Source organism: Poecilia formosa, unplaced genomic scaffold (assembly GCF_000485575.1).
Source record: "Poecilia formosa unplaced genomic scaffold, Poecilia_formosa-5.1.2 Scaffold159, whole genome shotgun sequence".
Classification (NCBI taxonomy): Eukaryota; Metazoa; Chordata; class Actinopteri; order Cyprinodontiformes; family Poeciliidae; genus Poecilia; species Poecilia formosa.
This window is the reverse complement of record NW_006800098.1, coordinates 1,318,792-1,442,042: the sequence shown is the minus strand read 5'-3', so window position 1 is coordinate 1,442,042 and position 123,251 is coordinate 1,318,792. Positions and strand designations below refer to the sequence as shown.

Here is a 123,251-nt window from a genome sequence, read left to right as displayed (position 1 = left end):
ATCGGAAACAATCGAGCCGCTTTACCCCGAACGCGGAAGCTGAGGTGCAAAGAGCCCATTTGACTGAATGTTCACCTGCTTGATTTTTTTTTTCCTAACACTTAAACACCGCAAAACATTCGGCGTGCTAAGCTAAATATGCTAACACCGAGCTACGTTGAGAAAGTGACGCCTGTCATACAAGTTGTTCTAAACCAGTGTTTTCCAACCTATTTTGAGCCAAGGTACATTGTTTTAACTGAAAAAAATCACGAAGCACACCACCAACCAAAAATGTAAACAAAGATACTCTGTAGCCGCCTATAGTGTCTTGAATAGGAATCAAATAAACACAAAACTGAACCCGCCTCCCCCTCTTGGAAACTTACATATATCAGACGCACCGGGCTACAGGCCGCTGGTATCTCTGCCGCTCTCGGTTTCCCATAAGGATCCAGCAGAGGGCTGCGTCCTAATAACTGCTGGATATATTAAGGACGCAGTTCTCCGTCTCCAAATCCGGATTTGTTCACGCCGAGTTTACGTGCAGTGGCTCTTTTTCCCTCCTGTGCTGCCAGATCAACACTCCTCAACTTAGAAGCTGTATCATACGAGTTTGAAAACATTTCTCCGTCGTGCCTGCTGCTAGCATGTGCTTGTTCTAAATGAAAATTAGTAGTTCTTCTTCGATTTCCAATTTTGACTTCCAATGATTCACTTCCTGCTAAAGAGCCCCCTGGTGGTTGAAGAAAAAGCCACAGAAAAGCCGCGTGTTCAAAGTGTAGTAAAATAGTAGTAGTTTATAGTCCGGGAAATACGGTAAGTGAAATTGGATAATTTCCACGGCACACCTGACGACCACTCACGGTACACTAGTGTGCCGCGGCACAGTGGTTGAAAAACACTGGTCTAAACATCTCAGAAATAAATTACTTACCAAGTTTGGTGAACAAGTCAGACACGTGGATAGCAAATTGTTCTGAAATGACTTGGCTTCTGTCTCTTCTGTCGGAACCCGTGGTTCTGGGGGCGGAGTCAGTGAATTAACTCCTTTACTGTTAAGAAGTCAAGAGCTATTGATTCCATTTCAACACCTTCAGATTTGATATGGGGACACTTTGTTTTAACGCTCACCTTTAACTCCTAATAGGTTCGTTCTCACACAGGGTTACATAAATGCGACTAAAGAGTAAAATTAACTCTGCTTTTGCACAAAGTTTACCAACACCGAAACATGTTAGTAAACTAATTTTTGACCAAGAGGGGGCGCTCTACATTTCCGCCTCACTTGGAGGCATATTGTGGGGTTGCTTAGTAACTTGCCGCCTGTATTAGTGTAAAAAGCAAAATTTTATAAACTACACTTTTTTTTCCTGAAATAACATGCCGATTAAGTGAATGGTCAGACGGATGGATCAACTAAACACCAGATGGACAGATGAAATATTTACGCAATGAGACAGAACATCTGGAAAAATCATAATTTCCATACTCTATTTCCTTTCTTCATACTTCTCCGGACCTGGAAAATACATTTAGCAAACTCCATACTTTTCTCTCACAGAGTAAAAACTAGTTAGACAAACAGAGTCCAAAAAATCTTTTTATTAGAACAATACAGCAGGTATAAAGGTCTATTGCAAATCAAACACTCCCATCAGAATGGAATATGTGCTCCAACAGACAATATGCTCTCTGCAAGAGAAATAAATTAAGATTGATAAAACAAATAGAAAATGAGAGAAGAAAAACAACAGAACAAAGCAAGATCTTTTTCTTCTTTTATAAAATATATGATGCAAAGAAGAGAAAGCAGATCACTCAACTTGCTGATTAAGAACTTGCAAACCTAAATTTCAAACAGTAATTGAAACATAATTCAGAAAAAAGATTATTTTATTATGCAAATGTAAAAATTTGGTATTACCTGAAAAATTGAATTGAAAAAGTTCACCTTTTATCAATCACCAAGTGTCGTCTCAACATCTGAGACTAACCATGAGCCCTTTAAAGAAGCAGGAACTTTTTAAAAAGATAACGTCAGATTAAACATAACTGTTAATAAGTGACTTTATCTTTGGTCACCAAGTGTTTATTATGATCTAACAAAGAAAATAAATAACCTGAAATTAAAGCCTGCACTAAAGTGGATACATAAAATGCAAAAGAAAAAAATAAATTTCTAAATGAAAAAACATTTTCAAGAAGAAATTATCCTCATCCTTAATGAGAGCAACTCAGGATGAGGATTAAAACAAACTGCATGTGTATTTAAGGAGACTGCAGTTTGATCAATTATAAAAAAATAATAGATATGATCGAGGCATTGCTTATAAAAATATCCTGGGTAGGCTTAATATGTTTTAATAAATCATTTAGAGGAGGGTGTAGAAAAAATAATTATATATGGGTAGAACAGAAATAAGATTTACCTTTATATAGATAATTTAACAGTATAAAGACGAATTAAAGCCGCTACATATAAAGATGGGTTTTTGTTTTGTGTTGTTATGCTTGTATTTCTGTTTCAAGATTTTGGAATCGGTACTCAAGGCTCAGACAGAAATTCAGTGGTCTTCTTATCAATGTCTGTTTAACCAGAGATGTGACCCCTAAACAACTGCGACAAAATATGAACTACTAATATTTTGTCAATTTTCCTGCAAATCTCCATTACTTAAGAACAATCTAAAGCTGTGAGAAAGAAATCCCACCACCGCCATATTTGTTTCCCTGCCACCCTGCGGGTGGACACCCCTACTCCACTTTAATTATCAGGTAACATATTGATTTATTCATATTTTATAACATGTTTTTTTGTATTTTTCTTAAAATAAATTTCATACAAATCTATAACCAAACATTTAGAAATCTTATTTACATTTTGTTTTAATTAAAAGAGACTATGAACCTTTTTTGTCCCATCCATTTTAACTTACAAAGCTTAATAAAGGAAGAACTCTGAAGGCCTTTTTCACTCAAATGTTTTCAATCCTCATCAGAAAGTGACTCAGAAAAAACAGCATTCACCAATGGAGAGGGAGGGGGAGAAAAAAAAACCCATCACCCAAAATGCTTGTGGAGTTGGTTCATTAATCCAAGAATCAGATCAACACAAAGAGGAGCTTTAAACCTCCCGATCCGTCCCGACCTGCTTAACACAACAGGCTGCCGTAGAAGAAGTGTTTGAGCCAGAAGTGGAAAAACTGAGACAAAATGAGAGCAAGCCCATTTTGATGTCTGTCAGATTAACAGCGCCCCCCGGGGGACAAGCCACTGTGGTCTTCGGTTGCAGCAATGAGATCTGTGTACGGTTCAGTCTGAAGAGTGAGTGAGGGTCTGTGCATACTACATGAGCCAGTGCCGTCTCGTATACTGTCAGTGAATGAGTGAGTCAGAGTGTGTTTATGTGTGTGTTAAAGCACGCCATCCTCAGTGCAGCCGCCCCCTGCAGTGTACCGAAACTCCTGCAAGTTAGAGACGCCGTGAAAATGGACGAAAGCCCCGGCGACTACCAGGATGTGGAACAGCTGGTGGGAGTGGAACTGTGACAAAAAGAGAAACACACAGCAGTGAGCGGGGAGACATAACCACAACATAAATACGCATACTTATCACGTGCGTTTGTTCGACACTCACCCAGATGTCACACTTGCCAGGGAAGAACCTCTCTGGGATGCGAGCAGCGTACAAACAGGCGCCGGTGATGTAGAGTGTCGCCATGAGAAACAGCCAGCCCATCTGACCGATGGTGGTGGCCTTGATCAGACCCTCGCTGATGACAAAGTGAAGGGTGGGAACCACGCCGCTCAGACCCAAACCTACAAACACTCCTAGGAACAGACAGGAGAATTCAGTAGGTCACAGAGAAAAACACGAAACAGCATATGAGGGCTGGCAACTGTCGTTTATTCATTTATGAAATGCCAAAGTGAAGCTTAAGCTTACCTGCTCTGACTGCTCTGTACTGCGGAGTAGCGAAAAAGTCACATTGTGAAACTGTGATGGCAGCCAGACCCAGGACACACACAATTATCAGGTAGATGAAGCAGGGCTGAGGCGAGCAGTAGAAAGAATAGTACAACCAGGGGACGAAGGAGCCCATGATCAGGAAGGCAATCCCACTGTAGTCCAATCTGAACATAACATAATTCAGTTAGTAAGAGACTTTTACTTCCTTTACTTTCACTGCCACAAAAAAAAAACAAAAAACAAAAAAAAAAAAACAGTTGTATGTCTTACTTGGAAAACATTCTGGACACGCCCTCCGAGTGACAGTAGACTGTGTGGAAGAGCCAGGAGAAGGAGAGGCAGAGGATGGCTCCGAGGAAAAACATCCCAATTACTACCTTCTCTTGCAGTGGAGCCACAAAAGTCATGTTGGGTCTGAACATGTACATGAGACCCAGGCAGAGGAAGAACAAGCAGCCTGCAGAAAGGAGGAGAGAGGAATAGTGGCGGTAAGAGTGAGAATAAGAGGAGTGAGTCATAATAAGAGGGAGAACATTTATAGATTACGGTTTGCAGTTTTTTTTATTGTTTTTGTTTTTGCAATAAATGTATTTGGCTGTAAATATCCTTAACTGTAGGTCGGGGGCTCCCCTGATGTAGATGATTTATCACGCCACTAGATGGCAGAAGAGAGCTCTAAAACTAGTTTTGCAACATTGGCATAAAACGAACGAGTTCAGCCAAAAGGTGCAATGAAAAGAGCAGCTTATCTCCGCTAGTAAATTAAATGTTCAACTTAGTCTGAGTCCTTGGCATTCAATCAATCATACTTTCAACACTTCTTATGCAAGACACTGAAACTGCTTCTTAGGCGTTTTCAACAGTAATTCTGTTAGCTAACAGATTACAGTACAATCTGGCTAAATATGAAGATTAAAGGATAAAATGAGAGAAAGTTTCAATTTCAGTCCTAATTATGCTTTGTGCTGTAAGAGCATTGTTCTTTATCGCATTCTCTGGAAAAAAAACGTTTATGTTCGGTTCACAGATGGAGGTTGGGATGAGAGTGTGAGCCGCGTACCTAGCAGGTGTGTCCAAATGTTCCCCGTCTCTGTGTGGATTCTGAAGATGCTCTTGAAGCAGGCGCGAAATGAAGGCATCGGTGGTCTGTGGCCGTGAAGCAGGAAGTCGTTGTCTTTCAGCCAATCCGGGAGCACGTCGTGAGGGATGACGCGCCACCGACCCTCCCACATCTGTTTGGTAAGCAAAACAGAAAAGAACCTTAAATCAGTTTTGCCCAAAGGCACCAAGAGCCAGTTGATTGCTTAATAAATGCCGGAAATTAGGAATGTGTTTTTGTGCCACTGGATCTAGCTCAGGAAATTACAGCTGTAATATCTACAGAGTGTCCAGCGAAGATTTCAACGTCACATTATCAGATTCGGTGTGGCCTGATGTAAATAAATTAAGTGAAGTCTGACATAGTAAGCATGGCAGACAGTAAGGGGAGAGAAGCGTCTGAAAGATTTATTGCCGTCATTTACAAACTGCTGGCTGTGATTTTAGAAGACAGAGTGTATAAATCTACACACTCCAGAAATATCATCTAATCTATCAATGGGAGGGACCTGTCTATACAGGATAATCTTAGTGTATGCTTGCCTTATTACTTTCCAAACTATTGCAATGCACACACAAGTCAAGCATGAGTTTAAATTGGTTGGTAAATTATTCACAGTGGTACATTTTTGACAGCTGATCTCAAATCTATTTTCAAAGCTGTCCAAGTAATTAAGAGGTCCAGTCAGGTGTTCAGATGACAGCTGGTTCTGAGCAGCATAACGAAGCAGAACTGCAGGCCTCTGCTGCGCACATTTAAGGGGAATCAAGCACACAAAGTGCTACTGCAGGCAACTACCTGCAAACTGGATACATTAAAACAGGGTGCTCAATACAAATCCAACAACAAGTCGTCAATAATAGCAGGTAGAGATTATTTCTCCAACCCATTAATACAATAACTATGATTAATGAGTGTACAGGTTTATACATTTTCCATTTTGGCCCATGTCCAAATATGGCTTGTTAGAGCCTGTCTTTACACCTTGGACACCATGGCTGTAGTTTACTTTAGGGCACAAGCCTGTCATATTTTTTATGGTTTTATTGGTAGCAGTTTTTCTTTTTACTGTGTGGATTTTATTGAGCGTCTCAGTAAAACAAACACTTAGGTGGAGCTTAGTGAGAAATATGGCCAAAGTACAGTCACCCTAATCATGTGAACGCTAACAGAATTAAAGGTGTAAAAAGAAATAAAAAAGTATTTTTACCTTATGTACAAACTCCTCCATCTTTTCCATGGCGTGGTGAGCTTGCAGCAACGGAGTTCTCGCCATAAAGCCTTCGTCGCTGCTTCTCTCATCCTCGCTCTGATCCCTCTCCTCTCCTCTGTCATCCTCTTCATGGCACTCGGGGACAGACTGAAACAGGGCAGACGGACGACATTAGACTGGATTCACGCCAAAACTTTCAGAGCTTAAACATACAGACATTTTCTCGAGCGATAGATCACGAGAGAATGTTTGCCAAAGTGCCAATTAATCAAGTTAATGAGCGTCACAAAGGAAAGCAGACCAGGAGAACTGGTGAAGTTTGCCTATAAACCTGTTGGAGTTGTTTTGCCTTCCCTGAAAGGCTTTGGACTATTTTGTGTCAAATAATTACAGCACATGTGAAACAAAATAAAGAAATTTAAAGGAACAGAAATAAAAATGTAACGGGAATGTACAAAGTTCAAAAAGAAATCCTGCAACCACTTTTAAACCTTTCAAAAACATGACTTTTATTTTGTAATACCATTAAAAATCAGTGGAGATGTCTGGACTGGAACAGTAGGACCAAAGTTGATCAATTGTCTAACCTATGAAAGATTAAACCTTTTATTTTGAAGAGAATACAATGACTTTATTTTGAAATATCCACATTTGAAGAAATTTGGATCCTAATTATACAAAAAACATATAAAACATTCAGGTTTTTACTTTGGAGCGTAAACGCAAACCTTTTTAATAGAATGACTGTTTTGATGCCTGTGCATGTATGTTAGAAATTTGAAATCTATTCCAGAAATAATCTAAAAAATGCACTGGATTATTTAGTGACAGAGCTGATTTGGTTCAATAAAGCAGACGTAGCCACCGCCTGCCAATCACAAACAGGAAGCTCAACAACCGAAAAGTGTGAATTTAGTCTAACAACTCGAGACACAGCTGGGCAGCCAGGGCCGCCAGGTGATAAATATGCAGTCATTAATCAGAAAACTGGTGTACAAACAAACAGACATAACACACACACACACACACACACACACACACACACACAGAAACAGCGATGCTCCATGGAAAAACAAAAAAGAAATCAGGTGGAAAACCGTGATAAGCACAGCAGTGGAAGCAGCTGAAATCATCCAAACCTCCATTCGACACATATTACTTTATTGTGAACGAAGATAACGGAAAAGAAAAATGCACCTTCTGTTGTTGTAGCTCTAAAGGAGGAAAGAAAGTGAGGAAAATTCAATGAGACAGAAATAAAAAATGAGAATGCTCTGGATCAGCCCAGTTCCTGTCTGCTCTTAGAATAATGCCCCTTCTGATGAAACTTCTAAGTTTCTGTGGTTTATGGGCTGTTTTGCATCTGCTAGTGTTAAGTTTGTACATGTATCAGTAGTGCTTAGCCATGCATTAGGACTTCTTTCAGTCAGCTGCAAAAAGCACATGAAGGTCACACTCTAATCATGCTAAGTGACTTGGAAAAGATGCCAACAGCAGCTCAAACATATCGTCTTTATTTTACATAACAAAATCAGAACTAGCTAAAATTGGTATCAGCAGATCAAAGATCGTCCTTACTTTTCTGATTGGTGAATCTTAAATTAAAGGTGGAACCTGACATTGGGTTTCTTGTTTTGGTCACAGCCATTTCAGTTGATTTTTAGTTGGAATTGGAGATGTTAAAATTGGTTGACAGACCACAAAACACAAACTAAAACCAACTTCTCTTCTGAGGAACGTTTTAGCTGCACAGAGTCCTGTCCTCACTGAAAGCTGCAGTGGTGAGGTTTGGTGGCAGGTGACACAGGATGTCTGAGTGACATCTGCTCATGAGGAGCTTCTGGTAATCATCAGAAAACATTCAAAGCCTGAAACAACCCATGTTCTTAGGAAATTTTTAACGTTTACCAAATCAAACCCCCTCGGAGACCTGCACATGCAACATGTGACCAAACCTCAGCTATTCAGCCTCCGACTGGCCAGAAGGGTAAAGGCCCTGGAGTCAAATTTCACTCTGTATAAAAGTGTCTGGATGTCGGGCCAACGGTACGAACCGTCCCCTCTTGGAGGCGCCCAGGTTGGCTACTCATCTAACACGCCCAGTTATTTATTCCCTCCATCGCAGCTGTTAGTCATACTTCAGCAGAAAGCCTCTCCAGTTGTTCTCAGAACTGATTTCAAAGAAACAACACCTGAGGCACCTAGGAGAAGCTTCTACGAAAAGCCATCGGTGTGTTTGCACAGCACATCACCTTTCACTCTGGGATCCAGATCCAACAAAACAAAATAGTTCTGCTAATCACTTCCTGGAAAAATGGAAGTGTAAATGCCTTTTCTTTTTTTTCCCAGTCCAGCAGAGGGAAGATTTCTTTTTCTACTTTCACCAAAATAAACATGAAGACCTAGCCCAGCTTCATGTTTATCTTTTCCAATAACAAAATAATTGTGTCCACTTAAGCAATGTTATATTTGGGGTGTGCATACACAGATGATAAAGAAGTTTGGAAGCCTTATCAGTGAAATGCAGACACACTTTGAGCTGAAATACACAACATGATCATTAGAATGGCTCTTTATTTCTTTTGGGGCATTTTTGATGGAGTGAGGCAGAGGAGAGTGTCATAGAACAATGAGTTAATATATATATATACATACACCAATGACGGTCAAAAGGTTTATCAATGTAACAATGTGATAAAGCTGTAAACCAGTGAGCCACTTTGTGAATGTTGCTCAGGTTAGAAGTGCTTTTTAATTAGGGCCTTTACTCCAATACTAAGATGAAATGCAAAAAAATACATACAGCACATGTTTAAGATCAGATATTTACTTTACCTCAATTATTTACAATGATTTTCTCAATTTTTTGGACAGTAAAACTACATTTCTATGGATAAAAAGGGTTTTTTCTGCATTCCCCACATATCCTGATTGATGAGCAGAGATAGGAAGAAAAAAGGGTTTGCGAGCTCTTTCTACCTAGAAGTAAATCAGGATGTTTTCCTTCTGATTCCCAGAAGGCCAGGCTTCTTCTCTGTCACAAAGAGTATATATCCAGCTCCCCTCAGGCTCATTAACTCCATGTTGTTCTTTCTGGTCAATTTCACCTGACTAATGACCGGTTTTCTGCAAACACGCCCGTCACACGCTTGCATTTTGAGGTATCTGCTGCTTGGTGGCGTTTAATAGTGAGTCAGCAGGAGCCACAAAGTCCTGGAAGGGAGATCAGTGTAAAAACAGAGAAGGAGCAGAAAGATAAGAGGAACAGAGTTGAAACTTTGGAAAGTCCGACAGTAGAACGTGCCAGAGAGGGAAGAGCTCACCCCTGCACACATAAACCCTCAGGGCAGGGCAGAGATATTCAACATATGACTCACTCATCTTCACTGCCGTCTTGGGATTGTAGGAAAAGACACTGTGACCCTCGGTAGCGGCCTGTTCCGTAGACAGGACACTGTGCTTCCTGTTCTGACCAGGTGGAGGACGTGAATGCTCCACAGGCACAGAGACACTTTAAAGCAAGAGTGCTTAAATCTGCCACTTCAAAGTTTTTTGTTTTCCTTCACTCAACAAATGAGCAACAGGCGTTCGATTGGGATTACGCAAGTAAAACGCCATCATCGTTCACTGTTGCACCATAAAGTTTCAGCTAATTTCACTTCCCTAGCAGCTCACACGACTTTTTAAATAGGCTTAATAGGAGATTTTTGTACAGAATTTGAACCAGTTGAAGCTAAAACTATTCCTCCTGAAGAGTTTTAGACAGAACATTTTTACAGACAGAGGATGTTTTACCTTGTATGCAAAATGTGTATTTTATTGTACAGCTTTGTGTCAAGTACTGCTCTGAGTCTGTTGTTCTTTCATCTTTTGAGTTTGCATAATCCAGGCAACAATTAATTGATTCCTAAACTAGATGACGATTATTTCAATAATCATCACAATTAAACTGATTAACTGTTTCAGCTCAATTAGCCAGAAAATTTAACAAACTTTATATATTGAAGCCTGCTTGTCTTCCAGAGACAAAATTAAAAGCTGCAAAACTTAATCTGAGTGCAGTTCAGTTTTTTATGAAGTTAATTTTCTAACTTTGCATTATAATGTCTACTTTTTGGCTTTATTGGAAGCTATCAAGTTGCTGTAGAAAACAACAGAAGGTGTCTGAATGGTAATTCACTTCTGATGTCATAAAAAAAATCATATGAAAACAAGAACAGCCTCAATTAGGCGAGTGCAGCTGAAGACAGAAGTGTACCAGATGAAATCTGGTGGTAAACAGGATGTGGGATACCAGTCTGAAAGCCACACACACACACACACACACACACACAGCAAGCCGTGAACGAGTGAAACGAGGCCTTGCTTAGGGCACTGAGGGGTTGGAAACCATGCCTGGTTGTGACCGAGGCAGGTGTCTTCTGATGCCGTCTCAGGTTTACGTGTTGTGTTACAGCAGGTAAAAAAAAGTTTGAACCTTCATACAACCATCGGAAAAAAAAAAAAAAAAGGTTATGTTTCAGCTTGACGGCTCTTTCCTGCTAAAGAACAGAATTCCGCTTACACACAGCACCTGAGAACGAACAAAGCGTTGTCTCAGTGCATCTAGTGCATTGGTCAATAGTCAGATTTGTTTGCTCTCTTTCCAGTAAGGCCACCATCTTTTTATAAATCTGTTGTTAAATAACAACACATCGCCATTAACTTAGAAAGGACCTGACTGATGAAGCAGAGCCAGCTTCATCATAATGCAGCTCTAATTGCTACAGCACGGTGTGAGTCATCAGAGCCTGCAGAGCCTTGAAAGTGGTGCGGTTATCAATAAGTGGAGGTGGATGTTGGGAACCTTGGACAAAGAGGCTCGTGACCAAGGCATGCAAACTCAGAAATCTGACTTAATAATGCATTATATTGCAGCAAACTGAAAAGAAAACAAAAAAAAAACAAAAAAACATCTAGAATCTTGGAAGAAGATTGATTTCACTTCTGGGTTTCTCTAGTAGGTATTTTGCAAGTTTAAATATATATATTTTACTCAAATTCTTGAATCAGATTTCTTTTGACGAGACTTATTTTTTTGAATCTCAAGTTTTTTTATTCAAGGCTTTTCACAAACTTTAAACGGACGCTACTCATGATATTATTTAAAATAAATAAAGTACCGCCATCAACAGGTAGATTCAAAACCACACACCAAGATGAAAATGAGCAGAAATGAAAAAGTAGATAGAAAAAAAATTGCACATCTTCGGAAAGCTTTGAGCGCTGCTTCTCAAGATAACTTCAGGAAATAAAGTCTGTCCCTTTTTCATTTTTTTAAGTCATGTTTTTCTTGCATGTTTAAAGTTTTTACATTCCCCCAGAGAACTGATAAAGCTCTGTTAGCTGTTCTCTGCTGCAGCTCTTTAGGCTTAAGAGTGGCTCAGTAGTACTTTAAAGGAGATTCCAAACTTCTCTAATTCAGCTTCAAAAATCAAGTTCAAAATTGCTCTTTAGAAGATTTTACCGAGTTTGAAACATAATCTGCTTATCACTTTACATGTTGTTCACAAAGATTTGAAATTTCCTTATTTTTTTTATTTTTTTTTATTTAAGTGAGAAAATGTAAAAAGTATCATTCTGTTTTCAAACGGCCAAACGGGTCAGCTTCACGTTCTCAACTTCTTAATGACTCCTCTTACATTATTAACGCTAGGATGCGAGTTTTGGTTTTGTTTTACAGTGTGACCCAGTAAAGCCCCGCCATGCCACATGCCTCTGAACAAAGCCCCAAAGCTGCTGACAGCAGGCAGGTGTGTGTGTGTGTGTGTGTGTGTGTGTGTGTGTGTGCGTGTGTGTCCTGTACTCACGCCATGGTGTGAGGGGCACTCTGTGGTGCTGAGGTGACTGGTTGAAGAGCCTGAGGTGTTGCATGTGTTTTTCTCCCGTGGACTCATGGGACCTGTAGGTGAGCCGTTTGTGGCGTTTTCTGTGAGGTTAGAGTTTCTGTGTCGCAGCACAAAGGCCGGGTCCTCAGCCGGCCTCCCGGCCCTGACCGTCTCTTCTTCGTCCAGCTTGAGAGGCTGGACTGCCTTCTTTATTTGAAAGCAAGAAGGAGCTCAGCTGGAGCTGGACAGAAGGACTGAGGGGTGCAGCCACCAACCGGGAAAAAAAAAAAATATCTGAAACGATTAGAGAGTGGGAAGTTTGAATAAATAAAAGTCACGCAGGCAGGTCAAAACTCAAACTTCAATGTATTTTTATCAGGAATTCATGTGGTAGACCCAACACAAAGAGAAATGGAAGGAAAAGGTGCATAAATGGAGCCACTTGTCGCCATGGTTACAGCTGTAAATCTTTTGTGGTCTGTGTACCAAGAAAGTTATACTCGTTCTTTGCCGAAAGCACTCAAGCCTCTCCGCAACTTCCCAACCTCATCCTTACAAGAAATGTATAAAAGCTTCCCTTCTGCATGATGCTGCCACTGCCATGTTTTACCGCAGCATCTTACAAAAGATTTTTGCTGTCCCAGACATGGCTCCCATTGACGTACTGAGTTAATTTCTCCAGCAAAGGGTTGCATTTGGATTTGTTTAGCTGAATTAATTCAATTGATAATTTAATTTCCCTTTGGGATAAATAAAAACATTACTGAAGTGAATAACATAGGTTGAAGCTTGTTGCAAAATGTTTGAATATTAAATACCTGGGTTGTAGCTGAAGTCTCTGAACTGGAAGATGGGTTCGAGTCGAGGCTTTATGGGACTAAGCTGGAGAGGAACTGCAGTCCAGAGAGAAACTGAAGGAAAGAAAAATAACAATGACTGATGTTAGTCCCAATTTACTGTAAAATAAAAATACAAGAGAACAAAAGAAAAACATATGAACATAAAACTGTAAAGATAATTAAAACATGGCATTTAGCTGAATAAAACATTCAACACTTTTAACCAGTCCCAAACTTTAAATAAAAGATGCCTCCAAAATATCCCTCAGTGTCTTGTCTGAATCACTCCATTATGCCATCCACCCTAAATGCTGCATTTAACAAGAGTTGCAAACAATAAGAAGCTGCCAACTTGCTGTCATGGCGAGTTGCTTCGCAACGAGAGGTGTCAAGGACAACAACAAGACATTCACATACAGGAAGCTGAAGTATCCCCCGATGGCAAATTGTTTTGCACTGTAGCTTTCCTCTTAAACAGAGTTAGCTGTTAGGAACCAGAGTTCAAATGTGAGCCCATCTTATCTTTAAATAGATTAAAGAAGGCCAAACGGGGGAACCATCAAATTAAACTTGTAAACAGTTCCACAAAAAAAAAAGTACATGCTGATATTTTAACTGCAGGTTTCCAAAAAGGGCGACCAAAGCTTCGACAATTTGGAAACAGTCAGGAATGCAGCTGCAGACTCATTTCCACATACTGCTGCTTGCCATATGTTTACCTCCCCATCTTTCACTGGGCTCCAGTGAGGCCAAATCGATGTAAATATGTCCCAAAGGTTAGCATAGGGCTGCTTCATTTAAACTCTCACCCCGCCCCACTACACATACATTAAAGCTTATTACGCTCAGTGGGAAAAATAACCCCTCAGGTAAACAAGAGTTTCTTCAACACATATTGAAAGAGGACTAAAGGTAATAGGAGAAAGAAAGAAATACTAGTACTAATATGTTTTACACATTATATTAACCTTCAGAAAGCGATGTTATTCACTCAGGTCCATTTTTCACTCCGTGACGTCTTATCGATTTGTATTTCTGCAGGCCAACTATTATCAAAAATAGCCGTAGCACTTTTCTCTGATATCCACCGCTACATTTCCTGTCATGTTTGAAAGTTTGCTTTCACAGCTACTTTTGATGTGATTTTTTTTGTTTTTTTTTCAGCCGTTAGTTTAGCCCCCAGGAGGATAAACGTAGCGCGAGCACAAACCGTCCTTTTGACAATTTGGAAAGGTCCGGAAAGCAAAAAAAAGAAAAAAAAGAGGAAAAAGTAAAGAAGCATATTTATCCACGGACATTGTTCACTTTACTTTGTTCGAGAAGTTTGATGTTGCAAGAATGTTTGAGGAATCAAAAGACTCACACGTAATCATTGGCGCCATTTATGAAAATAACAGTAGCAAAACAAACAGAACAGTACAGACCGCCCCGGCCCCTAATTAAGATAAAAAGAATCATTTGATGGAAGTAAAGATATGGCAGGAACACAAAGCAAAAGCTGCTTCAAACACCCAATCCAGGACGTGCTTGCAAGGATCTGAACAGACCGACTCCCGTGTTGCTTTAGCCCCTACAACAGATGACACGTTATGTCTGTCCACAACAGGAAGCAGAATGAGTCACCGAACTGTTTCATGCAGGGTAACTATGATCGCATTGCTCTCAGACGGGCAACTGGTATCACGCAGGCTTCACTTTTAGACTGAAAATTCCACCGTTTAAGAATTGGTTTCTACATTAAAGTCTTCCAAAATACTCACATTTTCCTGTTTCAATTATAGCTATAAAAAGGAATTAATCTCACTCGGAGTCGTCATTATCAGCATCATCAAGTGGCATTTTCACATCGATGATTTTACCCCTAAGTTTAATACCTACAAGACAGGCATAGGTACCAGGGTGAAAGCTATTGTAATGTCGCACACTGTTGAGATTACAGCCAAAAAAAAAAAAAAAAAAAAAAAAAAAAAAAAAAAAAAAAAAAAAAAAAAAAAAAAAAAAACCCCAAAATAAAAAGCTTAATACAACGGAAACCGGGGTCGTGAATCAGTCAGGTATTTGTGTGCAAAACATCTTTGACTTTGTTCTTTCAGTCTATTCTTAGCGTGGCGTCCCAAATCTCATTTTATCTGCTCTGCATGTTGCTTCTTGTTTTTGTCCGACAAATTCAAAGCTTTGTGCAGCATATCCACCGTTAGAAGAGGAGACAGGAGCGCCACGCCTTTTTAAATTTTATTATTTTTTTAAAAACTATTTGAAAGCAGTCAGGTGAGGCGTACTCAAATGCAATGCAGCATGTCGTCGCTTTTCACCCCTTAATTTAAAACGTGTATGTGTTGATTCTGAAAAATTTCAGTGTTGATTAACTGGAGATAAGTACTCTGGTCAAAACATAAACATGAAAAGATGCACTCACAAGTCAGGTGTATATATATATAGAAGCAGAGCAACTGAGGCCACAACTAAGTAATGTGGAGCCAGTTATTGGTGTAGAGTAGCAAGCATAAATCAATCACTGTATCCATCACTGTAATGTCACACAACTCAAATGAAGAACTGCTGAAAACTAAATAAAAGGATCGATATAAAATGATTTGCACTGTTATTTTTACAAGTGGTGCAGAGATCCCAGCTGAAGAAAAAAGAAAATGGAATAGAAAGAAAAACTGTTATAGAGTACACCTCTGCTCTGGACATCAAGGTGTTTTGGATTGTGATATCTTATTTCTACTATGGACTGCAACTGTTATTTACTTACAAATACTAGAAACGCTGCTCAACAGAAAGCATCACAAGTCACAGCAAACCTTGTGACAAAGGTTTGAACAAACTAATGAACTGGGGGGTTTTTTTCCTAAAAAAAGAAAAAAAGAAAAAAAAGAGGAACTTCAGCAAACTAAAGTAGGTCAAATATTTGCTTGTGTATAAAAAAAAAAAAGAGAAAAAAACCCATATATAAACAACAAGAACCGGTTTTTCAACCCCTTCTCCACTTTTAACTGTGCTTTAGGCCTGCATGAATATGTGGTGTCCTGTAATGACACACTAACATGTGGGTCAGAAGCAGTTTAAAAGCAAGTACTGTTTTCTTTACTCTCACTCGGTAGGAAGTAAATGTAGGACAAAGGTCAAGCTGTAAAAACGGCAGCACTGCAGAGTCAAGTCTATGTACGGCAGGCAAACACGTCTTTCTACCGCTGATTACTATAACTTGTTATCAGGAGGTCAGAGCACAGTCATCTTTACTCCCCCCGTTTCATTTAGGAATCTGATTGTTAATTAAAATATTGCATATTTAGGTATTTTTATGTGAAGACATTTGAAGGAGAAAATATGAACAGGTTTATCAGTCTTCTCCATTAGACTCACTTCAACCTATTGCTGTTTTATCCCAAAGAAAGTATCTAATCTCTGATCATGGGTCAAAACTGTATTGGTTAAATAAAGTAAGTAGTATGAGACTAGTTAGTTGGAATTAACAATAGAAATACAGTCATAAGTCAACCTCCGGGGATTTCTTTCCTGCTAACCACCACATTCCAGTGACGACAGCTAATGTTTATTTTTTTTTAATTTGAGGAAATGATAGGAAATTCGACGTGTACGCTGCTTATTCAGAACCTGAGCTTCTTCTTCGTATTTGCTGCTTATTGTTCGAGGCTGTCCAACGGCATGAAATTTTCCCTTCAATGTGTGCTGGCTGTATGAGTCATTTAATCAGACATGGCCGGCTGCCTGCGTGCCACTTGGTACGTCATCGCTCTCTCTCTCTCTCTCCCCCTCTAACACAGACACTCACCAAAAATGTGTAACACCAGATAAACACACACATTTCACAGAATTTCTCTCCCACACAACAAATGCACAGCCTTTTTAATTTCTTAGTCACACTCCTTTAAGTGGTGACATACAAGACAAGTTAGAAGACGACATTGAGCGGTAAACTTTAACGGGTCACTACTGCCATTCCCTTGTGTTATTTTTGTTTCTACTCAAAATCCTACCTCAGCATGACGTTCTGTTTTGCATCAACCTGCAGTACAAGATTTACAAGCCTAACAGATGACCAAGCAGCCAAGCCGGTAACACTGACTCACAAACACGTTACACAGGCTCAACTACTCAACTTCATCAACATCAAGCCTACAAAGATCTCCATCTTCTGTCCGTTCTCACAAATGTTTTGCTAGCAAGCTATCTTATGGTCATTTGAAGCCAAAACTGAACATACTTAAAATCACTTTGTGAAGCAAAGAGGAAGATAAATCCAACTTTTCAGTATCTGACCAGCTGTTCATCGATTAGAGCTAAAAGGAGCCAATTGTGATCGCTGGCTGATTGATTGGTGGATCTCTACCCAATACGGGTCAAAAAGGCAAAAACTCTTTGACAGTCACATGGAGCTTGTCTAGTCATCAGTCCAAAACCACAAAAATAAAAAGATAAGACTGGTGACGACCTGCTTTGAACAGTGACCTTTGGACGACATTGATAACCCTAGCCACTGTTCTGTTGCAAGTATTAGTTTAAACTCTCACACGTTTCTTTACTTCCAGGAAAAAAAATAAACGAAAATACTTTTGCTGCTGTTAGTTCAGGTTGTTCAGTTTTTCTTAACCAAAGCAAGAATCACTCAGAGTTGGTGAAAATTCTAATTTCGTGAATTTCTAACCATGGTAAACGTTCCACTGACGCTGATCGGTACTTCTGAATTTTTCCCACAACCTCTGCAAAGTTCGGTTGCTTCGAGATAAACAACATAAACTCACCGTCAGGTTTTCTGTTGCCCGTGCAAAAATGTTTGTGGATCAGACATAAATAAGCTTTCCATACTTAAATGCAGGTTGTGGTTGTAGTGTGTTGCGTTGTGCGTCCCTGTGGTTGGGGGTTTCACACAAGTATCCATTTAAATGTGGGGAAGCTCTGCAGAGAACCAAACCTGCTGTTTGAAGCCAGATGACTGGTTCTGCTGTTCAATACGACTGAGACGCAGGCATTTCAACACGGCACACTCCAACCAAACTATAACATTACCCAAAATCCCGTTTCAACCTCTGTCTCCACAAAGCTACAGCTGATCATAAATAATGAGTAGTGTTGGCTTTGAGCTGAAACCTCATTTGGGTGGGGTTCACTTTTGGGGTGATTCAGGAGCGTCGCCCAGCTAGCTTCTACATAAAAACGAACCACTAACATCAAGAGCAAACAGACAAAGTGGGTGTCCCCTGGTGTCCTGATACAAGCAGGGACATTCTGGTCCAGCTGCCAGGAGTCTTATGATTGAGACTGGAACAAAGAGCGACAGTGTGATGAGCATTTGACACAAACACACACTCGTTCTCTTAGTCGAGACGCAGCACAGATATTATCAGGAACACACTTCTGACAAGCATGGTACGTTTTAGCTCCCTTAAATTGTTTACAAGCTTTAAAGTAATGACACAAATTTAAAAAATGGATTTCATGGGGAAAACTTAAATACCAACACATGTATTTATGACTAGATTTCATTAAATGTACATTTTAAAGTACAATTTTAGGGGTTGTGAAAAAAAAAAAACAGTTTAAATTTGTGCCAATAAAAAAAAGTTAATATTATACCACATCTGGTATTTATGACGATTTTTGTAAACCTAAATTATTCGAAATACCTCGACTCTTTTTAGACACTTTTTAGTCTGGCATGAAGCGCACACAAAGTCTAAAATTACTATTCACAGCTAATTAAAAGTTGAGCTCCAAGTGTGCATGAAGCCAAACCACTACTGACAGAGGGAACCCAGTAGACCACAATAAGGTTGTCCGTCCTGCTGGTGAACAACCAAATGTAGTGGCTTTAAAGCACTAGGTGGTAATCCAAAAGTGGGTCAAATGAAAATAAGTGGTCTCAGAAGATAAAAAAGAGCAACATGGAGCTATTAAAAATACATATTCCTTTTGTGTATGCAGCGTGAAACTGACTGAAGACGACCACATTATTAATAACTGTTCCCCATTACCAAATTTCGGGTTTTCCAAACGTCCCTAGAACGGCGGCCAATTTATTTGTAGTCTTTGAGGATGAATTAGATCACACTGTGGTCTAGTTTCTTAAGTAATTGCTTATTCTTTATTTAATCTTAAACTTTAATATAATTGGGAAGAATTTGCTTAAAAATTTTACTGCAGCTTCAAAGGAATCCCATTCAGTCATTTACCCTCTAAAGGTGTTTCATGGGTTAAGATGATTATTGTCTCCATGGATAAAGTATTTAAGTCTTGATAATCTTATTTATTTTGGCTTATGCAAGTATTGTGTCTGTACATTTATATGACAGCAGGTGTCAATGTAAAAGCTTTGTAAATCGTGTATTTCCACCAAACACACTCAAACAGTTTTAGACTGCTTTCTGGGTTGTTTTGAAAATAAATAAATGTGCATGACGTAAGAGATGTATATAAAAAAATAAATAAAATAAAGCAGCTCTTCTCTTTCGTGATCAATCACGTTCACATTGATAGATCTATTATTCTATGAGCTATGTTTAGCTACTCTCCTGGCTGGCACACCTTCAAACACTGACATCATTACACATTAAATTCACCACAGAGCTGTACTTTGTCATAAAATAACATGACATATGCTCAATATCAATGTCTTGCACAGTGGGAGTTGGAGCATGCAGCAACTTAAGTAATAGTTGCATTCTTCGGACGAAATTCAGGCCATATTTTTCACTGCAGAATCTTGCACAATGCTGATTGTGAAAGGCACTGAAACGTCAAAACAAATTATGCAGTAACTATCTGCTCTGAAATCACAAGATGAATTTGTTTGTCAGTTTAAAAATGAAGCATGTTCTTGGCGTACAGAAAAACGGCTTAATAACAACATAACGGTTATAATTAACTCAGCCTCATGATTCCACGCACTTCAGTTTCATTCTGTCACTTTGGGTAAGTTGTAAATGGAAACTTAATCGAGGAAAAGAAACTGTTAAATATGAATTTCTCCTATCGGTAGGTTACAGAAAGAGTTTCTATACTGCGGAAGTTTGTGTATAAGACAACTACCCAGACAATAAAATATTTATAAAATGACTTCATGCCTGAAGAATGCTGACTGAAAATTGGATGTTGCACCATATACAGATGGAGAGAAATATCAGATATCTAAAAATGACAAGTTCTGTCTCATACTCCTACACCAGAGACAAATATTCAGTTGTGACTAGTTTACTACTGGTAAATGTGTTTCTCAGTGCTAATAACTGCATGACAACTCTTTGACAACAAGCTATTTTTGGAATACTCTGGGAAAATACAGTCATGGTTCAACACATCAACAAATACTTATATTTTTACTTAAAAAGCTATATACACATCCATGCGGTTGGCTAGTAAAATCTAGTTTTATGGGTAGACTACTGCTACAAGTGCGTATCAAGGTTTTTTTAAAAAAATACAAACTTTGAGAACTGCACAAAATTTACGCTAAACAATTTAATGGGATGTCAGAAAAATGCTAAGGTCAGCCCCTCGTTTACGAGACAGACAAAATCATCTCATTCCAGGTTGAAGAAAACAGGTTTGGTCTTGGTGTGGAAACTTAAGGTGTGTCACTCATTACTCCGATTGTGATGAAGCTGTATTTATAGCAGGATAAAGTATGGCCTATCTGTTCTAAATAAACCAATAAACTTGCATTATCGTTACAAGGTTTTTGGGTAAATGCCATAAAATTTGTGTTATTTTAAACCAAAGTAAAAGCAGTTGTTTGCTTTTGTAAGGAGATTAAGGTTATTTAATCATTTCAAACAATTACAGTATTTTTTTGTATTTTTTGTTCTGTTTCTATTGACAACCCTAGCCAGGATAATATGCTGAAGTTCCAGCCCACAAAACCCGTATTTAAACAAACCAAAGAAAAGTTAACTGTTTGTATATAAAATTAATAGAGTGTTAGGCAATATGTTCCATAATTTATATTCCAAATTTGAGCTTATTTGATAAGTAGTTCATGCTAAATTACCCAACAGTTGGTCTAGAAATCATCTAAAAAATGCACTAATAGAAGTGCATACAAGAAGAATTTATGGTGGAATCCTGTCTAACTATTTTGATAATAATCCTGACATACGTGGTAATGTCTCTTTAAATTTAAAAGTAATTTTAAAAAAAGTTAATATATATTAGAAAACACAGTAAGCCTTGTACCTGGTATTTTCTGCCATCCTATTTTTTGCTGACTTAAGTGAGCAAGAAACAGGTGAAAATAAAGAATAAAACTCGTATTGAAAAACTGAAAACAGCAGCTACTTGTCAGTCACTTAACAACTCACCTTTAAATACCAAAAAGGAAACCATCTTCACTAAAATAACGTCAAGATGAGAGAAGTAAATTAATAGTGGGAGCTCAGAAACCCCAGGTATCAACTTAACACAGGCGAGCAAGACAAAGAAAAGACAAACTCCAGGCAGTCTACCTTCCACTGACAGCGCCAACTTTTACCAATTTAATACAAGACATCAACAAAATTGTGTGTCATCTTGCTAACGTTACGCTAATGTAAAAAATAACCGTAGTTACATCTAGAAAGGGCTAAGGAAAAAAGACACCCAGACATACCGCAGCCCTTCAGCAGTCTGTGAACATGGTTTGTTTACACCGAGCTAGCGAGCTGGCTAGTCCGCTGCCACGTCTGACAAAAGCGAGAAAAGTATTTTAGACAGACTGTGTTTGTGTTGACAGCTTTCCCCATCGCACTCAATGTCTTTAAACATGCTAAATAACAGGTTCACGTGTATAACAATGTCTCCCAAAGACAAAGAAAAGCTGTGTTTTTGGGGGGGTGGCTAGCAGCTTCTAACTCCTGTTGTTTTGACAGCCAGAATTAGCTGGATAGCAAAGGCTGCTATTCAGGGAGGCGCTAACGTTACATTAAGGAAAGTATGGGGTGATATTTAACAGCCTAAAATAGGACATAAAAACAGCACTTGTAATCAACAGTATCAAATACAATTGGTAATATTCACCTGCTCCGAATGTCCGAGGAGAAATTAGTGCTCTGGGTGATGTTAAAAAAGTTGGCAGCGAGTTGTAGCTGCCATCCAGCTCCTCTCCAGCCTAAACGGTTACTAAGCGAGCTCCCTTCCAGAGCTCACTCACCTACGGAAGGGAGGCGTTCAACCCGTGACGCTACTCGCATGAGCACAAGATATCCAATCAGATGGCTCTGCGAAAAAACTGACCAATCACCGACGACCAGGAACAAGACATGATTCTTCTATTGTAGTTTTTAACCAAAGCTGTTACTCAAAAGCAAAAATACTAAAAACAAAGAAAACCGAAGAATTACTGTAAAAAATAACTGAATAAAGGCTGAAAACAAAGGAAAAATTAAATAAACAATAAAGATGCAAATCATAAACAAACAAAACAGAAAAATAACTATTGACATAAGTATGTATGATGGTAAACAGGAAAAAAATAAATCAAGAGGAGGCAAAATGCTACTTTATAAAATTTTGAGAGATTAAAAGAAAATCTAGAGGCACAATTCAGTTTTTTTAATTGTGTAAATCTGTTAAAAGTTCTTAAGCAAGTAAAATCTTTCCAGCAATGGCAGCAGATTATAAATCTAGAACTATATATACTTTGTAATATGACCACTCTCCATCTGTTGTCCAAATTGCCTTGACAGTTTTGTTACACATATCTGAGAGTCAACATGAATCGAGCCAATGAATGCATAACTGAATCATCTGTTGTTCACCACCTCTGCATCGCTGATTTAAGAAGTGCGTGCAGACATGTGAATTTCATGCCAGAGCACGCACAGCCCCACTCCCAAATGCAATGCAATTACAGACAGTGCTTGGTTGTGCAACAGGGAATTAGTTATTATGATACAAAGCCCTGGCAGCTGGGTGTATTCCTGAACTCCAAGCTTCATAAATGTTCTTTTAAATGGTTAACAGACACACCAGTTTCACCTTTAAACAAGCTTAGCAAGTATCCTTGCAAATATTTGTTTTCAAAAAATACTTTTAGGTTTTAGAGAATACGTTTTAAAATGTATACTCTTATTTTTCTATTAACCTATTTATGCAGTTTTTGAAACTGCATAAATAGTTATGGAGTTTCAAAAATGTTTAAAAATATATTTCAGCCTATTTCATGGTTTAAGACAGGCCTTAATTAGTATATTCTAAAGCTTTGACTGCAGTAAAGCCAGGGTGTGGCATTACTTGAAAACTGTCTTTTGTATTGATTTTGACTAAGTTTGTCTGATATAAAATTTTGTTTAATGATCTGAAATATTCAAGCAAATAAACAAAAATAATATCAGTCTCTATGGGAGCAAGCACCTTTTCACAGCACTGTAAGTAAGTACAGGATCTTTAAATTCAGCTTAGAAGAAAAACATTTTATAATAGTGTATCTTTCCCAAAAGCATGATGTAGGTTAGTGCAACAGCTATGCTTTAGAAATTGATTTTATCTTGACCTAGGCAGAAGATGTGGAAGACTTTTTCTCTCTCACTCTAACAAAGTCCAAGACCACGTTCCACATGACCGCCACACTAATTTTACTGATAGTGAGGGCAAACTAAGGGTAAACTAAATGTTTGTCTTTAGTTACACTAAAAAGCTATGAAAACAATTCAGACTGTGAACATTTCTATTCCTTTTTCTGGAAGTAAATCAGATAAAACCAAATGACAATCCTTTGACTTGACATCAGAAAATAATTTCCATCCTCGTCATTTCTATGCAGTTCTGTCAGATTCAATCATGTGCTCAAAATATTTAAAACATGATATCTCTACTTAGATGTCTTGAATTTTTCCAGGATTGTCTTGGTTCTTTACCGATGAGAGAAACATTAAAAACTACCAAACTAAACATGAGAGGCACTGAATATAAGAGTGTCTTTCACTGAACTTATTGTTGGCATAACCAGTTTGTTTGTGCAGCCTTCATTTGTCATTGCACAACCTTCTTTTCTTTTCTTTTTTTTTTTACACTTCACATTTATATTTAAGTTTTTTGTTGTAATGTGACAAAAATAAGATTGAATGTTTGTTTTACACAGAGAGGGGTAACTCTAAAATTGCTATGTATTTTTTTGTTTTGTTTTTTTTATCCTCTGACTAGATTTGTGAAGAATATAGTAAATGGCTTTTTTTCTTGGCAAACACACATTTAGGGAACTGCAATTTAAAACGTATATTAACTTTGGAATTAATGTGTACATTGCATACAATTAATGTTGTAGTTTACATTTATGCTATATGAATTTTTACCAGTAATTGTGGTGCCATTGTTCTGGTTAAGCTAATTTTTTTACATGAATTTTTCTACAATGACTAAATGAACTCGTATTAAAGTTCATGTCACCTTGAAAACATCTTCTCTCAAGGGCATGGTGATGGCAGCATTATGCTATGGATAAGCATTTTTCCCCAACTGAAAAAGGGAAGCAACTCAGAGATGATGAGAAGATGCCAGAATGTAAATGCAGGGCAATACTGGAGAAAAAAATAAATAAAACTTTCAAATATATGTTTCAGTTTGCCTGACCAGATTTGAGTAAATTTGAAAAAAATATGAAGATCTTACAAAGTCCTATATGGGCTTATAGTGGCAGTTGTAAACTAAATTTACCAAGCAGACCTGTTTTTTTTTTTTTATGGGGCCACAGAAAAAGAGAATGAAACAGAAACAAACAAGATGAACAATGTGATCCTATCCCAATGCATCTCAAGCTAAAAATGCAGCACCTTAAGTTTTAATTCATTGTTAACTTAAAAATGTGAAGGCAAAAAATTAAACTGGTGTTGCAATTAATTACAGTTTCTGTACCAGCGCATATCAACATGAGGAATTAATTCAGTGTCATCTCTTCAATACAGGGGCCATAACAGGGGCGGTTTTCCAGAGGCAAAGACCCCGTTGGCCAGAACCGCCCGGGCCAGCTTATGTTTCCTCGAGCCATTTCTGTATCGTCTTTCAGTCAAACTGTCGTCTTCTCTACCGCCTCCTAAGTTGAAAGCAAGCTTCTCCAGGTAATTTTCCATTAGTTGACTATCGTGTTTTTTTTAGGGTGTGAACATCGTTGGCAGGGTGAAGGCTTTCACACGACATAGGCGGGTTACAGCCGGTGCGCCACACCTGAAAACACAATCATAACTATAATTTGTTGAACTTCAAATGGCTTTTATTCAGTTTATGCAATGGCTCTAACTGGCGTTAGGCAACATGTTTATTCCAAACAGAACCAGAGTATAAAAAAAAAATGTGGCCCATAATCAATCCTCAACAAGATTATGTGCGAAGCTTTGAAGAAGACACGAAGACCTGAAACAGTGGAGCAACATTCAATACCAGCCCTGTTCGATCACACCCGGCGTCACTGAAACCATGATAGGATCAGCCTTAAATATTTAAAAATTAAGTCACTTAACCATGACCTACATCCAACACGCTAACCTGCATGCAGGTTGCAATAAGAGCACATAATGGTGCTACACTCACCACACTTCATTCTTTAGCTCCTCGGAAAAAAGAAAAATGCATTAATGAAAAGATGTTTTTTGTCGATGCTAAGTGCAATATGATGTTAATAGTAGTTATTTCTCATTAAATCTTGAAGTCAACACTTTCGGTACTTGAATCAATAAAGTGTCTAAGTGCATATTTTGAGTATAATGACTTCATTACTTGCTGTGTGCAATTTCTGAAGGAATACATGAAGCATTTATTTCAGCTGCTGAAAGATATTTAATGCATCACCAGTCTTTTTAATTTACAGGCACAAAATCTGTTGTTCTTTATTTCTTTCATCAGTACGAAATTAAGTTGAATGTAAAAGCATTGGTGCATTAAAAAAATATTCACACACCCTGAACCTTTCCATATTTTGTCACATTAGAAACTAACTTGAATGTAATTCATTGGGATTTTCTATGATAGCTTTAGGAAAACGATTGCTTATCAGGTTTTCTGACAGCTCACAATATTTGTTTGTTTCATAGTTTAATTAGAAAATATATGTCTAATGACTCTCAGAGCAGTCTCAGAGCAAACAAACAAGCAAAAAAAAAAAAAAAAAAAAAAAAAAAAAAAAAAAAAACAGAACAAAAATTACTCCAAACATAGCAGTGGTAGCATTATGCTGTGAGAATTTTCTTCAGAGGGCAGAATGAAGCTGGTCAGAGTCAACAGGATGATATATGGAGCTAAATACAGGACAATAACTGAAGAAAATATTTTAGAAGATGTGGAAAATTTGAGACTGCGGTGTAAATTTACCTTAGCAAGTCTAAACATGCAACCTGAACTATAAAAACAAGGAGTTGATTAAACAATGTTTTACCTTCCACTCAACAATTATGCACCAATTTGTCAGCTGAATAATGGTGTTTGTAGTTCTACCATAAAATATGAAAAAGGTTTAGCAGTTTGTATTTTTGCAAGGAACTTTCTTTGCTAAACTGCAGTAAAAAAACAAAAAAAGAAACAAGCTGAAACTAAATATTTCTATATTGTTTTGACTTTTGTATCCATATCATAAATGGGGCTAAAAGGTCAATAAGCAGAAGCGCTTACGAAGATATTTGAGACGTACAGAAAGCAGCACTGACGTGGAAGCTGACCTTCCAACTCAGAGAGCACTTACTCCGTCTGCAGAGCCATCCCCAGAAGATTAGATATTCAGGCTACTCAGCGATCCATTCTGCTCCTACTACAGCTTGTAGAAAGCATATGGATGAATGAGCTTATGGATAAGTGGCTGAGCATTTGTGTTTGACTTGGTCTTTGAGCTCTGTTTGTGTTTGAGGAGTAAAACAGCAGCGTAAGCAGCTGAATAAGGAAAAGGCTTGGGATCTGTCGCGCTCTGTACGTTTATGGAATTTGAAAATGAAACGGTTTCCTCACTTCAGCTAATCGAGATCACAGAGAGATTTCCCACACCAGCTGCTGGCTAATCTACAAACATATTGTGCAAAATCCCTTTGCATCTGGTATCATGTGGCTAAATGCGGGGGAAATGCTCTCACTCTAACATGATAAATGGCCTGTTAAACACAGGGACTGGGCAGTTAATGCAAACAATTTTACTCGGGGTTTTATTATGATTTTAGAGGAAAAAGCAGCTTTCTTCCTCCTGCGCATAGACAAAACAGGTTTTAAGGATAATGGCCTCATTGTTCAAAGTCAAAATCTGCCAAAAAAAAAAGAAGGAAAAAAAACCCCAACAAAACAAGAATAGGCGAAAAACAATGCCCTGCAAAAGTATTCACACCTAGTACATTTTTTATATTACACTCAAAAATGTTAGTTTTTAAATTTCTTGTGTGACAAAGAGAAGAAAACATATGTATTGTATTTTTTTTTTACAAATAAGAGTTCCCTTAAGTGTGTAATTTAACTCTTTTTTTAAGAAGACAGTGAAACAAATTGCTCTCACAAGTCACTTAATTAGTAATCAGAATTCACCTTGTGCAGTTTATTCCCAACTCAAAGATTAGAATATAAGATCCCAAATTTCTGTTCAATCCATCACCACAACCACAGCTCCAAACCCAAGATATGATCGGCCAGAGCCTTTAATCCACCAGCAGCCAGAACTCCCTAGATCTCGTATCTTGTTTCGTTGCAGCTAAAAAGTTGACTGAACCAAGAACACAAGTGAACAATCAAGAATGGATCAGTTAATTAGCTTTAACATCGGTGATCCGTTAAATAATGATCTGTTTGTTAAAGATGAGTGTACAGTTAACGCTAGTTCCTCGTGAATTTCATATCCTCGACCTCATCGCTGTGTTTGAGATGTAGAGTCATGTGTGCTGCTCCTCCAATGATTCAAAAAGACGATTATTCAGAGAAATGTCCAAGAGGCCAAGGGCAACTCTGGAGAAGCTGCAGGGATCAACTGCTCAGGTGGAGGAATATATTGACAGTGTAGCCATTAGTTGTTTGGTCCACATTTCTAGTCTTAATGGATGAATTACAAGCAGAAACGGCAGTGAACGTTTTGGCCAACAAGCAAAACTAACAGCCATCATCGTAAACACAACATCCCAAAGGTTAGATACAATGGTGGCAGCATCATGATGCGGGGATGCTTTTCTTCAGCATCAGGACAGAATAGCTGACTTGCTCATGTGGCTAAAAACCGAGCCTTAAACGTACAATAGGTAAAATAATCAAAGACCAGACCTAACTTTTACTGAGAATCCATGAAAATGTATTTTTATAGGGATTTGCCATCCAGGATAACAGAGCTTGATATACTTTTGCTAAGAAAAATGCTAAAAGGTTCAGTCTGTAAAGCTGATGCAGCTAAAGGACTAATTGCAACAAAAACTGGCTCTGTACAGCGTTATGTCATTTTTCCTCCATTAAACTACAATGCAATACTTTAGCTAGGTCATGACAATAAAATCCCAAGAAAATAAGTAGCTGTATGTTTACATATGCATTCATTTCCAAGTAACTATTCCATAAAAATCCACACCCAAGAAAAATTAAAAGGCAACACTAGACTGGCCATCAAAAAAGTACAAGTATTCACAAGTACTAAACACACTTACCTCTGTGATTCTCTGCAATCACCAGCTTGAAAAAAAAAAAAAAACAGCCTCACCCTAAAGTTAAGAAAATACAAAAAAAACAAAAAACAACATGAGGGCGGAAATCCTCACTGAGTGTTTGTGCAAATTCAATCTGGCAGCACTTTGTAAACAGATGGCTGTCAGGCCAGGAGGATTAGATGAGCCTGAAGGTTACACTTTCACTGATCCAATCTTGCTAGAGCCTCACACACGTCATGATCGACATATACGGCATACTTTATGGATTATCAGTTACCGATTCTTATGTTTCCAGCTCCAGCAGGCATTGAGAGTTCGTCTACAATAACAGATGACCCCAGACATTCACCGTCTTCCGTCAGGTGAGGAGGATTTCTCATACACAGGGATGCAGGTCACTCGTGCCGCTCTGGTCAGTTGTCTAATCCAATTACCTGCAAGCAGCTGCAAGTAATGGGATTGTTAGTAAGGTCACTGTTCTGACCCGATTAGCCTCGACATTCAGCGCTAAACATTGAAAAACACTGACAAACAAATGTTAAGAGACAACTTAAGATCATCTTGATGGTATTTATGGGAATCAAATACGGTGATGCTTAGTGTTTAAATGTGGAAAATGAATGTTGTGGGACAGAAATTGAGAACAAACAAGGAGTTTGTAGGGACAGACAGACAGACCGTCTGCCTGGCCATCTGTTGGAATCAAAGGTCTTCAGGGGAAAAGGCAGGAAAAACTATGGGGAAAAATTAGCTGGAAAATCAGCAAGTTCTCATGTAAAACTTTAGGTAAAAATCCAAAATAGTTGTATGTTAAATAGACAAGTGATCACTAATCAAAACCAGAACAAAACATCACCAAGAAGAAAACAAATTTATGCATCTTTAGTAAAAAAAAATAATAATAATAATAATAATAATAATAATAATAAAAGTACTAGGATAGAAGGTTGAATGAGAGAAGATTCAAGATTCAACTTTCAGAAAATTAAAGAGACAAATTTTCTTTTTTTTTTTCTTCGTGTGTGTACAAACCTTCTCAAACTGCATTTTCTGATTTTTTTTTTACCCTATTGCAAAATAATGCAACCAGGTAAAAAAAAAAAAAAAAAAAAGGCTTAGCTGTAGAGGAGGGAACGTGTTAACCTGGGTCAGACTTTTCCTGAAGAACTGCCGCAGACAGAAAGCTTCACTTTCAAAGTCTACTTTATCAAAAGAATACACAGTAATATGCATGTATAAAACATAGAAAACATCATAAGCTTATAAACAACAAAATATAATTTCTTATCCACTAAGTTCTTGAATGTTGCTTGTAAGGAATTGCAGTCCAGTTCTTGTGTTTCTTCTTGCACTTATTTTCCACAGCATATTCAGTCCTCATGTGTCCACAAGCACGTCTATTATCTGCATCACAGAGTCACAAAGTGTCACAGTCCTGGCAAAAACACCAAGTCAACACAACACTTGACATCTTGTTTGACATCGTCAGACGAAAAAGGTCCACTTGGCACTGACCACGTCTCTTTGCATGTCTTTATTAAGGCCAGTCCAACATGTAAATCTCTCTACTGGGTGCTTCCTTCACCTGATGTGAAGGTTATGGAGCTAGACAGCACACTGCCCACTTAAACAGCAACAATGGCAAGATGGCTGCAAGCAGCAGGCCTCATTAACCCGCTCACAGGATCATTTGTCAGGTCACCGACACAAAAGGGAGTGTGCCCTGTCCTTTTGAGAATTATTGTTAGCATTTTGCTGATGCTGCTGCAGGTTCAGGCATTTAGAACTGGATTTATGTGAGCTCTTCTTTTTTTCTCCTAAAGTTTGTTACAAAAAATAAAAAAGAGTGAAGTATCTGGAGTCCCTCTCTTTGCAGTGCCTTGCAAAAATATTCAATTTCCTTGTTCACATTTTGTCTCTTCAGAACTACAAACTTCAATGTAATCTTATTGGGATTTGCTACATAGACACAAAGTGGAACGTGATTATGAAGCGGAAGGAAAACGACGTGAACTTTTCTATTTTGGCTACAGATTCAAAACTGAAAGATGTAACCAGCTCTCCTTTCCCCGAACCGTGAGAAATCTTCTAAGTAAATGGAGTACATATGCACTTAGGTGAATCTCATTTCAAACTCAACAAATCTTCGAAAGCCTTAGAGATTTGTTGGAGACATTAGTGAACAAACGGCATCCTGAAAGCCCAAGGAATAAAGCAGAAAGGTCACGGAAAAGATTGTAGAGAAGGTTAAAGCCGAGTCAGGTTATAAAACAATATCTCAAGCTTTGAACTTCTCACCAACACGTTCAAGCTATCATCTAAAAATAGATATAAGAACTGCAAACCTTTCAAGACATGATCATAATCAGACAGGTAGAATAGAGATTAGAGGTCGACGAATAAATCTGGCCTTGAAGGAAGAGTGACGAGAAGAAAGACAAACAGCATCCTTTGAGCTTCACAGCAGCGAATCCTGGAAAACTGGAAGCAACACTGATGGTGCTTGCATTCTGTTCATCCATAGCAAAGTACAACACAACAAGAGGTAGAGTTTCACAATAAAACGTATTATTATTGTTATGTTTGAGTTGCAGATCTTACATTTCCTTTGTGCTAAAACCAACAACAGGGAAGAAGATAAAAAAGAAACGTGTAACCCCTTAGAGAGCAAGTGAAGGAGTTTGGTTTCCATAATAACAGGCTGCTTTCTACTCAGTGTGGAGCACTTTGACAGATATCTTGTATCTATTGGCCAAGCGAGGATCTGTCGCTGTGCAACTGCAGTCAAAGTGCAACAAATATCGACTTTAAACTGAGTGCAACGCAAGCCGTGCCGAGCTGCTTGCACTTCAGCGCTGAGGGAGGAGATGCAGTGCATTGGCGTTCGCTCGGCGCAGGAAAAAAAAAAAAGAAGAAGCGAAAAACGAAACATTGTTGCGTGGAGCATGAAGCACAAATGAATGGATTTCAGAGGTTGGTGGAGCTGATGCTGCATTCGGTGTGCAAGTCCCTTAATAAATTCACGTTGCAAAAAGCCATGAAGGGAGCAGAGCAAATATGTGAAAGCAGGTGATTTGGCCAGTTAAAGACAGAAAACATTTTAGTAAAAAAGTCTGACAGACCCTAAAACTGGACATGATTGCTTGAAACCCGACATGGTGGTGGAATCATCATGCTTGGAGTCCCATACTATAACGCAGTTAGCAAAAATGGATTTTCTGGTGGGGAAAAGCTCACGGTAAAGCTCAGAGAAGTGAGTCTGATCTCTTTTATTTTTAGTAATAGCAGAGTGTTGTCTACTGGACAGGGAGAGATGCTTGCACCATCCTAACAGCAACATCAAACTTGTTCAGGGCAGAATGTTATTTACAACTATAATTGCTGCAAAAAAATGGCTCAACGTGGATTGTTTTCCTTGTACTGCATATCTATGGACCGCTTTTTGTTGGTTTGTCACGTAACATCCAGTTTTTGGATGAAACGTGAAGAATAGCTGAACTGGTATGAATACTTCTACAAGGCACTTTGCGTTCATTGTCACCTTGACTTGTTCACTTTCTGCTGGTTGTAGTTTTCTTTGCTCCTGCCAGTGGGATGGGAGTGCATATGGTGATGTTAGCAGTGCTCTTGCATTAAAAAAAGCAGCAGGCAATCAGAGGAATCAAGGCTGCTTCACACTTTAAAACAAACACAAGTCTCTTTAAGTTAAAATGTGTACGTTGTAGACTTCTTTCTTAATTATATATTTATTTTCATCTCTTCAGCTCACGCAGGTCAATGTGTCCCCACTTTAAGGGATTGAAACCTGTTCTGTTTATCCCTTTTATCCTCGTTTGTGCTGTTTTGTTCTTCCATCAGGACCGTGATCAGAATATTGGACATCTTTTTTTATATATATATATATATGTATATATATCAGTCATCATTCTTCATAACCTCCTCCTCCTTCTCCCATTTCTTTGGGCCAGAGTTCACCCGCCTTTTTGTGCTATTTGCACAAAAACTGGTCCACGAGAGTCGTGCAGCGCCGGCACTTGACGTAGCAGCACCAGTGGAACTTGCAGTGGCAGCGCTCGTGCTTGTACGTCTTGAACTGGTCGTACCCTCTGCCGCAGCACATCAGCTCGCAGCCGTCCATGCCCTCTGAGGTTTTGTTGCAGTAGCGGCCATGCGTTCCCAGTGAGCCCGTGGTTTCGTTCCGGAGACAGTAGTCGGGGCTTGTGTCAATGTAGACCATGTCTTCAGGTGTCGGGTTGTTGAAGCGCTTGTCTTTCAGCTCCAGCTTCCCCTGGTAAAGCAAAAAAAAAAAAAGGAGGGAAGAAGTTTGAGTGATACAGCTGGACAGTGGACCACCAGAACAGTGGTCTGGACTTTAAATAAAGTGAGCGTATCAAGTCTAGTGTATCTGTTTAGCACATTTCACCAATAAAGCATTCAAGTAAATGTTTGTGGTCACTACATATCAAATTAATACCTTGCGTCCAATCTGCATGGCCGCAGCACTGTCGTATTTCTCTTTCAGAAATTCTCCGACTCGCCTGAAGTCGGCCAGCTGAAGCCAGCAAGTTTTCAGACTGCAGGACCCGGAGACTCCGTGACACTTGCAGGAGACATGCGCTTGGTTGTAGACGGCCTGGTGAAAGACAGACGTTCATGTATATCTGTAAATAAATCCTCCTACCAGAAAAGAAAAGAACCAGCATGACGGCAAAGTACAGAAGACTGAATTCTTAGTTTCAATACTACTCTGCTACCATCTAGTGGTGGAAATATGCAACTACAGAATCCCTGCGACTATTTCTCATGTCAACATCCCAGACTGTTTCAGAGTCAAATTTACAGTATAAGGTCTTTTGAATGGAAATGACTAATAAACTGTATATATAAATATATTTACATTTACCCTGAATTTTCACACACTTAATGGAGATCCTTGCTAAAACACAATGTCACAACAAAATGTTATGTTGCCACCACACACTTTTGGGTATTTTATGGGAAATTTGTCTGATAGTAACCATAAATTAATGAATCATTGCGAAAAGGAATGAAAAAGTCTCCTGGCAAACTCTTAACAGAGTGGTGTATTTGTGCAAACAACCATTTTTGCTCAATAGAACCACCTCTTATCGCAATTGCAAGTCTTTTGGACCTGTTTGTTGTGTGTTTGGTCTTCATAATGCTGTTTATTCAGTAACATTTTAAAAAAAATGTATCCTTCACAGATTGTGCAATCAAAAAAGCAGTTGATTGCACAGTATTTTATTTTGGTGCATCGGTGAAAAAGGGTACCCCACTTTCCACTGACAACCCTAAATACTAGTGTTATCAAAGTTGCATTGTGGTGGCTGAAACTTTCCTTTTTCTCAAGAAAGATTGTAAAAAAAAAATGAACATCTCTGCTTCACTTCCTTCATCCTTAGCTAACTTTAAAACCACAAATCAAACATTGGAAACATTTGACGTTCTGTCATGGTTTCCCCCCCCCCCCCTCAGAAAGCCTGTAATTTGTAGGATGTTGCTGCGTTCTGAACATATGGGTTTGTTTAAAACAAAACACAGAACAGGAAATAGAAGATTTACGGTCTCTGCAGCAGTAAACCTTGCAGCTTTACCAGGTCACCTAAACAACATTTAATAAACAAGCCACATTAAAACACCCCTATCTTAAACACCCACATAAATTACGCCTGCTCTCATTGAGCGCTGCACAGAGTTTAGTGTGCAGCAGACGAGCTACCACACATTTACTCCCTGAATCATTTACCTCCGATTCCTAATTTCCCCTGACGCTAATGAAACCCATCATTCTCTCTCCTCACGTTGCCTGATCTCAATTACCTTCTCACCTCCGTTAACCTCTGCATCCCAAACACCTCTGACCCCTACGTCCCACCTCCTACCCCCTGCTTTCAGACCTCTACTTTACTACCCAGCAGGCATAGCACTCGGCACCCTGCAATCCTGTGATCCGACCCCGGTGACCTCCTCAGACAGCCACGGAAAACAGAGGACAATGGTATTTGTTATTAAGGCTACACGCGTTTGGTGGTTTAGCTCGAGATGTTATAACTACAACAACTTATTTCTCCCGTGAAAAAAACACTTTTACCACAAAACAGTAGCAGCCAGGAACCCCATTCTGTCCAATCAAAGCAGGCATCTGTTTGTCCAGCGCCATGGTGAGGTATTTGGTGGGTCATGCCTGCTGGGCACAGTGACTCTGGACCTTCATGGTCAGTCATCCATGGCGGAGACATGCTCTCTGTGTCAAGCACAATAGGTTTTACTCAGTCAGGGTTAGTGTGAGTGAGTGTGTGTATGGGTGTATACTCGCCCGTGTCTGAAACACACAAGGACAGAAATGGAGAACACAGGCTGCCTTTTAGTGCCAGGCTAAGCTATGAATGAAGTGAGAAGTTAAGGGAAAAAAAAAAAAAGCCAACACACGTCCACGCTTCACTGGCATTGTTGGTGTTACTGTATTTTAAAAGAGAGTCTTTGTTTTGACCCAGCTGTAGGAGAACTAGATGATTACATTATAGTTTTCTTTGGCAAGTTCTCAGTCTTACCAGTAGATTTAATTAATACACCGGCTCAAGAAAAGCATTCCCACAGCATGATGCTACCGCCACCTTGTGTCACTGTCAATCTGGTATGTTTCTGGTCATGTGCATTGTCAGTTTTCCTCTGGATATGTTTTTCAGGGCACTGCAACCGTCACCCGTCTCATGTCGTTAATGATTCTTACTATGTGCAGTGATGATTTTACACAGATTGGGAGCAGAAATGTGTCTGTTTTAGATCTAATACACAGGCATATATATTTTTTTAATCTTCTGTTCTTTGTTGAAACATTTTTTTCCACCTGGGTTCCCATTATGGCCTGGAGTTTTCTGCAGTGAGTTTGTGTGTTTACACCCTGGCTTTCTCCATATTATCCAAATGTTCAGTGGTCTCTCTAAACTGTTCATAAATGCAAGTGTGTGTTTGTGTCGCTCTGTTGCCCTCTGATAGTGAGTGAGGTTGCTTACGTGCTAATCTGCCAGACGGGAGGTTTTTCAACAGAATTCACATAATGAAAAACCAAACTGAGGAATATTTTTTATGTTAAACAGAAAGCTGAATGAGCATCTAGTTTTGGTTAGTGACAATCGGTCAAGTTTGACAAAGATTCCTCCTTTGATGTGCGTCTCTGCCTCCAGCCGTCAGCACACACAGACGACCACACTGCTCACTGTTCTCACACACACACACATGCACGCACACACACACACACACACAGGCAGACCTCTCCATCCTCTACAAAGACTCTGTGGTTTGCCTTGTTCAGCCAAGCAAGACAAATCCCACTTAGGACAAACCAGCGTGTCCTCAGAAGAAAGACGGAACGGAGGGATGAGGAGAAGGAGAGAAACTGTCTTCCTCCCCACCTTTTCATCTCCCTCTTCTCCTCTCTTCCGTTTCGATGGACAGACGACAATGAAAGCGAAGGATCAAACAGGAGAAGGAAGGAAAAGTTATTTCAAAAGAGTGTGCGTGTGTGGAAGCATGTGTTAATACAAAGCTGCGGCAGTATATCTTCCTCCTCATACTTTCTTCTATAGCCCCAACGGGACCGTCGGCAGAAACACAAGCTCTCCAGACCCTCACCTTTGACCTCTGACACACACAAACCTGGGCTCACTGTCTCTCACACAAATCAAACGGGGCATTTGTGCATACACACATGCATGTCTCTGTCCTGTAAACAGCTTAAACAAAGCTGCGGTGGAGATAAGCGGCCTGCACCCAAACAGGCGAGGCGGATAGTTTACGACTAAAAGTGCAGATTTAAAAATACGCGACATCTTGCAAACGTGCCATGAAATAGATCCACCAAATTTCATGTTCCCAATAAGAATAATAATAATAATAATAATAATGTTGACGTCCAACGTGTTGCATCTGTCCGTGTTTATCCGTGCATGTGTGTCTGTGCGTTAAAGCGCTGGAATGTGCCTTGACCTGGGCGACCCAGCTAAACTCCAAGGGCGTTAGCAGTTGTACCATTTGCAGGTTCCCAATAAATAACCGACACACACACACACAGACACACTCGCAGTGTGTGTCAACTTTGACACACATTCCTAACAGACATACAGATATAGTATGCGGGTAAAAAGAGGAAAAACACATTTCCCCCAACAAAGTTCCCACAGCAGAACAAAAAGTGGCGGTGTGTGTTGGGTTCGTCATACCTGTCGTCCCGCTTCGTTGTTGTGCAGGTTCATGAGCATTCGGGCGTACTCTCTCGACCCGCGCGGGTAATTCTTCTCCCGCTCCTTGGCATCGACAAATTCCCGGGCGAATCTGTAGCCGTAATGCACGTTGTCGCCGCAGCCTCCCCACAGCCAGTCGCGCGGCAGGTCGCGGGGCCGGGCGGCGCGGCTGCAGCCACACGTGGAGAGCTCGCCGTCGCGGCACGCCCGACTGATGGCGTTGACGACGCCGGCCGCGCTGATGGCGTACGTGAATGCCGTCTCCCTTGAGCCTGGTGGAGTGAAAAACGCGAGACGTTCTTAGATTTCAAAAAACGACGCGAGGTGCAATTCTGTCGCTCAATGTTTTATACGTTACATATTACCATCATAAGACTTCCAGTGCATCTTATTGCCATTTCTACATATTGCAACCAAAATCCATCTCTTGTTGCATGTTTATCAAGGAGCAGTGATTGCTGCAAGTCATTGATTCAATGCAATTGGCTGAGTTTACTTTGAAAAAAAAAAGTTTCTAACTGGTCTGAATAATAAATTGAGCTTGACTGTTTTATAACTAGGATCAATTGGGAATGTATGTAACCCACTTTAATCTCTGTGGATGAACTGAATTTACTATTTTTTGGTGAAGTTTCTTCTGTTGCGAGTTTGAAGTGGAAAAATAAACTAAGCTGATATAAAACCGAACATGATGATTTATGTGGCTTGCTTTTGTATCTACACCTTTTTACCTGATACATCGATTTGTTTCAGAGATCACAAAATAAGAATATAAATAAATATAATTAACCCCACAGGATAATGCTGCAACTACAGAGAGGTGGGATTTTATTTAGTTTTTCAAAGAGGGATAAATACATAAAAACATCACAGTTTTCATTTAGTTATTTGTAAAAAAAAATAATAATAATAAAAAATATATATATATTTAAAAACCTTGTTTCTCAAACATTTCTGTGACAAAAAACCCCTTATTTCTTTTGAAATTTCTAAATGTAGTACAGAAACCTAATAAATAAATAAATTAATTTGCATGTGATGTGATTAACTCTCAGTATAAATAAAGCTGTTCGGTGAAGTTTGTTAGACAATGTTAGTGAAGAAACAGATTTTAACGTAACCTGGAAAAGAAAAACATTTGCTACTCCTGGTTTTAAATAACTTTATTTCTGCTATTAGTTTAAAGATGAGCTTCTAAATGCCTAATAAGTGACTGGGCCTGCAAATTAGCCTTTGGCTAGTGGGCCCATAGACAGGACAATAGCTTTAGTTTAATCACTTCAATAAAATAAAGTTGAAAAAAGTATTTAGGTAATTGTTTTTTTTTGTCAGTCAACTTAACGTAAAACCTTCAAAAATATATTTGGTATGCTAACACTAATAAAACATACATATTTTCTTGACTCTACCTGAAAATTGATTAGTAAAGGAAATAAAAACAGAGTTTCAGATTTACGGATATCTAAGGACTTGTGTCTAAGTGCCCGTTATCAATTCAATCATTCGATGTAAGCAGATAATTTAAATCAAGCCACACATGATTTACCACTTTTGCACCTTGTCCATGTTATTGATCTCAGTTTGCGCATTGTAAAAGAAAAGACCACCAACTCTCCATCTGCATTAATACACAACCACTTAAAAAGCAAACAGAGAAGATGGGATCAATATGCTGACAAGTAGGAGGTTAAGAAACCTGAATGTCAGTCATTTCCATAACAATAACAAACAGCATCCTGACTTGAAGCCACATAGTTTCCAGTTTTGTAACTTAAACGTCTATTCTGGGGATAAAATCATGCTCTTAATTTTAATAAATACCAACAACTTGGAAAGGACTAATCATACCCTCATTTAAGCAATGTGGAGCAGCACTCTATGACCTTGTGGCTGTTAAGTGGTACAACAACTCAACAGCAACTTTAGGTTCTAATTGAGGCGCCCTCCAAGCCATGATTCCCCGGGTGGAGAGCCATTACGCGACGCTTTATATCAAAAAAGGTATACCAATATAAAATATGAATCTTTTTGGTTGAGCTTCCATTGCAGATTTTCTGTTGGAGTATTTAGTATTGTCTTGTAAGTAGCCAGCTACTTTTATGGACCACAGTATGGACTGGAATCAACACAGCCAGCCAGCCAGACAGAAAGGTATGCATAAAGAAAAAAAGAAAAGAAAAGAAAACGAGGCGTGCGAGCCTTTTTTATTATTCGGTGCGCTTTTAAAGAAACAGTTCCCCCGTCAGCTTTATGGGACTGTGGAGACTCGACTTCAAATAACAGGTCCGGATCTGCCGGCTCGATGCTAGCTCATCAGCGCATTTCAAACGGAGAGCAACAATGGCTGCCTCACACCTCCGTATAAACCTGGAGGACAGAGCCCACCGTCAATACGGAGAAGCAGAGAGAAGGGCAGCAAACACCTCAGCTCTCGGACGGACTGACCGCCTGCAGCGGATTTGACACTTACTTGTTGATTAGACGTTTCCCACATCGCCTGCTGGGGATTTAAGCGAGCTGGACACGGATCCGGGATCGAAACTAGCAACAGAAACTCATAATACCGGAGATAAAACGCTATTTTTGGGGGGTGGGTGGGTGGGGGGGTGTCACCCTCGAGCGTCTTTACGCATGACTTCCGTCGATGGTGCGTCGCGTTTTGCGTTGAACTGAGAACCTCCTTTATTGCGCCTGCGCAAAAGTGGTTAACTCAGCGCTTTTGGTCCAAATTTTTTATTTGTCATAAATATAGTTGGTGAAAAATAATACGATTGGTAATCAGAATAATATTGACAGGAAAGCAATTGGAAGTTCACATCTTAAATTTGTTGAATTACTGGGTATTTTTGTTTTTTATTGTATTTATATGGCGCAGAAGGCGATTCTTTTGGACAGCTTGTGCATTATGGGACAAATTTTGACATTTTTTAAAATAAATTTTGTCTAAAAGTCTTCCTCTTCAGCCTTCCAAAATACATGTGTTTCGTCCAGGGAAGGTATTTGTAAAGCACATGTTCAACAACAGGACATTTCAAAGTGATTTACATGAAAGGACTAAATGTGGTGAAATGTTTATGTTTTGAATCCTTATAAAACTCTGGTGTGCCCTCACAAAGGTAGCTAGTTCATGTCTATTAAAAAGAATACGTTTTCTAAACAACCACATGATGCTCTTGGGTTTTTTTACCCTGCAGATTGAAAAAAAAAAAAAAAACCAGAGGAAAATTACAGTAATACCTCCTTAAAGGAACCTCAAACCTGTTGTTGCCTTGAATTTTAACACATCCAGCATGAAAGACTCACCAATGTGCATGACCCGTCCAAACACGGACGTGCTGTCCACAGTGCTGCAGTTCCACCTCCTCTGTTTGAACTGGTACTGGCACTCCTTGATGCCCGTTCTCGCTCCGTCTCCGATGTAGCTCATGTGGTCTTGGTACAGCTGGCACAGCTTCCTCTGACTCTGCGGGGCCACACAGGAACATCAGCCGGGATTAGCAGAGATTAGTTGCCTAATGGCTCGACACTCCTGAGCGGTCCCTGTGGGGAGATTCCCATGCATGGAAACTCACCTGTGAAAGGCCAGAAAGCTGACTGCAGAGAGGCTGAGCGCCGATGATGTACATCTCGGGCCGCTGGATCGGGGTCAGACCTAGAGACCTGAAAGATGTGGGGCATTTGAAGTTGAAATCTGATTAAAAGTGGGAATGCAGCTGAGACTTTGGTATGCTGGCAGCAGAGCACAAAAGTCAGGCGCAAATTTTACTGGGACAAGTGGGCTATAAAACACAGATAAATAGACTCCTGTGGAGAACATCTCTACAGCCACTATCTTTATTACTCCTTGGATTCCTTCCCTTTGACCTCCCCCACCCCCCAAAACCCCCCTCACTCCTCAGCTCAGTACAAGAAACAAACCATCTGCAGCTCACTCATGTCATGTCTGCAACATCATTTCACGAATGTTCATCTAATCCTATAGCAGTTTCTAAAACAAGTGTGGATAAAGCACCCTGTAGGTGCAAGGCTGTGCCATTTGGGAGGCCAACCAGGGTAAATATTGTGACAGAGCCTTCACATTTGTTCTATTCAAACCCAGCATCCAACGTCACAAAAAACAAAAAACAAAAAAAAAAACCCGGATCCCCAAAAAACAAAAACAGCTGAATGAATGCATCTTAAAATAAGAAAACAACAACAAACGGACGCGGAACATGGAGGGGATCCATCCCCAAATTATGCGTCAAACGACGCTCCAAATTATAAATCACATTCGAAGCACATGGGCGGATTTCAAAGCGGCATCTCCAGTTATCAGTCACTCACCACCACGAATTCGCCTCCACCATCAGAAGCTGGGAGCTGCAGGCGAGGACGACGCACGCCAGCTGCAGCAGATGTCGGACGGCTCCGGTCCGTCTCCTCGGGACGGGCCTGTTGTCCATGATTGTCCGCCGCGGCGCCGCCGAGCAGCCGGTGCGGGGCAAAGTGCTCTGCTGTTGAGACATGGGTGAGAAGGGTCACCGCGCGTCCTGCTCCGGCTAATTAATGGAGACGGTGTGAGTTCGGGTCCAGCTCACAAGTCCTCTTTAAGTGTGCCAAATGTTCCTACTCTTATCAGACTCTTTTTGCGCAGTATACAATAAGCCAGAAAAAGAAAAAGAAAAAATCCCAAGTTTATCCCAAGGTGTCAAGCAGTTGATCATCTGAAATCTATCGGAGGTGGAGGGGGAAAAAAAAAATCCACTTTCGTTAGATTCGTTAAATGAAAACGTTGTGCGTAAAACAGTTTATTAGTCCAGTTTAAGCCTTCTTTTATCAGCAGACAAATAAAACCAGCCAATGTGTGACATGCAGAATCCAGCTGTCTGGTTTGGACAGTAAAATAAAAATACACATATTAACAAGGATATTAAAATCTGAAAAAAGGTGAGGAGCCTGCTGCCTGTCCTTCCTGTCCCCCTGCAGCTGCTCTACCGCTGCTATCGCTCCCATTCCTTGTTTAAGTTTAGACTCCTCCTCTTTTTCGCACCCCGACTTCAGGCCAGAGCCGCCTCCCCCTCCTGTCACCACGTGAGAGGAGATCAGATGAACAACTGGAAACCACACACATCAGGGATCTGACACATCCATCTACAAATGTCTGTGTATTCTGGTCCCCCCCCCCCCACATATAACCAAAAAAACCCGGAATAAATTGAAGATTTTATTCAACACAAGAGTGGATAGAAAATGGTTAACAAATATCGCAAATGTGAAAAGCGTGACATGTATGTGCATTTACATCTTAATAAAATACCATGCTGTGGGGTTGGACTTAAATCTGTTTGCTTATTAGGTGCCTTCTGAAGGTTATTTGTTGAATATTTTTAGGGGTGATAGAGGAAAAATGACTGGTCTCACTTTTGTATTCTCGTTTGTGAAATATTTTGCAGGAATGTCCACTTATGGATCACGCTTTAATCGGCTTTTACAAACAGTATGGTTGTGACTTTGAAGGAAAACACATAAGTTGAGAGTTTTGGGTTTTTTTTATTACAAATTTAAAAAAAAAGATAAGAAAAGAGTGGTATATTTAGTCAGCAACTTCCATCCTTGAGTAATTCTGTACTGCAACTTTTGGATGTATACTTGTTACAACCCACCTGAAGCAAAACGTTGAATTACTTCCTTTGTGAAGGCCTGGTAATTAAGCAGTCACTTGATTCAGATGTGTTGGAGCAGAGATTGATCTGAAAGCTGCAGAATAGAGGCACTTTAAGACTTGATGCTTTAATCTGATGGCCCCTTCGCAACACGGCAGAGGCAGTGTCATGCTAAGGATGTATTATTTTCCTCCCACTTTCTTGCAACACCCTGCGTTGGTTTGTTGCGTAAAATCAAGATAAAGTAGTCTGGTTTATGGCTGCAACATCACAAAATGTGAGGTGTGAATATTTTACTGAGGTCCTGTAGACAACAGATTGTGGCCTGAGGTGATTGAAGTGTGGCAATCCAGTTGTTGATTCCTTCTCTCCATCCATCCATCCATACATGTGAATGGGGGCTGAACCTTTTTTTTTTTTTTTTGCTTAACAACCAGCCTTTACTAAAAGTTCATGTGGGTCAGATTCCTTTTATTAGCTGAAGTGAATGATTTGTTTGAGTAAAAGGTGAGTGCCTCAAAAATCTCCTAATCCTTCCCCCTCTTTGGAGTTTAAAAATAAAAAAAGACACACATACATACACACACACACACACGTAGGAACAGGCACGTTACCCTACACATTCACAGACAAGACGGTCAGGAGAAAAAGAAAAGGCGTGTTGAAGCGAGCTCTCCTCAATTCATAACCGGGTCTATAAGACAAACTGCAGGCGGGTCGGTGGGTGGTGAACCTGCAGAGCAGCTCTTTGATCCGACTCAGTGCCTCTCTATAAAGACCGCATCCACTTGGCCAAAGGAGGACTTGAATGGGAGGCCCCCGAAGTCTAGAGAAACCGATCAAAACATCCATAAAGCGCTGCTGGTAATGAGCTCTTCCCGGCTGTTTTGCTCAAAAAAGAAGGAAAAGGACAACTTTACAGATACTCACATTAACAGGTTGGATCCTCGTTTATTTAGCAGTTTCATACTTCAAAAATAATTTGCCATACACGTTTGCTAGATCATTGTTGACTCTCAATGATCTCAGTGAGAAACGTCAAAGTTTTGGTGTGTGCGCTACATTGAGACAGCGGTACGGAAGGTAAAAAGGTCCAATTCATCTTTGAGCATTTAAACCGGTTGCAGAGTAAATGCATCCACAGTAATGCGTGGTATGAGGTTAAGAAATTATTTTCTTGTAGTTTTCTCCTCTCAAATGAGACGACTAATAGGATGACAGCGCCCCCATCTGGGAAAAGATAAATATTAACCTTTAGTTATCACCAAACATTCAGTAATGACTCAGGAAAAAATGACTTACAGATAAATAAACCTTTACATATATATATTGTTTCAATTTTCATGCAGTCTTTTTATTTTGACTGTTATTTATTTTACAATTATTATTCAGATGTTTGATCTGCTGCTTGGTTTTGTTTTTTTCTCAATTGTACTCCGAGTTGCCCTGACATATTCTAGTGCCATTTCCAGGTTTTTCAACATTTTAAAAACAGACACAATGATTCAATATCCGACATTAAACTGCTGTTGTTACAGGCTTAACGTATTTTGTCACATAACTTCAAACTACAATGTATTCTGCTACAAATATACAAACACAGACACATGAACTATATTGAAGTGGAAGGAAAATTATGCAGCCAACACCACGGCATCTTGCTACCCACCAGATACATTTTTTTTATTTTTCACTAATAATTAAAAATGTATGTAGACTTTATTTGAAAGATTGTGCATAAGACTGACATAACGCATGTTATGAAAATGAAAGAGTAGAATTTTTATGATTGTCGTCATGACGTGTCATTCGGTAAATAATGTCACTTTTAATGCAAAGTTGCACAAAACGTCCATTAAAAGTGTCAACTTTGCATTAAAAGTGTGATTATTTATCGAATAGCACTACTAACTAAGACAATTTAAAGATTACAAGAAAGTTTGCCTGCTTGGAAGGCAAAGCAGGTTATAAAATGTTGCCTTTTAATATTTTCTAAATTTAAAATACATCAATGGCCAGTCCTGTACTATAACAGGAAAACAAACATCTGTGTCAGTAGAGAGGGACACAGCAATTAGATGACAAATCATTCAGTAGCAGCCATTGGATTAAATAGACTAATGTTACAGCGCCATCTACTGCTATCCAGATGTACAAAATTTACTTTAATACAGATATAAGGGCCTATATTCAGTTGGGTTCATGTTAATCTCCTTTATGCTTACAATCCATACCAGCTTTTGAGACACTGCAAAGTGAACTTGTTCCAAGTCTCATTTTGGATCTGCAGACAAAATTAAATCTTTGGAAATATAAGAATAAAGGACCAAAAATGATTCATATATCTCGAATCCTACATGCAATGTTTCTATTAAGACACTAGGAGGAGCAGTTGGGCCGCAGACGTCCCTTCAGCAAAAGAAATGGAGGCAAAGACAGGGAGGGAGGGGTGAGGGCACAAAGGCACAACTTGGACAAAGTAAGAGGAAGAAAGAAAAGGGAGGGGAGCGAGCGGAGGGTGAAAGAGGGAGGGGAGTGTCCATGTAAAGGATCCAGAGCGGCAGAAAGGGGTGGAAGGCGCAGGGAGGGCGGCACGTCCCTGGAGGATATGAGCAATAGGCGTGCAACAGGGAGCAATGCCTGAGAAAGTCGGCAACTCCTCTCTGGATTAACACCAGCCTCACTTTTTTATTGCCTCCAGTGCCAGACTGGAGCGGCAGCAGCGGCGGCAGCAGCCAGCTCCCCTCCTGCAGAGAAAGCAGCTGCAGTCGGCTGATGGAGGCTGAGCTGGTGCCCCGAGGAAGCCACTGGTGCCAGAAAGCAAAGTATTAATTTCTGGGAAATGAATGTCACTTTTAAATTGATTTCTCATTAGTTAAAGGGAGAGAGTTCAGGCAGAGGAGAAAGCTGAGGATGCACAGAGCGAACTTCGTTTTTTTTTTATGAGCACCTTCATCTTCGCTGAGACATCTAGACAGGTTATTTTTTTAATGGCAAATGTTAATATATGTATTTTTTTTCATTAATATTAACAGTTTAAGATAAAGGTACCTTTGGGAAACATTACTGAAACTGTGCCATAAAACTGATAATATTATTATTAATAATAACGCAGCTCTTTTGCAAAAGTAAAAGTTGTGAAAGTGAAGATGCCGTTTTAAAAATACAAACACAAACTAATACAACATTTCTGTGAGTGAAACTCAAAATACAAATAACATTTTTCTAGGCGTAGACTCAGTCTTCAGCAGTAAAGTGCAAACACAGAATAATTCTGAATTTTGCTTCCTTTAAGGTATTTTTACTTTCCGTCTGCATTTTCATCAGTGCTGCTTTTAGGAAGCTCCTGATTGACCCGTCTGCCTGCGTTCTGACCCTCCGTTAAGTTCACAAAAACAACGGGAATTTGGATTCAAACAGCAGGAACAGAAAAAAAAATAGATGGTCAGAGTTTATTGGAAAATGGATGCAGGGTTGAACTAAAACTGAACCCGTTTGCTTTTTAGTTTCCGGCCCGTGTTCAGTTCCTGTTCTGCTAGTCGTTCTTTTTAAATTGCTCCGTCTCCGACTGCTTTCTCAGCTGCTTCCACTCTGCTCATTATTCTCATCCGTTTATTGTTTCACTCATTAATTCTCCTCCCCAGTATATATTCCCAGTTTGTACTGGTGCATCAATGCTGCGTTATTCTTCCCTCAGCTGTCTTCCTTTCACATTCCTCGTTTTATTTAGCTTCATGATCTCCAGTTAACGTTGGTGGACCTTGGAATTTGGGTTTGTACGTTTCTCTTTTTTTTTCTGTTGGTAATATGTCACCAGTGGGCTTTATTCATTAGTTGAGCAGGAAGAAGAGAAGACCTGCAACGGCCAGAAATCAAACCAGGAACATTTGCGTTGAGGACTGTAACCTGCTCCAGGTGATTTGATGATTCATTAGAGATGATCTCAGGTTTTTCATTTACTTCTGCTATTAGACGGATATAGTCTATTTTGATATCCATCTCTTCTATGAGTCTCCTTTGCTTCTGTAAACTCCTGCCAGTTCTTCTTGAACCCTTGAAGAAACTCAAGACTCAATAGAAACACGCACTCACAAACCACTAGTAAAATTATTTCCCCTGATCACCACTGAAATTAAATGCGTGGGTGGAAGACCAGTGACTCTCCACTTTGTGTTAGGACCACCGAATGCAAAGATGCCAAAGCTTCCTCTGGGAGAGAGACAAGACTAGTCTCTGTAGCAACCAAAGGCCCTGAAAGCCAGAATTAATGTCAGACTTTAAAACATTTTAAACTCCTCTGCTCTCACGTTAAAGCTCTTTTTCCTCAGTGTCACCCTTTTCAATGCATTTCTATTAATCATAAACACGTGTTCTGCAGCAATCTGCCAAATGCAGCCGCCTGCAGGGGAATTTACAGCTGAAATTGTCCTCTCTCTTTCTCTCTCACACACACACCCAGAGGGACATGCAGACAGAGTTGGAAGTAGCTTTGAAGAAGCTTTAGGCTTTAAATCTGCCTCTTTGTTTTTCTCTCCGGCTACAAACACAACCATACATGGAAACCCATCTTGCTTTATTCTCCCTCCATCACTCCTTTCCACCTTGCTCCTGCATCCCCGTTCCTCCATCTCTCTCTCCCACCTCCGTTGCGCCCGCCCTCCCCTCCCGTCTCCTTCTTCTCCCTCTCCTAGACTCTGTCCATCTCCCTCCTCCTTGTCTCCATCCATCCTTATGTCAGCTGGCAGAAGATGAGTCATGCCTCTAGCTGGGAGGCTAAAACTCTCTCCGTCTTTCCCTCTAAATATATCCCTTCTGTACTTCCCTCTATGTCTCTTTTTCACTTGTTCTCACACTTCTCTCTGCTTTGTCTTGCCATCTGTTTCTCTGCAGCACTCTGCTTTGTTCTGTCGCTTCACTTCTGAGCTCTTTCTTGCTCTTTCCTCACACTTCTATGTGCTTCTGACAAGTTAACGTCAGAAGCTTGTTCTGATATTTGTTTAGATTTGTTTTATTTGTTTCTGTGCAAAAAGTGAAGCAGTTTTTTCTGAGCTTATGTCAGATTGTCTCAAATCTTTTAAAAACACATCAGCAAAAATTTTTTTAGCTACTATAAGTGGATCTGTGTTGGCCGCAGAGTCAAACAAAATCAAGTCTCCGCTCAAACATTTGAATTTTCCGTCAATAAAAATAACGGCGCCACTTTATCTGGAGCTTAGGCCCATTTCACAGCACACTAAGATTCCCCACTACTACATTAACAATCCATCAGAACGTCTCTGCAAGGTCTTTAAGAACAAAGTAAGCTACGCTTAATGTGTGATGACATGTGGGAGTTTCCCGACTGTTTTGAGCCTCCCACAAACCCTTTGGGATGAGATAGTGTTGGTTCATTATCCTGGTGGCAGCATATCTTTGTGCTGCGTGGAGCCTGATAGCTCGCCAACACACACGGCACCATGATCAGGCCGGCTGCACACGTACAGTAGATGGGTATGTGCTGCACTACCTGTGAAATATGTTTCCCACCTGCATGGCATTGCAGGTAATGATGGGGGAGGGTTTAAAGAAGAAGGAGTACTCATAGGGTGCATTTTAGAATTTAACAATCCAGGCTGAGAAATGTTGCAGTGCAACTCATAAAAAAGACTTCAGGTGCTGATCCTCCTCTGGTAAACTGATAAAACTGATGACAGTGTCTGTGAGAATCCAACTGATAGTGGAGGCACAGAAACCTCCCGTATGTATAGGGAGATTTGATTCCCATAATGGAGACATTGTGACAACAAAGCGAGGAAAATCAGCAGGGAACGAGACTAATCCGCAAGTGGCTTCACCACTGATGTGCAGGTTTTCCATCTGCTGCAAGCAAGTCTGAAGGGCCAGACAATTTATTTTAGTCAAGAGTTTTGGATTTTTCTTTGACCCATAGGCAAAAAGATGCAGCTAACGAATAAAATAAAGAAAAAAATTCTGCTGCAAATTTTGATGTTCTTTAATCCAATACCTTTACGTTAATCCAGGCTGAGAAAAGTTTAATATTTCAGAGAAAATCCACTTGGCCTTGTTTTGCACTGGAGTAGAATCCTGCGATCGAGGCCGCGTCCCTGATCGGTGCACCCAGGGAGAGGCGTGTGCAGCTGGGTTATGTCCCATGACTTCCCCGTGCCCTGCAGCCCTGAGAAGCACCAGCCTCCTGATCCCTTCCCGGGAGAAATTAACAAACACTTTGACAAGTCCAAACAGACACATGCAACTCCGTGCTTCACTCAGGCTTTTTCCAAACACCTATCGAAAAAAAAAAATAAAAATCTGATTTTTTTCACCTAAACTACTGACACATTTTAAATTACTTTCGGAGAGAAGATTCAAATTTAAAATCTACAGTTTGGGAATATGAAATGAGGGAATAAGAAGGACAAATGTTGGCTAGTGGTCTAATTTGCATCTCTTCTCTGGTTTTATTCAGATTACCTAAGAACGTCTAAAAAGTTGTCATTTGTGCCGCAGCAATTTTTCATTTTAAACTGACTTTTTAGCCGACAAGAAAGCAAAACCAACAAATTTCTAAGAAGCAAAACACCTCTACACAACATTGCATCATCTTTCTTCCACTTCACAATTAGAAACTACATGTAGCAGGGACAGTGGTTTGCAAAAGTAAGCAACTTTTTATTCATCTAAGGCAAAAATTCATTGTTTTCCACCTTCAGACAGACAGAAACTATGTAGACGGGCTTGCAAACACACACCAAACACATACACACACACACGGAACAATATGCAGCCTTTTCATGCCAGCAGATGACAGAGTGCATTGAGAAAATGCCAAAATGCTGAGTACTGTGGGAGAGAGTGTGCACGCCTGAAAAATCTCCTATGTCAGACTGCAGAGCTGGCAGAAATGGCGAGCATCGCTGAGGACTCTCACACACACACACACACACACACACACACACACACACACACACACACACGCAAACGCGCAGACAGACAGACACACACACCTAGGCAGAAAGTGTGCTGCAAAAACAGAAGGACGGCTGCATTGTGTAACACAACAACACGAGCCTACTGTAGCGAGTCGGATGCACAGGCAAGCTGTCGGATCAGAGAGAAGGAGGAAAAGTGGACATAAGGTACGAAGAGAAAGAGACGGAGCGGAAAAGGATGGGGATGGAAGATCTAGTTCAATTACTGCATCTCCCCTGATTCCAACCTTTCCTGCATTTCTATGATCTAAAATCTATCTCTAGGGCTTTTCTCTCAAATTATAAATGTACCAATGATTTTATGTGGTCTGTCTAACAACTACTTTTAGACTTTTAGGTGCCTGAAGAGCTGCTGCACCAGCTATTTTTGCCCAATAACATTTAATCAACCTGGACTCTTAAAAAAAAAAAGAAAAAAAAAAACTGTGGTAATGCCAGTGAATACAGTCATTCTCTCAGAGTCAGAAGCCTCTTTTAAATATGTATGAGGAGTTGTTTGGAGTTGGGGATGTGACGCAAACACTGGCTTCTGCAGTTTTTCATATGTGACCTCTCAAAGGTTTTTTTCTTTTTTAAAAACGCAGCTGTGAGAAAATGTCCAAAATCTCAAAAAAAGTTTCTCCAAAACAAATCAAAGCTTTATTGACTTATTGTGAGATTCATAAAATGTGTTTAATATTAATTTGCAGTTCAGTAAATATAAATATAAACAACTTATACCAAACATTTTCTGTGCAGTTCCAACTAAAATTTCAGTAGGTAACTTTTATTTTTTTTCGGTTTATCCGTCTCCAAGTATGCTGCCATGACATAGTAACAATTTTAACTATTTAAAACACTTTTTTTTTTTAGATAAAAGTTGCATATTGCAACTCTGACACATAAAATGTCATTATGTAAAAAGATAAACAAGTATGAACACCTTTACAGGGAGCTGAATTACTGACTTTTTTTTTTGCGTTAGCTCTGCAGTGACTCTATGGAGAACATTTAAGACGGCCAGGGGACCTTGTTCAGTACCGCAGCAGGGCAGGATTATGTGAAATGTTTGCACTGGTAGAGAGTAAATAAGAACAGCTGAAATAAGAACAGGGCAAATCAACACAAACACACACACACACACACAAAGACCAGGTTTCACTGCGATACAGGTGAAGCCCTGGTGGAGCGAGGAAACACCTGAGGGAACATTAAAGATTCAGCGAGTACAGCGAGCAGGCCACCCAGGTCATTGGATCCGCCGCCTTTCTCTCTTTTTGCTGCGTAAAGTTCTGTTAGTCTGCTTGTCATGGAGAAGGAAGAGAATCTACAGAGTCACGGTAATATCCATTCAGGAAGGCGTCGACCTTCGAGGGGGAACGTGTTGACACATGGCCACGTAACCTTGGCAACCGGCGACGGCTGCGGGTACAGATGAAGCGTGTTGTCGACACGAGCAATTATCCTGTTAGAGCCCTCCCCTGAATTATCAAACGCAGACACAAAGTTACACAAGCCCCGAATACACGAGCAGACGAGAGGCTGAAGACGTTGGAAGAAACGCACCGCAGGATTGGAGGGAGAAAGTTTAGAGATGATACAGCAAAAAAAAAAAAAAAACCACACACCTGCTAAATCTGGGGGATCATGCTCTCACCTCACTTTCACATCCCTCACCTTCTTTTCACCCTTCGAGCTCGATTTTGAAACCTTCATTTGACACACTGATGCCTTCCTCTTATCCCTCCTCTTCCTCTGACCCCTTCTCTCCCTCGCCAAGTCCCTCCATACCTCTCCATCCCCTCCTTCTCGCTCAGTGTGAGTGCTAAGCGGGGGCCCAGCGGGTTTTCTAAGAGGGCTATGACACACCCCAGCAGGGCACACACACACACACACACACACACCACACACACGCAGTTGGAATGTGAGGCAGACAGAAAAACAGAAAGAAAAAAAATGCACGCTGTGCAGCCACACACACACACACACACACACACACACACACACACACACACACACACAGGATGTGGGGAAGGGATGTATAGCTACTGATACTAGGAATACATTTGAACCACTTCAACCTTTTCATATTTTGTCACATCATAACTATAAGCTTTAATGTATTAATAGGGATTAAACAAAAAGTAGTTCATAATTGTGAACCAGTACTGCGAAAAAGTATTTTCCTCCTTCAGTTATTCAGTTCTTAACACAGTTAAATGTTTCAGTATAGTTTTATTTTTCTTAATTGATAAGGTGAAGATAAAATGACTAAAAACCAAATGCACTTTTCATGATTACATGAAGAAATCACTTTGGGGCTTCATTGATCCACAAGGAAACCGTCAGGCACAATGGAGGGGAAAAACTTTGGAGAAACATGGAACATAGTTAGCCTTCCTAGAAATGATCAGCCTATGAAATTACTCCAAAAATTTATACTAATTCATGAGCTCGTAAAACAATGTTGAACAGCAAATTACTGCAGACCTGACATGATTCAATAATGAGGAGCGATTGGGCAGAAATTACATCCATAAAAGAGTTCCAAAAAAATTATTCTGATGATCCGAGATTTTTTTGAGAGAAAAACAGAAATCTACCTGAAAGTTGTGTGACCTGTTGCATCTGTCCTAAAATTAACACAGGATGTGAGAAAAAAACAACTCTCACACTGAGTGGTTGCATTCGTTTCCGATGTACAACCACGAACATCCATACGGCCTGAAAAAGTTCAACTATTATTTACTTTTTAAATTGAACTCAAGTTTATTTGACAATATTAAACATCTAATTGTGAGACAAAAGCTAAAATAGAAGATCTAAAAATGGACAAACACTTTTTCCCAGCACCGTATGTGGCAAATAATTTGCACTACATATCACCATCAATGCAAACTTAAGAGTTGTGCAATAATTTGTTAATTTCTGTTTTTAATAAGCCAAACAAATCTCTGGAGGATGTTGCTTAAGCCATAAAGTGGCTTTTGACAGGCTTCCATCACTTCCATCCCATGAGGTTCATCAAACAGACCAGAACCCAGTACCGTTAGGCCATGTTCTGCTGGAAGACGCTGTGACTTTCCCACCCAAGGTGTTTGCTCTGTCATTATTAAGCTTGGTATTCATGTCAGGACTGCTATTTTGAAAATGCATGACGCACTCTGCCCCTGAATACCAAGGACGTAGGTGTTGGCAGCCACAAGGGACAATGCAGTTAGCTGCTTTGTTTTTACCCTTGATGAAAGTACAGAACATGAGTTAAGAGAAGAGGGATGGATCCTGAATGTTTTCTCGCATTACAAATAAAAATCTATTTCACATATCTACCAAACGGATCTATTATGCGACATCAGGAGGCTATTAATAGGTAAATTTATGTAAAAATAGCATAAAGGGATTAAAAATAGGCAGCATGAAGTGACTAATTGCTTTCAGTGCTACGTAAGGAAGTTCTTCTTCCAAGCTGACTTATTTTATATTGAGATTTGAACAAGAGTAACTGAATTAATCAGTATTTCAGCAATCCACTTCTGGCCTGTAATTTATTTTTCAGAACATATGAAATCAAATCTCCCTGGAAATCAGAATGAGCTTTTAGTAGTGAGGTGAGGCCAAACAAATTAATTTAATTCACTTGTATTTGTATGCAGAATACAAGAATACAGAATACATTTTTGATCCAAAGGTGTTCCTTTCTCAGTTTATCTAATTTAGTGTTTCAATTCAAAGTGTTAAACTCAACTATAGGTTTGTGGTATACAGGGAAATATATTTAATGTGCTTATTTAGAATATAGCATGTGTTTTTACTTTTAATGCATAAATGTGATTAATCCATATAAAATAACAGAAAGTTTAGTGGAAGGATAACTGCAGCCTGGATAGTTTCTCAAAGCAGCTAGATTTGTGCTTCCAAGAGCCACAGTAAACATACACACCTAGAAGTACAACAGTTCAAATCCTTGAGTTAAGCCACTCCTCAACCCATGATAACATCAGAAGCATCTTACTTGGACTGAGGAGAAAAATGATTGGATTGTTACTAATTGTCCTCTTTTTAGATGCAAGTTAGAAATTCACCTCCTGCAATCTGGAGGAAGAGTGTAAAAGGAACAAAATCCAACTTGTTTGAGGTCCAGTGAAGCTTCAACAATCAGTGATGATTTATTTAGGGAGTCGTCCAGCAGGACATTTGTATAGCACTTCATGCTTCTCTCAGCTGATGAGCCTGATGAAGATGTTGATTTCATTTTCCAGCGGGACTTGTCACCTACCCACTGCCTAAAACACCAATATCTGCTTTAATAGCCATGTTATCTGTCATTATTCAGGGTGGTTGTGGTGTTTTATTTACCTTTTCCCTGCTGTTTCTCCTTCCTGCTTCAGCTGGTCGTCTATAAGAGGGCACTGCCCCGCTGGCTGCAGATACGCACATGTCGCTCATCAAGCCTGCTGGATGTGTTGAGCTGCCATATGGTCCTCCTTCGACAGACTGTCAACAGTGGAATGGTAATTTGCTTGCTGAAACTTCCCTTGCGCTTCCTCTGCGTTCGCAGACTACCTACAGGGACTGCTGCATGTCTAACACAACTTTAGCAATTCTGTGGTTCTAGTGCAGTGGTTCTTAACCTTTTTTGAGGTACCGAACCCACCAGTTTCATATGCGCATTCACTGAACCCTTCTGTTGTGATAAAAAAAAAAAATATGATATTTCCCCCCCACCCTGCAAATTGAAGACATAGGGGTGCCTCAACTAGAGTCTAGTTGGGTCACCCCATGATCACTATGTCTTCTTAAAAGGTAGAGTCTCTGAGAGCAGTTCTTCAAAATATAGTCAGTGTTTTCAGCAAAGTTGAGCTGACTGTCCAGGAACAACCTAAATTTGCCGCAGTTTCAACAGGTTGGCCATCGAGAAAAACTGGAACCACTTTAAGGTCTTGTTTAGATCATTTAATTAGCTCTATATTCTTAAGAGAATGAAAAATTTATAATAAATAATAAAGACTTTGCGGTATTCTGATTTAGTAATGTAATTATATTAGTTGTGTTACCACCCCCACGCCACTAGAGGCAGTAGGAACCCCGAAAAGATGCGACTAAGGAGCAGATTTAGAAGTACACCGAAAGCTACAGCATTTGGTAAAAACTGTGAGTTTTGTTGAAGTAATTAAAGATACAAGTTCAAATCCATGCTGAGAGTGGAGCTCCTTCAATAAGTGCTCTTCTGCAGCTCTGATTTGCTAAGCAATGTAAGGTGATCCTCTGCAGCAAGTGATGGCAAAGCGGGGCGTCATCATGACTTTATACAAGTGTGTCTTTACCTCCGCGGCAGAGGCTCCGCCGAACCCTTGAGACCGACTCATCGAACCCCTGGGGTTCGATCGAACCCAGGTTAAGAACCACTGTTCTAGTGCAAAAGCACTTTGACTAGAAAAGTGCACTAATTTTACTCTGAAACCAATTACTTTTACCAATTATTTGCCATACCAACTTTTACGATTAACTTCTAACCAACCAACCTAGAGTTATCAATCTTGTCAAAATTTCTCAGACATTTATTAATCTACCTGAAAATCAACATCATTACCTTAACTTCTTGTTAACTTGGGTTTTATCTCTTGTAGAGTTTCCATAAAACTCAAAACAAGCACTGAAGAGCTAAAAAATTGCAAATACATCTCAGCTGAGGTTCATGATTCAATAATAAAAATGGGCAGACATTACATCCAGGGGAGAGTTACAAGGATACAGGAAAAAGCCCAAAGGCAAAAACATTCCCTTTGGGTCACGAAAAAGACAGCAACTGGTTGAAACTAAAGCTCACGATTGTATTGTCAAGAGGAAAATGAAAGACACCATAACTAATAATGCAGATGATCAACATGAGCTTCTTTAACATTTGAGCTGAGCCACAGGTGGATAACCTGCATGCCACGCTCTGGATAATGCAGTAATTTATACAAAAAGGATCCCTGGCCAAATACTGTGATATTCCTGTGCTCATTTTAAATGCAATTCTCTAATACTTTGAGTAAATTAATTAGATTTTCATTAGCATGTTTTTAAAATATTCGAATGTATATATATTTTTTCTTTTCAAGTTAATTTATTCTAGCATCACATTACTTACTTTTTCAGACTTTTATTGTCGCTGTAATGTTTTATTAAACAGCATCCTATTTAATAATATAACATTAACCTTTGTTTTTAAAATACAACCTAATTGAATATTAAAGTCAAAAAGTGAGGTTTTTGTACCCCATAACACAATGTAAATGATTAAACATATGTACTGTATTTTCTTATTAAATTTACCATATCTACAGTATGTCATTCTTACTTTCTGTGTGTTTATTTTTTCAAAACTTTATGTGAATCTGCAAGCTTTGACTTCCGGTTGGTACACCTGAATTTCCCCTTTGTGGGACAATGAAGGTTATTTTGATTCCATATTATTTTGAAACAGCAGTGTCTGTGTCTGTAGCAATGAAATATCACTCTTTGAATTATGAGTGAGTGAGCATTTCTCTGTGGCATCTGTCAATATATCAAAAATAATCAATGAAATGGTTAGATGTTATGCAAGATGTTTTTTTTTTATGGAGAATGGACGATAAATGAAGGGGAACGCAGAAAAAAAATTCCATACTCTATTCTTTTCCCCCCTTTCTTCCAGGCTTGAAGAAAACAAAAATTAAATAGACTTAATTTCTTTGGTATTAGTTTCCATTTCAAGAAAAGGGAAATGGAGGAAAGTGGAGCTCTCAGACTGGGACTGAAACAAAGAACACCGGTGTCTGTTTCTGGGCCGTTTGGGGGAATTCCTCAAAACAACGATTAAAATCAGTAAGATGGAGGGGGAAACAACCTTCCAACGACACATACACAGAGTAGAAGCCGACTGTCCTGTTGGCTTGTCAATGTTTCCTGTGTGGTCCGTTTAAAGGGTTAAAACCCAAAGTGAACTGAATTGTAAGAAGTTGGTTTCCAAGGGAAACTGTTCGCACCGTTCCAGCTGAGGCGGGACAAACCAACTGCGTCACACGGGGAGAGTAGGGGTGCTCAGACTCACACACGAAATAAACTCACACTCTGGCGCGTAATAAACACCTCAAATCAAATTTTTACGCTGTTAAAAGTATTCATAGAGCAACTGTAAGAGTTATTAGTGACGTGAAACAGTTATAAGGAGTTACTGTGAGCGTCAATTGTGGCGTCGACCCCTCCGGTGTTGCCAGAGTGCCGGGTTTCCTGCCAAGTCGGTTTGAAAAGAGCAGACAAAGGCTTTGAGCTCAGGACGCCCCTCTCTGCCTCTCACTCTGCCCACAAAGCCAACCTAAACTCCCGTCTTTTCCGCTTTTTCCCCCCACTTTGTCATGGAGCTGCCCCGTAACCAGCAGCGCTAAGGCTGCCGCTTCAGCGCTTACTTCCTCCTTCTGAAATGTACGACCGTCTGGATCCCCGCTCGGCCGCCGGAGGAAGGCTTTTTGTGGGTATAATACGAGGAAGCGTCGTCTGAGAGAAGAGGGAGAGGGGGGAAGGATTGACGCTTTTACCTCCTCTCCTCCTCCTTCTTCCTTTTGCCCCTTCTGCCTGCTCCTTTTTGGCGGATAGCGGGGTTCAAGCAGGAATTAACGTTTTTCTTTGCTTTTTTTACTTTGACAATATCTATTTGAATCCTGCTGCGCAACCAGACCGGATCACGTGGCACCAGAGAGAGTTGGATCGATTTTGCACAGTTCAGAGTGAGAGTAGGAGTAAAATAAAACAAGAGCAGCACACAACTCCTGCTTTCTAGTTTTTTTTTTATTAAAAAAAACAACAACTGGGACTGTTGTTACTTTTGCATAATTTCAAGTGCAGAAGGGGGTTCGTTTTTCAGCCTTGGAGGTGTGGAGTATTGATTCTTATATGCCTGGGTTTTGAAAAACAATGGAGACGCACATTTCGTGCCTCTTCCCAGAAATTTTGGCCATGATTTTCAGCTACCTGGACGTGAGGGACAAAGGCAGGGTGGCCCAAGTGTGCATCGCTTGGAGGGATGCATCCTACCACAAGTCGGTGTGGAGGGGGGTGGAAGCCAAGCTTCACCTCCGCCGGGCAAATCCTTCCTTGTTCCCCAGCCTACAGGCCAGGGGGATCCGGAGAGTCCAGATCTTGTCCCTGCGCCGCAGCCTGAGCTATGTCATCCAGGGGATGCCGAACATAGAGTCCCTCAACCTGTCTGGCTGCTACAACCTAACAGATAACGGACTGGGCCACGCGTTTGTGCAGGAGATCCCGTCTCTAAGGGTTCTGAACCTAAGTCTCTGCAAGCAGATCACAGATTCCAGTCTAGGCAGGATCGCCCAGTACCTGAAGAACCTGGAGGTGCTGGAGCTTGGCGGCTGCAGCAACATCACAAACACCGGGCTCCTGTTGATAGCCTGGGGGCTCCACAGACTTAAGAGCCTCAATCTGAGGTCCTGCAGGCATGTCTCAGATGTAGGGATCGGACATTTGGCGGGCATGACCCGGAGTGCGGCAGAGGGCTGCTTGAACCTGGAGTACCTGACCCTCCAAGACTGTCAGAAGCTGACAGACCTGTCACTCAAGCATATCTCCAAGGGGCTTACCAAGCTGCGGGTGTTGAATCTGAGCTTCTGTGGTGGGATCTCGGATGCGGGGATGATCCACCTGTCTCACATGACCTCCCTGTGGAGCCTCAACCTGCGCTCCTGTGACAACATCAGTGACACAGGAACTATGCACCTTGCGATGGGCACCCTTCGCCTCTCCGGGCTGGACGTCTCCTTTTGCGACAAGATTGGGGACCAGACCCTGGCGTACATTGCTCAGGGACTGTACCAGCTCAAGTCCTTGTCCCTGTGCTCCTGCCACATCTCAGATGACGGGATAAACCGGATGGTGAGGCAGATGCACGAGCTGAGGACCCTGAACATTGGACAGTGCGTGCGCATCACAGACAAAGGGCTGGAGCTCATAGCCGACCACCTGACCCAGCTGGTGGGCATCGACCTGTATGGATGTACCAAGATCACCAAGAGGGGACTGGAGCGAATCACGCAGCTCCCCTGCCTTAAAGTGTTGAACCTGGGACTCTGGCAGATGACGGAGAGTGAGAAAGTGAGGTGATTGGGAGTGTTTTGGTGTGTGTTTGTGTGTGTGTGCGTTTCTTTTTTGGATGGAAAGGGGTCACAAGGAGCAGGAGGAGTCAGGGTGAAAAGCTCAGCTGGCTTTCTTTTATTTAAAAAGAGAAAACCCCTCCCTGCATCCTCCGATGTAAGGTGAGCCTCTTCCATTTGACCTGCCTCTTCTTTTCAGCTGTTTAACTTTTCATTCTGTTGGCCCTGCAGCATCTAGACTCGTATCTTAAATATAAGACTTCCTGGAAACCCACTAACAAATCTGAGTTTTAATATCTCAAGAAATATCTGACCTGAACTGCAGTAACTTAGCTTATTTTTCAAACGACTTATAATTTTCTTCTTACAAAAACACTTTGATTCTTGACACTTGCATCCATCCAAAATCCTTTTTTTTATATATATATTCAAAGCAAAGACAGGTTGTTGAAACTTATGAATGAGATTTATTTTTGCTACGAGTTCAGATTTGATGACTAATCGCCGCTACAGCCATCACGCCTAATAAATGTTTGGCTACCTCGTATGTGGTTGTTTCTTAAAGGATGTATACAGTTCAAAACGAAGATGGAAAGCTGAGAAATGAGAGACTGGTAGAAAATGTGCCTAAAGGGACTGTGTCTGCCCCCTCCCCCATCCGTCCTTTCCTCCCTCCCTTCTTTCATGAGCAGAGCCAGAGAAAGGAGACCAGTACACAATCTGACTACCTTTGTTAATTTAACCCTATAAACAGCACCCATTTTCTGTGGAGTTTAGTCCGATTACAAGCCGACGTCACTTCACAAAAAAAAAAGAAAAAATCCCAACTCGCGCATCAAAAAGAGGTTTCTTGTGTGTTTGCTTAATTCTTTAAAAGGATAAAGTCCAACTTTAATGTCCTTTTTTGGCAGGATTAAGAGCATACCCCGTGGCAAAAATACCTATAATTGTTTTGCTATGACTAGGCATGGGTCGGTATCAGATTCTTTGCACTTTTCCTTATAAGATAAGTAAAAATGCAAACATTTTAAACTGATAAACATTGCTTTCATTCAAAAAAGTAAAGCAACAAATATTCTTATTGCTGCAAATTGGTTTTGATACATAGATAAAGCAAAAAGAGATGCATCTTGATCCTGGGGTCAAATATAGAATATACTTTTTGGTCTGTAAATGTATCAGCAAAAGAGTAGGTACTTTGATGCACTTTTTAATTTAACAAAACTTACATTCAAAATTAGAGATATGTACTTGATATCTGGTCATCCTATAGTTTTTTTTTCCTGGACTTAACTATGCCCAATGATCAATAAAAGCTGCACCATATTTTTTTGCTGTTTTATGCGTTTGTCAGGAAACATCAGAATCGGCAGGTCAGGCCACAAAAGAGAAATTGGGGTCGGCCAGTTAAGGCCTAATTGCTGCACCTTTGGAGGAGATGTCTGCTGAAATGAGTCATTTTTCATGAGTGGTTTTACTGCAGTTTTCACGCCATCATTGTTTTTCACAACCAGAAATATCTAAGACAGTTGTTTTTATAAGCCAAATAAAATAATAGGTTGGAAAAACATTAGAATTTGCAGGTCTTTTTTTTATTTAACCAGAAATTGGTATTGGCTGGTAAAAGCCAGATTGGTGCATCTCTATAATAAGGGTCTTTTGGCACTTCTTTAGTTCCCACAGCATTATGGTCTGTGTATTTCCGAAAAGCCAAATGTGTCTTTCTGATAAACAAGGTGAACATTGCAGAAGCATTTTTTTTCCCAGCCAGCTGACTGGCAGTGTGCAGCGACAAGTGATGTAGGGGTAGCACTGCGTTACTCTATCCTCCATGCAGCCAGATTTATTGAAAAGGTGTTTAAATCGGAGAAAAGAAAAGATCGGTTGTGACATTTTAGTGATTTCAAAGCTGCAAGATCTTGGTATATCTTAATAATAACCGGGCCATGCCTGCTTATGACACGGACAAGAAAAGGGTATAACAACAGTTATGTTAAACCTTGTAGGTCCTGTTGAGCTGTAGGTGTTTTTGTAAGGCATGCTGGTGGAGATGAGTGTCCAGAGTACTTCAAATTGAAGTGATTTCTATGTCTTACCCTTTATTAATCGTAACAAATCAGGGTTTGTCTTGTGCTCTTATTTTCCCACATTAGTACAGACGCACTCATATTCATGTTGCCCTTACCGGTGCACAGCTTTCCCTTTCCCCCAAGCCCCCCATTTGTACCCTCTTCTTCATCTCTCTGAATAAAAATACCCTCCGAATCAATTCTGAGACATGCTTAGAATAAATAGCAATCGATTTCCCCCCCCGACTTCCTCGCTCCCTCGAGTTTTGGGTTGCAACGAGCAGAATATACGTCTTTCTTTCCCCCTTTTCTCATCTTACCGTCCTTCCTTTGAAAAAAAAAACAAAAAAAACATGCAGATTTAGACTGTACACACATGCACACGCGCACACCGAGGTGTGTGTGCGCATTTTTATTGTAATGCAATGACCTGCAAGAAAATGAATATAAACGGATGTGCGTCCTGCTGAAGAAGCTATGTGCGTGTGTGTGTGCGCGTGTGTGTCTTTGACAATAAAGAGATGTACTGTATATTATGTGTTTGTAAAGAAAAAGAATGCAGAATCCCAAATTAAATTGTTTTATATTCTTACGGTTAAAAACAATTAAAGATATTTATATAATGAACGAACCAGCGGTGTGGATTATTTGTGTTGTTTTACATTCCTCCCCAATGAGCTCTGGTGCACTTCTTCAGAACAATATGGCCTTTTATTATTTTAATACACGACTCCAAATAGCCGCCCACATATTTAGGACCATTGTCCTGCTTATCAAACGGGCTTGAACAAAAACAAAACAACAAAAAAAATCTAATTTGTTGTTTTATTATTTATGAGGAGGCTCAAAATGGATGCTTGCCGTCTTGATTTGGCTGCGGCGCCTGTGTAATTAATTATCACCATGGCGTTTATTATAGCAAACTGTTCTGCCTTGCTGATTTTTTTTAATCATCAAAGTGTCCTAGTCATCCTCAGATGCAACCAGAATGTGCAAAGTTAGGGGGGAAAAAAGATGATGAGATTCGCATCATTGATTATTTCAGTTTAATGAATTTTTATGAAGGTTTTTTACCTTTAAGGGCATTTATTTATTTATTTATTTATTTTTTTTTTGCTTTGCTTTAATTATTTGAGCTGTGTCTTTGCAGCCACATCCAAGTTTCCTCTTACTGCTTTCCATCAGGAGGTGTTTTGTGTGTGAAGCGACACACACCACACATGCACAGGGTTTGCCAGGCCTGCTCAGTAACCATTGTCTACTTTTAGAAGTTAGGGACAGGTTTCGGTGTTTTTTTTCTTCCCTCCTTTTTTTCCCCTCCTCTTGTTCAGTCACGCATACCAGATCCCAGACCAGGCAGGGGACCCAACCAGCACCACCACACATCCCCCCTCCTCACACACACACACACACGCACACACACTCTTCCTTTTAGCATTCCACACCATCATTCAAAGCATTTAAGCATTCTCTCCCTCCTGACTCTCCATCCATGGGGATTTGAGGATAAAGGCCAACAAGAGGGATTGTTGACCAGTGGGACACACATAAAATGTCAGTGTTTGCTGTTTTTTAAGTTCCTCTTTAGCGGGGCTTTGGTATTGTGCAATAGGAGTGCAACAAAGTTGTCTGACATTATGAAACGTTTGCTGAAACCTTTGGGGGGGAATATTTTGTTCTTATGGAGAGAAATGTCACATGTTTAGCCATAGCTCAGAGATACATAACTACAAAATAGGAAAATCTGCTAACAATAAAAATTTCACTTTTCAAAAAGAATGCCATGCAATTGTACCTAATTACAATCTGTTCCTCCAGAAGTCACTTTAATGGGAAATATAACTCAGCTGTGTGCAATATAATGCCAGAATAAATAACATAAAAGGGTGTCAATACTTCCGCAAGGAGCTAGTTCACTATGCTTTATGGTGATTGCTACAGCAGTCCTCTAATTATTGGCAGGACTCATCTGACCCTGTAACAGACTCCCCATGACCGTTACTGGGACAGGACTGTGTTTTTGTAGTTATATCTGCAGTTATATTAGAAACAGTGGTTCTTTCGCCCCCCCCTTGTTTCCACAACAGCAATAAAATTTCAAAGGTTTTGCCTTATAATGACTACTCAAAAGTACATGAAAGGCTTGTGCTTTTAATACAGTTTACAGTTTGCAATCCTGGCCGCAGAAGAACAAACTAGCGAGGACACAGCTGCAATCCATTCATTAGATGAACAGCGAGCAGGGAGGTATACGAGATAAACCGACTGGTTCCTATCATGTGACATTTGGTGTGCAGACCCTCTCCCGATGGATACAGGGAGGTCACATCGCGTATTGCTGCAGAAAAGCTTCAGTAGGATGAAATGTAGACTTACAAAGATACAATCGACTGCATTCAAATGATAATGGGATACTTTATTAATCCCTGCAGGGAGAATCCCTCTTTGTGTGCGCTACCCTCCTCAAAGAGGTCAGAGGTCGGGGATCGGCTCCAGAGCACCTCCGCTGGAGCTGCTGGGGGAGTTGGTGACTTGCTCAAGGACACGTCAGCGGGGAGGAAGGTTGCCAGGGTTTAGTCTTGTCTAGTTTGTGAGTCATGTGCGTGCAGTGCAGGCCATCTTTAGGACAGATTTCATTTTAACATGAAATCGAATTGCTTGCTGAAGCTGCTACGTTTGCATCTAGGACAGAGACAGAAAATTCAGCCCAGGATTTTTGCAGAATTGATCATCATTGCAAGCACTGAGTGTATTTTGAATTGTTTTAAAAGAGCTACCAGTCTTTCCATTGTTGAAAAATATCACTATCAGGCACCAAAAGCTAAATTGTTGCTCCCTTGTAAAATGAAGAGCTGACTAGTGCAAGATGTATTACAAACACTCGGCTATATCTGATAAGTAAAACTGAATATTGCGAGTAAATCAAAAAATGTTACTGAAGTAGTGTCAGTTTTTACTTCCTAAGAGAGCTTTGCACAAAAACTGCTAAACCTTTCCTCATTTTTTCTTGGTTACTTATAAGTGGAGGAAAATAAATCTAAGACAATAAGTGAGAAAAGGCTGCAATAGGCACTTTCCACACATTGTGGTTTTAGCTGGTATTCATCTGCTATACATAAAATAAACAACAACTGAATGGACTTACTTTTCCTTAAAGTAACACAAATATTTGAACTTTAATGTAAAACATTAAAGTTTTAATCTCCATATAAAACCCCCCCAAACATGTTAACATGTATCTTGCTGTATTAATATTCTGTAGTGATTGTTTCTTGTCATGAAAATCAGTGTGAAATCCAGCATTTAAACTTGCTCATTACACACACAGTTATAACAGAATAACCAAATCCATAATGAGTTTCATTTAAAAACAAAAGCTGAACTGGCTCAGTCCCACAAAGTCCAGTCTACTCTAATTAGCTCCTGCAAATAATACAAACTTTTCTACAGCTTTTCTACAAATGTGAACATTTCCTAAAGTAATTACCTAGAAGTAAAACATTTAGCATTTCTAAATTAGCATAACTTTAGAAGGCAGTGGTCGAGCTAGAAAAGCCTAAATCGTGAAGCTGCAGATTTAGGCTTAAGGCCACAGCAGAACATTTATAGCCAGTACAGATACTCAATTAAACTATTTCTTTAACTTCTCTGTGACATCTTGACTGTCCTAGATGGAGGATGGGGGAGCATGCCAGAAATCTCCTGCCACCATCATGGTGTTCTTAAGAGTTAGTTTTTAATCATAAATAATGTTTTGCATGCAAGCACAAGATTCTCTAATTTCACACTTATGCTTTCTTTGAAAATTGGGTTTCTTCTTGCCACTCGTCTATAAATGTCAGACTTTGCTCTTGATCTCTGCAGCTCCTCCAGAGTTAAAACAGGCCTCTTTAGCTGCTTCTCTGATCAAAGCTCTAATTTCACGGCTGGTTTATTCTTTTATAACCTGACCCTGCTTTATACTTCTCTTTATTAGGTGATTTCTGAAGGCAACTGGTTGCTCTGGATTTATTAGGGGTATCAGAGAACAGTAGGATGAATACAAAATCGGGAATGCTTCCACTTTACAGTTATAAAATACTTTCTGTAGGCCTATTACATAAAATCTGAACAACATACACAAACATTTGAATTTCATTGATGCTTTTTCTAAAACGCTGGACGATGGATTTGTGATCGGCAGCTAGAAGTCTGCACAATGTCCAGTCTGACAACTTCATTTTTCCCACAGCTGGTGGGCAGCTTCTGGAAAATTTCAAGGCTGCAACACATGAAAGTACAGTCCATGCAAATGTTCTCTTAAAAATGCCAGTGCTTTGCTTTTTAACCCTGCTTTATGTGTTTTCGAGCTAAGCTGCTCCAGTCGGCTGTACAGAGAAGACTGGAGTCGTTTTCACCATTTTTTATAACTCTTATGGTGTTTACAGGCTGATAAGACTAAAATCTACTCTTCTTTCTTAGCTCTACCATTGAGTATTATCCCAGATGACAAAGCAATACACTAGGTTGAGCTTTTTCTGTTTCACGTCAGTCACGACAACGACATTATTTCTATTTGCAAAATACAAGAATAATTACAATTTTTTCCAGTCAGTTTTTTACATAACACTGACTACAATTTTTTAAGCAAATTGGAAAAGCCCAGATGATGATGTGGCGGCTTTGTGAGCTTCTGATTGGTTAATTGCTAACATCTGACTTAACTGAAGGCAAATCTGTGGATGCATGTTAAGGCAACACCCCAAGCTAACTGCTTATTGTGTGGCATGTAAAAATCAAAAGAAATCAGCAAAGATATGAAGAAGAGAACAAGTGTGGTTCATCCTTTGGAACAATTGCCAGATACCTGAAGGTCCCAGATACCTGAAGGTCCCACATTCATCTGTCCAAACAATCATATGTAAATATGACCAGCCATCGTACTGTTAATGAAGGAGATTGTTCTGTGACCCAAAGATGAGCATGTTTCTGTGCAAAATGTGTCCCAGTAATTTCCCCAAGCACAAGACAAACAGTTTACAAATGCCTTCAGGGAGAAAGATCCTAACATTTGGAGATACTGTAAAGCTTAACTTGAAGTGTTTGGCTATAATGAGCACAGTAGCACTTGGAGGTGGCAGCATCATGTTCGCGTTTTGCTGCAGAAGAATACTTGAAATATTGAAACAACATCTCAAGATATCGGCCTGTAAGTTAAAGCTTGGACACAAATGGGTCTTCCAAATGGACAGTGACCCAAAGGATTCAACAGAGTTAGTTATGAAGTCATTTAACCCTTTCATGCATAGCGGTCACTACAGTGGACAGCTATCGAAAACCCATTTTCTTGTGCTTCTTGTGGATTTTTACGTTATAAATGCACACAGACCACTGAAGTGGACACTAATGCATCATAAAATACACTATCAACCACTGGCCGTCAGCTGCAAATGCAAGAAATTATTTTTTATTAAATCCAATATGGCCGACGGACAAAAAAGCATGCCAACGGACCCGGTCCCTCCTTCTACTGTAGAAGGCTCTTGAAGGTAAAAAAAAAGAAAACAAAACATATTGTGACATCAGATAACCCCTAAAAACAATACTATTACAATTGATCACCTAAAAAAAAAAAATTCCTACCTTTTTTATGCCTTAAGAAAATAAAAAAAACTTTGGAAAAAAATCCTGACACAAAGGATCATAATTCATGCATGAAAGGGTTAAGGACAACAAAGTAGTATTTTGGGGTTGGGCATCACAAAGTTCTGATCTCAGTCTTAGAGAAGTGGGCAACCAGTTCACAGTTCTGTCTGCAGGAATGGGACAAAATTCTAGCAAGCGATTGTGAGAGGAGAATACATAATGCTTGACGCCTGTCATGTGGTTTCATGTACCAAATAAGTAACTTTTTATAATTATTTTGTTTTTCCATTAATATGACATGCACTGAAAAGGAATAATTTTGGTAATTGTAATTGAAATGTTCATGAAATAAAATATTTTAGCCTGATTTAAAGGCAAACAGTGAGAAAAGGTTATGCCTTTATGTAGTTAATGTAAATATCTGGTCTTACCTCTGCCTGTAAACATTCTTATACATTCCACTCCAATCATAAAATAAACCAATCTTTGACCTGTGTCTTTCTTTGGGTGCAATATACATACATATATATGGATCCCTGGCAAAAACTTTTTATTTTATAACAGCTGCCATTCCCTTTAAACTTTGGTTTGTGTGAGTGTAAACGATCAGCCTGCAAGTTGTAAAAGTTGAACTGTGGCTCGTCACGTTGTGCTCAGAACATTATATCCTGTCAGCCAGAGAGGAACAGCAATATGTACGTGTGTGACTGTGTTTTACTGCTGTCATTAAAGGAATAGTTCACCAATAAAAAAAGGGAACTGGGGTTCTTCACAACAAAGCAGCAGTGGGTATTAGCAGCACACTGTTACTGCCCTCCCCCACATGCCTCTGTCTTCAGCTCCAACTGCTCCCTGTCTGTTTCTCTTTTCTGCCACTCTGTCTGTCTTTCTGGTCCATGTCAGACTTTCTCTCTGCTGCTTTTCCTTCCTTTCTAACTTCTCTTTTCCCTCCAGTCGTCATCTCCACTTCTGCTCTTCTGTCTCCTCTTTCTCTCTGTAACCTTGTTCACTCCCACATATTTCCTCTATCTCTCGCTTCGATTCTGACCTTGTTTGTTTCTTCTTTTTAACCATCGTCCCAAAGCCTGTTCTTGGCGTTCAGCCTCCTTCTCCAGAGCCAGTTCTACCCACTCTCCCTCCTTCCTTCCTCATTTCTGTGGCACCTGGCGTTGAGGTGTCGCTGAGGTACAGTAGACGGCTCTTTGAAGTCCCTGGGGCCCTCGGGGGTTGTGTACGTGTGCACCCTTGTGCGTCAGGAAACTTTTTTTTTTCTTTACGGACAAGAACATTCGGCTTTGCTTTTGATTTGGGCTTTGATTTGGGGAAACAGCATTCTTTGTATGAAAGCATGTGAGACTGGGGGCTTGTACAAAGCTTATTACATTTGTTTCTTTTTAGTTGTTTTCTCCTGGAGCAATTAGTACTACTAGCTGGTATGAGTAAATGGTCTAATGTGTAGCAGACACATTATTCCACAGGCTTTTACATAACATCTCTAGAGTCAAACCTGCATATCACAAACATGGCAGCTCATATTTGTCCTACTTGCCTTTGACAACTTAAATCCTTAAACTTTGACTACAGACATTTTGCTATTTGAAAATGTCAAACTCAAAGCTAAAAGCTGATCTTTTCTATGTTTATTCTTTCTAATCTACATGTTTAATAAACAGCACCTTTGGTAAAGTTGTGTGGAAAAGCATCAAATTTATAGCTTTTATGAAGATTTGGTGATACTGATAGGACAATCATTACTACTGCTCTTTAACTCTGAACTAATGGTTCTAGTTATTCTAAACTTTCTTAAACTGCTAAAAAAAAACTTAAAGATCAGAACATCAAAAAAACCCATGAAGCTCTGTTCTTTCATCTATGAATCAAAATAGCTGTATCCTATAGAAATATCATGCAACATAAAGACAGATGGAGTTATTGTAACTCCATCCATAATCAATATTACATTAGAAGCTGCAGATATAATTGTTACTTTTTTGGTTTAAAATAAGGCAATTTGATCAGGTGGCACCTTTCTTTTTTTTATTAATCCATAAACATTGCACATTATAACTCTTGAGTCATAGCTATCAAACCAACTATAGTTGATTAAATCTGTTTTACTGGGATATTATTGGTGCCTTACTTCCATTTTAATATCTGTTCTTAGCAGTGAGCCATCATGAAGACTCTAAGTAATTTTGCATGTCAACCTTGATAGATGCAATCCTCCAAAATAATCTGGTCATCACAATATAGATTCTGGAAGTTCCCAAATGTTCCCAAATACTGGCACATAGTGTACACACTAAACCAGAAGTACTTCTGTGATTGAATTTTAAAACAAAAAAGTGGCAAGTGCAAGGCAAGGCAAGTGAGGAGATGCCCAGGGCCTTATACTTTGTAACCTTGAATACTTATATAAATTAAAGGGAAATCAATGACTAAATAGACAAATTAAATATCAAGTGTAGGAGTGTTTTAACTTACTGGGTGTGGGGCTGACAGGAGCTTTGCCAGCAGGGGGGCGAGGCGATGGGGAGAGAGCGGAGGGGAAGCACCTCTGTCCTAAAGTTTGCTATAGTCAGCACCAAACCTACAGAGGAGGGGAAAAAGAGAAGGCATGTCAGAGAAAGAAAATGTCAGAAAACCAGTGAAATGTGTTAAAAAAAAGTAGTGAGAAATAACAGAGGGGGAAAAAACGATGATGGTGAGAAAGCGAGGCAGAGTGAGAGAGGAATTTGTGAGTCACTGTTTAACTGTGGGCTGCAAGAAGTCGGCTAGCCGTGTTAAAATACCGTCTGAGTGCACACACCCACACACCAAAACTCTTCCATTAGAAAAAAGGCCTAAACTTCGACAATAGCTGGCACACGAATACAGAGTGTTTATGCAAAAACCTATGCCTCTCTCATACCTTGCTGCCCAGCAGGACAAGCTAATTATCCTCAGTTGGACGTTTTAGGCAAACACACACGTACACACCCTTAAGCTGCACATTTTCTGAGTGTAATGAGCCGTTTTTTAATGTAGGTGAAGAACTCAAAATGTCTGACTTCAACAACAAGGTAGCAACACCAAAAATAACCATTATTGGTCTTCGAAAAATCTTTCCAAAAAGAAGTAGAAGTAGAAATGAAGATTTCTGAGCACAGCCAACATGAATATTCCTCATCAACTCAGTGACTCAGCACATAATTTAGATGCTGAAAGCAAATCACAACGGATGGCTAAGATTCAGTCTATGGAGATGTTTTAGCAGTCAACATCTTACTTCAACTCTACATAGTTTGCTATTAAGAATGGTGCCACTGCCAATAAATATTGACCGTTTTACTAAATGGAATCCACAACTAGTTGTAACAACAGATTATTTGAAAAACATTAATTTCATATGTAAAGTAAAAATAGTCCAGGCTGTTTAGTTTTTATTAATTTAAATAAAATGTCACACTGACATTTTATTTCAGTAAAATGTCAGTTTTACTGACATTTTACTCGTTTACGAATGCATTCGTAAACGATGCATTCGTTTACGAATGCATCGTAAACGAATGCATTCGTTTACGATGCATTCGTAAACGAATGCATCGTTTACGATGCATTCTGCATCGTAAACGATGCAGAATGCACTGCATCGTTTACGATGCAGTGCATTCTGGGTAGATAATGCATTTTCCCAAACAGTGTGTGTTGACTTGAAGTTGCTTCATTGTCACTTTGCACATCCATTCATTATCTTCCCATTTCTTTTGATTTTATTTTAGTTCCTGCTAATGGTGTTAGCTCCTTCTAATGGTTTTAGCTCCTGCTAATGATGTTGGCTCCTGCTAATGGTGTTAGTTCCTGCTAATGGTGTTAGCTCCTGCTAATGGTTTTAGCTCCTGCTAATGATGTTAGCTCCTGCTAACGGTGTTAGCTCCTGCTAATGGTGTTAGTTCCTGCTAATGGTGTTAGCTCCTGCTAATGGTTTTAGCTCCTGCTAATGATGTTAGCTCCTGCTAATGGTTTTAGCTCCTGCTAATGGTTTTAGCTCCTGCTAATGTTGTTAGCTCTATCTAATAAAGTAAACAGTAGATCACAAGCTGATCATGTTTGTTTCAACAGAAAACTCGTGAAAATGTTGATGCAGCATAATTTTTGAAGTAATGAACTTTTATGTGTCACAAAACAATTAGGTTGAATTTACAACATATTTAGGCCAACATGTTAAACTAGTCCTGGATCCCTCTAAAATAACTGAATACCAGAAAATTTACATCAATTTGTTGAGTGCAGTAAACCGTGTGGCAATGCTCTGCCAGACTATTCTTGTTTCTACAGAAGGATAAAATCTATTTTCGCTTTTTCTCGTCAAATACATCTGACTTTTGCGAGAAGCAAAGAAAAAAAAAAGAGCAATTATGTTCCTTTTAATTCAAGAGTGTTTTACTAATGTTACTATAGAGCCAGTGACATTAGATTTACCTGTTTGTGGTTTTTCCCCTTTGCATCTGGTTAGTTTGAATAGCACATTGTTCAGCTATAATCATGTGAATTCATCCAACTTTTCATGCGGAGCATTAGGCATTTTATTCAGAAAACTGTTCCAACAGACTGGATGAGAAGACAATACACTAAATCTTTTATTTAAAGCCATAGGACACTGCTTCATTTGCAATCAAAATGTGGATGTCTTCTCTGAATTATATAACAGTCTGGGCTGCAACAATAGGACACTAATAATTATGCATCACATGATGCTGACTTCTGCTCCACATTCCCACTTCAAACCCAACGAGCAGCATCAGTAAAAAGCAGGACGGAGACAGAGGGAGAACGCGGGATTGGAGAACAACATGAGTGTTCTTTTTAGCTTTCTTTGTCTCGCTATGGAACCGCGCACAGCCCTGACAAAAATGTGACAGAGCCGTAATGCCAAAAACAAACCAGGCTCGCGCACGCTCCAATTTGTCAGGAGAGTCGGTGCCTCGGTAGCGTGGGAGGTGTGTTGTGCTCGTGTGCGCTTGTCTTCCTGTGCACGTGTGATTGAAGGTGCGTGTGCATAATGCATGCGCTCACAAGTTTTGCGTGCCTGTCTCTCTCCATCTTCCTGTCAGCTGAACTTGTCATTCAAGCATCAATAAAGAGTAACTTTTCAGCTCCTGCGTCAGTTTGTGTAAAAGTCGTCACACTCTTTTTAAGCAAAAAAAAAAATACCCAAGGAAAAATATCCCTGCTGCAACCATGTAGTGCATGGATTTTAACAGATATTTTATAAGAAACGAGCAGATTTTATCATAACAAGAACATTTCAGGGCTCTGCTCTAGAGATTTCCAAATCTCTAAAGCAATGTCTCTCAAAGGTTTCTACAATAGTGACAGAAATGTAATTGGTTAAAGGCTGCAAACATATGTTGAGAGAAAAATAATGATGTGCAGACCTTTATTAAGTTTGAAGTTCAATTATTTGAGTAAACACTATACAGATTAATTACACACACAGATGTTTTATTTCTGTTACTTCAAATTATTTTTTTGCATCCAAAATAAATCTGACAATTAAGATTATAATACCACAGCAGACTTTATAAAAACTAAGTTTAATACATAGTGAAAGGTTGTTTTTGTCCAAAGTTACTTTTATTCTGAAAAACAAAATAACTATGGCATAAAGTCTGCAATGTTGGTTTTACTGGATCTCAATGTTGCATTCAATACAATTGACTGGTGGTCGTAGAAAAGATTTAATGTAAAGTTAACGAGCTAAAAGATTAGTTGTTTAAAGTCAGATCTGGAAAGTGCAGAAAAGAAAGATTTGAATATTGAATCTGAGCAAACAGAAGAAAAATAGTAAGAAGCAACATCAAGAAAACCACGTTTCAGGTTTTATTTCTCAATTTATATTCAGTCGTTTTGAGGCAAAGGAAGAGATTTTGAGTTGTGATATTGCATGAAATAGTCACAATTGAATGTATGAAGGATGTATAATTTTGTACAAAACTGAGTCGGACCAAAGACAACATCCCGGTCAGCCCACTTTATGCCAATCTGGGTATCCAAACCATGAGGACATTTCCATCATGGAGTTATTTAATATTCAGCGTATAAAGGCATTACTGAGACAGAGTAGCACTCTTATCACTCAGTAAGTGAATTACAGTCAATTTGCATGCTGAGTGAATTTAACAGAGACCCAGAGCATTGAAGCACCGACTGAAGGCTTATTCCCATCTGTTTTTAGCTTGGCTCGTAAGTCAGTATCTATTTGCATTAGAATAGATTTTTTTTGCAGTATTTTTAAGATCTTTAAGTTTGTAAGGGAAACGAGGCTGAATTAGTTCTGTAAAAATTCAAGAGCGGACCAAGCTATTACATATACAGTGGATGTATTTGTAATCTTGAAATGTTTTGTCATTAATACTTTTGATTTGATTTGATGATTTTGCTGCTCCCAATTCATTTACATGCATCTGTTTTGGTTATTATTAGTAAAATTTACCGACATTCAATAGATAAGATGTTACACAGGTTAAAAATCTTTAATAAATTATGAAGAAATTAAATGGTTTTCAGCAAAGCGTGCGTTTAGGAAAGACTGAATCCTTGTAGTCACGCAAATCAAAATTTATTTTCTTAACCTTGGACTTTTTCTTGAGCTTTTAAAAGATTTGAAAATGGAAAAAAAAAAAAAAACACGTCAAATGAATTATTCAAAGGAAACCCATGTATGAGAATTTAAATAGAGAGTATTTTGCCATAAGTTGTCTTTTACATTCAGATGCAAATATTAACTGGAAGGACTGCCAGTAAATTTTGCATAAATACAAGAAACAAAGCTTTATGACATCATTGTTTATTTCACAAACTGGTAGATAAAACCAGCTCTTGTCTCTGGGTCCAAGTTGTTTGTATCCGTAAAGAAAATGTAGTTTAAGGGAATGTGCAGTCAGGTGGGTTGGCAAAAAGTAAGAGAGCGATAGTTAGTGTGTGCTTGTGCCAGAAAGAGGTTGAAAAAATACAATATTTGAAGAACTATGGTGAGAATGAGACATGGGAGTAGAAATGAGAGAAAATAAGGGAGGAAACCGAGTGTGGAATAAAAAACAAGGGCTACATTTACACCAGGTGTGTGCATCTCGTCCCTGTGGTCCTTCTAGCTGTCTTCTCCTATTGATTAGCTCATATTGATCTGGCCTGACGCACACACAACATGCTTCACTTGATTTAGCCAGATTTTGACACAGGGGACACACGGGTACATTGTTAGCACGCATGCAACCCCCCCCCCTCCACCCCACATCTAACCTCCAAAGACAGACACAAACATTTTTTAGCCTCCTATAAAGGGCAGGACACACATGCACCCTTGTCAAACAGCAAACACTTGTGTTGCCTGTTTGCTGGTGTGCATTGGTTGTCTGGTAGGAAAAGCCAACAGCATGTATAAGACGGGCTGTCGGAGGAAGATTCAACTCTTAATCTCATTTTCCTGGAACTTGTCTGATTCAGTCTTTGAATCCCATGCGGAATACCGCAGTTTTCCTTTTTTTTTTTTTTTCTGGAAAAAGTTGGAGAAAAGAAACTGTTTAAACTCTGTAACCCTTTCCTCTTCCAGGCTGATAGCTCTCAATTACCAAAATTGTTCCTAAATAATATTTAAATTGGTTTCATGTTCTGAAACAAGGGTGACAGCTGTGCAAAAAAAATTGAAATCCAGAAGGGGGCAGACACTTTTTCCACACCTTCTGACTGTTTGTCTTACAAGATTTCAACATCTTTGTTTTAATAGTATTTGGGAAAATGTTCAACCAACAAAGAACCAAATACGAAAATCATCAGAATAGTCATGTTGTGAGTGGCTCTAGCGGTGAAAGGCTGGTACGGTTATTAAACTCAATCTCATATTTTATTTGTATCCATCTTCAAGCTTCTCCAGTCAGCTCAGAAACTTATGACACTGTCTTTGCCTGCAGAACCGCCTTTGGAGCCCTTCACACACACGGTTTGATTTCAGCAATATAAATAAATACATTTTACAGGACTGAACATGCAATATTGAGCTGGTAGAGAGGGACATGTTACACTATCCAGCAGAAGACACCAGACTTCACAATCGAGATTTCAGTCTGACAATACCACAGCATGCTTCACCGGAGTAAAATAATAAAAGGAAAATTAAATCAAAGGAAAGAAAATAAACAGACCAAAAGTTTCGGTATTTCAAGGACACCAAAGCTGAAAAATTCTCACTTCGATATTTTGCAAGGACATTTTTTTGTAATGTTTGCACCTGTCTACATATTTTCTCAGAGGTCATTTTGGGTTTTTCATTGCAGAAGGAGCAACAGTGAAGGCATATTCAAGCTTTTTCCCACTTTGTTTTAATGCCTTAAATCTAAGAAGACTTCAATAGGTTTGCTTTATTTTAAACAGAAACCATTTACTCATTGCTTCCCGGTGATGTCGTAGGTGCTCGATTTTCAGTTATTTCATTATTTTCCGTTTGAGTTGATGATCAAAAGACAGTGAATTAAAATTATCGGCTCACAATAGCACTTTTTTGTAAGTCAAACGCCGTCAGCTGCTGCAGCTGTAGCCTGGGGGCAGTAGCTCAAAGAAATGGGACTGGAGTGTCAACAGCACCGGCGCTCACCCTGGCTGGGAAAAAAGGCAGGGAAGGTGAATTAGTAATGGTCTACTTTAAGAAAAAAAAGAGATTTAGTAATATGGTCAGGTCAAGGTGCCCTTGAGCAAAACATCTCACCTCCAGCTGCTCAGAATCGTCTTCAGGCGAGTGTATTTGTTGAGGGCAGCTCCCAGTGAGACCGTGAGCTGAAGGTGAAGAAGGCCGAGGTTCATGAGTTCATGTGTTCCCGTTCAGTGTGGATTAGTGGCGCTCGACGTTTGATTCATGATCGGGCCTGCATGGCGGCAGGCGTCCTCTGCATACACGCAAACTCACTTTCATGCAGGAGACATAAACACGACTAACTGTTCTCCATCCACGACTGTAATGCTAGCCTTCTCCTTCCCCTCTTTGTCTCTGGATGGATGTAATGATCCTTCTCTCCTTTTGGTCTTCCACTCAGATGCAGAAACACTCACTCAAAAATACAGTGCATGCACAGCCACACAAGACCTGCTTGCACAGAGGCGCACACACACACACACACACTCTGCCTTCTGCTGCTGTGATGGCTCTGAGCTGTCAAAACATTCCCGCTTTCTCTGCCTCTCTCTCTCTCACACACCCACACACACACACACACACACACACACACATACACACACAAAAGCAGCTTGACTGTGCTTGTCTATGCAGGTTCACAGAGGCTGCTGTCTGTCCAACCTCATTCTTGTCCCCCTTCTCTCCGCTCTCACTGCCTCCTCTTCATTTCTGTATCAGAGCATCTTCCTCAGCCGGTCGCCTCCATGAAGATCTGCATGCGTTTGAAATTTGTGAATGGAGCAAGCCATTGAAACGCCACCTATTCGCACCGGTTAGTTTCAAACCGAGGCAGATAAAAGTCGACTGCCTTCTCTTTTCACTGGAAAATACATCAACGATGCAGCAAATCATCGGCAACTCACAAAATAATGTCGTATTTTTAAATCGTATCTGTAGATAAGTCATTCATAACTGTGATATTTTATATTACCTGGGCAAAAACTGTTCAAAATCTAACAGACTCAACAGTTTACAAAAGAATAGAGAAATAAATATCACATAAAGATCGATTCACTTCTGGTTGCATAACGTCGAACTAGTAAATTGCAGTAAATAATCCAACTTTTTTCACTCTTTTTATAACAAAAACTATGTTTCACGAAACCTTACAGGTTATGAAGTCTCCATTTAAGTCTTTACACCATTTTCAAAGTTTCATTTGGGGACTTATGGCCAAAAGGCAATATCTTCTGGGGAAGGGAGAAGCTGACTGTTATAAAATCCACCTCAGTCCTTCCAGCATCTGAATGGGACAAGAGCATGTTAGGTCCGATCCAAATGTAGCATCGGCTGCTCACCAGGGCCTGCAGGTTCTGCAGATACGCAGCTCTCTTTTAGACCCATCTCTTCAGGTGAAATATGCATCTGGACAGCACGGGCTTCGGTTGCACCACGGGGTTCAATTTCAGACAGAGCAGAGAGACCATCGGCGGCGGCGGAGGTGGTCTCTCTGCTCACCGAGTTTTATTTAAACATAAACTTGGCGTTGCAGCAGGAGTCCATCTGAGGATTAGTCCTGGTTGAGTCGCTCAAGTAACAAAAGCTTTCTTCGGTGTTCAGCTCTAACGGCTCTTGCTTCACCCTGCACCATGTCAACAAGGATCAACCAATCAAAAGTGAACTTTGGGTCAGAGTGGGATTTGTTTTACCAAGCTAATAAGTTAAAGGTAACCTGAAGTTGGCTAATCGGAGAGTTTTTTCCTTTGAGCATCAGTGAGGATATAGATTTGCAGCTCAATTATGTTCTTCTCTTATAAAGAAGTCAAATTTAGCTCCAGACGGCTTTATACAAGAACGCTCAACATGAAGACGGTCCTGTTTTCTGCCAAGGACAATCTTAAAGTCTTAAAAGTCTGGAAAATCAGGATGGACTGTTGGCCCGACTGTTCTGAAAGCATTTTTAACGACCCTTTTTGTCTCTTCTTCAGGATAAATTTCCACTTTGAATCTGGACGTACTTCCTAGAATCCCTTTTGTGCTGCACTCTTAGCAACGTCTGAGCGAATCTGATTTTGCAGAGGCCTCTCCTATTGTCTGAAAAGCTCGAGTCTCGAAGGTATAATTTCAGGGGAAAATGTGAGTTTTCAAATGCAGCCACCCAGAGGCATCCGTGCCATCATCACAGCAGCGTATGTCAGAAACTCGGCTGCCAGAATAAAACGCTGACATTTTCAGTTTCTGCAGGCCACAAAAAACAAACAAACAAAAAAACCCCAACAGTTTTAACATTTAACATTTGAGCCAAAACACAAGCAAAAGTTTGTTGTTTTAGCCAAACACTTTCCTCCAAACATCAGCCAGGTTTTGTTGAAAAAAAATCCTACCAGGTTCAGACCAAACAGGAAAACGGTAAGGTAGGGTTTCTTATTAGGCCAGTCGAAATCTGACTAATTTAATTGTCAAAGAATGAGCTGAAATTAAATGGGTTCTATTTAAGATTTCAGTGGTAAATTCATAAAAAACAATTTCAATCCACCTCACATGTACAATTTGAGAAACAGGATGTCATGTCTATTTTTAACACTGTGCAAACCAATTTAGTTTGTTTAGTTAATATATTTACTGTCACACAGAGGAATCTGATCTCACACGACTAATCACAACCCCGTCGACACATCGGTAGAAATCCCTATTGCTAAATGTCATAGTTAATTTGTTCAATGTTTATATATAAATGCATAATCTTATGCCACTCAAATCATTTTAATGGCATCCAACACGTTTGTCAAATTTTCACTCTGAAGAAGTTTAGGTTGGTGAACGAGTTGAGATGCAGACCAACAGGTGCATTTGATTATTTGCTGTGGTGTAAACTTTGATTGTGCAGTGGTCACAGTAAACCACGTCTGAAGAAATGTATTAATGCTTGTTTACAACGTCTGGCTTCTACTTTAATGATTCGTATTATGTGCTAATTTGCTAACTTTGGTTTGGGAGGAGATCCACACCTCAACCATACCGACAAGTAGAGAAACCCAACTTTCCCGGTTAGGTTAGGTTGAAATAAACTGAGGGTGTTTGAATTTATTGTAGAGAAGTGTGTGTGTGTTTTCTTTTAATGAAAACACACTTTCACAGAGTGCCCTAATTTTTCCACACAACTGTATCCAAACACCACAGCACTGTGCATCCCAACAAAGAGGATATTAATGTTTGATCCAGCGTCTCCTTATTAAAAATGACTGAGGCTGGTGGTAAACTGCTGCTGTTGGCCTTACTTGAACAATGACGCACGGTTAGCATTTTGAAACTGCAGACAGAATTTTTCCTCCAGAACAACAACACATCCTGATGGATATTGTTCTGCTCTTTCTCTTGCTCTGATTTGTTCGCTGGCTCCGTCACACTTTCACACGCAATCGGACTCCCACACACGAGCACCGAGTGTTTGGCCTGCAGGGTTTGCACAGCAGGGAGGAATCAACCATATGGCAGACATGAGGATGGAGCCAAATCTGGCTTGTACACATGCTCTGTGGCCGTGTTGCTCTGTGTGTTTTGTGTGTTCAGCTGATGGCAGCCTGCACTTAAATATATATCAGGGCCAGTAGTAGCCGTAAGGTGAACGCGGCGTGGTTTTCACTGGAAGGCTGCCGAACAAATGAATGACAACCACTCTCCGTTCCATCGCCGGCCGCCGTTCCCCTTGAGCAAGGCATTGAAGCTGCTGCATAAGAGCCTCATTTCCTGCCAGCGACTAGCAGGAAATATTTTATATGCATTCATGTTTAAAAAACTGTAGATGCATGTTGCACAACTGCTTTTCATTAAAAAAAAAACAAAAAAAACTAATACCTGCAGTTGTATGTCTAGAAACCAAAGTACATGGTTGCAAAGAGAAAACAAAAGCACAATAAAAGTTTAAATGAAATAAGTTGATCCAAGTAGGTTTCAGCTTCTTGTGTCAATACATTTCATATAGACCTTAAAGTAGACAGACTACATTCTATTGCGTAAAAAGTATTGCTTCTAAAACTACAGCAGTACTTTTTTATTTCATGCATCTAATTTGTCAATATCCTTCTTTTCCACCTGAAAATATGCTCCAGGTTTTATTTCTCTGGAAATATAGGAAGGTCTGACTTCTCTAACTCTGACGCTGAACTGCATCAGCAACCACAGCACAGCAGTCTCTGTTGGGATTATGCTATATCCATACTTCCTATATTCGCCATTCCATGTGGAGAAGTGTTAACACATCTTCCTTGCAGCACTGAAAAGGCTTATTCTGCATGCATATATGCTGCCTACAAGAGAATGCATCTAATTTAATTGCGTGGCCCATGTAAGCATGTAGTTCTTAAACCATTTTGGCTGCCGGTGTGTGGGAGACTTCTGGTGCACAGAGGTTTTAGTTCATGCTTGAAATGCATTTATTCATGTTGCCCTTTCCTGTGCATGTGTGTTGCACGCTCAAACCGCTTCTTGCATCCTGCATGCGTGCTCTGCTAGATGCTCCGCTTACACGCGTAGCTGTAAGTCAGACTATAGCGCTCCTATATTTATCTCCAACTTTTCCCTTTCTCATCAGTCCTTTTCTCTTTGCTTCATCGCTTCACCGACTCCCCTAAAAAGCAACGACGGAAAAAAATAAAATTAAAATAAAATACGTGCACGTCCGTGTTTGTAAGACGGTTTTAAAAAATGCACACATTCTATAAGAGGGAGGAGGAAACAGAGCGTAGTGTGGGGAAAAACACTGCCTCTGTGTGCCCCGTGTCAGTCGACTTGACATCTGATCTTGCTGAGTATGGTAAAGAAGAAAGCGCTGAAAGTACTTTACGTGTGTGTGCGTGCAAGTGTGTGTGTGTGTGTATGTTTTGTGGCCTGGATGTGTCCTCCTTTCTATGTGGGTGGTGAGAGGAGGTAGTAAGGGAATAGGGTGTGTGTGAGTGCATTCAGTTTAAGTGTCAGCATGCCAGTGTGTGTGTGGCAAGCAGGAAGAAAAGAAGAGGGAGGCAGTGGAGGAGAAGCTGAAAGATGGATGGCAGGGAAGGCAAAGAGAGGAAACAAGTCAAAGAGGAGAACAAGGGAGAAACATCTGAGAGAAAAGTGATAGAAAAACACAAGAGATGCTAAGATATTCCTTTGTTAGGGTATAAATGTTACATGAACTGCGCTAAGTTATGAATGAAAGAGTCCTTCTGACAAATAGTCAAGCTTGATCAGTCATACATATGCGTTTACGGCTGATTGAGAGCCCCTCCAAGCTTCATCTATCAGTATCAGAAGTCATTTTGGCTCTTTCTTCCTTATGTGTACTTTAATGTTTTTCCTGTTGTTTTTGTGCACCAACAGTGAAGTGTGTCGCTGATGAAAATTTATCAATATTTCACTCCACAACTTCTGGAATTGCAGGCTTGAATTAGCCGCGACAGCTGGATGCAGCTCTAGTTCACCAGAAGGAAAGTCTTTGAACAGCGTGGAGAGGAAAGAAAACGTCACTTTGTTCCAGTGAAAGTTTGTCCTGACAGTGCATTTTACAACAGCTATCTTTGGTGTGTTTTATTGGAATCGCATGTGAGGAATGTGTGCAAAGCACTTTGTATTTATGAGAAGGAAGGAAAATGTTACATTTACTTCAAACGTAAAAGTAAATCTTTGTGCATCCGTGTTTAGTCCAGTTCTTTGTAGCTGCAGCTACAGGAGCAAATGTTTTGAGTCAACTCACCGTTTCAATAATTGCTTTTACAATATGTTAATACACCTAGTATATTCTATAGTGTGTTATTATAGTGCTGACAGGACTTTTAAAGTAAAGACACATACATGGATGCAGACAGGTCTATTGATTTTTGTTGCCACATAAAGAGCGACTACAGCTCTGTGACCAGATCCTCCTCCTCCACCTCCTCTCCTGTCATGCATGTGACCCGTTTTCACCTCCCCTTCACCTTCACCTTCCAGCTTTCCCGTCATCTACCATTATTAAGCTTTTCCTTTTCTGAATCACCCCACTTCAATTGCCTATCGTCGCATTCCTCTTTCTCCGTCATCTTCTTCCTCTCCCTCGGAGCATCCCTGAACCAAATCTAGGAAGGATAAGCTGACAAACGGAGAGGGCTTTTTGTCGCTGCACATGTACACAGACATGCCAAAGTGGCTACATTTTGAGATAAAACAGGACAAATAAGAGAATGTAGCACAGGTCCCTAAGAGAGCGAGGAGCTGGAGGAAACAAAGATGTCCCGCTGTGTTTAGAGGCTTTGGCAAAAGCTGCGCCTGAGTGACGCCAATGTGTGTGCAAAGGAGAAAAAAAAATTAATAAGAAGAGAAGGTAGAAAATGCAACAGAGGAATTAAAAGGTGACATAAAACAGAGTCTCACTGGGCAGAAATAAGCATACCCTGCGACGCTTCCACATTTTGACATAATGGCCACAAATGTTAGTGTAATTTATGGGGCTATTATGTGATGTATTTTTCGTCCACACATCATGTACTGTTGCTCTTACAAAACAAAAACCAAAAGCTTGACAAGACATACAGAACGTACAGTATTTGGACATGTAGATGTTATGAAATCATGACTCCTGTGTGTTCTGGGGATAATTTCAATGCAAGTATTATTGGATTCAATAGATTTTTTTAAATAAAGCGTCTTGAAATGACGTGTGTTGTGAATTAGCATGTAGCTAAACTTCATTTGGTTCTCATTCAACAGTGGCTTTTTTTGTCTTCGTGTCAATTTAAATGGACTTCTTAATGAGGTTACAGTTGTGCTCTACATTTCCATTTTAAGATACTTTTAAGATACACCATTTACTAATCAGCTGACAAAGCTATTTATAAGACTGGGTTTTGTTTAGGTTGATTGTAGATTTTTCCCATTGAAAAACAAAAAAAAACCTTTCAGCTTTAGTCAAGGTCTGGAGCTGTAAACTGACAAAATATTTACATTAGTTTGAGCGACATGAACATGTTAGCAAGGCATTGTGACTTTACAGCTTTTGTGATGTAAAGGTCCTGGTTTGTTTGTTGTGTTACGTTCTCATCGTGTAAAAGCCTGCTGCTGGAATGAGCTGCTCAAATAAAACATTGCTTGTGTTAAACTTCATCCTCACCACAATGAAATGACTCTAGTCCCTCCGCAAAGGCCCCATTAAAGTTTAAAGACAATCTAAGGTACACATGTGAAACAGAAGACAAGCTTCCATGCACGAATGTAGAAGCAGAAAAACTGAAGTTCAAAGACCTGTTTTGATGTTTTAGCTAAAACAACAACAAAAAAAAACCCTACTAATTAAATAGCTCCAATCCCTTCCCGCTTTTTGTCATTGCTTTTAAATTATTCCAAGCACTAAATTCTGGTAGCTTTAGCATGAATCACTTCTTATTTGCTGGCAGTAAACAGTGAGTGTAAAACAAGCTGCAGTAATAATTGCCAGAATGGATTAAATACAAAAACAAACCTTACATTTTCGTTTTTCTTTTCTTTTCTTTTCTTTTCTTTTTACATTGTTTGATTTAAGATTCCCATAAATATGACAGATTTTTAAAAAATGATTAGGCAGATCTTTATCTGTAAAACATCTGTGTATCTGATTAAAAAGCACAAACGACCACCGTGGCCGTGCGGCGCTCTGCAGGAGCAGGACAGGATCTCCTGCCCTCCCTCCGTTTCTGTCTGCAGCCGGAGGAAAACTCCTCCATTCCTTACATTCCTCCTACATTCCTGCTCCAGGTCTACCTTCTCCTCCTCTCTCTCTGCATCAACATCACACAGCGTTCTCCTCCTCCTCTGCAGTTCATGGCTGTCCACTTCCATTTCTTTCCTTTTTTTCCTCGTCTTTACCTCTTCTTGTCTCAGGATCATTATCTCTTCTTCCACACCCCCCTCTTCTCCCTCTTCCTCCTCTTCCTCTGTTTCCCAGCACACTCCAGTTGGCTGGTGGAGGCAGGGGGCTCGCCTGAACCCTCCACCCCCAGCAGGGGCCCTTCAGCTCGGCCTGGCTGACTGGCAGCCACCATGGCACACCTCTAGCACACAGACAACCTTTCCTCCTTATTTTCTCTACTGGCTTCCTGCTTCTTTTTGCCGTAAAAGAAAACAGAAAATGTTTTTCTTTTCGACTGAACTGCCATTTCTCCTTATGTTGGAGTAGATCATTAACATTCACTCACCAATATAAGAGTTTTAGTCTTTTATTAATGCTCTGCTACTGATAGCTGAAGTAAAAAAGGCTTTTTAATACGAGACCTAAAGAGAGCTCTAATAAACCACTACAGAAACACAAACGAGGCAATACTTTGCAGCATTAAAATTGTGTTAAAAACCCATTTTCAGCTATCAAAATGTGTTTTTAGCAGTATAAGTTTTACACAACATGGCACTCAAATCCACAAGGACCAACAGAGTTAGCCAGATTTTGAATGTAAAGATAATTGGTGCTTGAAAATTCAGAAGCAGACTTTAAATTAGGGTTATATAGAGTACTTCTAAGCTGTAAGTATCCCATTTGAAGATAGTGGTTGACTATCATTTAGAGCTTAGTTTCATAAGATTATCTTTCCATTGAAGAGCCTGAGCAAACGGATTGACTAGAGTTTTGTTTGCTGCTTCCCTGAGGTGAGATATTTATTACTAATACTTCACAAAACCTTATTGCAAACAGTTTCCCTGTCCAGTTCTGGAAGGGACAAAAAACCTTTTATAGATTTAAGTATAAAAAATGTTTTGGTCTTTGCTGCAGTATAAGCTAACTTCATCTATATCTATATCTGTCTATCATATAAAAAGAAAAATGAGAAAGCAAATAGGAGAGAGAATCTCAGTAATTTGGTATTTCCTTTTCAGACAGAGGAGGAAGGGCCAATGCCCTCCATTTCAGCATGGAGTGCTTGCTCACACACACAGACACACACACACACACACACACACACACACACACACACACTCCTTTTTAATGACCCTTACATCCGGCCTAAGGCACCAGAGCCCCAGAGAGAAAACAGACTGGATGGAGATTGAGAGAGAAAGAGAGAGAAAGATGGAGATGGATAGATACAGAGGGAAAAGGAGAGATGGATAGATAGATGTAATATCAGACAGGTATGCGCCTGAGGTCAAAGGTTAGAGTTTACAGCCCTGACTCACACACACACCTATCAGAGTTCAACTGCGGGTTAGACCTTCAGGCTCCACAGCTCACAGAAATAAAGACACACAGAGAGAATTCATAAGCAGCTGGTTCAGCTTGGAGCCGACTGCTGCAGACATCAGGGGGAAAAACACAGGAGAACGTTTTAAGGAACCATGACCACTTTCCAAACCAAGAAGAGCAAGATCTAAATGAGAGACAGCAAGGTACCCAACAAGAAGGAAAAAAATGAAGACAAAGGGAGCGACAGAAAGAGATAAGTGAGTGATAACGACTCCTTCACAGCTTGAGCAACAGCTGAAGATGTTGCTGTGCCTCTGAATCGTCTCTCGTGCAAAACGCACAATCCTGACCTTGATGGTGGCAGCTGTTGACGTCACTCTACGTCCCGTTCAACAATATTTTCCCACTTTAACCCACAGCTATGAACTCAACGGACACTCTTACTTTTCTTCAGTTTAGCCCAATAGCGCCTAAACATAAACCTAATTCTTCTCCATTCATAACCGTTACCCCATCAATAAGGTTTGCAACTGAATTTTATGACATTTTTGCAGAATTTCTTCCAGATTTGCCCAAATTGATAAGAGCTCATTCATCCAACATTTAGAGTGTAATTATCATAAAATGATAATCTGCAGGGTGATGTGGATAGGAAACTGATTTTGCGGCAATGCCTGCATCGGTAATGCAACAGTAGATCGGTGCATTTGGTTTGCATGTGCATCGTGTTACTGTGGTGCAGTTCCTGTCTGCACAGCATTTTTACATGGCAAGCAGTTCAGTTAATCTCCCATAAATAGGTGACACAGTTTTGTGTCATGACGGTGACACTGGAAACTCTGCACGACAGTCTTTATAATGTGTCATTTAACATGTTTTTTTTTAATAATATTTATTGTCAAATGCGCAACAATCTATTGCAAGGGAAAAACTTCTAGATTTTTCTGTCCATTTAATGTCTTAGACATTTCCTGCTAGGAGCTGTTTACTCAGATTCCGTTCTTGTTTTTGTTGAAATTTTAAGTGTTTGAAATAATAAAAAAAAAAAAAGAAAAAGAAAAAATCTGGTCAGTTTAAGGGAGAGTTAGATTTATACAACAATGGACATGCTTATTTCATCTGATGGGAAGATAGATGACCCGCTTGATGAACGTCTGGACAGACGGACTTCTGAGATGACAGATAGGTGATGGATGGATGGATGGATGGATGGAGGAGGATGAGGATTGAGAGTCTTTGATCCTCCCAGCAGAAATAATCAACAAAGCTCTGGAGCCTTAACTATGAGTGTGTGTCTGTTTGGCCTCTGTGTGTGTGTGTGTGTGTGTGTGTGTGTGCATGTGTGTGTGTGTGTTTGTGTGAGAGCTGTGGGGTTTTCTGGCTGGATGCCAAAACCAGCTCCCACCAACAGATAGATCAAAGCCTGCGCTCTCTTTCTCCATCTACCTCTGCTGCTCAGGTTTCTCAGCCTCTCCTTCCTCCTCCCTGCTCTGTGTCCTCAACACATTGTTAGTCCGTATTATTTCTTCCAAACCGTCTTATTTTTTTGGACAAGAAAGTAAAAGGAGAAATTTTCTGCTCAAATTATGAAAGAACGGGACAATTTTACAGCAGTAAAGTGAGGATAATAGTCGAAAAGTGAAATTAGCAGTAATTATGTTTGCCGTTTGTGCTGCTTGTTACCCCGATGTGTGAAACTTTCATAAGATTTGACTGCATATGGAGCATCTCTCAATCAAATTGTCTATTTTGGATTTTAAATTAGGCCCATACTGGCCTGGACGTCCTGGTGAGGAAGGTAAACATTTTGTTTTCTACAGCTAATATTAAGATACTGTGGTGGATACCAGTGCTTGCATTTCTTCAAACAAGTTTTTTTTTTAATTTATATTATTTGCAGAGCAGAATCAATCACAATTTAACTTTTATTTCTTTATCATTTAATGTCACAAAATTGCTGACTGCCGGTTATGGTACAGCTCTAACAGCAGGAAGCTTGTCATTTCAAAGTTGCAAACATCAGCTAATCTTTAATTTCTCTTGCGCTTTTAAAAAATATTTTTAATGCATATAGTTTTTATATCTGGGATATCTAGCCAAGTAACTTGGTGCTCCTATTCCAATCACAGTAAGCCCTTTCTGACCCCTTTCCTTCTCCTTTCCAATCATCCTCTCCCCCATCAATCCTCTCCACTTCTCCTCCATGCTCAGCTCATCTCTCTCCTCCTTGCATCCCCCTTTTCCTCTCGCCATCTCCATCTCTCCTCTTTCTGAGTGTGATCCCTCCTTCCCATCCTGCCATTTCTTCTTCTCTCTCTGCCGTGTTTTCCTCTCACACGCATGCACATATGCAACACACACTCTGTAGCAGTAGTCATTCTACTTATAGCCTTGCCATAAATCAAGCTGTCATCCTCCGTCATGCTCGCTGGATCTCGCTTGGGTTCAGGGTACACACATACACACTCGAGAATACACAAGTTTAAAACAGATTGCCCAAGCCCAGATGTAGAAAGCACACAAATGCACAAGTACAAGTGCTTAGGCCCTGCTGAAAAATTCCAAAATGACACATACATAAACACAAAAAGAAACATAATTTTCTTTATCTCGTAGTCGTGCTTTTGTTGGTGGGAAAATTAATGAAATTGTTATAGAAGGAGGATGACTCATGAAGTGAATCAGTAGCCAGTTTTATGCAACTACCTTCGAATTCACTTCTGATCCCGTCGGTGACGGGAATCGTAACAATCCTCCGCTGCAACACGAGCTGGGAAAAATGTTTTTAACCCTCATGTCAGTGGGAAAAGTGGGAAATGTTGTCTCACGGATACAAACAAGGAGGCGCAGACAGAGTTGGGAAAGATGTTCGTTAATGCAGTGAACTAAAAGTTGTTAAAGGAGATCCATTATGCTTCCTTGAACAGGTTCAGACAAATCTATGGGCAAAACAAAACATGCTCATCACATATTGTGCACCAAGTCAAGTTAGATAATGATATTTCAGTCTGGTCAGTTCTTCTTATTTTGAGCTCCTGTTTTAGGGTCTCCTGTCACTTTAAATCCAAATAAGCCGCTGCAGGCCACGCCCCCCCCAGCTCAAAGCTTACCTCTCACTTTATCCAGATGAAAACAGCAGACATGTGCAACAACACAACCGTATTTTAGACCTCAAATCAGACCCAGAAGCAGAAGAAGTGAAGCCTTCATGACACCTGACTGAACTTTTTAGAAACATTTTTCACAGAATGAACAATAAGATTCAAAAATATGATGTTTAGAATACAATTAGCTCGTGCTGGTAATATAAATGAAATGGAAAACCATTCAGAGCTACACTAAGAGGCAGCTGTTTGCACCGTTACCATGGAGAAAGGAGGTCCTCGGTTTGAATCCAGGCTGGAGCCTCTCTGTGTAAAGTTCTCCTGGGGGGTATTTGGGTTTTCTCAGGGTACTCTGACTTCTTAATCTTATGGAAGCATTATTTATGTAGATTTGCCTCTTTCTGGTATTACAATCCTATTAGGAAGTGTAAACTGCCCTGTTTTATTTTTGCATAGATAAGCTTGTTTATCTTCGGCTACAGACACAGTCAGTGTGAAACTAACCCAGAACATATAGCATAAAAACATTAATATGACCCGCATGTGCTATTTTTAGAAACTTTTAATGACTGCATATTTCTGTCTGAGCTTCTCTGAAATGCTTTTGCCTGAACAAATGTGGCCTCAGTTCGCTCCTGATGTGAGCTCAGATAGTCAGGAATTTAAATGAGATGCATATATCATTAACTTTAGTGTTTGATTCACTGTGGGCTTTTTTCCTCAATTTATTTTACCCTCTATTTTTTTTTTTTCTGAACATCATCCATCGTCTCCTCCCTCTTCATTTCTCCAAACCCTCCATGACCAATTCAGGGGCCTTGAAGAGACCCCCAGGATTTCATGGAGCTTTGTGTTTGATTGCAAGTGTGTGAGAGAGAATTACAGCACATGTGGCATGCAAGGTCATGTAATGCTGTGGCCTCCAGATAGTGTTCATTGACCTGCTATATCCTTGGTTTATGATAATGAGAGTAAACTATGTACTTGCACACATGTCACACGCCAACAGTTTGTGACACATTTAAAAACAAGCCCTCGACTACGTTACCTTGTGTTGGCCCAACACACACAATATTAATAAAACACATAGTTTTATAGTTGCAAGGGGACAAATGCAAAGATTCAGAGGGTATGAAAACTTTTGGCCACTTATGTCTGTAAATACTTAGACCAGGGATGTCAAACTCAATTTCATTTTGGGCCAAATCAAGATCATGAATGCTTTTTAAGGGCTGGTCGTGCCAGTATCTATTGCCAAAATCCATGAAAATATAAATAAATTCTTAAACTTAAATAATATTGAACATCTTTTCAGTCCCTCCAGGATTTTGTGATTGTTTTTGGGATTTTTTTGCAATAAAAACCAGTGTTTGTGGTACTAATTTAGAAATATCTGCATTTATATATAATGGGAAATGAAACTTTTTAATCACTCGCTGTTATGATAACATGCAGGAAAGTGGAGGGACTGGTTGAAGTAATTTGGCAGTAAACAGATAGAAACTGCTTTGATTTGACTGATAGAATAATATTTAAGCAAACTGTTATCTTGACGCTTCTGTCTATGTGTCCCTTTACAGTCCAGACTCTAGAGGGCCAGATAAAAAGCTATGGTGGGCCATATTTGGCCCCCTGGCCTCGAGTTTGACACATGTGGCTTAAACCAAACTTGAAAACCTAAAAGAGACAGCAGATTGCACACGTGAACAGATTGTAAAACACTTACAGCACTGAATAACAGGATGAGATTTTCACTTGGTTTTCATAGGTTGTTGGGTAAAATAAATAAATAACATGGACTAAATAAGCCTCAGCCTTCAAATGTGTTGTCTTTAAACACAGATCTATGCAGCATATAAGCAGTTTTTATCATTTAAGGTCTCTTTTCAGACTATTTCTTATACAAATCTTGCACCGTTCCTTTCTGCGCTCCACTGCTCTCCTCTGAGCTCGGCTCTCCTTCCCTCTGCTGCCACCGTCTTTCACACAAACCACACTCACAACAAACAGTGTGTGCGCGCGCGCACACACACGCACGCACACACGCTCTCCAGAGACGTGTCCGCTGCTCTGACCTCTCTCTCGGGGGAAAGCTGGCTGTCTGCCCAGCTCTCCCTTTCCCCCCCCCTCCTCTCTGCTTCACACATTTTCCTTTTTCTCTGTATCTTTCTTCCTCTGATTCTATCTGTATCTCTCCATCTATTGATCTATCTATTTTTCTAATCTCCTTTTGTCTCCTCTCCTCTGCTGCATGTCTCTCCTACTCTTGCCTCCTCTTATCTCTTCATCCTCCTTTAATGCTGATCTCCACTCCTCCACCGTCTTTTTACCCTTTCACTTTCTGCCCCCCTTCTCGTTTCATTTTCTGCCTTTTCTCCTCTCTTCCCTTAGAGCTTGTTTTCAGGGTGCTGGTGTTGCTGTGGGGCTCTGCCTGGGGCTCCTTGCCTGGCTCATGTTGCCTCTCTCTGGGCACAGCGCCCGGAGAGGGATGGGCAGGGCTAAAGATGAGCCGGAGGGGCATTTGAGGGTGTTTGTCTGTATCCAGTGATGAGGAAGGGGACGAGGGGGGCGGAGGGCGCCGAAAGTGTCGAAGGAGGGGAAGGGACTGAAAGAAAGAGGGGGAGGAGAGTTGCTGACAGAGAAACAAAAAGCCAAAGATGGAGAAAGAAGTGCAGACTTTTGATGAGTCACAGTTTGCTGGTTGGACTGTTACTGTGGCTACAGCAGAACATTTTCTTTTACATGTTTGAAGCAAAAATTATTATTTTTTTTTAAAACATTTAATGCAATCACTGATTAACTCTGATTTTGGGTAAAGTTTTGGCCTGAAAAATGAGTAGAATAATAATAATTTTAATAAAAAAAATGAAGCAATATAATTAAAATATGCAGTCTAGTTATTTTAGTCTTGGGAATTTAGATCACATCTTCAAATAATATCAATGTTGGTGGCATTGTCTTAGAAAATAATTAGCTTTCTGCATTTGCTCAACTCCAGAAAGGAGAAATACAATTGATTTATGCACTGAGCTGTATTTTAAGAATCTTTTTATTAAAACAAGATTATAAAGCAGATAAAATCTCCTTTTCACTGTAGATGTCTTTATTGACCTCTTAACAACTTGCTTAACAAGTGCCAAGCCCAAGCTGCACTTCTACAGTCTTGAAATTATTCAAATTTAGAAAACCTAACAAATGGAGCACCACAAGTGTGTGTACTAAGTCCTTTTCTGCACAAATGTAAACCAATGAATACATCAGTCATTTAATTACTTCAGTTCCAAAATACTTTGAGGACAGTCATCATTGCACAATAACGGCCATTCACAACGTTATGTAAAGGAAACCAAGTCCACTTTAACAGCAGGACATCAAACATAAATACAGTGAACTCACAGCTCTACAGTTGTACTTGCTCCTGCAATATTTTCTCCGTTTCACAGTGGTCCAAACTCATCATTATCTATAAAGTCTTGAGGATCATAACACAGCCCAGCTCTAATGTATCTGAACTAAAGTGCAGGGTCACAACATGCAGCTCTACCACAACCATCCAGGACGTCTCAGATTCACTCAGCTATTGCAACTATTGTGACAATGTCTGAGATAAATAACCATTCAGTGGTAACTTAAGAGCAGTTTAATGGTTCATAAAATAGCATCACGTTAAATCTCCATGTCGTTTTAGGGACTGAAGTTGTTTTAAAGATGTCAGTGACTATTTGTCCCCATCTGTTTTTGAGTTTGTTTAAATCAGAGCATGATGCGTTTCTGTTTGAGCTCTTTAAGCCCACATCATAATGTCACATCTTTGGCCTCGATGTGGCCAGAATGTGATTAGTAATAGAAAATGTATGATTGCTTCAACTGCTTCACATAGCCTGAATAAATTCAAAGTGCAGTTTTCAAATTTTTTTTGTTATCGCCATGAATTTTTCCTCTACATTTTGTTTGATGATATGAAGCATTTATGCACAAGCATTTACTCCCTCTTTTGTTTTCCACAAGAGGGAGTGGGAAACACTTTTCCAGTTCCAGCATGGTCATGTGATCATCCTGAAACTGAAGCTGCCTGCAGGTGCACACCTTGATAATCAGCTCACCTGTCCCCAGCCCCATGCTGGGAGCTGCACTGCCCCTGCTGGTCAGTGATGGTAGTGCCCTGCTGGAGAGGGAGCCAATGGCCTGGATCCAACCATGAGACGTGATGGGGGAGGGAGAGTTGTTAGGGAGAGAAAGAAACAGAGGCTCTGTGTTGTTTGGCTGATGAGTTGAAATAATAAAGATGTTACATTTATTTAAATTGTCCCCACTCCAGTCGTTGTTTAGTTTTTCTCCTGTCCCCTTACATCCTTCCTTCCCACTTCTGTCTTTCCTTATGTAGTTCTCTCTTTTCAAATGTCCACTCCAGCAATAAAGAGCTTCAGTGATGTAGCGCCCTCTGTCTGCATTCACTGTTACTACAAGTTGTCATCTTGAAACTGTGACCTCATTGACCCTCGAGGAAGTGAAGTTAACTTCCACTTGGGGAGAAAAAGAAACAGAAGTAAAAAATAAAAAACCCATCTTACTTTGGCACACATTTTATTCATTAATTAGAATATAAAATACTGCTTTTAAACAGCTGAAGCCCTGATAGCTGAATAAAAAGATGTTTTTCCAAATTACAGTCTTTTTTTAAAGGCCATCGCCGTGTGTTTTAATACCGACAGCACGTCACTGCATGATGGCCAGCAAGAAAGACGGACCGTTCGCCCAAATGACAGATTTACTCAGGGGGGTTGCAGGAATGACCTCATTGGGACATAATGATGGAACATATAAGCTGCATATGTTAAAATACGTAGGTGAAAGTTCAGTAATACAGAAACGTGATCGTAGTCGGGGTGAATCAACTGGATGAAGTTATTTGCAGGAATGGTAATGTTTTCACACAAACTGAAACCACGTCACATTTTAAGCCAGCAGTGCAATTTGGAGATGTTTACCTCATTTTAGGATTGCACACTTAACATTAGTGCACCATCTCCTTAATTACCTGCAGCCCACTCAACGGTTACTACAGCATGGAGTCATAAAGCCACGAGGAAACTGAGTGAACCGGGGTAGAGCAGTATTCTTGTTATCTAAAAAGCTAATCTGGCAAAGAGTCTGTTTTCTCCCTCTTAAGCGAATGCAGAGCCCTGCTCCTCTCCGTCCGCCCTGCAGACACCCCCAGCCATGCTTCCTAATAAATCAATTCAGCCAATCACTGATGGATGTGTTCTGCAGGAGAAAATATGTGCACGTGTGAGCCTGTTTGCGTGTAAATCAATGTTGTCTGCTGGTTCTGACTTCTATTATTTTTTTCTTTCTGCCAGATGACTGACTAATGTTGCGTTGTTCCTTCGTCTGAGCTCAAAAAGCAGCCAGGAGCGTGGGACTCATAGGCAGACTGGGGAGGAAATAAAAAGAAGGAAGGATTGCCGAGGAAATAAAAAGGTGAGCGCGAGCAGGACGGAGAGCAGCATGACGGATTGAAAATTCAAAGGATGAGAGCCAGGGAGGGGCTCAGAAACAAGATAGAGGGAATAAATTTTAATTTGATCCTCTCTCTCCCCCTTCCCACTCAGCACAGCAAGTGTGTTGACAGATTGGGTATTGCTTTGGTTCCAAGACTGGCTACAGAAAAAAAAAACAAAAAAAAAAACACTCAGTAATTATCTAGAAAGAGCACCTGGGTGCTGAGAATCTCATTATATTAAAACTACTCCAACATACAAACACACAGCAAAGGGAGAGATGTTATAGACCAACACAAAATAGAGCATGATTACCAAATGGAAGGAAAAAGATATATGGTTTTAAAATCTTAAAAGTGTGGCATGCATTTAAGCACCTTTTACTGTTATGCTCCTCAGTAAAACCAACAGTTTTGGTTCCAGGATACAGAAAACACAGAAGAAGGTGCTCTGCTCAGATGAAATCAATCTGAGCTGCATGCAAAGCTTTGAGTGTATGTTAACCTAAAACCAGCTCTTAAACAAGGTAGTGGCAGCATCATGCTGTGGGGATGTTTTGTTTTTAAGCAGAGATGGAAATGGAGAAGATAAATAGAGTAATACTGCAGAAGAAGCTTTAGGGTGAAAGTATTTTGATGTTTTAACGCCGATAAATAATCCTTGAAAAGATAAGTTCACACATCTCTCCAACCGATTTAAGATAAAGCCATCTAGCAAAAGACTTGAAATCCTCTTATAGTTCTTCCACCTCACAAGTTTATGCTACTTTTTATGTTCTATCAAATAAATTGTTCTATCAAAATTGAAGTTTAAGGGTGTAATACGCAAATAAATGTGGAAAGTTCAGAGTATCTTTTCAAAGCAAGAAGAAAAAGGGACAAATGTGTGAAGCGCATCTCCCTGCAGATAAGCTTGCTTGAAAGTCGCCACTTTTCCGCTTTTTGTATCTTCTACAGAAACAATACTATGCAGTAATATTAATAAAAACGCCACCTTAGAGATAGTGAGCAAATAAACACATTTTCTAGCATTCGCTTTTTGTTCCATGACAGTAAAGATCACAAAACACAGCAGAAAGTGGAACTTTGTGCTCCTTTGATCTGTTGTAGTAGCAAGAAGCGACCAGTAAGAGGCAGCGTTTCCTCTCGTCTGACTGACCACCAGGTCTGTCTTCACCCAAACTCCTACACGTCTCGTCTCTCCGTTTCTTTTTGCCCAGAAAACACAGAAACTTACACAGACTGAACAGATCCATCAGCAGTTGCACTTCAGTTTCCTTCTAGTGGTTAAATTAGTCTGTAACCAAGCCAGACTAAAAGCTGGGAACGAGTCTTAGTGCTGGCAGGAAAACAGGGTCATCGATGGCTTATCCTGATCAACAAATGTACCGGCATGACAATTATATGTAATGCTGCGTCTTTAAAGCCAACTAGGTTTATGTCATCTGAAAAGCGAGCAGCCAAACCACAATCCACAGGCCATACACTTCTTTATGATTGAATGTTCAAACCCAAAAGTAAGAAAAGAACATGGTCAGTAGCTAAATGCGTCTAAAATGAGTAATTTTATGCGTGTTATGGGTACCTACTTGGAAAACGAAGTACTTGAAAAGAACTTTGTAAGTTATTGCCTGAAAACATGTTCAGCCAGAAATAATCAGTTATTTTATTAAAGCTTCCAAATAACATTTTTCCCCCAATTTTTCAAGGTTTTGTTATTTTATCCCTGGACCAGCAGAAAAATACTCCCATTTCCGTTGTTTTTGAAGATTATGGCTTATAGCAAGTTAAAGTCAAAACTCAGTTTCTCAGAAAGCTGCTTGTTGCATCCAAGCACCGTATTGGAAAGTTGAGTGGAAGGAAAAAATAAGGAAGTGGCTAAAAAACAGGGATATTGAAAGCATTGAGTTTCTAGTTGGTGATAATTTGGGGAGCCATTTCATCTGCTATTGGTCCAGCGAGTCAAAAGTCAACACAGCCAGCTAGCAGGATGTTTTAGAGCGCTTCATGCTTCTCCCTGCTCACAAAATTTACAGAGATGCTGATTTTATTTTCCAAGAGGACTTGGCACCTGTCAGCACTGCCACAGGCACCAATATATGCTTTAACTGACCGGGGTAACATTAGACTAGCACATTTTCCTGACTTTAATCCAATAGAGGCTCTATGGAGCATTGCTTTGCAAAGTTTGAGGTACGTCTCCCTTAGGGGGCGCCAGAGCCCTTACTGGATGGGCACAACATGGGGAAAAAAATAAACCGGGAAAAGTAACTGTAATGATGTAGCCAACTTCACCAAGTCTATGTCAGAAGCTACGGCCAGAAAGGAGACTATAGGCCAAGCAAAATAAGAAGAAGGAAGTAAGATGATTTAAAGTTGGGAAATTAATGGGCTGGGTCTGAACATGATGCACTGCCACAGAGTCGTCTACTAAGCCCTGAGACTTTGTGTACAGGAGGCTAAATGAACTGCGGTCACAGCAGAAAGTGGCTCAAATCAGAGCAGATCAACTCCACCAGCATGAACAGCAACAAGCAAGTATAGCAACAGCAACAAGTTTGGAGTAATAATATAGTTGGACAGGTCAGAGGTCAAAGCTGTCTATTTGCTCTCCTACACGTTGAAAACACCTGACAAGGAGCGTTTAGGTTAGGAAAACTAGAGCCAAATGGCCTCTACAAAAGTAACCTAGACTTCTTCATGTTATGCTGCATTAATCCAGTAATCCATGACAAAGTATTGATCATAATTGCAGTGCACAGCAAGACGACTTTGCAGTAGGATTTAAAATCCTTCCTTAAGTTAAGCTTGAAAAAGCTCAGCATATTTGTTTTAAGTTTCAAACTGTTAAACCTGTGAAGAAGAATTTGAATCCATCCATCCATCCATCCATCCATCCATCCATCCATCCATTTTCTTCCGCTTCATCCGGGGTCGGGTCGCGGGGGCAGCAGCTTCAGAAGGGAGGCCCAGACTTCCCTCTCCCCAGCCACTTCTTCCAGCTCCTCCGGGGGAACTCCAAGGCGTTCCCAGGCCAGCCGAGAGCCATAGTCCCTCCAGCGTGTCCTGGGTCTTCCTCGGGGCCTCCTCCCGGTGGGACGTGCCCGGAACACCTCACCAGGGAGGCGTCCAGGAGGCATCCTTGCCAGATGCCCAAGCCACCTCAACTGGCTCCTCTCGACGTGGAGGAGCAGCGGCTCTACTCTGAGTCCCTCCCGGATGACCGAGTTTCTCACCCTATCTCTAAGGAAGAGCCCTAAGGCCACCAAAACGGATCCCCTCAACACCTCGGCTGCGCCTAGAAATTCTGTCCATTAAAGTAATGAACAGAATCGGTGACAAAGGGCAGCCTTTTGGGCACATTTGCCTAAATGTGCCCAAAAGAAATATTTAGAGAATGCAGATATTAACAGCGCACAGCTTAAAGTTTCTTTTTGTAATAACTGATAGAGCTGTACTCTTAATGAGTCATGCAAATAAATCAACTGAAAGAAAAAGAAGAGGTTATAACAGCAAATAAAGTCTCGACATTTAAAAGTCAGTAGTGAAAGTAGTGAGCCTGCTCTAAAAATCATTATATTTCTGTTTAAGTTAACAGTCCGTACCGTCCTCGCAGATGACATTTCACCCCGCCGCAGGTGTGCTGTTGATAGTTTTATCAGCTCTGGATCAGGGGAGCAGACAGGAAAATGAGCGAAAGTAAAGAGGCTGCAGCAGCAGAGAAAGGCTTTCTGTGTTATGAGATGTTTAGACGATAGATTTACTGTAACTGGCCCAGTTTGTGCTGCCTGTCACACTGTTTAAATTCCAAAAAGTTCCCCGGCCATGAAGATGCAATTCTGTAAAAACATCGGCGCTGAGAAGAAGCATTTTTCTCCCCCTTGGAGTCAGGGATGCAGTAGTTTTCATACTGACCTGCCTTGTGGCTCGCCGGACTGCGACTGCCCCCCCCCCCTCACCAGCCACCGGATTTATAAAACGGTTTCAGGGGCTATAAAGTGTCCAATAAACCGCTTTTACTATTAGCCCAGGAAGCTGGTAGGATATAGCTGCTAACCGCTGCCGCCACCCCTCCAACACACACACACACGCTGACAAACACATGCTTGGTGGTCAAGCAGTCAGAATCTGAGCATGCAGATACATGCAGAAATACACTGAGTTTGACCATAATGATGACCACATGACCACAGTGTACTGTCAGCACACACAGAGACTCGCAGCAGACTGATGCTTCCGAGTTCAGGCATCAGCTTATTTTATATTGCAACAGAGCGCAGCAGAGATATTTTAATGATTCTAAGAAGGAGGAAAGGACAAACAATTACCATCTGCGAAACACCCAATGTTTATGGAAATGACACAGCTGTATGTTTGTGCTGCAAGTTAAATTGTAGCCAGAGTTCCTCTTCGAATGGAAAATATGCTGATACCGAAAACTCGCTACTTTTTATTTATTCAGAGTTGGGCCATTAACGGTCATACGAAGCTGCTGTTGTAGTTTAACTCTCATCTTTAAGTTGGTTTTTTAGAGGAAAAGCAATCTGAATAATCTGAAAGTTTTCAGTAACAAGAAGCACGAGACGTTTTATCCCGAGGTTTTAGCTTCTCGCGTTCATTTTGCTGAAACGATTATTCTGGCTCAAGAAGCTGGACTGCGCGTTTCATTGTTTCAAACCTGACAAAAATATGTGAAACACAGCAGCCGACCTTGCTAGAGTGCACTTGTCGACACTCGCCAACTCGCATTTTGCTACATTAAAACCAAAAGCTTTAAATCTAGGTCAAGACGATCCTGTCTAGTTTGCTGATTTTCCCAAATATCTTTGCTTGTCCACGGAAACTACGTTAGTTTGAATTTTAACTCTGATTTAGTAGGGACGGTGCGGTCAGGGTTATAAGCAAGGTCAGGTTTCCTCTACATTTGAGTAAATCAGACGAGAGCATCTTCTTCCACTTGTTTTTTCTGTGTCTTCTCAATAGCTTAAAGCAAACTGGAAACAAATCTTGTTATGGCTTTCTCTCAGCAATTACTTAATGACACTCTGCCATGAAAACTAAATGTGTGGAGTGTATGACTAATAGCTGTCCTTTTCACCGAACGGAGCTGCGTCTCTGTAGATCCTTCAGAGTTACCATCAACCTCTGTTTTCTCTGATAAATGGCAGATTTTGAGAATATTAGTAGATACTTTTTTCAGCTTTATATTTTTAGTCGTTTTGTGAAATCATGCATTCTTATTCTTCAGTGCCACATAAATCATAATGTAATGTGACAAAGTATAAAAAAAAGTTTGATTGCTTTTTACAAGGCCCTGTGCAATAAAGTAATTTTTACAACCTCAGATTTTTTTTAATGGAGACATTTTTGGGGGGGGGTTTTCAGAAAGGAAAATGGATCAATAAATCTAAAAATCAGATACAAAATCTATTAAATCTAGTAATGGGGAAAAATCAGCTTCAAGGACAAATGAGAAGCAGAAAGACAGACGTGAAGAAGAACAGCTGAAGATTCGGGGTTGCTGCAGGAGAAGCATGTGGGTTGGATGTTCCTGTTTTATTATGGTTTCACCAAGGATTTATGGACTATACCTGCATCTATCATTATGCAGCAGTTCTGATTATTTCTAAAGGCATTTACCTCATCTGCGCTGTATTTTCCACCAGTCTTCACCTTGTCATCAATACCACGTCTGATGAATTATACATAAATAAAAAAGATAATGAAATTATAGCATTGCAATCATCCTAAAGTGCGCAAGATCTCTTTCTCTGCCAAGTCATCATTATCCACAGTGGATAAGCACTCACCAGGCTGCACTGGGAGCAGTTTCCAGGATGCAGCCAGCCAATCAGATTAAAGCGTTTTAAATGCCTACTCTTCATCTGAAGAGACCATCCTCTTCACACAGACCACCATCTGGGAGTCCAACCTGGTCATTAAAGCTCAGAGGAGCGACCAGACACACACATGCCTGACACATCCCCTGTTTCCTGAGGGGTTTTTATGTAAAAAAAAAAAAACATAAAAATGCCAACACAAACGCACCACAGCGTAACCTTAAGAAAGGCCATCTTCTCAAATGTCCGGGCAGGAGACAAACGGACAAGCTGGCATTCCCTAATTATGGCGTCCTGCGGGGACGAGACGCTCAGGTAGGCTTCACTTGAGGAAAAGACGTAAAGGTTGAGAGTCAGAGCGAGGGGCCGGTTTTTTACGGCCTCCTGCTGAACGGGCCAGGAGCCCTACGCATTTATCTTGAACTATGTAGAAGAAATCCCAAACAGCATAAATAAAAATGCACCATGAAAAGAAGGGAGGAGGAGCAGACGCTGGCCGGGACGTGGACTGAGGAGAGATTATCTCTCTCTAATGGCTAACTTGTTGACAGCAACACTTTTCGCCACCCCTATCTACACATCTAACGTTACAGCGGGCCCCAGCGCTCAACACGCCCACAGACGTGTACTTCCTCTCCTCTTTGCAGGGTTTATCAGCCCTGTTGTCAGCGGGCTTCAGGGATTTATGAAGATATCAGACTCTGAAACCCTGAAATCCACGAGGCCGGCCGGAGACGTCACCGCCGGAGACGACCCCGACTTCCTCTCGGGTCCTTTTTGCAGCCGATGCATGCGGTTTTACAAGCTTCGGGCTTTTTCTGCTGCGTTTCGCACGAATCCGTCTCAGTGATTCACAACATATAAAACAAGATTGTTGAACGAATTCCGTCCAATAAAATGTATCCACTGCTCATCTGTATACTCACACAGAGCAATTTCACCGTTTAAAATAAACTACTTGTTGACAGAATGAGCAGAATGTTTGACAGAGAAGCTTTAATCCCTCAGACATTCGATTATCTTCTTTTACAACCGGCTTCTTGCGTTTAGATGGTTCATAAACACTTTGAGTGAGAAGGATTTGGGGCAAAACTGAGTATAAAATCCAAGAAAGAAGACGAAGAGTTCATGAGAATGTCAAGAGAGTAGAAATAACTGAAATACAAAATGGCAATTCATGTCCACAAATAGAAAATGTGATTAAGGCTCAACAGACACGACAGTGACGTTTCTTATTTTTGGCCACTAAGATCAATTCTACGTATGTAATTATGAATTTGTTCAATTCTAATTTTGTACAAGAGTTTCTTCACAGTTTTCAACCTTCTGAATACAGTAATATACATTTTTGCTCACTCTGTACCTTCATTTGATGCTTCATGCTTTTTCGCTACATTTAGTAAAAACTTTGGCCGTTTTTGTCTCCCTTCATTCCACAATTTTTGGTCTCCGTTGTGATTATTGGATATGTCTTCATATATGAAAATTGTGATTAAATCTTGATTATTTTTGAAGAAAAGAGAAAAAAAAATCATAATGTTTGCCATATTACCAACCTCTTGGTTTGATAATTTAGATAAATCTTTAGGGATCGTTTTAGATAAAAAAATTAAAAAAAAATCTTAGAAAATATCGATGCTTCACTCTATAGCTCCCAGCCATGTTCAGCGTCTCTTCCTCGTCTACAGCTGCAAAAGTACTATACATATTTATATATCACAAATGCATACGCGCAGCAGTGAATCAACGAGTTATACCATTTGTTATATGAAAGCTTTTCACACAAAGTGAGTCACTGCAGACACTTGTGTGTTTTATGATAGCTGTCAGAATGGTGAACTCGGTCCAGAGTTCCCTCAGAGCTGCAGTTAGTCAGACTTGGATTTCAAACAAGTCCCTGCATGGCCCAGATGAAGGCAGAGCAATTTCTCTATACTGAGAGAAACATTTGTGCAAGATTTCGACCAAAATAGTCCTGGTCTGCACCGCAGAGCGGGAGAGCTGCCTTCATTTAGGTCGATGGGGTTGGCAGACACACACACACACACACACACACACGCAGATAGGCTGCCTTTCACCACTGTCAAGGGTAGCCAAAGTCATATGGAATGAGACCGTGACAATGAAAACATTAGGCTTGGACATGAATTTCTATAAATTCAGATAGAATAAAGTCGGAACCCTTTTTCACCTTGACTGCGAGTTGAATAACTCACGCAGTCGGCGCTCAAGTTCAAACCCATCATTTACATCGAAAAACTCCTACAGAGTTTAACTTGTTGAACTCTGAGGCGGTGGTGCCACCGACCGGGGCCCCCAGTGGGGCGGCAGGCGTTCTCACATACGTCTGTGGATTTAAGAAAAGGAAGACAACTTTGACCCTGAATTATTTCGCGTGCTTAACCAGCTCGATAAAGATTTCTTCTCCAAGTGCCATCATCTTTAGCCACCAAGTTTTGTTTTGTTTTTTCAAAAGGTTTCTCCACGTTGACAAGGTAAGTCCACTAATTAATAATGCTGTAAAAACTCTCTACTCGTGCATCTTTTGCTACATTAAACTCATTTTTTCTCCTGTGTTTTATGAAAACGATCACAAGCATCCTCCTCATTTGCCTTGAATCACAGCACCACTACCTCATGTACATCTCCTAATTTGACAAACAATTAGGAACAAAACTTCAACCTTATAGTATCAGGGCACCAACTACAACAATCTGCAAAAAAAATATATTTCTTGGGTTACTGAGAGCTACATTTTAATAAAAAAATACATTTGTAACTACAGAGTGTCCACGAACAGCACAAAACCAGGACAGAAAGGACAAAAGAAACTAAACAATTTGAAGGGTCATGCTCTACACAAAAGTAGCAGATTAAAATGAGTTCAGGGTTAATCTTTATTCAGCGTTTCAGATAAATTCTGCTGGTGTGTTGCTGTCAATACATGAGAGATTATTTTGTCAACTCAAACCACAAAAAAAAAAAGTATATATATATATATATATATTAAAGACAAGCAACAAATGGCCACATAGTGTCAGCAATTATTAGTCAAAATTTTAGACTTTGTTTTCTGGAAAAAGACCTTTACCCGTTTCAGAAATTCACATCTGGAAAGAACAGAGGATAACTAAATGGATGTAAATAAAGTGGCAGGTTGCAAACACTGCATCCCAACATAGTCCGTATGCTAACTGGTGAATGACATAATCACCTACATTTATGTTTTTAAACTTTATTTCAGGTAAAAATGTAATAAACTGAAGAAAAGTAGTTCCAATTGGAGGCGAGAGCTTATTTCAAAACATCAGGGTGATGAACCCGGTGCTTGTACCGCCCCCTAAAACGATAATGCCCTGGGTGGTGGGTAACTATAAAATGCACCAAATGAATGTTGGAATCCCTGAAACAAAAGTTGTTGTTTTTTTGGCATTCAGAAAACCCATCAGTGCCCACCCGGCCCCCCCAACACTGACACTTGGCCACCCGTTTGAAAGTTTTCTAGACTCGGCCCTGGTCTCAGGACAATCAACTTTAAAAGAAACATCAGGAAAAGTTGGGAACGTGTGAAGCCAGATAGAAATGAGCCAAAGTTCTAAATGCGTTTCCTCAAACATTATTAATAAAATAAGACAAAACCACAGTTCCTACCTTCTCTTCTTCTTCTTCTTCTTGTTCTTCTTCTTCTCTGGAGTAGAAATGCTGCTCAGCTCTGCTGGGGAAAAAAAAGAAGAAAAATCTCCTTCCACCATCCGAGGTGTTGAAGTCTGTCTGTCCGGTTGGAAACTTCACACGCAGCGCTGTTTTTCAGGCTGCTTTTTTTTTTTTTTTACGAGACGCGCACAGATTCCTTCAAGTGTCACTTTCTGGACCCCTTCCTCCCTTCTTTTCTTTCCTTTCACTCCTCGATGTCTAAAGTCCTCCTCTTGGTCACAAAAGCGGCCGTTTTTATGAGGCGGTGCAGGGAGGCGGTGGCGGTGTGCAGGCGGCAGCTGCTGCTGCTGGAGGAGCGCCCACCGTGGACCCTGGTCCGGGTCAGTCCCCAAGTCGTCCCGCCGGGATAAGAGTCCTGTTCTCTGCTCCGTCCGCTTCAGCAACAGGTGGGAGAAGTAAAGTGAAACTTCTTCGCAAGTTTTCAAAGCACTTCCCAGAGAATTACGCACGGAGGGGAAGGAGGAGACCGCGGCTCGCCAAAGTTTTTACGCGCACGAAAACGAGAGCGAGAAGTTGGAGCTGCAGACACAGAAGAGGGAGTGGAGAGAAACGACAGAGCTCCGGAGTGGGCTTTTCCTCCGCAGCTGTCCTCCGCTCTCAAGTCTGTCCGCCGCTACAGAGAGACACGAGGGAAAGTGGTAAATATGGATGAAGAGGAGGAGGAGGAGGAGACCAGAACTTTTTTTTTTTAAGTTATCAAATTTCTCCTAATCAAGAAACGATGCTAAGAAGATATCCTACAGTTAGCTGCTGGCTAGCCGCTTAATGAGACTCACCTGTGCGCAGCTGCAGTAGGGTTACAGTTAATCAAGTCTTACTGTATAGACCGGAAGTGTACAGCAACGAAATACGTTTACTTATTTTTGGGAGGGAGAGACGGGGGAACGACTCCGGAGAGCGGCTTTACTGTACAAAATGCTCTTTTGCCGATACTTCAGTAATATCTGGAGGCTGCTGCTACAGTTTCTCTCTTTGAGTTTTGTAAACACGGAACTTATTTTGTCAAATTTTTTGACTGTCGCTTTAAAAGTATCAACATTTTCCCGTTACTCCACCTTTAGAGTTGGAAAAAAAAAAAAAAAACACTTTACGGTTACGTAAGTAATGAAACGTCAATCATTACTTGACATTTTTGTTACAGGTGATGTGGCTCTCCACCCAGGGCGGCAGTGGTCCGAGGGGCGCCACAAACAACTTCCAGAGTTTTACTATGGGCCACCATAAAAGGAGGCAAACATAAAAGAGCAAACTAACTAATTGTAATAAATCACACAAGTAGCACCAAACAGATAAATGCATTTTTAGCTCATGGTGTATTTGAACTTTTTTTTTTAATGTGTCATAATCCTTGGAATAAAAATTGTAAATCATCAGATCAGACGTCAAAGAAAGCTTAATCAGCGCATCTCTTGATATTGGCTTTACAGTTTATTAAACTTTATTATTGATCTCAGAAGGAATTTGTCTGCCTGACTGGTTAATTATAGCTTTAAATTTCCTTCAAATATAAGCATCTAAAATCAGAATAAGTGAAAATCTGAACTATTAGGTCAGACCTTGAATTTAAAAAAAAAATCATGATCTGTGCATCTGCAGTTGCTTCTGAATCTAAACTCAGTCCAGCTCTTTCTCCCCATCCCCATCAATTTTTCCAAAACAAACCTCTAACCCGGTTCTCCAGAACTGACCAGAACCCGATATCCACCAAGATGATATGTTTTCTGTAACTCCTACCTCGCTGACAGAAGAAAAGGCAACATTTCTTCTTTATTTGACACATGCAGTTGTCATATTGTCACATTGTTTTACCTCTACAAGATGTGGCTCACATATTTTACAGGTAGGTCCATTTTCTTTTTCAGCGTTTATTGACATCACACAAGTGAGCTGCAAAGGAAAGAGTGAAGAGGTCAAAGGGCACCCTGAGTCTGACAGCCGAGAAATATAATTTATATCCCAGAAAGAGACAAAATGTACAGGAATAACGGTGAGACAAAATCAAATAGACGATTTATAGCAAAGATTAAAGATGCTAAAGACAAAAGATACACAAGTGTAAACATGAGGCTGAGACTGAGCTAGCAGACAGCAGACATGATATGTGGAAACACTGTTAAGTACGGTGGATGACCAGTGATGCTGTGGGCCTGTTTCCCCTCCAAAGAGCCCCGGGAACCTCTAGAAATACCACGAGATCTGAAATCTGAATCTGTTCTCCCACCAAGCTGAAAATGAGGCACATTATTCGGTCTTTGAGCCAGAAAACATCTTCCACGGTCGCATCAGTCCTGAGGGTGACGTGAGCAGAAAAACACAAGACTCCGAAGGATTTAGAGAAACGCTGTGATGATCTCACTTTTTGTTTGCACCGAGCTCCTGAAATGTTAAGGAAGATTAAGTGCTGCACTCTAATTACACACAGTGGATTATTCTAAATTTATCAGTTGGAAGTTATTCTACTCCAGTAAAGTAGGAATCTATTTTAAAGCTTTTTAACTCATCTTTTCCAGGGACACAGAGAGAGAGAGAGAAAAAAAAAAGGTTTGGCACTCTAGATGCAAAATGACTTGTACGCAAAGTTCCTTGGTGAAACACATAATATAAGAAAAAGACATGAAGTAATAAATAAAATTCAGATTACATCCTAAGGAAACCTTTTTTCCCCCCTCAAAATGCTACATAAATTTGATTCAAATGAGCAGAAATATATCAATTCAAAGCAAAAGAAAAAAACAAAAAACACACATTAAGGAACATTTCAGTGAAAAAAAAAAAAATTACAAACTATTCCTGGCGTGGTTTTTACTGTTTGTGTTTCTGTTGGACTTTTCACGAAGCCGGTTGCTTCCTAATCCGTCCCTGTCTGCAGAAGGTAGAAACCTGCCAGACGAAGCCGGATTCGCAGTCGATCTAAATTCCCGATAGCTTGGACTGAAAACCTGCCAGCAGAAGGTTTAAAGGTGAGTTTCTCTGCCCACATCAGTGAGCCTGGATCCGTCTGGCCTCCGTCGCCTGGTGGCTCGAAAACGCAAAAGTGACAGAACTGGAACGACCGAAAAGGAAAATGTCATCAGTGTCGGAGGATGTTTGGTCTGTCGGCGGCTAACAGCTTATTTTAGCAGCCCGACTCCGTTGATGTTGTTTTTGTTTCCCCTTAAAGAGCTTCCTCCTTCCCGCTCCCCTCGGCTCACTCATCCAAGACTGCAGCGATTGATTTACTTTAGAAAACGATGATTAACAAACCAAACCACGGCCGTAACAATCAATCATCATTTTAGCATAAAAACCAATCAATCCAGCCTGGACTGTATGTTGAATGTGAGCTGTAAGTTGTTTGTTTTGCTTTCCATCCATCACCTTCATCCTCTTTTTCTTTTCTTTTCTTTTTTTTTCTCTTTTCAGTCCATGTTTGATGTGATGATTGAAACCACATCGCCTCAAAACCAGCGAACGATTCTCCGCTGGATACGAGAAGGCAAGTTCGAAACGACGACACGCCAAGCGCCTCTGTAACGTGCCAAACAAATATCTGTTGTAATCTCGACTCTGTAAAGAAAGGTATGAGTTTTTGTGTGTCTAAATAAATAAAACAAATAGGATTCTTACAGTTCCCCCCGCCCATCTCTCTTTTTAACTGGATCTGGATAATTAAAAGCCAAGTTTCAGCTACTGCAAAGTTTCCAACGTGCAATAACTCAGAGCAGCGGGAAGCTCCTCCCATATGGTGCTCCCAGCAGGATCAAGCAAACACAACTTCTGTTTGGCAGCAATTCTGTGCATCACATCCCACACGCTGTACAGCAGCTTCCGTCTGAGTTCAATGCAAAATACAGCAGGAGCAGGCAAAAACCTCCCCTCTAAAGAGATGGATTTCGACTGGGTTAATCCTGCGGAGTATCGGCAGAAAACATTCTCCTGAGCAGCAATGCTGAAAGACACCTCAAGGCGTTCTTCCTTACTTTTCTCAAAATGAATGGTCTGTAGAATAATTTTAATGCTAGGGCAAAAAAAAAAAAAACAAAAACAAAAACTAAAAAAATGTATCCTTTAAATCAGAGATGATGTCGTTCTTCAGTGCGTTTAAGGTGTTGCATTTGATAAAATTCATAGTTTTAAAGTCATGCAGGACAAAAATGTAGCAAACGTTTGCTGCAAAAACTTAATATAAATGTTTAGCACAAGTTTGAAGCCACTGCCGTCAAAAACAAACAGCATCGCACTAGTTTTCCCATGATCCTCTCTGACTGATAATCATCTTGTCAAACACTGAAAAATCGGATTATTTTCTTATTCGTCTCTTCGGCATTTAAGCGGAAAAAGTGTAATTTTGTTTGGAGTATAAAGTTATGCTCCATGTTTGTTATTTTTTCATAATTCCTAGAAGGCAAATCTAAATCAGCAAGTCAAGCTACATGTAAATAAACCCAGAAATTGGTATCAATTGGTATGAGAGGAGAGGATGCTAAATATTTAGCTTGGTGAAGTTTGCACAGAGAACATCTTAATAAAGTCGTATCCATTTTATTATTAAAATAAACTAGGTTTAAATTTACGAATCCGTAGGAAATCTATTTGTTCTAACATTTTTTTTAATCACTCCTCTGCATCGCGTGGTTGAAATGAGTTCAATAAACCTGATTATTTCATCTCAGCTCTCAAATTCTTGTTTTAACATTAAAAGATTCACACTTCACAACAATAAAACAAACAAACAAACAAAAAAAACAGTCCTTTGGTTAAAAATGAATGCAGACACGCGTTAAAACGTGGGACCAAATGGGAAAGAAAAGTCATTTTCAAAAGCTTCAGGGATAAAAGTCAGAACATTTTTCATGTAGGTAAATATTTATCTTCAGATGTTTGTTTTTTTGTTTTGTTTTTGCAGACTAACACAAAGTTAAATTCAGCGGGATGTGAGTTTCAGCAGCGATGATAAAAGGATGTTTGCTGCTCAGTGTGGTGTGTCTCCACTTTTCTACCCATTTCTCTCCATCACATAAATCAGCGACTCATGCAGCCGTATCTCTTCCTCCTCCTCCTCCTCCCGGTCGCTCTGTTCATCCCCTCCGCCTCACTCCGCTGGCTTTTATTAGGACTGTAGATGGAGAAAGCAGAAGTCTCTGCAGAAAAAGCATGCACACAGACGGGGTAAGGGGTGCGTTGCCATGTGTGAGGGCAAAACGCGTGTTACGTTTACAGACTGTCGGGAACTCGCGCTCTGAGAGCAGAAAGAAGCACATTCACCTGAAACTCGGAGCCGGGAGGTCAAAGCGCCAGGTGAGGGTCAAAGTCAGGTCTGTTGCACCGCATTTTCCGGTTCGGCGAGCGTCCACCAAACACCCATTACGAACGTGTGTGTGTGTGTGTGTGTGTGTGTTTGTGGAGGCCGTCTCTGTGTCATTAATCTGTTTGCGCGCCTAGGAATCGGACAGCGGCACGGTTAAAACCCAAACAGTCAGACGGCTTCCTGCGCAGCGGGAGTCGGTGTGTGTCTTGTGTGCTGAAGAGCTGGTGTGAGGCGAAGCCTTGCTGAAGGACACAGGTTCAGATAAAAAAAGAAAAAAGAAAAAAAGAGGAGGCCTCCGGTATGCAATCGCGTCCCTGAAGTAGGCAGAGAGGAAAATAAACCACTTGCACAAGATAACAGGCACCGTTTAGTCTGCATGTGGAAGAAGATAGAGAGCGAATGGAGGAGGAGGCGAGTGGAAACCAGAGGAGAGGATACGATAATATGCAGAGGTACATATGGCGCTGGTGTTCATAAAAGTTTTAATAGAGCTGAGGTCGCGGTCATTCCAGAAGCTTGATGTTTTAGCCATACCAAAACCAGTTCCGATGTGCGTTTTGGATGAGTTTTCTGTAAAAAAAAATAAAATAAAATAAAAAGACACAAACTGAGTTCAGGTTTTGAAAATCTAGCTGTTGATTTGATGTGAAATAAAAAGGAATTGGGAGGGTAATCCTTCTTCTTTATTATCCCATCTTCATTTACACAAGTGGACAAGCTGGATGTCTGACCAACGCAGAGCTCAAAATCCAACATGTCTGCCTTACAAAAAAAAAAAACTTAGTGATTGCTAACCCCCCCCCCACCCCAATAATTATTTCCACTTTGGTGATCTGCAAATTAAACATTTCACTCATTTTTTGTGGCTTTACCCCCAAGAGTGGAAGTAAGAAACACTGTATTAATGCACGTAAAGGTAAATTTGACGGATATGAGGATCTTTTTGAAGTATTCATGGGTGGCTTTGGATCGTAACCCTCCCCAATACCGAGGGTCCACTGTAATCTCATTTAGCGAACATAATGTTACAGTGTTTGACAGTCCCAGAAAGAAAGAAATATGTTATTAGGTTGTAGTAATAATGAAAGATGGCCTCGTCACCGAGAACCTCAGTTAGCAAATCCCACCAGTTTTCAAAGATACAACTGGAGAACAGCTAAGGTAGTTTGTAGCAAACTCCTGGTCCTGGTCAGGATTCATCTGGTACAGCTTGTGCTGCGCACGTCTATTTTCATTGGATTTCGACGAAGCAGCATTCAGTGTGCTTGGATAACCCACATGCTCAGCTCTTGGAGCTCATTAGCTGTACATCACAATTAATTTGACCTTTTTTTTTTTTCTTTTTCATATTCAGAACTGAAGTTCTGCCAGTCATGTCTGCAGTTCGAGAATCCTGGGTTTAACCAATTTACTTTCCTCTGAAGGCGACGGTTTGGGTCAAATGACTGAAAACAAGGACAATGACCACACACACACACACACACACACACATTAAAACTGCTAACATTCAGCTTCAATAATTCGACACAAATTGTGTCCTTTGTTCTTACAAAATCAATTCCAGTGATCTGTGATCAAATATTTACTCAGATTAATGAAAGAGGTCAAAAAGTCAACAAATGTATGTAAATAGATGAGGATGTAAAAAAAGAAAAAAAAAATTTTTTTTTGAAGCTGTGCCTCAAATTCTACTTTTCAAAAATTGCCGAAGCAGTTTTATGAAGTCTCAGTTTGTCCTACAACAGGAAAGGCTCAAATAAACCTTTAAAATTCCCAGGGATTGTCTACAAGTGCCTAATGTCACTGACCTTTTCTTGCAGACTTTAGCCTCTTGTTTCCTTTTGCCTCCTCCATCTTCTTCCGGATGCAGACTAAACGGAGCCCGTTATCATTTTATGTCTAAACAAACCGTAAAGGAAGAGTCGAAATTACAGAAACGGACAGAGCACAAAGCAAAAGTGAAGATAAAGCATTAATTTATTTATTTCATTTCATTCTCTCACATTCTGATTTTTCGATCCACAACAAGTTCAAAGTGAGTTGCAGTCAGCATCCTTCCCAGTAATGGACACGATCAGTAAAAAAACAAAACAAAAAAACCACACAAAAAATACCAAAACAGAAAACAGAAGAAGGAATTTACACACAAGCTCAAATCTGACTGGGTCTCTTCCTTAAATGAGACACACCTGGGTTTTCAAACCATCCATAAAATCTGTGGGATCAATAAATGTTTCACTTAAGAAGCCAAGGGCTGACTTTCGTGCATATAAATCAGCTCAGAGTCCAAAAAGCATAACCTTCATAACTTAAAAACCAGTTAGATTTGAGGACGCGTCATAAATCCAAGTCTTCCAGCTTCGTGTCCAACCAGGTGACGTTTTGAAAAGAAAAGCCTCAAGACGGACAAGACACAGCCTCGAAACTCACACAGCCGATTCAAAAGAAGGGAAATAATGTTTACTTGAAATAACCTGCAGCTCTGGACCGTGCTAATACTGTCAGTGTTGAACTCGACAAGAAACTTTGAAGAGTCTTCCCGGTGGAAACAAAGTCTAACAACACATCCAATTATTCACAAAATTTCAAAAAGAAACAAAGAGTTTGACACCAGACCAACAAAGATTATACTTTTTTTTATGCATACTTTTAAAAGAAACAAGAAAAATATATCTGTATTTATATGCAACACTTACTTCTCGGAAAGAAACAACGACGTTTCAGAAACGATTTGACCTCTCGGTGACTCTAAAGGGAGGCTCGTGAGGAAGATGCGCTGAGGAATTATTTGAAGTCAACCTGATTTCAGTCGGGACGACGTGACTACACCAAAGACGTGTTTTGTTCTCACAGAAGCGATCCGCGTTTACAGCACGTCCGAGTGCTTGAGTAAAGGTTCTGTTGCGAGATGTGTCGTCGTTTCGGGTTTTTTTCATGATGAGCGACGACAGACGGCAAACTGAGACGCCGTGATGCTAATGAAACGAACTCCTCGACGATTTACACGACGATTTACAAGAAACCAGAGAACCTTCCGCATTTAAGCCGAACCCCTGGTAGAGGAGGAAGGATAAAAACGGCTTTTGACAAAATCTAATTTTTAAGCGGTGGAAAAGCCACGTCAAGAAATATTAACATTTAAATTCATCTATCATTTTTCTTAAGACACATAACTAGTTAAAAAAAAAAGAACAGACAAAAAACCCCACAAAATTTTATTAAGGCATATGCATTTTGATCTTCAAAAGTCAATAACAGAAATAGCTACATGCTTAAACTTGTCAATATTTGGAGTGGCTGAAATGTTTAAAATAACTATAACTTGGACACAATGTTAATCCAGGTTTAATCTGGTGGTGTGACTGAGCTCCCCATCAGAGCTTAGTTATTAGATTAGGTTAATTTGCCATAAATCAATTAAATACGTGAAGGACCTATGATGCCGTTTTCTCCTCCATAGGTCCTGGAAACCTCGTTGCAAAAACTTCAGTAAAATCTGGTTGCCTTTATAACATTTTAACACGATAAAGAGCCAAAACGTTTGGAAAAGTCAACTTTCTCCCCATAACAACCTCCATCTAAAGATGCTTCCACCTTGTGGCGTTGTATTAGAGGACTACGTTTTGTCAAATAAGAAGAAGAGGGGTGTACAAAGTACAAAAGGCAGAACAGGAAAAAAAAATATTACTGCAAATAAAACAAACAACAACAAAAAACCTCATCTGTTTTGAAGCATTTTACCAATCCTTACCAGGGTTGCCTATAGGTGTAGAAGGTACTAAAGACATTTGGACATTTTTTTTATCAAACACCTGCAGAGAAAGGAACAAAAACTGACTAAAAGTTAAAAAAAAAAAGATAGCAGCAAATGATGCAAATAGCGAAAGGCAGCTGAAATAAACACACTCAAATTGATCAAATAATAATAATAATAAAAAAATGTGGCAACAACGTGCAAGTCTAGCATCAGAAGCAGCCTGGCAAGCCCAAATAACTTTTTTTTTTTTTAACGCCTCTTTCTCGGGTTGAAAATATTTTCCCAGAGTGGAACCGCAGCCACCAACCAGCCAGGACTTACAAGATGGTTAGTGTAACAGATGGTCAGTGCAGCAGAAGTGCTTTCTTTCTAAGAAGAGTTAGAAAAATATATCTATTTTGATTTAATCTGCCAATAAAGCACTTTAAACTGACCAAGGGACATCGTTTCCTTCAGCTGGCACAGTTTGTTGATATTGGAAATGTGTTTTTCTGTCGCGATGTAACACCAACATTCCTCTTAAATTAGAACAACTAAAGCACAGTTGAACTTCTTCAACGTTGATTTTCTTTCCGTTTCAGGAGGATTGTGGCGGCTTGCAGGAGATGTTATTTTTATTTATTATTATTTTTTTTTTTCCCCGGTGTGTTCGCGCTCAATGTTTGACTTTTGCATGCAAGCGAGTGTGATTTTTTTTTTTTCTTTTCCAGTCAGTCTGTGAGCGTGTGTGTGTGTGTGTGTGTGTGTGTGCAAAGGTCAGTCAGCAGCTGTCCTCCAAGGCATTGACGACTTGTTCCAAAATGTCCGGGCACCGGTCGGCAATCTGCTGCAGGACCTGATTGGCGTACTCCTGGAGCTCCGCCTCCTCCTTCTCACACAACGCTAACTCCGCCTCCAACTGAAAGAAACGCAAAAAAGGGAGGAGAAAAACGTAACAATTTTGTGACCACAATAAAAGACTTTCCCTTTCTGAAAACCTTTTGGACGTTGGATAACAAAATATGAACCTTTAGGTAACTAAACGATACTCCAATCTTATCCACAAATTATGAAATCAGTTATTGGTGTAATATTTTCCATTTATGGGAAAGTTGAAGGTCAAATTCTTCCACTTCACAATCTGTAAACTCTTGTATTTTCAAGGACAGCAAAGCACATTTTGTGAATATTACTTCCCTGTAGAGATTTATGGCAATGTTTCAAAGCTCAACAGCGTCGTACCATTCCTACTGTAAGAAAGCAGATAAATAAAAAGTGCCAGTAAAAGTGTGTCAAGACCGGTTTCTTCCGAGACCAAGACCAAGTTCGAACGTTTAATTTCCACAAATATTTCAGGCAAAAAGTTGCATTTTTGCAATTCGACAAAATTGCATTTTTGCACTTTTGCATTTGCAAAAATGCAAGATATTTCGTTTTTGCATAAAATGCAGAAATGAATGGAAAAACAGTTCAATTAACCAAAACTACTTCTTGGTATTAAACTACTGGTGATCATGAACTAATAACATTAGTCTATTACAAATGCAGCTAGATATTGAGTCACATTGTCAAAACTAAATCAGTTCATATTGCACAATAGTTGTATGAAAAATGTAAAAAAAAAAAAGAAAGAAAAAAAAAAGAGAGATTAGGCTAATGAAGATTTGTCATATTTTTTAAAAATTAATACGATCCTCTGAATAAAAACTAATCAGACATTAAAAAGCTTACTGTTCCTAAAAACACATATTCTGGACAGATTAATAAATGATTAGGCATTTTAATATCATTAGTTCATGCAAAAACGCAAATGGCCTCATGGGGAATTCTCAGATCCATCAGAACCAATAGAATCTGTGGGATTTACAAAAATCACCTGGCCAACAGGGACAACAGATTACAGGAGCCAAGTGAAAATATTTTCTCCAACATGGATTATGACCACAGGACATCGAAGGCATGACTGAATTTATGCTTTTGGCTCGACGTAATGAGACTTATTTTTCCCCTCTTCACCGGCTGCCGGTTCAGTGAGTTTTAAACGCGACGCTGATGCACCGTCAGAAAGATCAGGAATTAAGGCGCAAACTCTCAGCTGCAGCCAAAGCAGTGTTGCTGCTTTATGCATATTATTATTTAGCTGCTTAGTGTTTGCATTTCCTTAGTGGGAAATGGAAAGAGGTCTGGAATTTTTTTTTTTTCCCCCATTCTTCTCCAGACCTGGCAAATTATTTCAGCAAATCCTAAACTTTAGGATTTGAGTATATCTCAAGATGGGTACACCCCCCTCCCAACCCTAACACCTCCAGTCTAGAGCATGCCCCCCTGCCCCCCATGCATTTGTGTCTGTTTTAATGTTGCAGATATGTATCCATAAAGCGAACTAGATTGGGTTTGTGGGTGGGGTGTGTAAGACCCAACAGCAGAGTCTATCCCACCCCAACCCCAATGCCCTAAGCACTAAAACTGAGATGCAGGACGGGGCTCAAGAAGGCGGGGGGTTGCTACATAGAGCTCCACCCAATGCCTCCCCCCCACCACCCATCCCTGCTCTAGTCCAATGTGGCGCAGAGCACCATGGAGAGATGTTTGCAATTTGACACTTCTAAAGCGTGTTTGAAGTCAAACGCCTACAAAACAACTCCTCAGATTATAATATATGTGAGCCGGTAATCTGAAAAGACCCGAGCGTAGCTCCTTCTCTTCAAACGGACGGGAACGTTTCTGCAGCAAAGCAACGCTGCTGTTTTCTTTGGCCGCGGCGGAGCTGAGACGTCAAATCTAACCGGCTTAATGACCAATACATCTGTATCAATAAGAGCGCCGCTTAAACATTCGTGTAACACAAGCCTACATTTATGATGGTGTGTGTGTGTGTGTGTGTGAGGCCTGGGTCAGATACTGGCAAGTATCCCCTCGTTATAGCCGAACCTCTTCATTCTCCTCTCATCTCATAGCCAGAAAAACCTCAGTGGTATTTTATATTACAGTGGCGTTATTCATGTGTAAAACTGCTCCAAGCAATAACATTAATGATTAATGAAACTCTGCCTATAAAGCACATGCATATATTGCTGATTATCCATATATTGGGTCATTTTTATTATTGGAGAAACTGAAATTGTTGATTTTTTTGTTTCCCCCCCTGCCCATTTAATTGCAGGTTGTGTTTGAAACTTGGCCCACACCAGGGACTAAAAAAAGTCAGGACATCTAAAACCAGTTTTAAACATTTCTATTAAATTCTGGCTCTTCTCAGTGCTGCACGATTTCAAACAGTTCAGCTGGATTCAGTCATGACCAAATGAAAACATGCAAAATAAAACTTGTATTCATTAGACTATTTATAGGAAATAAAAACGGTGCACATTTTCCAACCCCCCCCCCATGCATAATTAATCACTATGTTAGATTTAAATCTCCAGTCTATTTACTCCATAAAAGGTTTGCTGCCACTGTAAGTCGGATCTGGAGAAACAGCTTCATAGGAAAAATAATTAGCGAGAGAATCTGAAGATTACTCGCGAGTCGCCGACAAACCGTCTTGCTACCCCGTGAACTTTTCATGCAACCTCAAACCTCAACGGATTTTTGTAGAAGAAAGGGTTCAGAGGAAACATGCAGGATAGTTTAATGCCATGTTAAAAGAGCAAACGCTTGGCCCCGCTTTGGAGACTACCCCCACTGCACAGATCTAAACTTACACTCTGACTCATTCACTCTTTCCAGGTGATGGATATAGGAAACACATGCTTCGAAAATTTGCCATCCAAAAGACTTTTATGGATAACGCGAAGGATCGGTTTTGAAATTTTGAGGGGGAAAATCGAAGCGCATTATCAAATCTTTGAGGAATCCCCGCCACATGACGGACAGGAAAAAAAAAAAAAAACACAAGATTTGAAGGAAAAACGGGGCGTTTTGAGCACAGAGTCCAACTCCTATCGCTGTTATCTGCTGGGTGACAGTTATCACCTTGATTTTAAAAAAAAAAAGTTCATCCTTTTATCAGCTCTGCTGGCCCTATCAGGCCACGCAGACCTTTAAGAGTGCTGGATTGAGCGAGCGAAGGATTTAGAGGGCTCTGTTTTACAGCGAAGAACAGTGACATCGCCAGCATCAATCTGAGCGCTTTTTTTAGGTAATTCAACTTAATGGCTTTGCATTTTAAGCCGCAATCTCCCAGAACAACACGGCAGTAAAGATAAGGTTAGAGGGTGATTGAGAGGAGATAATCGGTTTAGTGCCGCTTTTCTCAAGCGACCTTGACCCGCGTTTGACAAAATCGGTGGAAAACGATAAAAAAAAAAAGTCAAATTGGGTAAACCCTGCCCCCCCCAAAAAAACACAAACACAGACAAAAAAAATAAAACCACACACACACTAAATGCAGGTTTTATTTTGAAGAAGAATCCACAGCATATCTGCTTCACAGCCAAAAGTCTCCAAAAGCAATAGCGGACTTCAGTAAACAGACTGAAAAAACATGGAAAAGGAAATTTACCGAACAATACCACTTGGTTTTCTTTATACAAAACACAAATTTCAATATTTTTTAACCCATAATTAAATAAAAATATAATTAATGTAAACCTTATGTTGTCTTACAAGGGACTATCAAATCCACTCAAGCTAGAAGTAACTTAGGTGAACTTGAAGTCTAAAGAAGAGGTCAAATTTTGTTCTTTCCTGAGATAAAAGTATGGAGATAAGTAGAAACATAAAATACTGCAGTCACAGTGATTTGGTTGGCATTTCAATCAATAAAACTCCTCCAACAAAGCAGATCATTATTCTGGGTCGGTTCTTTCCAGAGCAACAGAAAACATTACTGTAAACTCAGAGCAGGAAAGAGGCTGCAGTTTGTACAGACTCAATAAAATCCAACAATAACAGATGCAATGCAATGCCTAATCTTGTTTTCTGCTGCAACTTTCAGACGGTGGGTTCAGGATTGTGTAAATGGCATGAAACAATGGATCCGTCCTTCCGTATAACAACCATTTAAGGTTGTGGTGGTAAACCAGCACGGCTCTTTCTGAGGGGATCAGCAGATCACAACAGTATAAATATCTTTGAATTGTTATGTCTTATTTAATCCTCATACTTTATGAGCGATACTCCCGCACAAATCAGATAAGATTTGCATCATGTGATTGGCAGTGGACTGTTTTTTTTTTTTTTAGCTTGAGATACTGAACAATTGATAAGAGCATCTGTTGCCTTTCAGAATCAGGTGTTTATTTTTAAATAACTTTATTATTATTCTTATTTGGCTGCAAAGCATAATTCTCTTGCTTCATCCTAGCCTATTGTATCTTCCTCTTTTAAACTAAAAACATAAATATTTGAGAGATGAACCGAACAACAAGCTGTGAATCCAGAACAGAAATGCCAAAAAATAATCAGTCCTGATAGCTGCTGAGGCTGTTTATGTTTTATTAGCTTGTTAGGAAAGATTATATGGAGAATATGAGTCTCTACCGCTGTTGATCTTGGAACAGTTTTCAACCTGATGATCCGTTACACATTCAATTAATTTCTTCACGTACAAGCTAACGTCTTACTGGATTGTCTGTTTTTTAAAGATATGAAGGTATTGCATTTTTACAATGAAGTATACTTACCTCTTCTGGGAGTTTTATATGTGAAGAATAAAATTGAATAATTCAAGAATAAACAATCTTATTCCTTATTATCATGATGTTTTCGGTGATTTAAAGAAATGATGCAACAATGAGTGATTAAACTGATTCAAACTTGCGAAACGTGACTTCTAATAGCAGAGATTATAATCTTCCAATAGGTGTTATAAACCAAAAGGTTTTGCTAAGCGGTCTCATGCTTATATATTCCAAAGAGAAAGTCCCACTTGCTGCTGAACGATAAACGTCTTCATCTAAATCAAGAGCTTTACGGCTGAATCCGTTTCAGATTTTTGCATTATGACTTTGAATGCTGTATTTTAGATCCGCTGCTGATCGTGTTTCATGAAATCTCAGCGTGTGGTACAAAAAAAAAAAAAAATAAATAAATAAAGAAATGCAGAAGATTGATATAAATGGAGGGAATAATAAAAAATAACACAGATGTGCTTCCTGTCAGAATATATGACACAGTAGTTCGGTTTTTACGGTGACAGGCGAGGGAGCGAACTACATGAGGTTAAAGATCCAATCCTGATTAACTGAGTGGCAGAAGGGTCTGAGCAAAGAAGGGAAGATGAAGGTGAAGGGGTTACGTGTGTGTCTGTTACACAGAGAGGGTCTGTTTTGCTTTTTTTTTTTTTTTTACTGCAGCCATTAAAGCTCCATTATCATGATTGATCATTATCGGCCTTACGGCGACACACACACACACACACACACACACACAAACACTGCTGGAGCAGCCCGTGCCCCGCGTTCGTTCACACACAGGTTATCAGCTCGAGAATGAGGATGACAGGTAAGATGTGTGTATGTGCTGACCTCCTGACACGTGTTGCAGGGCCTGAACCTCTTTGTGGAGGAATGCTAATGTTTTCTAAAGAAACCATAAGTCAGCAAAGGAAGATAGGAGCATGAACAAACACTCGCAAACGGAGAGCAAAAAAGGGGGGGAGAAAAGGAAACAAAGGAGAGGAAGAACAAATGTATCATCTTACGACGGAGGGTTTCTTTGAGGACGGTTTTTAATTTACAGTAACTTAAGCCAAATGTTTGTATCCGTCTACTTCATGGCTGTTTGTTGAAACACCAAAACTTCCCCGTGATTTGACTCATTTAACAAGAATGTTCTTGGTAGTGAGTCTTGTGTCTCCTCAGATCAGGGTCAGCTCATCTTCCAGTAAAAACTACACCGTTCTGCAAAAAATGTATTCCCTCCCCTTACACTTCTTTACAGTTTGTAGTGCAAAGTGAAAAGAAAAAGGCAGAAGTTGTAGTTTGAAAGCGTATTCGACCCTCTTTGATCTCATGTGCCTTAACAAAACCCACAGCTAATTCCAGTTACCTTCAGGGGTCACTCGCTTATTAAACAGAATCCAGTTGAACGTAATTTAATCTTAGCATGGGTCCAGATGTTCTCCGACCGTCTTAGCGAGAACATTCATAACCGGGCAGCTTCGTGAAGCTGCGGGGAACGCAGCAGGAAGTTTAAAACGGGGTTAGGTTGTTAAACGAAACCCCAAACTGCGAACGCCTCACGGAGATCTGATCTTCTATCCATCACCGGAAAGTGGAAATAACAAAACACAACTACAAACCATAAAAAGACAAAGCTGTCCACCTGAACTGACAGGCCGGGTAAAGAGAACATCGATCAGAGGAGCAGCCAAGAGGCCCGTGGTAACTTTATAGGTCCTGGACAGACCCACAACTCAGGCGGTGAAGTCTACTTTCATATTATTCCCTCCGACTTGTTGAAAGAAAGCCGTATGAAATCTCATTTGTGGAGTTGATGTGAATGTCGATGGAGCTAAATGCAGGCCAATCCTGGAAGAACACCCAGTGGAGTCTGCAAAGGTGGAGGCAAACCTTCAAGGTGGAAAACGACCCCAAGCCTGCAGTCAAAGGGAACGACCACGATGGAACGGCTGAGATCAAGGCGTGTTCACCTGTTAGAACGGCCCAGTCACGTTGCTTTTCACAGATTCTCTCCATTGACTCTAACTGAGCTTTAAAACTTCTTCAGAGAAGAAAAAAAAAATATATGTATTGCACACTCTATATATGGAGAGCTGGTGAGACAAACCTCAAAAGGATCGCAGATGTAACAGCAGAGGGGCTGAAAAGAAATACAGGCCCGACTTTCAGATTTTTATTTGTAAAGAGATATGAAAGCCAGAATTTTTTGGGGGGGATTTTTGTTGGCCTATTAAAAAGATGATGTAACAAAGAATACAAAGCACTGCATTTACAGCAGCAGTAATACAGTGTTGGGTAGCCGTTGCTGCTGTATGCGGTTTGGTCTGACAGTCTGAGAGGAGCCGAGCTAGCAAAAATAAAGATGTCAAAGTCAGGCGATGGCTTAAGATACACGCACTTTAATTTAAAAGTAAAATGCCTAAAATAATCAGTGCAACTGAACAAGACAAGACAGAGGGCATTTAATGGTTTTCTTATTTGACTGGCACTGTTTTGTTCAAACCATATGGGCTGCATTTACCCTAAAATATTTACATAAAGTGTCGTATTTCTTTACATTGTAACCATCTGCGTCTCTGAAATATCCATTTTAAATAAACTTAGACTGCAAAGAAGCAAATGTTCTTGTTTTATAATAAAAAAAATACCTCAATGACATAGTTAAATGTAAAAGAAATACAGAACTAAAAGCCTTCAGCTCAAAGAGAGAGAGAGCGAGAGAGGAATCTGAAAATGTCTGGAGGGCATATTTTTACCTATTTCGACTCTATAATGGGGGAGATTATATGATGTAAAGTCTAAGGAAAAGCAGAAACACTAACAGGTGCTATAGAAATACTATTACGAGCAACAAAAATATAAATTGGCCTCTACAGACTTCGATCCTTCTGCCCGTTTTTATTCTAACCATTTTGCCCGTACAGACTACAACAGCGTGTAAAATGCTTCATAAGTTGGCTGCCGGTGCTGCACCAAGCCCAAAAGTGCCCACATTATGTCCAGCACAGTCGTAGCGGAGGCAGCTCCACTAATAACGCGAGCTAACGAGCTGTGGTGGGAATACTGCTCCACGACTTGTGGCTAAAACTGCTCGTGGAGGACTGAAACACTGCACTCTTTAACATCTCCGGAGAAAGTGTCTGGTGGGCAAATCAGAATCGGTTGGTAATTTTATTTTTATAGGCTATTTAGAAAGCTAAACTCACTTCAGGAACAGATTCATATTTACAAGCGCGACCTTCAAAGGCTTCCACCGTCCAACAAACGGGGCTCATGAATCTGAAGCCTGCACTCTTAACTACATGGAGGAGCTTCAGAGGGAACAGGACTTACAAGGCATATAAACAAGGCTTAAAGCTTAAATTGGCCCTTGAGGACCAAATACACAGAGCTGGCCTGACAATATAAAGTGCTGCAGAAGTAAACAAGAAAAAGACCGCAGCGGTAATTGCGTACAGTCAGAGTGAAACAATCTAAGGAAGATAAAAGCACTTGAGCAAAATCCCAAACTGTGATTTTTGAGTTTACCGTTTCATTTAAATTAAAGCTTTGAGCACACAAATTTTAAAAGGAGAAAAAAAAAGATATATAAAAAATCATTTTCAGTACAGAAAAAGCAAGCCTTCTCTTTCTAATACTGAACCTTTAAATTCCTGAAATGCCCCCCCCAAAAAAGCAAAACAACAACAACAAAAATCACAATTTCTTCACAAGTTTTTGGATTCACAAGAAAGGACGACTAGTAAACCATCAATTAGTGGTTAGTGGTCAACATCTGATCTACCAGTTTATTATTTGGCATTTAGGGCTATGATTAGCAGCATTTAAAAGATTTATATTTAAGCAGTGGTCAATAATTTTTTAGCATTTGTGGTGTTAAGCCTGATGAGGGCGGTCACTGCGAGGCAGGAAATGCTGTTATTTCAACACAAAGGCACAAAGTCGAATGATCGGAGAGTTGACGTTAAACATTGTCTTTAGCGTGTTAGCATTAGCGCTTTGGCTTGGTTAGCATTACGAGCTGTAAGCTAATTTCTTTGGTGCCTCTCTAGGTAATATAAATGGTTATGGCTTCAAAGGTCTTAAAATGTTACAAAATATGGTTCCTATATTTGGAAATCCTTTAAATGAGATGACTACGATTACTCTTTACCAAGCATTTATAGTCAGCTGGATGTCAGCTGGATGAAAGAAGGTTGATATATATATATATATATCACAGTCTTCCTATTGCAGGTGCTTGGATTAAAGAGCGACAGCTCTGCCCCTCCCCCACGTGTTGTTTGCACACTGCCAGCCAGCAGGATGAAAGAACGCCATTATACTTTCTCCATGCTTCCAGGAAAGACAAATTTCAGCTGTTAGGAATAAGTGTTGCTTTTGGGCCCAGGTCTACAGTGTTTTACAACCATTATGAAGTAAATTCTTCCAGTATAGCAACTACAAATGACTTGAACTTGTTGAGGGAAACATCTGCACCACTTATGTAGGAGAAAAGTGTGAAGCTGGACCTCTGTTATGGCTAACTCTGTGAGGAGGGCAGCATTTGGATAAAAAGTGGGAAAGGACTAAGAGTGGAAAGCAGCTTTCTGCACATTTTATTTTGTGTGTAAATTGAGGTCTTTGGCCTTCACCTGTCGCCAATACCAGCTTGTTTTTGCATTACCGTTGAAGGAGGAAATGGAGGGAAACAGCCGTGGAAAGGAAAGGCAGCAGCTGAAGTGAGAAGAGTGAGCAGCCCGGTCACCGACAGTAGGAAAGTCAATATGAACAGGAAGATTAAAAGACGGTTTTACAAGGATGGAGAAAAGCAAAGAGGCACACAAAGGACGAGAAGGAGATAAAAAAAAGAGAGAGGGAAAGTTCAAGGGTGAAAGGAGAGAAAGTCAGAGAAAAAGACACAGGCATGTGAAAAGAGGTCGTCTGGTAAAGCCATTAAGCCTGGATTCAATAACTCTGAAAACCAGCAGTTTGTCAGTAATGACCAGTGAAGGCCAAAGTGTGTGTGTGTGCTTACAGATGTGTTGCTATGAAATAGGTACCGAGACCTGGTCGAGTGTGAGTTTTTTTTCTTCTTCTGTGTATCTGCTTTGGTCATACTATGAGGACACACAAGTGCCAGTAAAGTTGCATAAATCATTTCAGATTTTCTTCATGGACAGGTTTGGGGTAGCTTGGAGTTTTTTGTGCCATATGGCGGCAGGAGACAAGTCAATCTATTGTTATGAAATCCACTGAACGTACATGTGTGGGCGTGTGCAATAGTCAAAATGATTATATGTGCTTTTATTTAAAGAGAAAACAATCATCCTTGAAGGAGGAAGCAGAGATGCTTGATGAAAGCCTAGACTAGAGACTCCAAACTACAACACAGAACAGATGGATGGTTCTGACTTTCTGCAGGAAAACAATCCCTAATCCTTGCTGCCCAAACTCTACAAATGTCTATTAAGTCATTTATTGTGAAGTATATGGGGGTACATTATTTGTTAAAATATGATCAAGGTCAAATGTTCATGCAACAGCCTGGATTTACAATTCTATGTAGTTTCTTGCGAGCTACAACAGAGGATGCTCCTCGTTTTTACCACGACTGAATGCTTTAATCAAAGCGGATGCTAAAATCCTACTGACACAGACGCAGCTGGACTTCCACTCCCATTGTTGGCGCAGTATTTACAGTCTGCACTATCAGCGGTGATGTTTTAGTTCCAGCTCTGCCCTGTCCTGTTTTCTTACGTCCTGTCAATCAGAATTCGCCCAATCTGTGACCTTAAAGCGACGGGCGGCTCTCGGGCAGGCGCATCAATGGACACACATTGTTCTTGCCAGCCAGGGAGGAGGGAATCATTTCGCCTCTGGACATCAGGGGATAAAACTGGAAAAACAGCGATGACACCCACTGGGAGCCTAATTTGTTTTATTGTGTATCTAGAACAAAGCAAACGCTACGATTTTCTGTGCTCAGACACTGGCAGAAGGCAAAATAAACGGCAAATTGCATTTAAAAAGCCATTATTGATGAACAAAAGAAGTTCATGGATACAGTACACAAACATACATCTTATTAGGTTGTATTATTATTTTTTTTATTGTCTGCTCTAATATTCTAATCTAATGTGTTTTCATTAGCTGCAAGCAGGAAATTGTCATAATTACGAGAAGTAAAGGCTTCAGTTTGTCTGATTAACATTATGTGCTTCTCTTGGCGAATTAACTGAAATAAAAGATTTTTTCAATAACATATTAAGTTATTGCATGTTTAGTGGAGTATTATATCTCAAGCTTTTTTTTTCTGTGTTTTTCTAACTGTTTTTCTTCCACTGAACTTTCAGCATTTTGAGAACTGCCAGCTTCTTCAGCGTTTACCTTTTTTTGTGATAACCTCCT

The 123,251-nt window shown here is 40.1% G+C and overlaps 4 protein-coding genes and 2 long non-coding RNA genes across 18 annotated transcripts in view; 2 read left to right on the top strand and 4 right to left on the bottom strand.

The window, feature by feature from the left end:
* Nucleotides 1-1,569: 1,569 nt before the first annotated feature.
* Nucleotides 1,570-22,102, bottom strand: adipor2 (adiponectin receptor 2). The gene is made up of 9 exons (XM_016677596.1): nt 21,985-22,102; nt 12,949-13,041; nt 12,113-12,424; nt 6,261-6,410; nt 5,012-5,183; nt 4,222-4,408; nt 3,928-4,115; nt 3,619-3,812; nt 1,570-3,524 (listed from the first exon to the last, which is right to left on the bottom strand). The coding sequence occupies exons 3-9, from the start codon at nt 12,197-12,199 to the stop codon at nt 3,396-3,398; spliced, it is 1,107 nt and encodes a 368-aa protein (XP_016533082.1). The 5' UTR covers nt 12,200-12,424; nt 12,949-13,041; nt 21,985-22,102; the 3' UTR covers nt 1,570-3,395.
* Nucleotides 22,103-29,735: 7,633 nt separating this feature from the next.
* On the bottom strand, nt 29,736-105,085 carry wnt5b (wingless-type MMTV integration site family, member 5b). Of its 2 annotated transcripts, XM_007564479.2 has the most exons (8): nt 102,149-105,085; nt 68,731-68,836; nt 41,138-41,307; nt 40,384-40,471; nt 40,115-40,274; nt 36,791-37,083; nt 33,025-33,183; nt 29,736-32,838 (listed from the first exon to the last, which is right to left on the bottom strand). In XM_007564479.2, exons 3-8 carry the CDS (start codon nt 41,254-41,256, stop codon nt 32,539-32,541), a joined length of 1,119 nt encoding a protein of 372 aa, XP_007564541.1. In that variant the 5' UTR covers nt 41,257-41,307; nt 68,731-68,836; nt 102,149-105,085; the 3' UTR covers nt 29,736-32,538. The 2 variants fall into 2 exon arrangements, with proteins under 2 accessions (XP_007564541.1, XP_016533081.1); XM_016677595.1 differs by lacking the exons at nt 68,731-68,836; nt 102,149-105,085 and having other exon boundaries at nt 41,138-41,983.
* On the bottom strand, nt 38,130-40,096 carry LOC107837620 (uncharacterized). Its single transcript, XR_001663658.1, has 2 exons — nt 39,282-40,096; nt 38,130-39,178 (listed from the first exon to the last, which is right to left on the bottom strand). It is a non-coding gene; the product is annotated as an uncharacterized LOC107837620 (long non-coding RNA).
* On the top strand, nt 56,687-60,954 carry fbxl14b (F-box and leucine-rich repeat protein 14b). The gene has a single exon (XM_007564477.2). The coding sequence runs from the start codon at nt 57,360-57,362 to the stop codon at nt 58,560-58,562; it is 1,203 nt and encodes a 400-aa protein (XP_007564539.1). The 5' UTR covers nt 56,687-57,359; the 3' UTR covers nt 58,563-60,954.
* On the top strand, nt 92,290-108,081 carry LOC107837621 (uncharacterized). The gene is made up of 2 exons (XR_001663659.1): nt 92,290-92,638; nt 105,081-108,081. It is a non-coding gene; the product is annotated as an uncharacterized LOC107837621 (long non-coding RNA).
* Nucleotides 108,082-109,457: 1,376 nt separating this feature from the next.
* Nucleotides 109,458-123,251, bottom strand: part of erc1b (ELKS/RAB6-interacting/CAST family member 1b) — a 126,674-nt gene continuing 112,880 nt past the window's right edge. For all 12 annotated transcript variants that reach the window (XM_016677586.1, XM_016677592.1, XM_016677588.1 and 9 more), the window contains one exon: nt 109,458-112,153. In XM_016677586.1, coding sequence (XP_016533072.1) covers nt 112,016-112,153 — 138 coding nt within the window. In that variant the 3' untranslated portion in view covers nt 109,458-112,015. The remainder of the gene's footprint in view (nt 112,154-123,251) is intronic.

Coding starts and splice junctions, on each gene's coding strand:
- adipor2 (XM_016677596.1), bottom strand. CDS start 12,199: ATGAGTCCACGGGAGAAAAACACATGCAACACCTCAGGCTCTTCAACC. Junction 5,184..6,260: donor TGGAGGAGTTTGTACATAAG/GTAAAAATACTT, acceptor CTTACCAAACAG/ATGTGGGAGGGTCGGTGGCG. Junction 3,813..3,927: donor GTACAGAGCAGTCAGAGCAG/GTAAGCTTAAGC, acceptor GTCTGTTCCTAG/GAGTGTTTGTAGGTTTGGGT.
- wnt5b (XM_016677595.1), bottom strand. CDS start 41,319: ATGTCTCAACAGCAGAGCACTTTGCCCCGCACCGGCTGCTCGGCGGCG. Junction 40,472..41,137: donor GTGGAGGCGAATTCGTGGTG/GTGAGTGACTGA, acceptor CACATCTTTCAG/GTCTCTAGGTCTGACCCCGA. Junction 32,839..33,024: donor CCATGCAGATTGGACGCAAG/GTATTAATTTGA, acceptor TTGCTTTACCAG/GGGAAGCTGGAGCTGAAAGA.
- fbxl14b (XM_007564477.2), top strand. CDS start 57,360: ATGGAGACGCACATTTCGTGCCTCTTCCCAGAAATTTTGGCCATGATT.